At 36.1% G+C, this 144,179-nt stretch overlaps 1 long non-coding RNA gene across 1 annotated transcript; it reads right to left on the minus strand.

Annotated features, from left to right (window-relative positions):
* Positions 1 to 31,491: 31,491 nt before the first annotated feature.
* Positions 31,492 to 112,382, minus strand: LOC132692625 (uncharacterized). The gene is made up of 4 exons (XR_009616467.2): positions 112,299 to 112,382; positions 77,407 to 77,494; positions 63,477 to 63,533; positions 31,492 to 31,867 (listed from the first exon to the last, which is right to left on the minus strand). It is a non-coding gene; the product is annotated as an uncharacterized LOC132692625 (long non-coding RNA).
* Between the last annotated feature and the right edge of the window lie 31,797 nt (positions 112,383 to 144,179).

The raw sequence follows: 144,179 nt of genomic DNA on the forward strand, positions 1-144,179 counted from the left end.
TATTTTAGCGCATTTTCTGTTTTTTTTTTTTTTTTTTTCAGATAAATTTGCATTTGGATAAAATGTACATTTCCAAACTGACACCAGAGTCTTGAAGTTTGCTTCCAATTAGGATCATAAAAGTGAATAAATGTGGCATAAAATATTTTTAAAAGCAATGTTATAGAGACTTATGAAAAGGAAGTCTAAGACAAGGATGCATCTGAACTATTAAATTCTAAGTGAATACTGTAGGATATTCTGAGGGCAGTAAGTACCTAATTGATTTTCCCAAGTCAGCCTTAAAAAGAGCCTTGGGGCTAGTTTGTACTTGTAGTCTTGCTTTATGGACCTAAAAGAATAAGTGTGTAAAGTATCACATATTCCAAAGAATTCAAGTCATAAAATGAGACTCTCAGATAAAGAAGTAAGCATAGTATTTCATGCCTTAAAGACATGATGTTAGAAAGAAAAGTACTCAGTGTAAAAAATATTTTTGAACAACTTATTTTAACATACACAATTTTGAAACTAGAAAAGTGAAAGGCATAATATGCGTTGGAGGTTGACTTCCTGGGGAAGCAGGAACTAAGCAGGTGCTAGGACAGAGATTATTGTCCAGGAAGTTATTTGGGGAATGCTCTCAGGATCAAGACCTATCAGGAAAACGAAGAACTGATATTGGGTGGAAAATGAAATTGGGGTGCAGTGTAGTCTCAAAAAAGGCTTTAGCTTGACCCTACCTGGGACAGCCCATTGCAGTGTTCCCTTGTGGGGCCAAGGAACCATCCTTTATATCCCTGAGTCTAGTAGTCATAGAATATGGCCGCCTTCAGAAAGGGGCATGACTTGGGTGAAGCATCTCTTTTCAGCTGCAGACATTCATGAGGAAGGCTGACCATTGAGTTATGTGAGCCAGCAATTGGGGTGAATGTCACTCCCTTTTGAAGGAAGTTTGTGGAGTCGTCACGGCATACTCCACATTACCTGACACTTATTATGTACTATGGCCCCTCCCTGTGCTGAATGCCTAATATATATATTTCATTTTATCCTCAAAATATATTTGATCTCATTTCCGAGTCTTGGAAAATGAATAAACTTGCCCAAGTTCTCAACAAATCAATAGTTCAGCTAGAATATTAGAGATTCTGTTAAAGGCCAACATTTTACTTTGTAAGAGTGCTTCTTTCAGTAAATTCAGAAGATAATTTTTTCATCAGATTCTAATTTTTATTACTCCCATCTGTAGGAATATAGATACAGGGAGAACTACTCCATGGCTTGCAAGCTCTTGGAAGACAGGAATTTTTGAAAAGCAGAAAGACATTCATAATATATATACAAGGAGGCAACACACATTAAAATGTGCATTCTGGTAACTATAATATTAGTGAGGTTCATCAGGAAAAAAGAAATGAAAAAACCTCTCTCCTTTCCCCATTTCATTCTTTCTTTTCAAAACACAAGCTTATAATTTCTCATTGCAGCACACTAAGTGGGTCCATCTGCTAGGACTGATGACTGGCATTATAAATATACGCTATACCATTCGAACCTGAACTTTAATATGCCATCTAGGATTTTTACTTTTATTATCTATATCACATATAAAATAAATCATTATATAATATGTCATAGAAATTTTTCCCTGCCTATAGTACTTGAAAAATCATCCCATAGCTACATATATTTTTTGGTTTCTCCCTGTATCTCTTTCTCTTCATGAGTATCAGTTTTTCTACACAATATTCTAGGTCTTTTTATGGGAAATAGGTCTGTAATTGACATTTTATGTTCAGTGTAAGCCAATCTTTAAACAATGATGACAGTTTGTATGTATGTGTGTTTTCTTTTATTCCATATATTGATTCAGCAGACACTTGTAAAATCCTGAGTCCAAACCAGGGAATGTTGTGTGATTTAACAGCCTGTGTATGAATAGGGGAGTCTGGCAGCTTTGCTTTGAATCCCAGGCCTGACTTTGATCAAGTCTCTTAAGTTCCTTTACTTTCCTTTACTTTAAGCCACGAGTAATTTTATTTTCTTTATGACCTCAAACTTTTACTCCAAAGTGGTAGTAAATATAGGTAAAAGTGAAAAGAATTATAAATTATTTAAGGATATTTAAATAAAAATATTAATTATTGCAATTATTAATTTGGTCAAAATATTTTGTAATTTATTTTTTATCTAAGCTTTCTCTAAAGACTAAGTTGCATGAGCACAAATTATCTGGAATCACGTTGTTACCATACTCTTTATGTGAACTTAGTTTCTCCTCGTCTACTCAGTCTTGGCCACTCACACAGTGCTGGATTATACACCTAACCATTTTACATGTTATTTGCTGCCTAATTTCTATGCGCATTTGTGTTTAGAGCTTCTGCTTTAAATTTGTTAACTCCACCCACTTATATGTTGGATTCCAGAGAATAATTTTCTTCCCCAGTATTATGAATGATCTCTATAAAATTATATTTATGAAACATTAACTTAAAATTTTGTTCCTGGTTTTCATAATGAGTTCATATGCCATTTAAAAAACTGTCTTCAGCATTAATTAAATTGAAAATGTTGGCAGTGGATATTTTTCAATATTTGGTTATAACTTTCAAAATTTACATAGAGATCTTTGTGAGACCTTTCTGATTTGGTTATAGAAAAACAATAATTAGCATATGATTATTCAGAATGCTTCATTTTAATAATGGGAGCTATGTCATTTTCAAAACTCTCACTCTTGCTTTTGGTTTAAAAATATTCCACAGTTGTCTTTGTTAAGGGTTTTGCTATAAAATGACTATACTGAAGAAAGACTTTTGACAGAATTATCCATGTGATTTTCCCTGTTTCATTACTCTTTTTTTCATAACTTTTCTTTTAAATTATCCAATTCAGAAGGAAGGAAAGAAGCAGGGAGAGAGAGAAAGAAAGGAGAGATGGAAAAGTGAGGAAAGAATGGAAAGAAAAAAGGGAAGAAGAAAGGAAGGAAGAAAGAAATGCATTCTTTATTTATTTGTTTGTTTGCTTGTTTATTTATATTTGGAGAAAAGTCAGTTTTTTTTTTAACTTTTTTTAGAGTTTCAAGAATTTATTAAAATTTTACTTACTTAACATATAGTGCAATATTAGTTTCAGGAGTAGAATTTAGTGATATATCACTTATATATAATATCTAGTGTTCATCACAAGTACCCTCCTTAGTACCCATCACCCATTTAACCCATCCTCCTGCCCACCTCCCTCCATCAACGTTAAGTTTGTTCTCTATAGTTAGGAGTCTCTTATAGTTTGTCTCTCTCTTTTTGCACCCTATGTTTATGTGTTTTATTTCTTAAATTCCACATATGAGTGAAACCATATGATATTTGTCTTTGAGTAACTTATTTCATTTAGCATAATATACTCTACCTCCATCATGTCTTTGCAGTTGGCAAGATTTCATTCTTTTTCATGGCTGAGTAATATGTGTATATATGTGTGTATATATGTGTATATACACACATATATACACACATATACATGTATATCTATATATATATATCTATATATATATATATCTATATATATATATCTACTCCTGAAACTAATATATATGTATATATATATGTGTGTGTATATATGTGTGTGTGTATATATATATATATATATATGTGTGTGTGTGTGTGTGTGTATGTGTATATATATGTGTGTGTATATGTGTGTGTATATCCAGTCCTGCTACATAGAATATTCTGGCTGTATATTTTTTTTCCATTCAACACATTGAATATATCATGCAACTCCTTTCTTGCCTGTCATGTTTATGTGGAAATATCTGGGGCTAATCTTATTTTTCTTCCCTTGAAAATTACCAACATTTTTTTATCTTGCTACTTTTAGGATTTTTTTCTTTATCTCTATATTTTGCAAATTTAACTACAGCATATCTTGATGTTATTTGCTTTTGTTGATTTTATTTGGAGTTCTCTGTATCTCCTGGATTTGTATGTCTATTTCTTTCTCCAGATTAGGGAAGTTTTCAACTATAATTTCCTCAAATAAAACTTCTGACCTCTTTTATCTCTTTTCTTCTTCATGGGCTCCTATGATAAGAATATTGTTATGCTTTATGAAGTCACTTAGTTACCTAAGACTACATTTGTGGTCTAATATTTTTCTTTCCCTCTTCTTTTCAGCTTCATTATATTCCATAATTTCTGTATTGTATATCACTTATTCATTCCTTTGTTTCTTGTATCTTCGTGGTCATCGCATTCAGTCAGTTTTGAATCTGTCATTGGATTTTTCATTTTGGCCTGATTAGTTTTAAGTCTTTTATCTCTGTGGTAAGGGACTCCCCTGTGTCTTCTATGCTTTTCTCAAGCCCAGTTAGTATCTTTATGATTTTTGCTTTAAATGTTGGATCAGGCATATTAGTTATATCTGTTGTAGTTAGATACCTGGCTATGACCTTCTCCTTTCTTTTGGGATGAATTCCTTCATATTGGCATTTTTGTCTAGGTCTCTGCCTTCTTCTGTGTGTTAGGAAAGCCTGTTGTGTTTTCTGCTCCTGAGACTCATGGCTTTATAAAGAGTAGATCATATACTGTCCAGGGCCTGGAGCTTTAGGAAGTGTTTCTGGTGTATGCTGTGTGCACTCTGTTGCTGTGTTTTGACTGCTCTTTCCCTCGGGTCAGTGCTCTGCAGAGTTTCCCCTTGCCCGGAGTGGAGAGTGTTTGGACCTTGGCCATAGTGTGGTGAGTTTTAACAAGGTATGCTTTGGCTTCCTGATTAAAAGAGATTTGATGTTGTTTCCAGATGAGCTGAAGATTTGCAGAACTCTGTGTTTAGTAGACGTGGTGTGCACAGAGGTTTGTGATGGTCTTCTGAGGGAGAAACCCACTGTGCTGGTTCTCAGGTACACTTGCCGGAGAAAAGCATCACCCGCAGAGCACAAGATGGCAGGGCTTGGCGTAAGTGTTTTAGTTCACCACTGTTGGCACTGTGCTGCTTACTGAAGTTAGTTTATGCTGAGGAATGGGTGAGGAAAATGGCACCAGGCAGCTCCCTAGTCCCCAGAGAGGGGAGTTTGTGTTCATCACTGTCCACGAAGTCCTCCCAAAGAGGTTACAGTCTTCCCCACGTGTCCCAGGTTTCCCTCAGATCCCTGCTTCCACTCTTTTTGTGTCTGACTGCCTGCTTACCTGGCAGTGCAACGTACCTGTGTTTTATCCCAGACAGGTTACCTGAATTTACAAGTTCAGACTTTAGGGATCTTGCATGGCAGGACCGGTGCTTGTCCTCTGGGGGACGGTCTTGCCATGCTGGAACTGATCCAGGTTTGCCAGTGTCCAGTTTAGCTGCCCTCAGCAGGTATCTCTGCACCTACACTGAGGGGCAGGGGAGGGAAATGGCACCTGCTGGCTCTTTTGTCCCCAGAGAGGCAATGCCACCTCTGCCAGATGCCCTCCAATGAGGGGAACTGTTGCTCCCAATGTGTCCAAGGAGATCCTCAGATTGTACTGTCTGCTACTGGGGCTATCCGCCCTCCTTCTTTACAGGTGCACTGCTGGGTCTACCAAACTCCACACCAGCCATGGAGCGGACATCTGAAACTCCATCTTTTTTTTTTGACATTTTTTAAAGATTTTTTTTTCAGTTTATTTGTTTATTTTTGAGAGAAACAGACAGAGAGAGAGGGAAGAGAGAGCAAGGGAGGGGCAGAGAGAGAGAGGGATACAAGAATCCCAAGTAGGCTCTGCACTGTCAGCACAAAGCTCGATGTGGGGCTTGAATTCACTGAACTGTGAGATCATGACCTGAGCTGAAAACAAGAGCCCGACGCTTAACTAACTGAGCCACCCAGGTGCCCTTAAAACTCATCTTTGAGCCCCACTCAAAGTTTTCACAACTCATGAAAATCAGCCCTTCTTGTTTTCCTGGTCATTGGCTTTAGGGAAGCATTTTACTTGTGTGATCCCCTGTGTCTCCTCTCTCTCTCTCTCACTCCTACTCTCTCTGTCCCGTCAACCAAGGTTCCTTTCCCTCCACCACACCAGCAATCCATTTTTCCACCAAATCACATCTCCGCACCTCCTACCTTCCACACGTGGCCTCTTCTCTCCCTCTAGTTGTGTAGTTTGTTGTCACTCTTTAGATCAATTTCTTGGGTATTCAAAATGATTTGATATTTATCCAGCAGTGTTTGAGGGGTGAGGCAATCCTAAGATTCTGCTACTATTCCACAATCTTAGCTCCTCATGTCATTTACTTTAATCTGCAGTGCATGCTTTTTTGGGGGGTATAATTAGCCATCCTTTCAGAAAAGAAAACATTCACCTCTTTACTGTGGATGATTAATTCTAACTGATTTTACAGACTTAAAAAGAATAATATAGTTAATAATGCCAGAAGGAAATTTGTAGATGATTTGCTCCAACCTCCATATTTTACCCAGAAAATTTTAATAAGTTGTCCAAGACCACTAGCAGATCTGACTAATGTTCAACTGAGAAATAAAGCAATGAACTCTACATTCTTAGATTCCCAGGGTAGATGTCTTTCTGCTACTCAGTCTAATAGTCTTTAAATTTACACAGTTTAAAACATCTCTGGCCTCATCTATACCCAGAATGATCACAATGTTTTAAGTTTTTATTATTACTCTGGTTATCATAATTACTTCCTGTAGTGAAAAGGCAAATTCAAATCAGCAAATTTTTACTTTCAACAGAGAAGTGAAAAGAGCTTTGCTGTCATATTTGGAATAATTTTACTTAGGAGTCATGCTTCTCTGTGCCAAGGCACTAAATTTATCCTGAAGTTATATCTTTTCTAATGAGCGAATGTATGCTAATTATCTGTGACATATAAATTAGTGATTAGTGATTATTAGCAATAACCCCGAAATATGTTATATATAGTGATGCTGTTGAAGTCATATTGATGACTGTTGGTAAAACAGAATTCATTTGTAACATTTAACTGACTATAAAGCACATACTATATATAAAGTACCTATTCATCTATTTTTTTTTACATAGAGACAAAAGAGATTATATGACTCTTTAACTTTTTGTATTTATTCTTGAGTTTTATATATATATATATATATATATATATATAGACAGATATCATATTCATGTCAAGGAAAAAGACATACCTGCTAATATGGAAATTGACATAGTTTTTTTTTCTAATTTTTTTTGTTTCTCATCAATGTTGGTCTACAATTAAAACTACTTGAGCTCATAAATTCTTCTAAATATATGCTAAAGAAAAATGCTATGTTTTGTTCCTTAGGTAAAATATAATCTTTCCATATATCATATATTAAATACATTTTGCCTTGTTATTCAGTCCTATGTGAATTCTTAGCCTATTCTTGTAGCTAGTTATTTAATAATATTTATTAAACAAGCAAAAATATAGGAGATACAGATAACTGTAGGAAACATGTCTCTAACTTAAGGAATCACACTTTCCAGATAGAAGACAGACAAATAAACAGGTAATAGCAATGTGAATCTGATAATGTGAAAAAGTATGAGTAAACTACTATAGGCTTACAAAAGAGAGTAGTTTTTTCTGCTCAAAGTAATGGAGTGAACTTTACCAAAAAAAAATATTTGAACTTGATCTGAGTTGGTGAGTAAAATTTGTTGATGTTATACTGGAAAGGCACATGAGAGCCTGAAAATAAAAAATAAAAAAAAAAAAAAAGAATAGAAGAGAAAGGAAAAGAAAGAAAAGAAAAGAAAAAAGAAAAGAAAAGAAAAAAAAAGAAAAGAAAAGAAAAAACGTGAGGAATGTAAAGACAGAAAGTATATGAGATGTCAATGTTTACAGATGAGTCTGGACAGGAAATTTTGACAAGATTTTGAAATAATACCTTGTTTGTAATGTTAATGAATATGAGCTTTTCATTTCAACCAGTACACCCAGAGATGGGATTAAAAATTTTAAAACATAGCATGATAATCTATTTGATTAGAGGAAAGTAGCTACTAACACAATGGAGGAAGGACTGACTTGAGAACAAGATGAAAGCAGACAAAAACAGAGAGTAGGCAGAATAGGCTGTCTTTATTTATTTATTTTTTTTCCTGAAACAATGCAAGAAAATGAGGATCTGTATCAAGGAAACATAATTGACCATGAAGAGGAAATAATATCTAAATTTTAAAAAATGTAGATACTTTGTTCAGAAACTTGTTTTTTATTGATGCCTTGTTGTTGTTCTATACAGTAATAGACTGAAATTAAACAGCCTGTTTTTTTTTAAGAAAAATGTGCTGAAATGGAGTTTGGGATTTACAAAAATAAAATGAATATGAGGGGCACCTGGGAAGCTCAGTCGGTTGAGCTGCTGACTTCGGCTCAGGTCATGGTCTCACAGTTTGTGAGTTCAAGCCCCATGTCGGGCTCTGCAGAGTGTGGAGACTGCTTTGGATTTTGTCTCCCTTTCTCTCTGATCCTCCCCTGCACTCGCTCTGTCTCTCTCTCAATCAAAAATAAATACACATTAAAAAAAATTAAAGTTAATATGATATGCAATCAAAACTCAACTAAGATTTCTATTATCCAAAAAACATACTTTAAAAATTAGTTATGGGTTTTTGTAGTACACAGAACAATGGCACCCGAAGATGTCCATGCTCTAACAGAACCGGTGAGTATGCAGATTGGATTAAAGGGACTGAATTTGAGATGGGAAGATTATCCTGGATTATCTGGATAGGTTAGTCTGCTCATATGAGTCTTTAAAAGTGAAGAATCTTCCCCAGTTGGGCAAAGGGTCACAGCCAAGCAATGTAGACTGCAGAAACTGTGAACCACAAGGGGAAAGATTCTCATCTAGAGTATTCAGATAGAAATAAGTCCCTGTCAACAGCTTTATTTTAGCTCAGTAAGACCCAAGTTGGACTTCTAATTTATAAAACCATAAAATGATAAATTTGTATTGCTTTAAGTCTTTAAGTTTGTGGTAACTTACTATAGCGGTAGTAGGAAACTAATTTTATTATTTAAATACATTATTAATTATTATTGATTCTTTGGTTTATGTGACTTGAATTACAAGAACTTCCTCTCTAAGTTTTGGATTAAAAACAGCCAGCAACAATGAATGGGATGTAAGAATAAAACATATAAATAAACCAAAAAAGAAAACGACATAACTTAGTAGTAGTAATGACAGCTATTATTTACTGAGCACTTACTATATTTCAGACAACTTCCTGTTCACATTATATGTTATTGCTAAGCTACTGATTCCCATTTTAACAAATATAGGCCCTGGGAGGGTGTATATATATATATATATATATATATATATATATATATATATTCTAGCCTGGTTTGAAAAATAATATCTTGACTAAGAATAATGTAAATCAGTATACTTCACATAATCTGTCATAAAGTTTATATAAATCAGGATTTGCATAGTATATCTGCTTTCTAGTTCAGTCTCATTCCAAACCTAGCCATGATCTTAATAAACATGTCTCTATAAAAATAGCAAAACCATCCTCAGAAATGAAAAAAAAAATAAGACTAACAATGTGACCTTCTTTAATTTGGCCTTAGAAAGTTAATTTGTGTGTGTATGTGTGTGTGAGAGAGAGACAGAGACAGAGACAGAAACAGAGACAGAGAGAAGGCAGCGTATATTGACTTGCACCACTTACTTATGAATCCTACATGCTTTCTGGTAGATTTCTTATTCAACATTTTGGACATGTTTGAATTTTTTTTATTAGGGTTAGCATTAGTGAGCAAGAGAAATATGAAAATTATATGAATCCTAAATAATAATTAGGGGAAAGATAAATGCAAAGATAAATGAGACTGCATCTCATCCCTTAGCATCCCGTGTCACAGGCAATAAAACTGAGGGTTGCAAAAGTGGTTAAATCTGAATAATCGTATTAGTCTGGTTCAAATCAAGTCACAGAACTTAAGTCATCAGTGACTTAAAAGGAAATGTTTTAATGTAAAGAATTACTAAGTTTTGATAGGAGGGTAATTAGAAATAAAGATAACTCTCTAAGAGAATTGCCCAGGGATGAGGGAGTGTACCCTAAAGGTACAACTTGGAAGGAGGGGGCCTTTCAAAAGACCAGTGTTCACACCTCATCAACTAGGGTGTTTGGTAGCCCAACGATGGTGAGGAACAGGAAATAATCCTTTGGAGCAGGTGAGTTCCTGCCATTGGTGGGGTATGAAGAGAGACTCTGTGTGTCTTTGCAGGTGATGGTTTGAAGTTTGCTGTGTCTACACTGGAAGGACTTTAGGAGACAGAATTCCAGGGACGTAGCCATGTAGAGAGTCAAGTGGACAGGAGATTCACTATGGAGAGGAGATCTAGAGACCCATGTGTTCTTGCGGAGAGAACCATGGAAAGGTGGTGATCAGTGTGAGTCAGGTTGGGTTTTTTTTGTTGTTTGTTTGTTTTTGTTTTTGTTTTTGTTTTTGAGACTGATGAGAGACCATGGCTGGAGCTGATCACCACCATATGTCCTCAGATCCATGCTGCTGATTGATCATGCAGCAGGTGGAACCTGCAGGAGAAGCCTACTTCTTTTTGTGTTGTTTTTCCAGTGCCTTCAACCATCAAAGTTTAACACTGTGCTCAGTTTCAAAGAGAAATTCTTAAAGAAATTCCAGTCTTTATTACAGAGCTGGTATTAAAGTGTGAAGTTGAAGCTGAGATACAATAACTTGATAATGGATAAAGAGAAGTGAAAAAATTAACCAAAGTATATCTGATACAAAGAATACTCTAAATGATAAATCGAGACTTTCAGCTCCAATTCCAAATGAAACACTCAGATGTTTTAAAATATATAACAAACCTGAATAATGAGAATTCATAGGTCTATTTTACTTTTGATAATAAAATGATACTCAGAGATATCAAAGGCTTTCATGCACCCACAGACATCAAGAGGATGAAAGAATTTGGACCCTTGTCTCCCTGGCTTTAGAAAACTTGGTCTTAAGCAAATGACACCATACCTCTTTAGGCCATCATATTCAGGATTTAGAATGCAATGGTGTCTTTAGATTGATGAATTGTCTTTCTTTGATTATAGAGGGGTTAAGAATCCTTTACTTTAAGGTCTCAGGATCACTTTATTAAAAATAAGGAAGGGAGAAGTATATCGTAAGCAACATTGTTGTCTCAATTATTCCTCTAAATTTGAACATGTAAGTATAGCAAACATATAATTGGGCATTAAAATTATATATATATATGTGTATATATATTCACATATATATTATATGTTTATACATATATGTTACATATGTGTTTTACATCTATATCTACACCTATATCTACATCTATATTATATACATCTATAGAACACACACATACATATTAAGTTTTATTTATATAACTTTAATGCCCCTTATGCGATTGGAATATGTTAACTTCTAGGATCGGAAATAAAGAAACGAAACTTTGTTTTGAGGTGGCCTAAGAAATAAAAACCCACAGAGTTAGGAAATACTTCTTGACAAATACACACTGGTCAATGTTCAGTTTTTTATGTATGATCAACAGGCTCTATATTTGAAGTTTTAGAGATTAATCAAGGTATTCAAGTTGCAAAAAAAAGAAATTAGCAGAACAGTCCAATGTATTTACTTATGGATTGATTGATTGATTGATTGATTTTGAGAGAGAGAGTTCACAAGCAGGGGAGGGGCAGAGAGAGAGAGAGAGGGAGACTCCCAAGAAAGATTCTCACTGTCAGCATGCAGCCGGATGCGCGGCTCAAACTCACAAACTTCGAGATCATGACCTGAACTGAAATCAAGAGCCGGAAGCTCAACCAACTGAGCCACCCAGGCATCCTGATAGTCCAATATATTTTAGACAGAAGTGGAGATATTGAGTGTATATTTGAATAATACAACATTTAAACTTTTGAGTTTAAGAAAAATGATAATAGTGACATTTTGACACACAAGACTATGTTGAGTGCAGTTGTGTTATGTGTAAGAGACATAGGAAATTCACTTTACTTTTCTGAAACTGAGCTTTTTCCCTTTCATGCTGATCCTGTACTTGCTCTCACATACTTAGTGAGGAATAAATGAGATTAAGTGTGTGACTATATCTCAAACTGTGGATATATGTAATATTTGTTATTTTAATTCTTAAACTTGGAGAAGTCAATGATTCAAAAACTTAAAATGATGTTTCCAAATGAGTCCTTTGAAATTAGGCCTTACTCATTCTTGAAAAAAAAATGTATATCAAGTACCTAATATGCACTTAGTTTTATTTAATGGATATGAAAAACACAGGGAAAACAAAACAAAACAAAACAAAACAAAAGTCCTTGCTTCGTGATGTTCGTACCCTGGAAATTTTCAGGAAGCACGATGTATTTTTTTTATTTATTATTTGAAGCACCAATTATCTGCCTAACACTTTGATCATTCCTGATGTACTTTATTTTTTTTCATTTTTTAATGTTTATTTTTGAGAGAGAGAGAGACCAGAGTGTGAGTGGGGGAGGAGTGACAGGGAGGGAGACACAGAATGCAAAGCAAGCTCCAGGCTCTGTCAGCACAGAGCCCGATGTGGGACTCGAACCCAAGAACTGTGGATCATGACGTGAGCTGAAATTGTCCGCTTATCTGACTGAGCCATCCAGGCGCCCCCTTATGTACTTCAGAGAGGAAATTGGGTAAGATCACGTGCTAAAAATTTTAGTTTATAATATAATTGTGAGATAAAGTGTATATATCTTAGTTAATTACAAGTTAGATGATTTCTGAACATGGGTAAAACATTCTATCTTCACTAGTTTCTGAGTAACCCCGAAAATGGTGTTTAGCATTCCAGAAACTCAATTTTTAAAGTGTAAATTGTCACTTAAGATGCTTGACTTCTAGAATTTTTGTGAAGATAAAATAAGGTAATATGTGCAATATTTAGAATACTGCCTCACAAATATTATATGCTAAATACGTATCATCTTTTTAAATGTTTTTCTACCTTTTCATAAAATGTCAGAGGTGAGATTTTTTTATATAAATAAATGTGTGATGATTCTTGAATCTTCAACTACAGATCTGACTCATTCACAAGATGTTTTTTTAGTATTCAATGATTTTCATGATTTCTATTGGATAAAGATTGTTGCAAAGATTATTCTTCTTTCCAGCATTCATTTATTTCAATCATTTAAAAAATCATAAATTTTCTTTTTTTTTTTTTTTTTTAAATCATAAATTTTCAAATGCCATGCAGAATAAATTATGTAGCTTTTCATTATCCACCTGATGACAATCATCCCACAAGAATTCTAAAAATATATATTTGTACTTCTTACTGCGTTCAAATACCTGAAAAAATGCAACATAAAAATATGTCTCAAATTCTTAAAATTTAGAAAATGAACTACAATATGAAGATTAAACTGAAAATACATAGCTTTTTGATGTTTTTGTTGGATTTATACTCTCTGGTTTGCGATAGGAGAAGTTTTTTGGTCTTCCCAAAATAATGTAATTGGTAAATTTGAGCCTTTAATATAATAAAAGATGATGTGTATCAAAACCGATGCATCCTTAACATGGGTAATACAGGGAAATCTATAATAAAACACAAGCGTATGGCAAAAAGATATTAGGCAAACCAAACATGAATTAAAATAATATTCTTTGGAAATTATGATATGTAGATTGAAGGGAGTGCTATAAAAGCAACATTAGATCAGCTCGTTGCAGTCAGAATTTCCAAACTAACTGGGAAAATACAGTGGCGGTAGCTCCCTGTTTCCAAACATAATGTGGTCAGGCTAAGTGTGTAGAAATCAAATAACAGTCTTAGAGATTATTAAGAACAACTACTGAAACAGAACGATTGAAACTTTAATTACATCTCACCTGTAGAGAGTAGATGAATTGTAGTTCCAGTTCTGGTCACAACACCTTTTTCATTGCCAACTGGGTAGAGCAGCCCGTATCCTTAGGGCATGTTTTCACTGCCAGTATTTTGGGGCTTTCTAATTTGCACATCGGTAACACTTAAAGCAAGATAGGGGTAGGTACCAGAGGCAGCAAAGGCACCATTCATATCAGTGATTAACCACATGCTCCATGACACTTGCTTCCGCTACAGGTGTGTGCTTTTCCCCTTCCTAAGGCGTCGTGGTTTGAGAAAACATCTATACCAAGCACGTGACCAAAGCACCCGATGAGAGACTAAGATACTGTGGTCGTGAAACCCTACCACAAAGAAGTGTGTGTGAATATGGTACAATTAAGAAGGGTCAGTCTCGATTATTGCACGGTTCATTACATGACTTCAACTTAGGAAGACTGAAAATATCTTGGAGATGTAATATTTAATATTATGTATCTGATATTTTATATATGTTGTTTAATATGCTACATATTCTTTCCAATTAGAAATAAAAATCAGAAACTTTAGTAATTTCTATCTTTGTGTGGATTACTCATAAGGTTTCAGAAAACTTTAATAGCTTCTAGGGAATACTTTAAAGATAACATGGACATTAATGTATAATTGTATACAGTATATATATAAATAATATATATATTGAAATATTTTAAAGTAGATGAGTAGCTACAAATGACTAATAAGAGTATATATATTTGAGTGTTTATAAATAATACTCATCAGCTAAAGTTTTAAAAGTTTACATTATTTATATTACAGAATCAAATATGACATCAACAATAGTTCAAATATTAGTTGTTCATTTATTCTCTCTAGAAATATCTGTATAGAAACAAAATAATAGACAGGAAAACTCAGCAGAGCTTGAAAATCTCAAGTAGCAGTGATCATTGTGGGGAAATTAAACTACTGAAATCTCTCCTTGAGCGGTGTAAAATATGTGTGAGGAGAGATTGGTATGCTTCGTTTAAAAAATTGAATTCATATCCATTTCTGATTGATGTATGATAATTCATAATAATTAATAATATAGTTAGACGTATCCCTCTTTAAAAATTTAGTTAAAATTTGAAAGTCTACAAATGCTACTGAGTGCATTAGCTTTTACTGCCAGACAATATATCACGAGAAAAAAATTCAACCGAATGACTTTTCAGTGCAGACAACAAAAAGCTTTTATAAACACATTAATGACGGAAATAGTATTTTTCACTCAGTATGTACTGAGGCATAATGAAGTTAGGTCTTCAGCCCAAAATATGTTGTTCTTCAGGGAAAAACAATCATTTAAACAGCCATTGATTTGTTATCTAGTGCCTTGACACTTTATGATGAGCCCCTTCAAAGCATGCTGATCTTACTTATCTGATAATAAATAATGCATATAGAAAAAGAAAAACTATTGTCTCACAGGAAAACATTTGCCTTATCAAGTGCTGAAGGTTTTTTGTGTGTTCAACATATGCTCACAGATCAAAACATCATTGCATTACAAATGTTAAAATATTCATAAATTTGTTTTAATCATGTTTACTTAGAAATAAGCAGTGTTCATGTACATTATTCCCCCTAGCTTCAAATTATAGCATTTGCTATTCTTTTAGCACAAAATATTTTGAAAATTTCATAGCAATTTTGACACTTTAGAATAATTAACATCTCTATATTCAAGATAGCTATTGTATTTTTTTCTTAATCCTTGCAATAGAATAATAAAATATGAAATAACATACACAAAATTAAAACAAGGTTTTTATTTTATAGAAATAGAAACTTTCATCTCACTTAATTAACAAAATATCTTTAATATTTATTCATAAACCCGGTGAGAACAAACATATAACATTTTGAAATAATATAACTTGTGAATATGAAATATAAGTGGTAAAAAATTTTTAAAAAATATGGAGTAAGTTAAATGCCTGAATAAGATAAGAAAAAAAACCTAAAGTTGAAAATTTACTTCCTCAGAAATCATAAGATGTTGACATTATGGGTTGTTTTTTTTTTTTTTTCTTAAAATGGGTAATAGTTTGCAAAAGAACAGTAAGAACTCCTAAAGGCTCAGGGGCTTGAGTGACTTAGTTCGTTGAGTGTCTGATTCTTGATTTTGGCTCAAATCATAATCTCACGTTTCCTGAGATCGAGCCCTGTTTTGGGCTCTGTGCTTACAGTGTAGAGGCTGGTTGGGATTCTCCGTCTCCCTCTACCTCTGCCCCTCTAGGTACAAACAAGGTCTGAGAAACAGAATATTTAACTTATATATTGGAAAAATCGCTAGATTTTTGACTAAAACCAACTCAATCAATTAAAAATATAGGTAAAATGTTTTTTCTAGATATACTCTGAACTTATGCCTTCATGACTGCTAGGATAATTTTATGGCATTTGGGTCATCTGTCAAACTCTTTAACTTTCTTGGGCCCGTTATTTTTCCGGTGTCTGGGTATCTTTAAAATATTTCTGAATAAATTCATTGCATTCCACACACTACAGAAATCAGCATTTGAAGCATCCTATTCAGGATACAATCCAAGAATGTTTATATAGTTTTTGAAAAACCTAATCAGGTGTCTTAGTCCCGGATAGATAGGCAACATTTTAAATATCAGAATCTGTATTTGTATCTCAGGATTTGCTAAATGGCATAGGAGATGTTAAAGACTATTTTCCATGCATGAAACTGTATTTCTATAGGATTTATTAGAAAAATGATCCAGGTTCCAGTTTACAAACAGGATATAAGAATTTAGCAACAAAGTAATAGTCTTCTGAGTGGTGTTCTAAGTCCTAAATTTCATTTGGCTTGGTGCCCCAGAACTGCACCCTTATGAAAATCGCTTGTCACAGTACTTATGGGCAGAGAGCAGGGACTTCCCTAAGCTTACATCAAAAAATGAAACAGTTGTTTTGTGCTTAGTTGCTCATTAATATTTGTCACTTTAATAGAGTTTAGTCAAGGTTTTATTTTCAATGCAGCATGTCAACTCCTAGTCAGGTATGCAAAAGGAAAAATATAGCCTTTACCTAGTTCTTATTCTGGGGGCTCTTGACTTACTCAAAAGAGTCTGACAATTACAACCTTTTTTAAAGTAGTTTATTGTAGAGCCCAAAGTAGCACCAATATAGGAATTTTGTCTATAATGAAAAAAAAAATAACAATGAAAAAATTATGGGTGCTAATAAGAATACCTTTGTTTCCATATTTGTTATATAGTATCAGATTATTGAATGGGTGGCTGGGCTAGATCAGGGGGTATGAATTAATGCTCAATAGAAGTTCTGAATTCTTAGGAGTTAAGGTAAAACAAGAGAGTTTAGAGGTTGGAGCTATGAACCCGCCACTCCTGTATCAACAAAAGCAGCTTCTGATACAGAGTAGTCACATCAAAACAGGAGTTTAACTTATTAAAATTAAATTTTACATAAGTCAATGAACACATAATCAGAGGAAAATGGGAGATACTGGTAGGTGTTTCCCTAAAATTTCTGTGTATTGTTTATTCTCTGGGTATCTTACCGCCTTGATGGTGATTCTAGAATTTGAAGAAATACATTTTTGATCTGGCTTCTCTATTCAAACCAACCGCTAGTGCAAAACCAAAGACATATCAACTACCCAGTGATGTAGGAAAATGAAAGTTTAAGAAGTCCATGAGCTAAAAATCTTTCCATTTTGCAGTATGCTTGTTGAGTTGTTAAAGCTGAGGTTGCTCTTGGTGATGTTTTCCACAGCCATAGTTACCTCTCATGTAAGGGCATGAATGACCTAAACATTTTGCCAGAGTTCCTCAGTGGCCCAGCAGCAGTTATGGAGAAGTCCAGCCCATGCATGACTGGCCTCAGTGATGAGTCCTCTGAGGTACATATCAAATGTTTGAGCTTTATATCACAGAACTTCTTCAGATCTTGGAGAAAAGTCAACCTACAGGCAACCTGAAGTTCCCGTAAAGATTCAGGTAGTCAGATTTTAGTTCTCAGTGTCACTAAAAAGAGAAGGAGAAAAAAAAAAAAAAATATATATATATATATGTGTTCGAAGGATGATAGATACTGAAAGAAACTGGAAGAATTGACTTTTTGTCAAAGATTGACGCTGGGTACAAGATCATAGATTTTGATCCAATTTATGTATAGGTAACAAAATGTTTTTCATATCTATCATTTCCTCGCACATGACAAAGAGGGGCAAAATAGCTCCAAGACAGTGAATAGGGCCAGAATCTGGTAATCCACTAGAGTGTGCCATAGTTTTTCACTGAAACAAAATTCTCCATATAGTCACCCCCTTTTAGATCAAAGATAATGCCAAAGAAAGGTTATTCTTGATAATAAAACAAGGCTGATCTCATTAGGATTCAACCTGATTATTTAGATAACTACAGCAAGAATGGTAATTTAATATATAGGCCTCTATAAATTTGTTTTGCTAGATGTTTTCATAAAGGATCTCAGATTCAAGTTTTAAAAGTCTCTTGAAGCTAGGAAGCCAAGCCAAAAACTCATCCTAAGATTTAACCTGTGGTACCAATCAATTTGGGTAAATTATTTTCTTCACAATGACTTCAAAATATTTTAAGGTTCCTGAATTTGCTAAGAAGTTACTTTCCTTTTCATCTGTAAGGTTGTGAACACTCCAAGCTAGGACTGAGCCAGTTTTCCCAAGAGGGCTTTATAAGCATTGGCTCCATGAAGTCAACCATAGTTTTTTAGAAGTGTCTAGTCATATCTGAGTCAACTATCCTTCTTAAGTATGACATTGAACTCAAAGCCTTGGTTATATAACCAATGTTTCCAATATGTTTGTTAACCAGGAGGCCAGATTCTTCTCGAACCCATGTAGATAAGAATATAAGAGATTCCAAATTCTGGAGGGGATCGAGCAGGGAGATAAAACATAAATGTTTCATTTTCATTTACAAAAGCACAGTATCTTAAATTGTTATGAGTTATAGGTGGCTTCAGAGAAAAGAGAAAGAGTTTCCTTATTTCAAAAAAATTGGCCATTAAAGTGTCAGCAGTATTCCAAATGAAACCCATTATCATCCTTCATCAGTTCTTTCAGTCCTGTGCAATTAATTCTTGTTTCAACCATCTTGGGTTAGCAGTGTAATGAATCCATCAGGTTCTCAATTAGAATTCTCGGAACCCTGACTTCATTCAGTGGTAGGGTCTTATAATTATTTAAGCAGTGACATCAGAAACTGTGCTCACAAATACCTGGCACAGTCTTTACCATGGATCTCTGACAAAGTCCTTTTTTACTGAATTCTGGATTGTGGCTGATTGTAACCACAATCTTGGGCATATTAGAGTAAAACAAAATAAAACTATCTGTAGATTACTAATGATTTTAAATGGCTGATAAAAGTTCAGTACAAAAATAAGCCAATTGACAAGGAAATTTGTTTCTGTGGCATGGTACATTTTGAAAAATAAATGTACTTATGACTGATAATGCTATACTGTTATTTAATATTAGGCAAATCATCATTAGGACTCTGATAATTAAAAATATTATGGATAGCAAGGATTGTGTTAGAGCTCTAGGAACTTTATTCAATTTCTGAAATACTTATGTTAATAATATTTTACCTAAATCTATAGGTAAATATTTAACCAATGGAAGGTGAAGTATTTCTTCTGATATGACAACACTTCCTATGCATCTCATGACATATCAAATAAAGTTATTTTAATACCTCTCTTTTTCACAAACTGAAAGAACAAACCTTTTGTGATTTTCCAAGGATCCTCTAGAAATCTCAAAGACAGGAGTGTGTGAAAATCTCTTTTTTCTATTAGGTGCAGAATCTTTGCCTTCAAGGCAGATAACTAAAAATGTAAAGAAGTGTCTTTTACAAACTCTTACTAAGTGGAGACCAGTAGTCAAAAACATTTTTGTCATTGTAATGAAGAGAAAACCAAACTCTACTTTTTTTTATGAGTACAATATTTTATGCTAAGTCTCATTTAGAAATATTACAAGTAAACCCCTCAAACCTTAGCCAATGCTGACCATGGCAAGTAAAATCCTCTTTCTGAAAAATTTCCACAAATTTCCATATCTATTTAAGTATTTTTCTAAAGTTTCTCTTTCTCATTCTGGAATAAAAGAGTTACGTTACTTCATGAAAAATTACCCTTTTTTTCTTAACAAAAACATATTGCGTACTGTGTATACTTAATTTAGCACAAGTCTCAGGTTTTAAATTACTAAAAAAAATTCTTGAAAACTTTATGCAAGCTGACATACTATAAAATGTAATTACTATTAAAATAATTTTTTTTGGGCATCTGGGTGGCTCAGTCAGTTAAGCCCCCAACTGTGGATTTAAGCTCAGGTCATGATCTCACACTTTGTGGAATTGAGCCCCTCATTGGGCTTCACATTGACAACACAGAGCCTGTTTGGGATTTTCTCTCTCCCTCTCTCTCTCTCTGCCCCTCCCCTGCTCTCTCTCTCTCTCTCTCTCTCTCTCTCTCTCAGATAAATAAATAAATAAATAAATAAATAAATAAATAAATAAATTCCTTTTCTTTCCCTGTCTTAAAAAAACAAACAAACAAAAAAAAAAATTTATTTATTTTTGAGAGACAGAGTGAGAGTGAGGGAAGGGCATAGAGGGAGACACAGAATCTGAAGCAGGCATACATACACATACAGACAGACAAAAATAACAACTTATAGCTTCAACTCTAAAATTTTAACTATGTTTTAGGAATAAATACAAAAATAAAAAGTTTACTGGTCTATATAAAAGATCTGACCCCTATATTTTCCCCACTTCCGCATTTTTATGAGGAATGTTTCTGGAAATGGGACACGTTGATTTTGCTCCCCACCAATAATTGTGGAGGAAACCTCTAAGAGTTAATTCATCACGATGTATAATCTTATGGAGAATGTAGACTAAATTTCAGGTCAAAGACTGAGGAGAAACTAGGGGGCCATCCTGGGGTCTCCAAAGTCCTTTTGAGTGGGTAAAACATCTAGCCTATTTGTTCTAATGGTTGCTCTTGGGATCCTTAAGCCTGTTAAGAGCCACTAATAGAGGAAGGGGAGTTAAACTGAAATGACTATAGGGAATTGAGGGGCTAGAGTGGGAAAAGAACCATCCAGCAAAGGTGGATAAAGGGATGGAGTAGGTAGAGGCATTGAAAAGAGTCAGATATTAAGATTCAAGGGAACTGCAGAAAAGATGGACAATAGTACCATTATCAGAGGTATTAGAATGAATTAATCTTATAATAGCAAAGCACACAGTCACCAGAAGAGGGAAAATGAGAGTGAGAGTTACCTATGGGATTAACAGCTAGTTTAACCAAAGAGAAAAAAAAAAAAAACCTTTTGCTAGGGAATCTCTGGGGTCAAAGGAAAAGAGGGAATAACCTGTATGATCTCCAGATGTGGGGAACCTAGGATATACAGCAGCGTCCACAGAGAAGGAGCAAAAAAAAGAAAAGTCTCTTTGTCTGAAAAAAATAAAAGTAATTTCTTGCCATATTTCAAACAAAAAGATGTCTGAAAAACTGGTTTGAGAATTGAACTCGCTGAAGGATCCTTGAATTGCCTAGGAGCAAGGGAGTTCAGAGGACCCACAAGGCACCATAACCAATGTAGGGATGGTGGGGATCCATAGGTGTGGTTCAATCTTGATCCAAGTCATAGCACCAGGAACTATTAAATAAAAAAAAAACAAAAACAAAAAACCAAAAAACTCTGTATATAGATAAAGAAAGACTTTATTGTCTTCAAAAGGCCTATTGCAAAATAGGTGACAGGAACTTTTACACTACGGGAGAGAGTCTGTTGCAATAGGGAGAATATTCTGATGAAGAGATCTGCTGGCATTGCAAAGATTAGACAGAAAGATCTTCTGTTTTATAAAAAAGGTCACTGAAGATTACGAAACCAAATTTAGGGAAATGGTATGAGCAAGGATGGCATGATTGAATGGTAAGGTCATTGAAAGCTAATCTGGAAACCTGCCTGTTTTTGAGAGGGTCCATTATGGAAGGGTTGTTACAGTGGGTCGGGCAGAGGATGGGTCAAATTCAGGAGTAGGAGATGGTAGAGGATATTGACTAAAGTCAGGTGATAAGCATTTAGTTCTGATTAATTAGTGGGAGCAAAGCAGTTCAGCTATTCATTTACGAGATGATAGTTACGAATTTGTAGGTCTATGTCCGGTTTTGTCATAGATAAGCAAAGGGGACACTTGTGAATTTTAGCTGAGTCATATGGAAAAGAGTGGATTTTTTTGTTTGTTTGTTTGTTTGTTTGTTTGTTTTTTAATGGCAAGCCATGTCCAAGAACAAAATGAGGGAGAGTTTCCTTGACTGGCAGGTTTTCCATGATTACAAAGCTCAGTAAATTCAACATTACCACCTGTAATCCTGTTTTCACAGATGCCATTGCTTCTGAATCATCTGCATTAGTTTTCTTCTCTCTGTCAAGATGGAAACCTTAAATGTCCATTGGAACAAGAAGGATAAATGGACACGAAGCTATTAAAGAATACCTTGCTTTTACTAAATGTCAGGCACATCTTAAGGAAATTCTCTGTCTCGAAATCTTACTGTCTCAAATCTGATTTGCCAAAGTTAAATTCAAGCAAGATTATTTTCTCATTTCTATGCCCTGATATGTGCCATATGGATCGTGGCTTTAAAGTCATACTGGGGAAGCTGGGGATTGGGAGTGTGTATTTTAAAGATGGAATTAATAGTGTGGACACAGAATAGCGAACATAAACAAGTGATTGGTACACTCAAATTTGCTTTTGAGGTACCACAAACCCTGAAGATGAAGTCAGACCACATTCCAGAATATCAGTTAAAAATCAAGAGAAAAAGTAAGATGAGATGGTAAGGGCGAGCAAGGTCCAATTTTGTCACAGAGCATGGACAGAAATAAAATGAATACAATTGAATACAGTAGGGCATCATTAAGTGCATAATTTCAAGTGAACTTATAAGCCCTGTAAGGCCAAGAATAAAGTCTAGATGTTTAAACTGGGGAATGGAACCATATGCAAAAATAGGGTTTAAGGATATAGGCAACCCAGGGGGTTGAATTTGGATACAAAGAAGTAGATGGGAATCAAGTAAGTGACATGAGGACTGTGGAGTTGAAGATTTGGAACTGATGGCACACTTACACAATGAAGTCAGAACATGACCATAGCCAAGCCAATTTTTTGGTTTCTCTTTTGCTTTCGATGGTGATTATTCTGGGGGTCCCTGGGTGGTTCAGTTGGTTAAGTGCCTCACTTTTGATCTTGGCTCAGGTCATGATCTCACAGTTTCATGAGTTGCGGCCATGGAGCCTGCTTGGGATTCTCTCTCTCTAAAATGAATAAATACACACACACACATACATACATACATACATACATATATAAAATAATAATGATTATTCTTCTGTCAAGAAGGAACCATACTTTTTAGTTAACATTGATTATAGAGAAAGACAGCACAATGTAGGGGGACACTTACAGAGTTATCAAACTTCCATTTTTGCATAGTATTTAAAGCTTTGACTTCTACTTTTTAGACAATTCCTTATATTCTCAAGTAATTGAAAGTTACATGATGATTTAACAAACAATATCAAGCAAGAGTTTTTCAACGTAGTATGTTAACCAAAAAGGTAATTATTTGATTTGGCTCTTCTCTTTTTTTTTAAGTTTATTTATTTGTTTTGGGAGAGAAAGAGAGAGAGAGAGAGAGAGAGAGAGAGAGAATGGGAGGGGGAGGGGCAGAGAGAGAAGGGGAGGGGCAGAGAGTGAGGGAGAGGAAGAATCTCATGCAGGCTCTGTGCTATCAGCACAGAACCCCATGCAGGGCTCAATCTCATGGACTGTGAGATCATGACCTGAGCCAAGATCAAAAGTGAGGCACTTAGCCAACTGAACCACCCAGGCACCCCTGTTTGATTCTTCTTAGTAAGAAAAATGTTACCATATTACATTCCCATGAGAAAAAGATCTGTCACCTGGACAATTTGGAAGTTCCATACTCCGTTGTAATACCCCAAAGTTTACACTTTAAGGACAGTCCATGATCACATTCCCAAATATGCCATGTCCTACCGTTCTCCTTCTCTTTTCCTTCTCTTTTTTCTGTCTCCAGCCCTCCACCCTCACTCTCAAACCCTAGCGAGAAAATGTAGAAGATAAATTTAAAGTAAATTTAGTAAGAATTTTCTGTCTGTCACGTGTTGTTAACTACACTGAATAAAGATACTATATGAAGAAGGACCTGGTCTGCAGTCTGGTATATAGCATCGTTTATCTTTTGCTTGATTTTCTCAAAATACCAAATTTTTCACAACCAAAAAGTCCACCTACAAGAAAACTATTTATATTGTCCTTTCATTATTTTTATTTTATTTAGTTTAGTTTAGAATAATACTACTGCACCAGCATTTGTAATGCTTTACAAGCATGTGACTTGATACATTTCTTTTTAAAGAGGATCTGATGACCAGAACAAGGAATAAAGCAGCAAACAACCTAATGCATTCTGATCTATTCCCGGCCTGGGGAAAAATACCCTGGTTCCTATTCCCACATTTTCTGGCAGCCTAAATAAGTAGTCACAGTACTGCTTGTCTACCACCTACTGGAGAATAGGAGGAATCAAAGGAAGGGACTGGATAATATGATTCCAAATCACACCCAGGGGACTATGGAGCTGCTGTTCTCTTATACACAAGGCTGTACTCTACTGGGGACATGGGGCCTTAAGAAGAAGGTTACTTAAGGCCCAAAGCATAAATGAAACTGTTGGAAATGGAAAAATCCAATAAGCCAAAAGGCTGAGTTAACCTGCCTGGTGGAGTGTGAAGTGTGGCTGCTCTTGGCAGAAGCAGTGAATTCTGGGCTTTCTGTCAGTATTATCAATTTTACTTCCCTTTTAATATCTCTATCAAAACCTTGCCCCAGATAAATTGTAAATCAATTGACCAAGGTAATTTACTTATCCTGAGTCGGATGTTTGTGTATGGTAATTTTGCCTCCAGAAAAGGAAGCAGCCTGCTTGTGGTTTGCTAACCATTTGGCAGGCGGGAGAAAACTATCAGGTCACCGGCCAATAATGCAGTCGCAACAGTAAATGTGGGGCGGCAATTAGAGAAAGCAGGAAAAAAGGATGAAGAGCATTACCCTCCCAGTGGGAAAGAAATGTGGCAGAATTGCCAGGACTTTCTCTGAGGATTAATAGAATTTGTTCTGATGACAAGTTGGTCACGGTAATTATTCCCACCTCTTTGTAGCTTTTCAATTGCCATGACCCTCCTGTGGCAGCTTATGGAGAAAAGTTGGCATAAAAATTAAGGGTACTGATTATTATAACTAGATAAATATAGGGATAACAATTCTATTCAATTAAAGGCCTTGGCAAGGTGGCCTAAAATACATCACAAAGAGAATAAACGTTCAAAACCACCTTATACAAATATCTGTATTTGCATTCAGAAAAATGAAACATGATCATTGTAGCCAAATCAGAACTCTCCAGAGGTGAAGTAAGAGCCAGTGTCCATGAAAGTAATTACGAGAAGTGATGACAATTCTAAATGGCAAGCAAAATGATTTGAAATTTTGTGTTTTAATATGCAGTTTCATATTAAGTCTGATATCATTTTAGTTAGAAAAGGCAGTTTCATTAGAAGGCAAGAACTTGGACCATTCTTTTCACTGTCCTATCCCTAACATCTGACATTCTTCCTAGATTCAAAGAGGCTCATAAAACCTCTTTGAATAAATAGATGAATTATGTGATAGTCGAGTGAATGAATGGGTGGATGAATATAAGCAATAAATAATAGAGCTGTTAAAAATTCCCTTAAAAATCTTAGAACATGAATAGGGATACCATTAAATTAACCCATAGAAATTACATTACTAGGTGCCATTTTCTTCATGGTTCAGTTTTAATTTTTGAAAAAAAAAAAACATTAAAACATAGGTACAACCCAAAACATATGACTATATAGTTCTTTTATCTTAGTTGCAGAAAATACTACGTGAAAGTGATGAATGATGTTTTTCACATCTGTACATCTGGCAGTTCCCCTTCCCTTTTAGTTCTCTTCATTTTGTTTTGCCACCTTCTAGTTCAGCATACTCACATGTCCTTTTTTTTCTTTCATTTCATCCTTTTTTTTTTCTCTCCTCTTCCCCATTCATATTCCACCTCTCTCCATTTCGTTCTGAACTGCATCAAAAGATCTCCCTGGGCAAGAAGATATACCATTTTACTCACTCTTCCTCCAAATGACCATGACCTTTAAATATTCATCATGTTGCCTCCCCGGCCTGGCAACTCCTCCTGCCATTCTCCTTTTCTCTTCCTAGTCATTCCTACCCACGCTAGAGGACACAGTAAAACTATTTTCTCTCAACAACACTGCCAGTCTCAAAAGAGAATTGACTATTCCCTTCCTTTGAGGCTTTGGCATATAGTGAAAAGCCTGTATCCCAGCACCTACCATGTATCATTAATATTTATTCCTGTGTCTCCTTTCAGTTTGTGATTTCCTAAAAGTAAGGGTTATAACATGTTCATCTTCTATAATATGTTTAGTCTAGTTCCTGGCACATAGTAGGTGCTCAATATTTGAAAAGATGCATGAAAACGTTAGAGTATTCAGAGGGTTGAGATTTGGTCGACATAGACACTTTATATTAACAGTTACTAACTCGAAATCTAAAAGTCACTCTGTTTTTATAACATTAAACAAAATTAAAATTCGAATGGATTATTTAAGTGCTAAAGAAATACAAGGATAATTTGCTAAAATTCAAATAAGACAAATCCAAAGCTGACATCTCTTCATACATTTTTCTAACTTGTACAACTTATTCATGAATGTATATAACATATGTATATTTAACTAAAATCTGCATAGGAAAGACTTTATAGAAACTGAAATAATGCTTTCACATTATTAACTGTGAATATTTGTGTGTAATGTGTCCGATTAACTCGAATCCTGACTAGAATTTATTTCACTACATAGCATTATCCTCTTCCTATTCATTTCACCCTCTCTTGTATTTTCTGGACCCATTTCATTCAGTGCCAGTGCATCTGATTGGACTGTAAAACATGAAATGTGTAGCTTGAAAACACAGCTGGAGCCAATGCCATTCTTTAGCCAGCTGGCATGAGCCATTGCTGTAGAAAGCAGCTGACTTCTGTTTTGATAGAGTAAGCATTCCAACGTGTGCTGCTTGTAATTCACTCACCATCCAACAAACAAATTAGTCTAGAAAAGAAATATATCAACCATTGAGGGGAATGGGATTGATTGATAAATAGGCTATCACTCCCCTTTGCTCAGGGTACATAGCGTATTTCTAACGCTTTTAGCAAAGAAGTTTACACTGCTTACAGTATTTTCATCCCCAAGGCAAGATATCAGTAGGAAAGAAAACACTTGAAATTTTTTAGGAGTCAAGGAAGAAGAGGGTTGAGAAAAACGTAGACAATATACTTCATGTATGCGTCATGAATCTATCTATCTGCATCTAGTTAGCTAGCTAGCTATCTGTCCATCTATGTATCTATCATCTATCATCTCTAATTTCTGTCAATTTATAATTTCTAATTATAGCTATATCTGTTCATTTATCCACACCGCTCTCCTCCATCTCTCCATGTATCACTCTGTTTATATTATATCTCCATCTATCCAACTATCCGCCTGTCTCGCCATCCATTTATACACCCATCATCTTTCTATCTATCTATCTATCTATCTATCTCTCATCATTCAATCTTTGCGTAAATTTCTCCAGGAACAAAAAAAACTCACCATTCTACCTCATAGCTTATTCTCTAATTGTCTACATTTATTTACCTTAGAAAGTTCATTGTGTTTTTATGATCTCAATTCATTAGTCATGGCTTTGCTCTCCAGAGCAGTACAAAATGAATCCACTACCCTCTTCCATCTGAAAAAAATCTCTAGATTTATGAAGAGAGCTAATATTTTTCTCCGCCTGTTTTGTTCACTACCCTAAATAAATGTCCTCTTTTCACAGGATGCAGTTTTCCACTGTTGTACTATAATACTCCTTTGCTGAGCATGCTCAAAATTCATCACTGTCCCTTTTATTTAAATTCCTGTGCCAGATGCAGAAACAAAGAAATCTTAGAACTGTGGCTTATGTTGGATTCATTTCCTCAATATTGAGGTTAATTTGTGATTAATGGGGTATGAAAATGTCCCTTTTCATATTATATTATTTGTTTATTGCTGCTTAATACATCATTATAATCTTAGCAACTTAAAATAGCACACATTCATTATCTCATTGTTTCTGTGAGTTAGGAATCTCAGCTCAGCTTAGCTGGACCCTCTGCTCTAGATATCATAAGGCTGCAATGTGTGTCCTCATCAAACAGTGTTCTCATCTGGAGCCTCAACTGGGAAGATTCCATTTCCAAGCTTACTTGGGTTGTTGGCAGAATTCACTTCCACGTGTCTACAGAACTCCCTTGGCCTCTTGCTGGCTGATAGGTAGAGACCTCTCTCAGGGCCTGGAGGCTTCCATTAGCAACTTGCTGTGTGAGTTTCCTAAAATGGATGCGCACGTCTTCAAAGCCAGCAAGGGAGAAATCTCTAGAGCAAGTCTACTGGCAAGATGAAATCTTCTAGGTAACAGAGTCGTGGGAGTCCCATGCCCTGTGCCATATTCTGTTGGTTAGAAACAAGTCACAGATCCCACCTACATTTGAAGAAAGAAGATTAAAATAAACATTTGATCACTAGGAGGCAGAGATCATAGGGGGCCCCTTTGAGTCTTATACTAGACGTGTAATGAATCGAAGTAGCATCAAGTGATATAGCATCTGGGTACATGGCAGTGATTTCTTTTTAATGTCTCATAGAACTTAGAAAACAAAAGTGTCATAAAGCTTCTTCATTTTCCTGAGAGTAGAGTCTGAGTGCTGGCGGATGTGGTGCATTTACCTTAGTTTTTCAAACCTGTCTGTATTCAGCCCTTTTCCATTCAATGTTACAGTGCCTGTTGACAGTGAACAGTGCTTACTTTGCTAACTACTTCAATCTAAGTTCAACCGCATTACCTGTTACGCAAATTTGATAGGGCTGTCAGAACGACTGCCACAAATTTGGTGGATTAACACAACAGACATTCATTCTGTCAAGTTCTGGATGGCAGAAGTCCAAAATCAAGGTTGTCAACAGGGTTACAACTGCTCCCAGAGCCTCTCGGAAGAACATTTCCTTGCCTCTTCCAGTTGGTAATGGCTTCAAGCATTCCAGTCTCTGCCTCTATCTTCACAGGGCTTACTCCTCTGCGTCTGTGTCTGTCCCTCTTCTCTCTGAGTACACTCGTCTCTAGACTTAGGGCCCATCAGCCACAACAAGCCGGAATGATCTCATCTTGCGTTCTTTGAACAGTTACATCTGCAAAACCTTTTTACCAAATACCTTCACACTCACCCGTTCTGAAATGTGGACATCTGTTTTTAGGGACCACTACTCAAAGTGCCACATCTGCTTTGGCCAATGACAGGCTTCGCAGATGTGAGGCGACCTAGCGCTTGGGGAATCGGGCTTCCTCTCTCACACATCACCGTGAAAAGTGTGTGCTGCAGCTAGGTATCTGGCCATAGGAGCAGGCAACCATGTTGGTGTTCCAGATACGGTATCCCAGTCAAATCCAGACAATAACTGGACCGCAGCTTATTTGCAGGTACAAGATAGAGTCCAACTAACTAAGTAGAAAAACCCAAGAAGGCCCTATCAAGACCGTCTAAACTCCACAAATGTGCAAGAAATAAATACGTACGACTGCATGCCACTGACGTTGTGTGGTTGCTTGTTGGGCGACGGCTGATTAACCATGCGTGGATGTATGCATGGAGGTAGGTATGCAGTTTTGAATCCCTTTTATTCTTCAGGACTCATTCTGTGCTGTACGTTCCTATCCTCTCTCCTTACTTCAGAAATAAAAGTTTCCACTTCTGACTCTCGTATTTTCTCTGAGCAAACCTTGCTCCCAGAAAAGTATCTGCCACGATGAATCCATGCTACTATGAAAATTTAAGCCCTTTAAACTTGTCTCAGGGTCATTTAGTTTGTCATTAATAAGATAAAAGCTATGAGACCGAAACCGTCACTATGCCTGTTTCAACCCACAAGGACACTGACACACAGATGGTTGAAGTAAGTTGCCCAGTCACTCAGTTTGTAAGCGGCGCAGCTTTGTATAATCCAGACACCCTGAGTTCCAAAGTCTCTCTTCCAAACCTATGCTTTCTCGCACCCAGGATGATTGTGTAAGACGCTGCTCTTTTACTTGTGCCAAGCATTAGTGACAGGAGGCAGATGGAGAAAAGGCTATTTTGAGAAGGGATTCCTGAAATACAGAATTTAAAAGTAGTTTTATAAGACCTTTAGGAAAGCTGGGGGTCTATGTTTCCACTACGGTTCTTATCTCTATCCAGTCCAACCCTATTAACACTAACGCAAGAATGCGCCTTGTATTATTAGCCACACGCCCCGTGATAGCCCACTGAATGTTCGTGGAAGTCAAAATCCTTTTTAAAAATCTACAAGCTGTTTCATGTTCCCTAAGCACTCAGTCGTATATATTAGCTTAGATTTTCCCCTCACAGTGTGGTTGGCATGGTGTAAATATTGCCTGATCTAGCCTTATAGAGTGTGTGTGTAGTTGTCACTAGCATTTATTGATTTTTCCATTCGCTTGGGTTTACAGTGCACGTTAACACAAATTTAACACTAATGCACCATCCACATTCTTTGCAATACGTGTAGAATAGAATTGAAATAAAGAGATTAAAATTTGAATATTCCAATGCACATTGTATATGCCAGGGGTGAACAAAGCAATTTTAATGTGTTAGGACAAAATTATTGTGGGATGTAAAGATAAAAGGAGAGACCTTGGACGTGGATCTAATTGTTTTTCACTCCTGGCTCCATTATTCACTTGGTGTTGGACCTTGAGCTTGCAACTTACTTCTTTTAACTACGGTCTTCTCTGCTGTATAATATGTGTAGTAACTCCTATTAATGGTGATGAATATAAATTATTTTCATCACCTGAAAAAAGGTTTCTGTTATCACAAAATGTCTTTCGTATCTTTTACCTCTTTCTCCTCCTAAAACTCTGACATATTTACTGTTGATCTCTTGGTGGCTGTGACACAATGTTTTTTCTACTGCCATCCTTATTATAAAATGGAAATAAAGTTAATAGATACTAATATTAGTGGTATCCTTATGATCCCAACTTTGGAGAAAAAGGCACTATCATTCACTTTGCAAACTGATTCTCAACTGTTACTCTGAGGATTTTTTCTGAACGAAGTTAGTCTTTTAGTCTCACATCTATTGTAACACTGCTAAGATTACATTTTATTTTTGTGTATGTGTGATCACCCTATAAAACGTAAGGGATTTTTAAAAAATATATTTCAAAAATTCCAGGGGTAGGAAATACTTACATAATGAGGATTTTGTCAGGAAACAAAATTATATTCATTTTTTTTTTTAATTAGCAGTTCTCAAAGTGTTTTCTCTAAGGACCTCCTTCACATATTTTAAAAATAAATACTTTAAGCATTAAAAAAAAACACAAAACAACAACAACAACAAAAACACCTACCCCACACACTTTACAAGGTTGAGGAATATGAGCAGTTTTTGCTTATGTGGATTAAATGTATCACTATTTATTGTATTAAAATTAAAATTGATTAATTCTTGGGGCGCCTGGGTGGCTCAGTCGGTTAGGCGTCCAACTTCGGCTCAGGTCATGATCTTACGGTTTGTGACTTCGGGCCCCATGTTGGTCTCTGTGCTTACAGCTCAGAGCCTGCATCCTGCTTCAGATTCTATGTCTTCCTCTCTCTCTGACCCTCCCCACTTGTGCTCCATCTCTCTGTCTCTCAAAAATAAATAAATGAAAAAAAAATTAAAAAGATAAATAAAATTGATTAATTCTTAAAATATGTATTGATCAATTTGAAATAAAAATAAGCTCACTTCATGTTACATATTTTGATTTAAAAAAAAAACTTATTCTCAAAAATAAAAACCAAATTGAAAGGAATCCTGCCAGTTTACATTTGTGCAAATAGCCTAATGTCTTACTTAACTGAAGACAACTCGATTCTCCTATATGTTTCTGCATTCATTTCATTGCAGTATTTTGTTTTGGGTGACATACTTCTTTAAAAATCCAGACTTGTATGCCTTAAACTTATGAGTCAAAAAAACCCAGACTTGCATAAAACAAGGCATTTCCATCATTTCATATTCACCTTATCGTCTGGCAGCATTTTGGCTTGACTGGTCCTTTACTTCAATGGGTAACAAATCTTTGTTTCCATAAGATCCTCTTAATTGAGTCACTTTGCACCCCTTGTATAGCAGCAATCTAATTTTCTCTTGGTAACCAAGACTGTTGTGGACTGAATATTTGGGGCCCATATACATGGATGAAGGAACTAGAGCTCTCTCTTAGCCATGTGAGCACACCGCAAAAAGGGGGTTCTCTGTAAGCAAGGAAGACAACAATCCACAAAAGTTCAGTCTTACTGGAAATCTGAGCTCAGAATTCACAGCCTCCAGAACGGTGAGAAATAAATATTTGTTATTTAAGCCACTCCATCTCTGGTATTTTGTTATACAGCAGCCCAAGCTGACTAAGACAAAAATCAATCACTCTAGCCAGAAAAGTAACTCCCATGTTTACATTTTTGATCCATGAGAAGCCCAGTGTATCCAGTGGAAAGTTTCAGCAATCAGTTTAATAAAATTAAAGATATGTTACCTGGTGGAAGCTTTTCTCCTTTGGAAAGTGGAAGCTTCCAAACTCACTAAGTCATGGCTGAGGCAGCCAAAACAAACAAACAAACAAACAAAAACAAAAACAAAAATATAAACATAAATAGGTAAGTATTTATAATTGGGGCCGTTCCTACCTTCATTTCCTAATACCCATTGCCCTCAACTCTGACTATGGAACAAATGTCATGTGTTGGCTGCTAGTTTAAGATAATACCATATTCTATTGGTTAACACTCCAACCTCTCAAAATGTCTCCCATCTGGTTTCATAACCGAACTTTCAAGAGGCCATTTCACTGTTCTATCAGGTTGGCTGCTACTGGGTATAGGGTACATAGTAGGACCAGTTGCCTGGGTATGGACCCATTTCCTAATAATATCATGGTGAAATGAGTTCCCTTATCAGAGGCAGTGTTGTATAGGGTTAACGTGGTAATGAATGAAACAATTGATAAGTAAATAAATGATGACGCTAGTAGAATTGTTTGAGTCGTGGAAAGAAAAAACATACTTTGATTAGTTATGCTCAAGAGGATAAACACCTGCCTCTTCAGTGAATAAAGGGGTATCTTGTAATCATTTCTTACCAAGCTGGTTAACAGTTCTATCTGGGAGTCGTGCAAAATCAAGAACTCAGTATCGTTTTCTGCTATTTACAAGTTTGGTACTCAGCAAGGGTGGCTAGTCAGGTCAATTTGAGTTAGGTTGAAGCACATTGTGATGGGGGCACCTGGGTGGCTCAGTCGGTTAAGCATCCGACTTCGGCTCAGGTCATGATCTCTCGGTCCGTGAGTTCGAGCCCCGCATCTGGCCCTGTGCTGACAGCTCAGAGCCTGGAGCCTGTTTCAGATTCTGTGTCTCCTTCTCTCTGACTCTCCCCCATTCATGCTCTGTCTCTCTTTGTCTCAAAAATAAATAAACATTAAAAAATTTAAAAAAAAAGAAACACATTGTGAAGAAATCTTATTCTCTAACCCTATTGTTATGGCTTCTTTGTACATAGGTTCACTGAGCAAACACCAGAGTAGACGAGTAAAAATGATTAGCATACAGAGAATTGTTCCTCTTGTCTAACTGATTATTTATATTGGAAGACCTCTTCTGTTGCCTATTCCAAGAAGTTCATCTACATACTTATTTTTCAGACCTCATTGTTGCCAATCTGTTAAGTTTATTCTATTTATTCTACTTGTTCTAAATAAGTCACTGAATGGCTACACAACTCTGTCAACCATTGCCTAGGAGGTAGTACTAATCCATTCCTCAAGCATCTAACTTACAAAGTGAAAAACAAGATGTCCTGTGTTTACGTTTTATCTTCTGAGAAAATGTGCTTCACTACTGTCATTCAGTATACCATGTAGAAGCATCTGTAATGCCACGCTTTATCCTTTTTCTGTTTCAAGAAAGCTATTGGGATTCCTGGGTGGTTCGGTCAGTTGAGCGTCCAACTCTTGATTTCGATTCAGGTCATGATCCCAGGATTGTGGGATCATTCCCTACATCAGGCTCTTCACTGAGAGTAGAGACTGCTTAAGATTCTCCTACCCTACCCACTCCCCTGCTCTCTCTCTCTCTCTCTCTCTCTCTCTCTCTCTGTCTCTCAAATAAGAAAGAAAGAAAGAAAGAAAGAAAGAAAGAAAGAAAGAAAGAAGAAAGAAAGAAAGAAAGGAAGGAAGGAAGAGAGAGAGAGAAAGAAAACTGTTAAGTATTGATTTAAAAGGAGACCGCAAAATATCAGAACTAATTACTATAGTAGTCTGAGGTGCCTACTTATGAGTCTTCATCACGATTTTTTTAGCTGCTTGAGCCTGGTGTCAAATACCCTGTTTCATTTGACTAATAAAATCCTGTGGCATAAGCACAATTTAATGATTTTATGTATCATATACCACCTAGTGTGTGATGGGCAGTGCAAATATTAATGTACTTGGTGTCCTAGATTAAGCATTGAATTTCTACCACAGGAGTTATAGGTCCTGATATGTTTCTAGATAAAGATAGTTATTGGCAGAAAAGGACATGGCTTTGCTCCAACAGTCTACAAGTAGGTACTGTGATTTTCCCAGTGGGGCTTCAGGGAACATCCTTATCTGCCATAGATTCTTCAAGTAGCATTCTGTCTGCTAGAAGTGCAAGGGCAAAACAGCTTGAATCATAGACTGGACCTGATGCAGAGCCTTTCCTTCCTCATCTTTATTCAAAACTAGCATCCTCATGGCTTACCTGATAAGTAGGTCAGAGAGTGAATCTAAACATGTTGTATGTTACATAGAAAATCCAAAGATACCCATCAAGCCTCTTTATTTGTGATGCCTGGAGCAAAGGGGAACAATCTGTTTTCCTTTGGAAAGAACAACTTGTGAGACCACTGGGCTCCTAGAAAAGTTAATACTAACGCTTTCATCTGAAGTTGTATGGATTAATTTCCCATTCTTCAGAGTCCGTGTGTGTCTCATTAAGATATCTAGGGTACTTGCTTCTCCTGTACAAGGTAACAAAGGTCCCTGCAGATTACATTATGACAAAGAGCAGATTTGACATAGCTTTGAATAAAGTATAAAACCATCCCTGCTTGCTGAAGGAGAGCTGTTTTCAATGTTTCTTACAAAATGGACTGGAAAACAGAAGCAAACAAGCAAAGAACATTTCCCAGATAAGTTGCTTCATGTGAGGTATCAGGAAATGTGCTAATTTTTTCCATAAAGATATAACACCTTGACCTTCAGTGATGGGTAGTACTATCTTACCAAGTTTATGATAATACACAGTTACTTTCTAAGATCTATTGACCATTCCTCAGCCAAAAGGAAAAGATTACCAACCAACCCTGACCTTTCACATTTTTAAAATGTGAAATAGCAATACAACTGCATTTTCCTATTAAATGTGCTATTGATTTTATTTTCACTTACTGTTTTGATGGTGATAGGGTATAAAGTGAAGTATTTTCTGATGACTTCTATTTGGTCTTTTCCATGTTAACAAGGGTTATAGGGATCTTGCTAGTGATTCAGTGTGTGTCTTTTAACTACACACTCAGGAAGCCAGGCTTTAACCACAGGAGGGGCAACTGGACCATCTACCATATGACCTCTGTCAGTTCCACTCTAAATGATGGGTCACTGCCTCTATTCAAATCGAGTATTTAATAATCTTAGGGATCTTTGTATTTCCAGTTTCCCAGTAGCTAATCAGTTTATAAATGGCCCCAAATTCTTCTGGATATAGTTTGGAGGAAATGTCAATGTATATATATGTGGATATCTGTCCTAAAAGGGAATCCTCTCCCTTCCTCAATATTTATGTTCCATGTCTACGAACTGGTTTAGATCTTAATATTGCATGAGAAGATTTGAATCCTTTCTATGAAGCCTGAAGTTGGGTTTCTGCCCACCAGACATAGCTTCCTACTTGTAAATATAAAATAGCACATTAATAAGTTATCCATTTCTTTCATTGCTAGGGATCTTATGATCAGTTAGGTTCCATTGTGGAGCCTAGTTGGTTGAAATAATCTGATTAAAACTAGGTCAATGAGGCTTATTGGGTAATTACAACCACCTGATTTCTGTTCATGACGCCCTGCCAAATGACCTCTACCATTCAGAGATGCAATTATTACTATTTCAATCAGAGTCCAAGCCCATGATATCGTTGACCATTTTCATCTCCATCTTACAGAGAACACTCACAGATCTTTTCACGAATGCTGACTTTCCAGACAAAAACAGATTTCTTAATTTGGGGGACACTCAGATTTGTTCCGATGTGCCCATCTCACTAAGCCTTCAGATTCTTTCCTGTATAGCATGCCAAGAAGTCTATAATCTTAGCTTTTTTGGCTGAATGATATTGTTTACCCCAGACTTCAACATGCTAAGGAGTCAAACTCTTAAGTACACTCACAAGTGCTTCAGCCAACATACTAAGAGTTAACACTGGATTAAAACCATTGTTTTGATAAATTGGTCCTGTTAGATTTAATACACTTAGAGGTGGTAAAATCTTGCTGTTTTATTTGGTACATAGACTATCTCCTTATGTAGACACCGAATTTCTTAGTCCAGCGTTTGGGTCCAGAGGCACTGATAGATATTGGGGGAGTATCTTTAGAACAATAAGGACCCCTTGCAAGCAACTGCCCCGGGTCAAATCATTAATAGATTTTATAATGGATTTTTATAAAAGGAAATAAACTTTTATAAAAGAGAATGGAAGAAGAACTTTTTCTTTTAGAAACAGATTTCAAAAATATTTTGGGGAAAGATTCCCAATTTTGTTTGTATCTACAAAAATGCCCCCAAATGAAGTCTTCAAATCCCATTATTCCCAACCAGCATTCTAGCCCAAGCCTAAGAGACTTGGAAGTCTCTTACTGGCCTTGAAACTCTTAACCTAACACAGTTCAATTTAGAGCCAAATCTTCGGCATGCTTTTCTTGCAGTTGTGACATATGAGATTGTGTTAAGACTATCACGGAAGCTTTCTGCTTTCCCACCTTTATCTGCAATTGAGAATTAAAGGCCCTTAAATTACTGGATTATTACTATTATTATTATTACTATGGAAATTCCTCCAGCACAGAGACAGACCTTCTACACTATAGTTTTGCAATCAGTAAAATTTTCAAGTTGATCATACTTGATTGAATCAGCATTTGATCACAAGAGTATTTGCTCTCCATTTGTATTCCACTCCAGTGTACCTACCTGGGGTCAGTTTCAAAGGCTTGCAGCCTGTGTAGTTCCATAGAGCTTTGTACTTACTAGGGCTCAACACCTGTTTTAATGCTCTGTTATTTTGTTTTTAATTTTTAAACCTTTATTATTGAGAGACAGAGCGTGAACAGGGGAGGGGCAGAGAGAGAGAGGCAGACACAGAATCCGAAGTAGGCTCCAGGCTCTGAGCTGTCAGCACAGAGCCCGACGCGGGGCTCGAACCCACGAACCGTGAGATCATGACCCGAGTCGAAGCCGGACGCTTAACCGACTGAGCCACCCAGGCGCCCCAGTGCTCTGTTATTATTATCTTGAAATTGTTAATGAATTTTAAACAAGGGGGTTGGCATTTTCATTAAGGGCTGCAAATTATGTAGCCAGGTAGCCACAAACAATGGTAATTATTATCACTGTTTCACTTTCCCCAGCAAGGATATCATCCATGGGTTCGACTAACATATGATCAATCTGTATCCAGAATTCCATCTGCTCTTGTCCACTCACATGGTTCTATTGAAAGGATTTCAATGAAGAGATCTTAAATGTGGGAGCAGACTTTAGGAAAGTGACAAGGGGGGCTGAGTTTTCTTAAAACTGGCGATAGTGGAAGGAATGTTCCATCAATGAAGGATAATCATAGAAGCACACAGCCACTGTTAGAACCACAGCTGAAACAAGCCTGGATTGGAGGAGGAAAACCTGACCTCTCTCTCATAATGAAACCCAACTAGAAGCCTGCCCTTAAAGGAATCCAGGGGATGCCATTAATAGTTGTCAAACAATCAAGGGCAGAGCTTTGAGAATGGATTGTGTGGGGGAAGGGCACAGAAAAAACACACAAAATAAAACTTTAAATTAATCCTCTCTGAAATCCCTGTCTTCTCTAAATATTTGGAACCTTATAGCATAAAAGAGCTACTTAGCATGGAAGCACTATAAGTATAATGAAGAGAAATAAAACATGAGTAATTACTATTTTTTAACGTTTATTTATTATTGAGAGACAGAGAGACACAGAGCATGAGCAGGGGAAGGGCTGAGAGATGGAGAGACACAGAATCCGAAGCAGGCTCCAGGCTCTGAGCTGTCAGCGCAGAGCCCGACGCGGGGTTCGAACTCAGTAACGCGAGATCATGACCTGAGCAGAAGTCAGAAGCTCAACTGACTGAGCCACCCAGGCACCCCAAATATGAGTAATTACTATTAAAATAGTAGTTCTAATCCAGGATTTGATATTTAATATGTTGGTCCAAGCACTGGAGAGTTTATTTGAGGGTTTGATTCTTTAGCATATTGAAGCCTGGAATAAACATTAACCTACAATGAGTGACACTAAGATTCCGTTAGTAAAAGGAACACTATAAAATCTATGTGTGACACAGTTTAATTTATTGGACGTCTATGTGTTTTTTTGGTGTGCATCGAAGGATCATTGGCTTATATATGTTATTTTACCTCATGTCAAAAATATGATTATCCTTTTGTTGTATTTTAGTGATTAAAGTATTTGTTTAATTCTTTCTGTGTGTGTGTGTGTGTGTGTTGTGTGTGTGTGTATTTATTATTGTCAGGTTGGTTGACATACAGTGTATATAATGTCTCTTGGTTTTGGGGGTAATTATAGTATCTCTAAGAGATTATCCAGGAGCATATCAGTAACTTAATTGGTGAACAAGTTTAGAATTTAGGTTCCCTGAAGACCTTCATTGTTAATTTTCTGCTAAAAGTTTTAGCACTAAAACAAAGTAGTATAACAAATTTGTTTGGTTTGTAATAAAAAGGAACTGCAACCGTCCATTCAAACTGTGACACAAATATTATAGGAACAAGTGATTGAGATATTCTTTCTGTCTTTGGGTTTCCAGAATTACTCTGCTGTTATTTCTGGGAAATGTGTTCATAAAAAGAAGTAAAAAGAAGGGTGACTAAGTTTTTGTTTATTTTTATTATTTTCCAATGTGGTTAGTACCATGAAAGGATTATATTCACAGAACTGATTTTTCAGTGGTGTAATCAAATGTAGACAATTTAAGTCTAAAAAAAAAAAGAAAAAAGAAAAAAAAGAAGGCTGTTCAAGTCTTAGGCAGAGAGAGAAGGGAGGGAAACAAAGTGTCCAGTTTTCTGAAGAGTCAAACATGTATCTAAAATCATAATACCGCTAAAATTTATGCCTTAACAAAATAACCCAACCCCAAATGCAACCCCAACCCCAACCTCAAACACAGACTACAATTTTCTCCACTGTAAAGTGGCACTTATTGCTAATAAATTGAGTAATAGAATTTATACTGGGAAATATTACAAGTAAATATAGGCAGTTCCCTACTATTTAGATTCATTAAAACTGGAAGCATATACAATGAAAAAAAAGAATTGGAAAGTAATTAGTGTGAAATAAAACCAACCTCATTTTGAAATCACTTTAAAAATGAATTCTATGAGAGGAATCCAGGCAACACGTGCATTTATAGATCTTTATTATGGCCTGATTTAAAAAGACTCCCCTAGGATTTACGGAGTTCTTTTCTCCCTAGTGCTCAAGTAGGTAGCAAATAAGGAACTTATGAACGATCATTAAATCTGTCAGGCAATGAGAGCATCGCACAGCCTAAGAAATACTTCCAGTAGAAGCATGGTACCTAATGCCGGCCTGTCTATTCCGTCCACTCACAGAAGAAATACGGCAGCAAGCTTTGAAGACAAAAATAAAAAGTACCACCCTCAATTCTTTTAGAAATGAAAAGAAAGTTATAAATGAGTGACTATTGTAGAAACATGGAGGGCAGAAGTAAACAAGAACTGACACACCAGAAATAAAAGAGATCACGGTTCCAAGAATAAGATTTGTTGAGGCTTTTGGGTGGCTCAGTCAGTTAAGTGTTGAACTTTGGCTCAGGTCATGATCTCCTGGTTTGGTTAGTACCAGCCCTGGGGAGTTCCAGCCCTGCACGGGGCTCTGTGCTGACAGCTGGGAACCTGGCACCTGCTTTGGATTCTATGTCTCCCTCTTTCTCACTGCCCCTCCCCACGCGCCTCGCCCCCCAGAATTAAAAAACAAAACAAAACAAAACAAAACAAAACAAAACAAAAAGATACTAAGTTTTGTCTTGTGCCATAGTGCTCTGGATTTGATATTGTTGGAACAGTAATAGCGGTCCTTGTTGTTGTAAGCTAGTCTGTTATTTCTTCAATAATTCATTTAATAACTAACAGCATAGGATCTGCTCTTTGCTAAACATAATCATAGGTATAGGATAGAACAATGAAAAATTAATCAGGGTCTCTGCCCTCAGAGAACTTACATTAGGTAAAAGGAAGGCTATAGTTTTATTTAGCATATATAATAAATTAAATGATATAATAAATGATTATAAATTATATTAGCTATAGTAAGGAAGAGTTTAAATTCAGTGATAACCTGAAGAAGATGATTTAGGTATTTTTTCTGCCATAAAAATCAAGGCAGTGGCCCTGGTTTCTTTCTTTTTTAAAATTGATTCAGTTCCCTCTTGAGCTGATTTATACCACTTTGCTTTTATTGTTGATTTTGGCAGTTTGTTACTTATTTCAACTACTCTTTTTGTGTAATGAAATTCTTTTGAATCCCATATAGACGAGGCTTGTACTTAATTTCAATGCATAGACTGTGTTTTTAAATGAGTTTCTCCTTCAAGCAGCATATCTTTTTTCCTCTTCTTCAGATTTTTTGTATTTTTGCAAGATTTCACATATTGACCTCCTTTTTTTCTAAGACTTTGCAGCCTTTCAAAGAGTGAAGCTTAAGCACGCAATTAAGAGCAATGAAGCACAAAATTGCTCATGCAAGGAATATCATCATTTCCTTGTGCATTTGAAAATAAGAGATTTGTGCTGTCCAATCATGAGCTAACCAGTAAGGATGAGGGCACGTAATCAAGTGCAACCTATCATTACATTTTAACAAATTCAGCAGAGAGTTTGCTATTCTCAATTATAAACTAATAACAGCCACTCGCTGATATGCCTTTCTCCTTCCTATACATGCTTGTATTTGTTCTGTGGGAAGTTTTTGACTCTTTTCCCATCTGTATTCTTTGTGTCGCAAGACTTTTTCAAGGGAGATTAATAACTTTAGAGAGCAGATTTTCAGTTTTTCCAAGATCCAGTTAAAGACCAAGGGCTATGGAAGAAAGAAGTAGGCAAGTAGCCAGAAAAGCCTTTTCAATTCCTAGTCTTCTGCAATCTGTTTAAGGTCTGCCAGATTCAATACTGAATTGGGAGTAGAGCCCAGTCTAGACTCTGGTCCACTAGATCACGATATTTTCCACATTAAACAGCAGCATTCTCAATTGTTCTTCATTTAAATTGACAATTGAATATATTCTTACCCTCTATACCCAACATCTTTTGTGTATGCGTATGCATATATATATACATATATATATATGTATATATATATATATATATGTATATATATATATATATACACACACACACACACATACACACAAAAAAAACTGTTGCATATATATGTATATACTTATGCATATATATGTATATATATTTGTTATTAGAAGCTTAATGTCACAATTATGGAACATTAGGGCCTACCTTTTGCCTCCTGTACTTTTAAAAGCTGCTCTCTGGCTCACACCCAGCTCTATTCCTGACTCCTCCATGGTTTCTTTCCATGGTTTTTACATTTTTCTTTTTCAGTCTTATAGCACCTGTGGAATTATTTCCAATTTTTTTTCCTCAGCCATGCAGAGATAATTATTGCACTATCTTCCAATTATTAGAGAAGAGATGCTACAAAGTATAAGGAACACTAGATTTACCATCATAAAACATCTTTTTTTCTTTTTTGCCTACATTACTAAATTTCTGTCACTTTAGATACATATCTTATCGTCCTCCCCCATTTCTTTAAATATGATTATGAGAATGATTATAACTTCCCCATCTACCCAAAAGAATTGATAGAATTAAATCCATTTGAATAAATATCAAATGGCAGGCATAAAGGCTTGTGCACATTGTAAATCGCTAAATGGTTACCACTTTATGGAGGTGATGCATATTAATAGTCAGTTTGAATTGATTGGTATAATACTGAAAATATTCCTTTTCCCTCCCTTCACATTGTTTCCACACCATCATTGACCCTTCTCCCACCCTTCCAGCCCAACGAATCCTACAAGTTCTATTTCAAATTCCATTTCTGCCACAAAGCTTTCCTAGGAACTCCAATCAACCTTGACCTTTTCAAATGCCAACTGCCAATAAAATTTATTACATATATATTAGTTCATTTTCTAAAACTATTTAGCATTTAAAATATATTTTGCTGAATACTTCAGAATACAGTTATGAAAATATATGTGTTTTTACTGAAAAAGAGTGACATCAAAGGACAGCACTATCTAAGGCCTTGTGATAGATGCTTCTTTCCCAGATAGTAAAGAAGGACCTTGGACAGTCCTAGGCAATGTCACTTATTCCAGTTAAATTACGAACAGTTTCTATGTCACTCATAGAAGGATCCTGATTTATATGGCAAAATATATGCTTATTTTATCAATGTATCAATTGTGCACACTGGTGGCAATATCAATGGACAACATCCACCATTAGTCACTTCAGGTTTGCTGGGAACTGGAGTTAGACCCCACAGGTATAATACAAAGACTAGTTGGTCAAGGAGTAACAACATCTGGGTTGGTAAACGTAGCCCAATGCATATACTGTCAGGCTGTAAGAGCAGGTGCAAGGAAGGACGAAGATGTATTATTTTTTCTGCCTTCAAATATTCTTACAAAAAGAAATATGAAATAGTCCCTCGCTAGGGTAAAAGAAAGGGTGGTTAAATCATTGGAGTAATTTTTGCAAGCATACTCGGTACGACTATATCTAAATCTCTTTCATTGCACACAATCTTTTGGCATCTTCTAGTCTCACCTCATGGCTAGGAGAGTTTCAGGAAATAACGTTATACAATCCATTGCAGGTGCATTTTAGGCAGTACCTAAAAGTTTAGTTATATCTGTATCTAATCTATACCTATGTCTATGTCTATGTCTATATCTATTTCTATTTCTATATCTATACCATCTATATCTATATCTATCACCTACATTTAATCTATATCTATTAGGTATTTGTTATATCTATCTAATCTATGTTATTAGATGCTTCATGTTGCAGTTATGGAATATTAGGGCTACTAATATTACCACTTTGCAGTAGCCGTAAAGTCTCTTATAATTATGTTTATAACCTTTGCGAGTTAGCAATTTTTATTGTCTATCTTGAGAAATTCAATATCTTTGAATATTTACTCTTATTTTTTTAATTTTAATTCTTGTAAATGTTTATTTATTTGTGAGAGAGAGACAGACAGACAGAGTGTGAGCAGGGGAGGGGCAGAGAGAGAGAGGAAGACACAGAATCCGAAGCAGGCTCCAGGCTCTGAGCTGTCAGCACAGAGCCTGACGTGGGGCGCGAACTCACGAACTGTGAGATCATGACCTGAGCCGAAGTCAGACGCTTAACCGACTGAGCCAACCAGGTGCCCCTACTCTTATTATTATTTTTTTAATAATGACTTTTAAGTGAGTGATTATACATATGGAGTGGTTATTTAGTATTTCTCTTGGTTCTTCTGGGTTCCAAGACTTTAATACTGTAGAGTCTGATTTTGAAAAAAGAATCCCTAGGTTATAACACTGCACTCTACCCCTAATATGTGTGCTTTATTAAGGTCCGATTACTGAATCTCTGCCACAGATAGTGGTCAGGGAACAAGAAACTTAAACAGGATCTGCAAATGGTTTCATTGTGTAAGCAGATGGTATTTACTTTGAGAAGCCTTACTTGATCTCTGTGGGCTTTGCTTAGGTGTCTTTATCAGTTAAGATGTTTTCCTCAGTAAGAAAGAGAAAATACTGTTGCAATTAGTTTTAAAAGAAAAGTTGATAAAAGAAATCCTGTGTAAGGCAGAGCCAGCTCATCGTGAGCCAGGATCCCTGTGGCTCACCTCCCTCTGCATTTTGACTTTCTTTTTTTTTTTTTTTTTTTTTTTTTTTAATATATGAAATTTACTGTCAAATTGGTTTCCATACAACACCCAGTGCTCATCCCAAAAGGTGCCCTCCTCAGTTTGACTTTCAAATTCAGGCTGATGCCCTAATGTTTGCAAATGCTGTTGTGGTTCCTTATCACACTCTAGCATAACCGCTTGGCAGAAGGGAAAGAGACCTTCTCCCTTCCCCACCCCCCCATTTTTTTTAATCAGGAAAAAGTTTTATCCAGGTTCCCAAAAACAAATTTTATATTTATCTCAGTAGCCACAGTTATGTCACCTGATTATACCTGAGCCAGTCACTTGAAAAAGGGTAAAGGGTGTTTATTCTGGGCTTTGCTTCATCAACATTCCTTCCAGGAACTGGGGAGCGGACCACTTTCTCCCAGCACATGGTCCCTCAATTCCTGAACAGAAGCCAGACTCTCATAGCAAGGAATAAGGAGTCTGTGGCTACTGGGCGGGATATCTATAAAACCTTCCAAACCTTTCGGTGTCTTTCTGTTGCATTCACCATAGTGTATACTTGTCGCCTGCTTACTTGTCTATTTCCCTTATGTGACTGTACTTTTCACAAAAGTAGGGATATATCTGCTGAATTTCATACATAGTAAGTGATCTTGTTAAAAACAAATTAATATTGGATGTTACCTTGTAGTATAAATGACCACTATGTCATTCAGATGCATAAAGCTTGAACGTCTGCTGCTTTGTGGGCTGCAGGAAATCTGCAAGTTCTTTCATAAATAGGATTCATAAATCACAGAAGGATAAGGCAAAACCTAATCTTTCTCTCACTTTTGTTTTTCTTAACTTATTAAATTTCATCATAGCTTTTCTGCATTGCATGTGTCACCGCCAGTAATACATGTAGAAAGCTTAAAAAAAAGGGAAATATATGCAGGTGTAGATAATGAGGAAGAGTGTTCTATTTTGTCATTCTATTGTTTCTAAACTGGGAATAGACTGTGTCTCATTTGTTTTACATGGCTAGTAGAAGAAATGGTATCTACTTAGAGCTTACAAAAGAAAGGCTGGTGTAGGAACAAAGTACTAATTAATTTTCATTCACGTGATGTTATAAAAAATCTCTGAAAGACACCTTAAGTATTTCTTTTTCTGTTTTGAAACAAATGAAGTCATCTTGGATGCTAATTTCCAAATTAACTTTTAAAACTAAATTTTAGCCTTTATAAAAGGAATAGGTCACACACATCTAGAAAATTAAAGATGCAATATTCTAGAGAAAATTCTGTTTCAGTGTCCTTTGAAAAAGAAAATGGAACTTTTATTTATACAACTATATAAAAATAGCATATACTGAAAAAATAAAATGCATTTAATCATTCAAAGAAATTGATTTAGATATTCTATTTAGACATATAGATATGGATACTGCCTTTAGGGAGGCATATCCTTCACTCTAGAAAAGGGTGTCTCAACAGTAGCCCTATTGACTGACATTTTGGGCTGGATAATATTTTTTTGTAGAGATTTCTCTTATCCACTATACAATGTTTAAAAAAAAATTAATGTTTTTTTTTTTTTTTTTTTTTTTGACAGAGAGAGACAGAGCATGAGCAGGGGAGGGGCAGAGAGAGAGGGAGACACAGAATCCGAAGCAGGCTCCGGGCTCTGAGCTGTCAGCACAGAGCCTGACGCGGGGCTCGAACTCACGGACCACGAGATCATGACCTGAGTGGAAATCGGAGGCTCAACCGACTGAGCCACTCAGGTGCCCCCATTATACAATATTTAGCTACATCCCCGGCCTCTACTCATTAGATACTGGTAGTATCCTTCCAGTTGTGACAACCAAAAAGGTATTCAAACTTTGCCAAATATCCAAAGAGGGAAAATTTACCCCCAGTTGAGAAATGCTACTTTAGAACAGCACAATGATAAAACTTTACATATTAAAAATATAACAGAGTAAAAAGAAAGGTTTGGTAAGGTTGGTGATTTTGAATTAGGTGGTTGGTACCATGTTCTATGGGAGTTGAAGAAAGAGTTGATTTGTTTTGAAAGATACCATCCTGGTCCCTGTTCTGTAAGATCATTTATCAGGTATTTTTTCCTCTCACTACAGAAGTGGGAAAGTAAACAAACAACTGGAATATTATAATAGAAAAAGAATGCACCAAGCAGCTGAGGAACTCAGGTGAGAAGTTAAATACATTTTCAGAAAAGTTTCAGGAATTTTTTTTCCATAAAATACGATGTTTGAAATGGATTTCAAAAGAGAAAAAGAGTCCAGAAGATGAGCTAAACTGTAACACATATGGTGCATACTTGTGAACTCCAAGTAAATCACAAGACTAGAGCAAGGAAACATCAAGAAGGAGTGGTTACAGTGGAGGCCAGAGTGGAAAGCAGAGTTGAACTATGAGAGGCTCATGGACCAGAATAATTAGTTTGACATAGTTTCAGAGTGTCACAAAGCAATAGATATCTCACCCACCATTTCCTCTCCTCCTTTTTATCTACCTGAATTTATATATTACTGATAATGAACATTGTTCGCCTCACCCCAAACCCTGGAGAATGGTTGGAGTGGGGAGGGTAGGATGTATACAAGGGTCACGTTGATTTTATTTCATTTCTTTGAGATTTATTAAGACATGCTTTATGTCGTAAGATAAGATCAACATGGGAGGTGTGATAAAATCTCTCTAGTAACAGATTTGTCAATTTCTTCTCTGTTTGTTTATTTATTTATTTATTTATTTTTACATATTTTGAAGTTACACTATTAGGTACATACATGTTTAAAATGGTAACTTCCTGGTAAATTGAACTTTTTAATCAATAGGTAGTGATATCATTAATTTCTGATAATGTTTTTCTTTTTAATTATGATATCAGAGGTGCCTGGGTGGCTCAGTCGGTTAAGCGTCCGACTTCGGCTCAGGTCATGATCTTGCGGTCTATGAGTTCGAGCCCTGCATCCGGCTCTGTGCTGACAGCCCAGAGACTGGAGCCTGTTTCAGATTCTGTGTCTCCCTCTCTCTCTGCCCCTCCCCCCCGTTCATGTCCTGTCTCTCTCTCTCTGTCAAAAAAAAGTAAACATAAAAAAAAATTAACTGGGGCGCCTGGGTGGCTCAGTCGGTTAAGCGACCGACTTCGGCTCAGGTCATGATCTCACAGTCTGTGGGTTCGAGCCCCGCGTCGGGCTCTGTGCTGACAGCTCAGAGCCTGGAGCCTGCTTCCGATTCTGTGTCTCCCCCTCTCTCTGACCCTCCCCCGTTCATGCTCTGTCTCTCTCTGTCTCAAAAATAAATAAATGTTAAAAAGAAAAAATTAAAAAAAAAAAAAAAGACTTACCCTGTATATATTCTTTCACTGTTCAGTATATTAATTCTAGTTTATTTATACCAAATCACTCTAAATTAGCCATTTTATAATTTTGTATTTCCAATGGCTTAGATTTGTCCAATTATTATTATTTTTATCCATTTATGTTTTTTGTAATTCAGTTTACACTGGGGAGTCATTTTCCTTTTTCTTGAAATACCTCCTTTAGAACTGTTGTTAGTCACCATTAGTTGAGGTTAACTTTTTTTGGCTAATGTTTGTCCAAAAATGTGTTTATTTCACTTTCATTTTAAAATTTTTTTAATGTTTATTTACTTAATTTTGAGAAAGAGAGAGAGTGCATGTGCACATGAGCAGGGCGGGGGAGGGAGAGAGAGAGAGAGAGAGAGAGAGAGAGGAAGAGAATCCCAAGCAGACTCTGTGCTGAAAGCCCAGAGCCTGACACAGTGCTCTATCTCTCAAACTGACATCATGACCTGAGCATAAATCAAGAGATGGACCCTTAACCGACTGAGCCACCCAGGTGCCCCCATATTTCACCTTCACTTTTAAAGGATAATTTTGCTTGGTGTAAAGTTAGTTTGCCAGAAATTACTTTTGACTCTTAAAGATTTTATTCCACTGTTTTCTGACTTCCATTGTTTATATAGAGAAGTTACTTTGAAATCTATTTGTGGTAGTTAATTTATATTTTGTTGGCTGAATTTCAAACCATCTCATATTCTTTTTTTTTTTTTTTATTTTTTAATATATGAAATTTACTGTCAAATTGGTTTCCATACAACACCCAGTGCTCATCCCAAAAGGTTCCCTCCTCAATACCCATCACCCACCCTGTCCTCCCTCCCACCCTGCCCTCCCTCCCACCCCCCATCAATATTCTTTTGAGTTCCTAAGTTTTACCATATGGAATATTATGTGAAAAAATATGTTTTTCCTTTTGTCTCACTTGGAATTTACTGGACCTGAGCATTGGTGCATTCAACAGCCTTGGAGAATTTTCAACCATTACCTCTTTTTTTTTTTTTTTTTTTCTTTTTTAGAGAGGGAGAGAAAGCACAAGTGCGGGAGAGGAGCAAAGGGAGAGAGAGAGAGAGAGAGAGAGAGACAGAGAGAGAGAGACAGAGAGAGAGAGAATGAGAATCCTAAGCAGGGTCCATGGAGCCTAATGTGAGACTCAATTCCATGACCCTGGGATCATGACCTGAGCCAAAATCAAGAGTCAGATGCTCAACTGACTGAGCCACCCAGGTGCCCCACAGCCATTACCTCTTAATAGAATGTCTTTGTATTTTCTCTTTCTGGAGCTCTGGTGCATGTTATAACTCTTCACTCTGACTTCCACATTCTGGGTAGGCCTGACCTAACTAGATGAACCCTCTTAAAAGCAGACCTCAAGTACTAGGATGGAGGAAATTAGAGGGAGTAGAAGCAGCAAAGACCTTTCCCTGTTGGCCTTGAAGGAGCAAACTGCCATGTTGTGGAGAGGGCCACATGACAGGGAGCAGCACGAGGTCTGTAGGATTTGGGGTGTCTCAGTCCTATAATCACAAGAAACTGAGCTCTGCAAGTGACCCAGGGAACTTGCAACAAGACCCTGGGCCTTAGATAAGATCACAACCTGAGCCATATCGTGATTACCTGAGGAACCAGTTAAGCCATGCCCAGACTGTTGACGCACAGAAACTGTGCAATAATTCATTCGTGTTTTTGTGCTATGTTTGTGGTAATGCTATGCAACAACAGAAGAGACATGAACATATTAATTAATGAAGAAACCAATAAGACACTACAACTGATTCAAAGGAGAATTCGAATCACACATGTGTTAGGCAATCAGGAATGGTAAAATGAATTTGCAAATTAGATGCAAAACTGGTCAACATCCACAGGGCAAGGATCAACTACATTCACTGGATAAAACTCATTTGTGTGGCACAATTGACATTGCTGTCAGTTGTTTTTTTTTGTTTGTTTTGTGTGTGTGTGTGTGTGTGTGTTTCCCCGAAAGCTTAGAGTTGTAGAATTCAAAGACAATAACAGAAACATAGAACCAGATAACCCAGAAGAATGCACTAGGCCGGATACTCAGTCTTTTTTATTTATTTAAGGTTTTTGTTCATTTGCTTTTTGTCCTAGTATTTCCAAACCAAGCAAAATGAGTATGCGGTATTTAATCTACTTCAAATATTGTTAACAGCATACAGAAAGATCATGTATTTAGAAGCGATATTACTCACACGGATCTTATTAAAAACATCCCAAACAAATGAGTAGTCGTTGCTTGAAGCTCTACTAGGAATACTTAGAAACAAAACCAAAAATGAACAAACAAAAAACAGTCTGAACAAACATTCATACAGAGGTACCAGCCATACTTCTGCCAAAGCAAGCCCTGTGTTTTGCTCGGCCGCAATGTTCTATCATACAGGAAAAGTATCCCCCAAAATATATTCAGTTGATTATCTGTTGCCAAGAACTTCTGTTTTAAAAGCTCAACTAATATCTTTCAGTGAAAAGGAAATAGAATAGTACGTTGTGCGTGGAAACAGAAATTCTGCATGTACGAATTCAGCATAGAGACTATTTGCCAATAAACGTCAAAAGCTAATAACTGACCCAGTAATTTGTGTAAAAATAGATGATCCTTCTCAGACATTCCTCAGAATATCATTTAGAAGGCATGTCACAGTGTTTCAATTGAAAAGAATTTTAAGTTCTCACAATTGGTTGCTTTCTCAAGAAATCTATTTGTTTTCTTTTTTTTTTTTTTTTTTTAATTTTTTTTTTCAACGTTTTTTTTTTTTATTTATTTTTGGGACAGAGAGAGACAGAGCATGGACAGGGGAGGGGCAGAGAGAGAGGGAGACACAGAATCGGAAACAGGCTCCAGGCTCCGAGCCATCAGCCCAGAGCCTGACGCGGGGCTCGAACTCACAGACCGCGAGATCGTGACCTGGCTGAAGTCGGACGCTTAACCGACTGCGCCACCCAGGCGCCCCTATTTGTTTTCTTAAGGATCCTTTGTTCAAAGAGTTGATTTCTCTGCTACAGCATAGCTGTTCAGTATTTTGTTTTGTTTTGTTCTTAATGATGAAATTCACTCATAAAAAGGTCCATTGCTTTCTGGAAGTGTGTGGGAAGATTTTTATTTTTGCATGATCTGCAGCTGGCAAGAAATCACTGCAATGGGATATATGCCATCACATGCTTTCTCTTATGTTTTCCTTCAATTTGAGCCCAAAAGAAGTTTAGAACTAGCAGTAGGCTATTTTCTGTTTAGTTCAAGAAGTATACAGGGCTCTTTCCAGAATTTGGATGTAGGAAGATTTTTTTTTTAATTTTTTTTAAATGTTTTATTTATTTTTGAGACAGAGAGAGACAGAGCATGAACGGGGGAGGGGCAGAGAGAGAGGGAGACACAGAATCAGAAGCAGGCTCCAGGCTCTGAGCCATCAGCCCAGAGCCTGACGCGGGGCTCGAACTCACGGACCGTGAGATCGTGACCTGAGCTGAAGTCGGACACTTAACCGACTGAGCCACCCAGGCGCCCCAGATTTTTTAAAGATATAGGTAAAAGCTGTGCATCTAGACTTTAATAAATCCAGGAGGCTAATTGAGAGTTATTTGTATCCTGTATCAGGAACAGTGGAAGAAAATGTGAAACTCCTTACTCTTTGGCTCTGGTATTCCAGACTCAAATAATACTCACTTTAGTGGTCAAGGATTCTCCTGGACTTGTGAAGATTTCTGAGGTTCAGTGATGGCGCTATATGGGATAAAGTGAGGGCCCTTGATGACATGCAGAATATGCCTCCTTTTTAATCTGAGAAATTCTATTTATAGAAGGATTATATACTGTCTTTCTACAAAGATTTCATTTGGAAAGTAGGGTCTGCTCCAAAAATCTTGAAAATGATTGAATTAGACTGCATTCGTTTTGTATTGTTAGGCAACAGATTACCAGAAACTAGCAGCTTAAACCAACATATGTTTGTTATCTCACAGTTATATAGGTCAAAAGCTTACATGGGCTCAACCAGTTTCTCTCCCTAAGGGCATCACAAGGTTGAGATCAAGGTTTCAATCAGGCTAGGTTCTTAACTAGATATACTGGAATAATTTGTTTCCATGTTCATTTAGTCCGCTGGTCAAATTCAGCAGCCTTGTCTTAAAAAAAGAACAGAGGTTTTGTTTGTTTGTTTGTTTATTGCTGTCTCTTAGCCTCTACTGGCTGCTAACATTCCTTGTCGCATGGCACCTTTCAAATCCCATGAGGGGCATTGGGCCCTGTGCTGACAGTGTGGAACCTGCTTGGGATTCTCTCTCTCTCTCTCTCTCTCTCTCTCTCTCTCTCTCAATAAATAAGTAAATAAATAAATAAATAAGAAAAGAAAAGAAATAGTACTTACTATGATGAATAAAATCCAGTTGTGAGAGTACATTAAAGGAGAAGGGAAAGTACAATAGAGTAGGGTAAACAGTCCATGAGAGTTTGATGTATAAATTATCCACTTAAAAAAATCTAGCTGGCTAATTAAAATGGAACCAGAAAAAGGAGACTATATATGAAGTGGGAAAAAGTGCTTAGACTATCTTCCCAAATGAGTTTGAAAAATACCAGGAAGAAAGTCAAAGTATGCTACCAATTGGGAATTAATCCAATATGCTTATGTCTTACACCAACAAATCATACATCTCTGTCAATATCTATGTTTCCTAATTAGCTGTTTTGACACACAGAATTTTTAAGGAAACTTAAGAAATATTAACTGATAATTCATCAATGTAAATATTCTGAGTGCCTTAATGTTTATCTTCCGTAGTGGAGAAGCTAGTCTTGGCAAATAAGGGGGGAAAATGGAAAGGACTTATCTTGTTAAGTGTGAAGAAATCCAAAACTTAAAAATGAAAAAAATAATATTAGTGTGCGTCAATGTAGGTTCATCACTGGTAACACATGTACCACTCTGTGCATGTTAAATTAAAATAAAAATCTCTTTAATGAATTTTGAAGATGAATATTTTGAAAAGACTTTATCTCTTATTTCCTGGTATTCCATAGTAGACTTTTGTTTGTATAGGTTCAAACAAAAATAATTGGTATAGTACAAAATCTGAACAGTACAAAAATGAATTATGATTAGTACAGTACAAAAATGGATATTGTTTGTATTTGTACAAACAATACAAATAAAGTAATACTGTAACCTTATATACATTCTCTCTTTTACACTACTCTTTACAAGAAGTGTACTTATTTAGATTTATTCAGCATCATTCACATGCCAAACACTGTGCCCTACTTTAAGCGAATGCATTTCACGCAATCCTTACATGATTTTATTTTATGTCATTGTCACACACTTGAGTCAGTAGGTATTAGTATAGTCATTGCACAAATGAAAAAAAAAATAGAAGTTCAGGGATATGATTTGTCCAAAGTCGCATATGCAGTTAGTGGCAGTTCCAGTATTCACCGCAGGTATGCATTTAGAAACCATCTAACAAAACTATTTTACGTGTGGTGCTAAGTCACCGACATCTGGTAAATAGTTCACTCGAGGCTACTGAGAAATGGTAAAGCAACCATTAGAACACTAATCTGACGGACTCCAGATTTTTTTTTCCACTAGTTATCTTAATACTTTTAAAAAGAAATAAAATAAATTAAATTAAATTTTAAAATAAATAAAATTGAAAAATTTCCAGTAGCCAGATGTCTTAACTGAGCTAAATAGTTGCTTTAAGGGCAGATATAGAGGGTCTATAGGTACATCCACATATATGTTCCTCACATAAGTAGACTCATGCTACAAACTACACTATAGCCATATAATTTTGAAATGCTCACATAAAGTCATCTTCTGAACCTCTCCCAATCCCTTGACAAGCCCGTGCATATACAAGAAACACGTTTACACACAGTGTATACAAAGATACTTTAATTCTATTATGTAGATGTATATACAGCCCTGTATGTCACCAAAGAAATACCAAAATAATATAGGAATGCAGAAATAAGAAACACAGAGAAATACAAATATGCCCACTTATAAAGATGCCTTTATACAGTAAAAGCATCGGTAGCAATAATAAATATAAATTGATGCACAAAACAAAGCCCATCAATGCTCTACAATAAAAATACCTATATAGAGTTGTTCTTAAGTTTGTAATCTCTTTTTTAGATTTTAAATAAACCTAAGTCTTTTGGACTCTACTGATTTCAAATATCAGAGGTGTAAAGATAAAAAGATTTACTGTTACTCGCATGTATTTGTTTACACTTTGTACAAAACCAAATGGCCAAAATGATCTGATAGATAACATCAAGACGATAGAAAACCTCTAGAAATCAGAAGTTGCAAGTTGGACCTTTGATATTTTCTGAATTGACCCAATTCTTTCCTCTTATGCCTATGAGTTTATGTATAATTTCTGAGTTATCAGGCAGTGACAGCCAAGGTTGAAAAATGACATGATACTCACTTATTAGAGATTCATTTGGATACTGTCATGTTGAACTTTTGCCTCTTTGTGAATCCATAAAGCTCAACTTTAGATTAGTCTCGCAAAAAATAGCCTAGTTCAGATTATATAAAGAATACCTTCTTCCATCATCAGGCTATGAACTTTGTCATTCATTTATTCAATCATTTCTTCATTTGGAATTCAAAAAAATGTTTATAGAACATGCCCATATGAAAGTAATGATTAGGATCGTATATGCAGACATATATGAAATACTGACCCTGCTCTTGCACTCATTCCAGAAGGAAAACTCAGATAACAAAAAATCGACCATGGGCAATGAAAAATAAATATAAGCGCAGGATTATCAGGGATGAGAGAGATATTTAATATACTTAGATTGTGGGAAGTGCATAGGTTTTCTTAGATGAAGAGCACTGCAACAGGACTTGAAATGTGTCATTTGATCCTAGACTCCAAGCCTGAATGGGAATTTTGAGTCTCGGGAGATAAAATAATTTGCACGTGGAAATAATGTGAATGGTTATTGCCAGAGGAAAGATAGGAGAGATTGCAAAATTATCACAATTTTTCTTTCATTAAGAAATGGAGTCTCACAAATCATATGACTTCACTCATATGAAGACTTTAAGAGACAAATCAGATGAACATACGGGAAGGGAAACAAAAATAATATAAAAACAGGGAGGGGGATGAAACAGAAGAGACTCATAAATATGGAGAACAAACTGAGGGTTACTCGAAGGATTGTGGGAGGGGAGATGGGCTAAATGGGTGAGGGGAATTAAGTAATCCACTCCTGAAATCATTGTTTAACTATATGCTAATTTGGATGTAAATTTTAAAAAAATAAAAAATTAAATTAAAAAAAAAAAAAGAAAGAAATGGAGTCTCCTCCACCCCATGAATCTGCACTGGTCATGTGACTGGCCTCAGCCATAAGGAAACTGGCAAGTAGGAAGCCTGGGTCAACTTGGAAAGCATTTGTACCTGATGCTTTTGGAACATTTTGTCATGTAGATGAGACCATATTAGATTGTTGTATGAGAGAGGGCATGTGGCCCAGTGGCCCCTGTTACTCAGCCATCATTCAGTCAACCTCCGGAAACAGATCTATTTAGCTGACCAAAAGCTGACCACAGATGAATAAATGAGGCCAGCTTAGGCCAGGAGAGAATTAAGTAGCTGAAACCAATTCATTAATGTTTTTTACAGTTTATTTATTTATTTTGGGGTGGGGGGCAGAGAGAGAGGGACAGAGATGGAGAGAGAGAATCTCAAGCAGGGTCCATACTATCAGTGCAGAGCCTGATGTGGTGCTTAATCACAGGAACTATGAAATCATGACCTGAGCTGATATCGAGTCAGACACTTAACCGGCTGTGCCACTCAAGCTCCACTAGCTGAAACCAATCCAAATTAACTCTCGGGATCAAGAGCTCAATACACGATTGTGAATTTCAAGGAACTAGACTTTTAAGTGGTTTGCATCAGCCTCTAACGGGCGATGATAAAGTACAGGATGTTATAGCCAAGTTGCAGACTACATGTTTAACGACAATCTCTTATAGAGAGGAATCCTGAAAGGTTGGATTTTAAGTAAATCATTCTTCTTTGCAGACTGAAGTAATGATCGTGTCTCAGTATATCCTTTCATTTGCAGTTCTCCATTGTATAATGAACTGGACCTTGTCTTCCTCTTATGTTGTGACTGGCGATTTGTTTTTAAATAGTATTCTGCTTGTTTTTGCCTCTTTATAAGGGAAATTCATAGTGCTCCTAACTTTTGAGAGCAGTCATTCACCTCGCTGAGACTGAGAGTACATATCTTCACACCCAGTGAACAATGGACAATGTCTTTACACCAAAGTTCGATGTAGATACTTTAAATAGCAGAATTGTCTCATATACATATATACACACACATATATATATTATATACACATATATATGTATATGTATATATATAAAAGAATATCTATATCTATATCATACACATCTATATCTATGTATTTTTGCCATCCTGGGTAGGGTTCAGTCTGTTTATCAATAGCACAAGCCCCAGCATTAATCTGAGCTTTAAGCCTCAGCACACCATGGTAATTTCTACACGTCTTGATTACTGTATTTCACACTAACCGACACTAGCCTATTCTGTGGAATGGCTTCTTTTTTATTTTTTTTTTCCTTCATTGTGCAATTCAAGGTGTTGACTTCGATCAACAAAATCAAATCTTTGTGTGGTTCTATGTCTCAGTTGCCTTGGAGATGGTCTCTTTGCATATGCTGTTAGACAATTAAGTGGGATGGCTAGCATCTGCTACCAGTCCCCAGGTTTGATTCATCTTGATTTAATTTTAGTTTGGGGTTTGATGTACTCACAGTAAGCACAGCTTAATAAATTTAATAAATGCTTTAAAGCACACAGTCAAAAAGTGATCAGATGGGCTATGTCAACTCTTTATAATACATAGGTAGTTTGCAGAGAGTCAAAAGTGAAAGAACATGTCAGGGAAATAACTATTTACTGGCAGGAAAGAGTGATTCAAAATCTCATTTAAAAATCTCACTTTTTATTTGACTAAGTTCTTTTTACAATGTAGGCATCTATGCATGTATCTTTGCTATTCTAGGTAAAGGTGTGTGTGTATATATCTTCTATATGTATATATATTATACACATATATATCTGGAATAAATTTCTAATTTCATGGAGTTTCTGGAGTACTAATTTAGTAAAGTAGTAAAGTTCTTAAGAAACTGTGTTACTTGATCATTCTCACTCTTTTCTAGACATTAGAATGCTCAGGATGCTTTTTAAAAGCCTGATCCTTGGACCACACCCTCGGAGATTCTACCGTCTAAGATGGGGACAGTTACAAGCATTTTAAAAAGTCCTCATTTGATTCTAATATTCAGTCAGGCTGAAAACCACTAGGCTATAAAAATAAATGGCCTCTATTATCTCCTTTTGAACATAGTATAATAGAAGCAGTACTCTCTCTCTGTCAAGTCAGAGAAAAGGAGAATGGGAGTTGGGGAGAAAAGACTTTCATACCTCTCCTGATTATTAATAGTCCCCATTGAAGTTACAGAAGCAATCCCTTGACAACTGCTGAAACTCCTAGAACTGGCAAAGTCAGCAAGAGGATATTCCATGAGATGATTTTTCTTCGCTATAGTAAAGAAGTTTAGTCTACATTAAATAAGTACTGCATACTTACTATGATTCATGCTTTTTCCTTTATATACATATGTCTCTTGATCTTCAAAGCAATGTAAATGATATCATTGCTTTTATTGAGGTGAAAAGCAAGGCTAAAATAAGTAATGAGTGATCTTGTTGTTTATAATTTATTGTACGTGGATATATACATATTAGTGTGTGTGCTCACACATGCGCGTGTGCCTGCTAAGTTTAATCTGTAAAGTAGGGATGGTTAGTTTTTCTAAGAGAGAATATTATCCAAGCGGTGGTCAGATATCAATTGAAAGCTCCTAATTTGAATATCATACTTTAGAGATGGCTCAAAAATTCTACAAATGCTTCAGCTCTCTTGATCTCAAGACAGCCCTAGAGCGTCCGCTAATTTACGTGAATAACATTGGACATACTTCACGTTTTTTTAAAAAAAAATTAGTAATACAAGATTATTATCCAGGCCATATTAAAATTTTTCCACTTATCCTAAAAATGTTTTTTACAGCATTTGTTTTTCTCCCAATCCATATTCTACTTTGGGATCATGCACTGCAATTTGTTGTTATCTCTCTCTCTCTCTCTCTCTCTCTATATATATATATATATATATGGGGTTTTTTTTTGAGTATAGATGCTACACAATGTCAAATTAGTTTCAGGTGTACAACATAATGATTCCACAAGTTTTACATTCTGTTGTGCTCACCCCAAGTATACCTACCATCTGTCACTATACAGTGACATTACAATGCCATCGGCTATATTCCTTATGCTGTGCCTTTTATTCCTATGATTTAATTATTCCATAACTGGAAGCTATCATCTCTCACTCCCCTTCACTCATTTTGCCCATCTCCCTACTTCCCTTTCCTCTGGCAACTATCAGTTTGTTCACTGTATTCATTGGTCCGTGTCTGTTTTTTGTTTGATTATTCATTTGTTTGGATTCCACATATGAGTGAAATCGTATGGTATTTGTCTTTTTCAGTCTGACTTATTTCACTTAGCATAATACCTTTTAGATCCATCCATGTTGTTGCAAATGACAGGAGCTCATCCTTTTTATGGCGGTGTAATATTCCTGTGTGTGTGTGTGTGTGTGTGTGTGTGTGTGTATGTGTGTGTGTGTGTTCCACATCTTCCTTATCTATTCTTCTACTGATGAGCACTTAGGTTACTTCTCCATCTTGGCTATTGTAAATAATGCTGCAAGAATTATAAGGGTGCATATAATTTTTTCTTTTTTCAAATTTTTTAATGTTTATTTATTTTTAAGAGAGAGAGAGAGAGAGACAGAGAGAGACAGCATGGTCGGGGCAGGGCAGAGAGAGTGAGGGAGACACAGAATCTGAAGCAGGCTTCAAACTCTGAGCTGTCAGCACAGACCCCGATGCAGGGCTCAAACTCACAAATCACGAGATCATGACCTGAGCCAAAGTCAGATGCTCAACCGACTGAGCCACCCAGGCACCCCAAGGGAGCATATATATTTTCTAGTTAGGGTTTTGGTGAGTTTTTTTGGGGGGGTTATAAATACCCAGTAATGGAATTATTGGATCAAATGATATTTCTAGTTTTTTAATGTTTATTTATTTATTGAGAGAGAGCGCGAGAGAGGGATCACATGAGCATGAGAGGGGCAGAGAGGGAAACAGAATTCCAAGCAGTCTCCATGCTGTCAGTGCAAAGTCTGATGCAGGGCTTGAAATCGTGAACTATGAGATCATGACCTGGGCCGAAATCAAGAGTCAGATGCTTCACCGACTGAGACACCTAGGAACCCCACTATTTCTATTTTTAATTTTTTGAGGAACCTCCATACTGTTTTCCATAGTAGCTGTACCAACTGACATTCTCACCAACAATGTTTAAGTTCCTTTCATTCTTGAATGAGCAGTATAAGAGAATCTAGATAGCCCAGGAGTCAATATACTTCAGAGTGTGATATACTTGATTCTGACAAGGATTTATGTCCACAGACATAATTTTTCCCCTTTGGTACAGCTTTAGATATAATTGGCTACAACAAATTGTATATATTGAAAGCGTACAATGTAAAGTGTACAATGATGATAATGAACTTGTACATCACTGGCATAAATGCACCTCATTAGCATCACTGATGCCACTTTGTAATCACTTCCTCCAGCCCCTCTCAGTATTTTCCCACTGCTTTCACACATCCTCGTCCCCAGATAATCACTCATCTTCTTCTGTCACTGTAGGTCATTTTGAATATTCTAGAATTTCATAAAAATAGAATCATATAGCATTTCTTTGTATGTCTTCTTTCACTGTATAGTTATTTGAAGTTAATCTATGTCCATTGCATATATCAATAGTTCATTCTGTTTATTGTTAAATAATATTCTACAGTATGAATATAACAAAATTTAGTTATTCCTTTATCTGTTGATAGATGCTGTGTCTTTGTTTATCCCCCCCCCCCCCATTTTAAGACTATTGCAAATATGCTAAGAGCATTATGCGAAACACTTTGTATGGACATATGCTTTTATTTCTCTTGGATAAAACCTGCTAGACATTCTAGATATTAAGGCAGGAGTGTGTTTAACTTTTTAAGAAATTGCCAAAGGTTTACAAATGTACCATTTTATATTCCTGCTAGCAGCATATGAGGTTTTCAGTTATTCCAAATGCTTTCTAACACTATATGTTCAATTTTTAAAATTTTAGTCAAGATATTAAATGTGTAGTAGAAATTCAATGTGGCTTTAATTTGCATTCCTTAATAACTAATAATATAGCGTACATTTTCTTGTCATTGTTTGCTGACTATATAGATTTTTTTAAGTTTTTAATTTTTTTTTTAAATATTGAGATACAGTTGACATAACATCGTATTCGTTTTAGGTATACAACATTGTGATTATATATATTATTGTATTATGTTTATATATTATATATGTAATCACGATGGATAATATTTATATAAAAATATTTATATAATTTATAATATGTATATATAATATATATTTATATTTTATATGAATGTATATTATATATGTAATATATTACATATTATATAAATGCATATATAAATATTTTATAAATAAAAATTATATATTTATATAAATATAAAATAAATGTAAAATATTTATATATGCATTTATATATATAAATATAACTGATTTTCTGTTTTCTTGCAATATTAATTACTGAAAAGAGTGTGTAAGTCTTCAATTATAATTGGAGATTTATTTATGTCTACTTTCAGTTTTATCAATTTTTACTTAATGTTCAGTAACGTTTATTGTAAGTTCAGTTAACATTTACCACAACACACAGTTACAAGTGTTTTTTTCTTTGTTGTTGTTGTTGTTGTTTGTGATGAGAACTTTAAAAAGATTTCCTCTTATGGACTTTCAAATCTGTAATGCAGTATTGCTAACTAGAGTCATCATGTTGTATATTACATCCGCAGGACCTACTTACCTTAGAACCGGATGTTTGTACCTTTGACTACCTTCACCTATTTTGTCAACCTCAGTTTTGGTGAGGTTACCATTCAAATCTTTGGCTATTTTAAATTGGGTCTTTGGTCTTACTATCACTTGTGAGTTTGCTACAATAGTCTAGATTAAAAAAAAAAAAAATCTGCCAGATGTGTATTTTGCAATTACTTTTTTCCCAATCTGTAGCTGAGATTTTCTTTTACTTAATAGTGTTTTCCTTTTAAAAGAAAAAGTTTTAACTTTTAGGAAATCTAATGAATCATTATTATTATTAATTTTTTATTGTTTTAGAGTTTGTGCTTTTGGTATCTACTTAGGAAGTCTTTGCCAAACTTAAGGTCACGAAGATTTTACACTAAAAAATCTTTTTAGAATTTAGAAATACACTTTAGCTTTTATATTTAGATCTATTAATCATTTAAATTAATATTTTATACTGTGTGAAGGAAGGGCTAAAATTCATTTTGTCTGTGTGACTATTCAAAGATTCTGGCACCACTTTTTGAAAAGATTATGTATTTCCTATTGAATTACTCGATACCTCTGTCAAAAATCAATTTATCATATGAGTGTGGGTCTATTTCTGGGCTCTCTTTTCTATTCCATTGATATTTTTGATTATCTTTACCCCAACAGCACGCTTCTTTCATTGCTGTAGTTATATAAGTCTTGAAGTTAAAGGGTACAAGTCTTCCAACTATCTTTTCCCTTTTTGCCCTTTTTTGATGATTCCAGCTCCTTTGTATTTCCATAAAAATTTCAGAACCAATTTAGCTGTTATTTTCCACAAAGACTGCTGGGATTTTGATTGAGACTGCATTGCATCTATAAATCAGTTCACAGAGAATTGACGTACTGTGATCTGATAACATACTTTCTATTAGTTGAATACTTTTAGATGTTATGGAGACCTATTGTATGGGCCAGAATATAGTCTACCTCGGAAAATGTTTTATGTTCATGTGAAGAGCATGTATATTCTGCTGCTATTGAGTGGAGAGTCCTAAAAATGTCATAATTGGGTCTTTGCTGATAACGCTGTTTTGGGATGCCATATCCTAACTGATTTTCTGTTTATGTGTGATACTAATTAATGAGAAGAGTGTGTAAGTCTTCAGTAATAATTAGAGATTTGTTTATGTCTACTTTCAGTTTTACAATTTTTACTTAATGCATTTTGAAGTTCTGTTGTTAGCCACCTAAGCATCTAGGATCGCTAAGTCCTCTGGATGAGGTTTCTTGACTTTCTATCCCTTTATCACTATGAAGCAACTTTCTTTATTCCTAGTATTATTCTTTGCTTTGAAATCTACCTTGACTTTTATATAAGTAATTGAGCTTTCTTTTGATTTGTGTTATTCTGATGCACTTTTACTTTTAACTTATTTCTGCTTTTATATTTAAAGTGGTTTCTTTTTGGCAATACATAGTTGGGAGCTGGCATTTTATTCATATCATAATCTTGGCCTTATTGTGGTGTTTAAATAATGTATTGATAGGCTTGGATTTAGATATGCCATTTTGCTATTTTTCTTATTGGTATCATCTGTTCTTTCAGTTTCCTCCTTCTGTTTCACCTTCTACTCTGAGCATCGTTGCTATCTGAACTTGATCATGTTATAGGATGAATCGTGCCACTAAAATATCTTTGCAATTTTTTGGAAATACTTTCATGCAAGGGGTGCTATTAGAACAAAAAAAAAAAGCAGAGTTCAGGGAAGTTATAAAATACATAATATACTTTTTGTGACTCTGTGTGCCATCTTATGAATAAATATGTGATATGATTAAGTCTGAATCTTGCTCTTATCATAAACTGTATGACATATTAAATTAGAAATCTTTAGTGTTAGCATTAATATTACTATTAACATACTGACCTACTTCCCTAGGTCACATAGGTACTAAATGATACTGCAACTACTCCATCAAAAATAAAATTCAATAAATACAACTCCATTTTTTTTTTTCATCTCTTCCCCCATTTGTCAGCCATTCCATTTCTGGGACCATGGTCTTTAATGCTTGATGTAATTTATAAAGTATTAGGCTAAGGGTGCCTAGGTGGCTCAGTCGGTTAAGCATCTAACTTTGGCTCAGGTCATATCTTGCGGTTCACAAGTCTGAGCCCTGCATCAGGCTATGTGCAGATAGCTCAGAACATGGAGCCTGCTTCAGACTCTGTGTCTCCCTCTCTCTCTGCCCCTTCCCCACTGCTACTCTGCCTGTCTCTCTCAAAAATAAATACAATATTTAAAAAACTTTTTTAAAAAAGAAAGTATTAGGCTAAGTTCCCTGTGCCATAATATGAAAAAACCTGAAATCTGATCATTTTAAGCGAGTTGTTTTAATTGTCATCATAAATATTGCAGTTGAGGTTAGGCCTTCTGGTCGGTCAGCCAAGAGCTGAATGTTTGGAAGTTTAACTGCTTACCAGCTATTAAGTAGGCCTGCCACACCTTCATAGATGCTGGCGGAAGTCTGGAGACTCCTGGGTCAGAGAAAAAAAAAGGATTACTTAGAGCACTAGCAGTAGCCAGAGTATCAGCAGTTTTGCAGAGTTCCAATTTCCACAGTGACATGAAGAGGGTCAGATGACACGTATTCTTTCAATGTACTGTGTTATAGGAGAGAAGCCTCAATCTTAGGGGAGCCAAATATTTTATAATGGTCAGTAAGCCTGATTTTCCCACAAGGAGACATCTCTATTATACTGGACATTAAACAAACCTGTTATTTTCTCAAAAGGAGATACTCTATCTTCTAGGGTTGTTTGCTATATATACATCCTTAGAAAGATTCTCTTGTATAAATGGAGTCATCGTTTCTGCTCAAAAAGGGGCAAAAATACAACAGACCTATAGAGGATGGGCTCCAAATTCTCTATAGGTCTTCTCACTATAATTCTAAGGTTTTTGCCTTCTACTACTGTCTAGCTTTTTTCTAGCTGTATTATGCTTCCCATTTATAACTTTTTATTATGTATTTTCTTTTCATAATGTCATAATTGAAACAAGATAGGCATTCACCGTGCCTACTTTATGAATGAGATCAATGAGGCAAGTTGATATAAGTAACTTTCCCAAGTCTGACAAATATCCGGCAGTGAAAATATATCCAGGTTTTTCTGGCTACTAATTTGCTCTTCATATTCTTGGCTGCCTCTTTACAGAGACCTGGCAACTATCTGATTTGGGGGTTCTTGGTTGTAGTGATCTGAACTGGAACAGCTAAAGACAGGAAGAAAGAAAAAGACTTCTTAAGAGACTCACTACTGAGTAAAAATTAGACATCTGTAGGTTAGGAAACAGGATGCAAGTATATCTATTTATGGAAGGATAATCCAAACAAGAAGACTTTTTAACGAAAGAACTGGCTAGAGCCCAAAATGAAGAGGCAGTCACACAAACAGAGCCAGATTCTAGAAATAGTGATTACTGCTGCAAGCACAGGTTGCTTTCGATTTGTGGGCAATGTTGAAAACACTGAACAGTGAATGAAAGACTTTTATTTCAGACACACACACACACACACACACACACACACACACACCAATCGTTGCCACTGTACTGTCACTACACAAGAAATAAAATGATAAGTCTATTAAAAACAATCACTTTGAACTATGAGAAAAGTGAGATTGGAATTCATAAAGAAACATTCTGGCTGATACAGTAGCAGGTCACTTTGTGGGATGTAGCTACGTAATTGAGGAGAAATGCAGGCTAGCAGATTTATTTCACCCAGACATAGAGGTGTTGCCCAGAACGGGATGCTTAAGGAAAACATGGATTTGGCCATAGTCCTAGGAAGAAAAAGCAATTGCTAATCTACCAACTCCATTGCCCAGATGCATTTTTTTTTAGTAGTAAGAAAGGGAACTTCACAATATTAAAGGAATCTGGAGAATGTAGGTCAAGTCAGAATACTGCTGTAACAACACTTGTAGGGAAAGCAGCAGCAATGGATTTTAAAAATTCAAAGGGGTCTTTATATATCCACTAATAAAGGACACCCAAAAGCTGCTAGCAGCAGGTTCAGAGAGACTTATTGTTTGTGGTGATTAAACCCAGCAGGCTTACTTGTTTTGTAAACAGTATCTTGCCATCCTGTGTGTAATTTGCATAGACAGAGCAATATCACACACACATAAAATATGTATACATATATGTATAGATCACACATTAAAAACACATATATGCATGTACCTGTATGTATAAATGTCAGTGCCTTAAACACAAAACATCATTTAAAATATTTAGATTGCCTTGTATACAATTAGACCAATCTTTTTGGTATTTCATTTTCTTTTTTTTTTTCTTTTTTGACCAATATCATGGGGGTTATATTTCCTCCTATCTACGAACATGTATTTTATTATAAATGCAGAATGTGATATCTGTTTCCACTAGTTAAACCCTTTAGAAGACAATAAGAAAAAAGTAAATCCTTCCCATTTGTGCTGATTAACATTCTGCATCCTATTGTTTTGTTCCCAGCTTTCCTGAGATATAACTGACATATAATATTGTATAGGTTTAAAGTGTACAACATACTGATCTATGTGTCAATTGCAAAATGACTATCATAATCAGTTTGGTTAACAGATTTGTCAACCCACATAGGCACTTTTTTGTGTGTATGGTATGCACTTTTAAGATGTACCCTCTTAACAACTTTCAAATATAGTAATTATCATCACCATGCTGTACATAAGTTCTGGGGATATCTTCTTTCTTTTCCTCTCTTCTATAGATTCTAAACTCCGATTGGTCCTATCAACATAATGTCATGGAGAATACAAACTAAAACCTCACAACTGAAGTCAGGTTAGGGAGGTCTCTGGTAGTTTCAGACTTCTGGAGAAACCCGTGGTGAATCGGGTTACCTAAATAAGGATGTAATAACAAGCCAGAATTCCTCTGTGGCCCCTCCTGGTAACTGGCTCTCAACCAATATCCTAGAGGGCACAGTCCATATATTCATGTTTCTAAGCATTACAGTGTGAAAATCTAATTCAAAGGGAAATACTTTGCTCACTTTCTGAATGAAAACATTACTGACAGCCCCACCGTGTTGAAGAACGTATCAGAGACATTGACTCAAAACCTGAATCCTTCGAGCTACATACTGTTTTTTTGACATTTTTTTTAAATCTACATTTGTAAATGTAAAATTTGAATTTTTAAGTCAATTTACCCAGACGGGAGAGTTAAAAGAAAACCTGAGTAGTTTATTAACAATCTCTACTCCTCTATGGGTAGAAACAAACAAGCAAAAACACATCACCGTTTTGCCAAAGAAATCTCTCTGCATACACGCCCCAACTCTCCTTTTGAGAAAAATATCAGATTGCTGTAATTCTGGGACACAGAATTCTGCCTAAAATTGAACAGAAAGAGATAAGACTGGAAAGACTGGTCTTAAGAAGAGAAAGATCTAGCAAGATCTAGACTTCTCAACAAAAGCTGTGAGATCCCTGAGGGAGAAAAGAAAGAGGCACTTGGGTAAGAATCACATAGTTGGAGTAGAGTCCTGGCTTTGGAGAACCAGATGTGACAGTGTGGCTGGCTGGGGGGAGGGTGTCCTTAGAAAAAAGGACTCTGTTTTTTGGAAGGAGCTTGGATTAGACCTTTTAAAATATTTGATGAGAAATAAGTGAAAGATTGAAATTTTTTTCCTACATCTTCTCCTTCCTCTTGTTTAGTACTCTCAGTTCCTTAAGTTCTGCTTCCTAAATTAAGATTCTGTAAAGAGAAAATGTAGGCCTGGATTTGTCACTAGTGCAGCAAAAAAACAGTAGCAATAAAAAGAACATAGAACAGGGGCGCCTACGTGGCTCAATTGGTTGGGTGTCCGACTTCAGCTCGGGTCATGATCTCTTAGTTTGTGAGTTTGAGCCCCGCATCGGGCTCTATGCTGACAGCTCAGAGCCTGGAGCCTGCTTTGGATTCTGTGTCTCCTGCTCTCTCTCTACCCTCCTCAGCTCATGCTCTGTCTCTCTCTGTCTCAAAAATAAATAAACATTAATTTTTTTTTAATTTAAAAAAAAGAACATAGAACAACAAATAGAAGGATTAATAATGTATTGTGAGAGACCAATACTTAAGTGAGTGACTCTCAAAACGTTAGAGATGAAACTACACAGCAAGTTTAAACAGGGCTATACAATCACAAGCAACATGAAAGGAGCACAACAAAAATACAAAAATACAAATAGACGCCTTGCTGCCATGAAGACCTTCTGGCAGTGATAATAAGTCTCAGCTGCCATGTTATGGGAGCTACATAGCCTCCTGGGAAGAGCTTGACCTATTCTCGAGGGAGAAAGCTCTTTAAGACCATCAAAATGTGGGGCAAATTAGGACATTTGTGGCCTTTAGAGAAAGTGGTCAACACTTAGCTTGTCAACTGAGATCTTAAGGAACAATTGGTCTGCAAAACAAACAAAATCAGCTTGGGGACACTGACAAGGGGATCATCAAGGGAGAGATGAGCTAAGAAGGTCTAGTTTCTGGCGGTTTGAAGGAGCTGCTTTAGGAATAGGGGCCAAACTGTGGCTTCACCTTTTGACTTTAGGGCAGGAAACAGGTTTTGTTGTTTACACAGCTATATAACCAATGACCACAATCTCAGCAAATTAAAGCAATCTTTATTATTTCACCATTTTTATTGGGCAGAAGCCTGGACAGACTCTCTGCTCTGGGTCTCACAAAGCTGCAGTCAGGTCTTCAGTTGGGCCGTATTTCTTTTTAGAGGTCCAGGTACTCTTTTAAGCTCACTTAGCTGTTGGCAAATTTTAGCTTCTTTAATTATAGGCCTGGAGCCTGGGTTGACTTTCTAACTATTGGCCCGGGGCCACCTTCAGCATCTGGAAGCTGTTCGCAGTTCTTTGTGCTATAACCCCTTTGATGGCCCCTCTCAAACTTTGGAAATGTCTGACTTCAGAAAGGACCCAGTCCTTTTTCAAAAGGGCTTACCTGATTAAGTCTGGCCCACCCAGATCATCTCTCTTTTAAATGACTTAAAGTCAACAGACTAGTAAATAACTAAATCACAGGAATGATATTTCATCATAGGCACAGATTCTGCATATACCCAAAGGAAAGGAAGTATACAAGGGGCCGCTAATCCTGGGGGCTATCTTAAAAATCTGTTTACTACAGTGAAAATAATGACTGAAAATGGAACTTTGGAAAGGGTTAGAGACACATTATATAGTTTCCTCTAACTGGATAGCAGAGATGGGAAGTATAGTGCAACATGTTACAATATCATTTGAAAAGGCTCAAATAAAACGAGAAGATAATTGATATTTTTGATGCATGTGAAGTTATAGCCTGGTAACATTAATCAGCCTTATCTTAAAAATATACCTTAATTATGTGCTAGTAAGAATGATTCTGATTTCTTCCCTGATGTAGGACATAGTACTAACAAAAGTGAGTGAAGTCTCCCGAGCGTAGCCATTTTCTCATTTAGATTTCATGGTTATTTGTTTATGCATGTTACCTTCCTATTAACAACTTTTTTGAAGGTAGACTTCATGACATTTATTTTTGTATACCTCTAGAGCCGAGCATAATAGTAGAACTCTATAACAATCTAATGAATGAATAATTATAATTCTTTGTTAGTACTTTTATAGACCAATTTTATGTATCTGACTTATTGACATGCCAAGTGTCAGAAGATTGGTTTTTGCAACATTATATTCTGCAATACTATAAAAATGTTAGCATGTAAGCCATAGGATGTAGTTCAGGAAATTATTTATTTGTTTTGGGAGAGAGGGAGAGTGAGCAGGGGAGGTGCAGAGAGATGGAGAGTAGATCCCAAGCAGGATCCCTGCTGTCAGCACAGAGCCTGACACAAAGCTTGAACTCAGGACCCATGAGATGACAACCTGAGCCAAAGCCAAGCGTCAGATACTTAACTGAGCCACCCAGGTGCCCCATAGAGAGAGAGAATCTTGAGCAGGCTCCATGCTCAGCGTTGAGCCTACCATGGTGCTCGATCCTATTACCCTGGGATTATGACCTGAGCACAATCTAGCGTTGGATGCTTAACTGACTGAGCCACCCAGATGCCCCTAGTTCAGGATATTGTACCTACATGTTGTAAAGTTTGTCATTTTGCAGAAAATTTCCTGAGATCATAGGCAGCATGGATATGGATGCAAGGTCTCCAACATGAGTAAACTCTGGAAAGTTCTGTTTTGTTTTGTTTTGTTTTAATTATCAGCTTCATTTTGTTACAGTATGGCTAGCGGGCTGCTTTTCTCCCTCACTGTTATTATTTAACATTTTGCATTGAACAGTTTTCTTGTTGTATATTTTTCTAACAGTATTGACACCACCAAATTCTTTGGGAAGATTTTAGCCACTACGCATTCTCAATATTTTAACATTTCATCATGGGTTTCTAGTTATCTCTTTATCTTTTTGTAATCATCACAACAGTCTTGGTTAAGGTAGCAGAAGTCTATAGAAAATAGCTGGCTAGTATTCATGAGATATGTACTATAGCTGAGGGAAGAGATCAAGTATGAATAATGTTTTTAAAATTACGTTTCTGTGAATTTAGATTATGATAACCTAATCTCTCTGCTCTTAAAGTGACTTATGGTATATGAAAAAGCCCAAATTTCACCTCAGTGAGATTACATATGATCTTCATTCTCTCTATTAAGATTACAGTACATCTATTTGCTTATTAAAAGCATATATTCGTCTTCTACACCCCCTTACTCTAGAGTAATGAGGGTATGGAAGGATTTAGTTTCTGTGGGCCTAAATTTACATAATAAAATTTCCTCGGCCTCTAGAGACTTTGAAACAAGTTCAAAACAGCCTACTCCAGGCAGCAAATGTTTCAAAGCCCTAGTTCAATGCTGAACTTGCTCGGACAGGCTGTTTGCAATTTATATAGCCCTTTAATTTCTCAATTTGAGGTTAGAAAGAACAACGTAGTTGATAAAACTCATTTTCCTCATGTGTGTATTTCACCGAAATAGAGCCTTTGTCCTTATTTCTGCAAAAATTTACTAACTCCACATAGAAAACTTTGTAACATCCATTTTTAAATTTTTTTGGGGGGGGGTTATTTTTGAGATAGAGAGAGACAGAGCATGACCGGGGGTGGGGGTGGGGGTGTGGGAGAAGAAAGAGAGGGAGATACAGAATCCAAAGCAAGCTCCAGGCTCTGAGCTGAAGCACAGAGCCCAACACGGAGCTTGAACTTGTCAACTGAGAGATCATGATCTGAGCCAAAGTCAGACGTTCAACGGACTGAGCCACCCAGGCTCCCCACATCCATTTTTTTCTTTTAATGACAAAATTCATATGTAATCCCAGGAAATAATCAACACTTTGTAGTTCCTTTCTTCTCTCTGATTTTCTTGGGTTTAAACTTGTCTGTAAATTGCTCTTACATTACCCATAGAGAACACAATTACTTCAACTTGGTTGAATCTACCAAGGAGGGTTTGTTCTGCACTCAGGTTTCTGTACAGAATGAAGAATAGTGATTGAGTGAATAAATCTGAGTTGCAGTCTTGATTGTTTGACATGGTAGGAGAAATATGCCTTATTTTGCTTATACCACTACATTGCCCATAGAAGCAATACCAAAATACTAGCATGACCAAAAAGTTTTCACCTGATGTGAGCTAATCCATTCTCCTGCCTCATACTCTACCTCTTTTTTCCAGGTTTCTATATGCAAGCCATATCTATTTGCTTTTATTTCTCGAGACTGCCATGTTCTTTTCCATTTTAGAAACTTTTGATCTCTATGCTAAGAATGTTCCCTGTTCCCAAAGCCAGCTGCCTAGCTCCACTCACGTTTCAGATCTAAAATTAAATAAGTGGTTTCCATAGGCCACCATAGCCTAGGTCATTACCTTTGAAAATATATACTCAATGGGGCGCCTGGGTGGCGCAGTCGGTTAAGCGTCCGACTTCAGCCAGGTCACGATCTCACGGTCAGTGAGTTCGAGCCCCGCGTCAGGCTCTGGGCTGATGGCTCAGAGCCTGGAGCCTGTTTCCGATTCTGTCTCCCTCTCTCTCTGTCCCTCCCCCGTTCATGCTCTGTCTCTCTCTGTCCCAAAAATAAATAAACGTTGAAAAAAAAAAAAATTTAAAAAAAAAAAAAAAATATATACTCAAAACTGTTTATGTAGTTATTTGTCTAAACCCTGAGTATGCAATTTCTTTGAATGAACTTTAATTTTTTTTTTTACATTTATTTATTTTTGATAGAGAGAGACAGAGCACAAATGGGGGATGGGGCAGAGAGAGAAGGAGATACAGAATCTGAAGCAGGCTCCAGGCTCCGAGCTGTCAACACAGAGCCCGCCTCGGGGCTCGAACTCACAAACCGGGAGATCGTGACCTGAGCTGCAGTCAGACGCTTAACCGACTGAGCCACCCAGGTGTCCCTCTTTGAATGAACTTTTGATATTTTATCTTCAACACCTTTTAGAATGCTTTGTACTACAGAGAAAATCAGAGAATGCTGAATTGGATAATAACAAATGGTGATAGGTCACTGTATGCTTTATATACATGAAATATAAAAATGACTGTATATACACACATACATGAATGTGTGAATATATACATCGAAAACCTACTAGGTGAGCATTGAGAGGTAGTGTTCTATGGGTCCATTATTTTTGTGCTTATCTTAAAGGGATGCACTGTCCTTCGTTCTGAATTATCTTTCAAGGATATTTGAGGAGTGTAGCTTTGGAAGATATAGTGCCTTCCTCCAGAGCATGAGATGGGTACGCTTACTGTCCAGGATAATAAAGGTAACATCTCCTTCCAGGGCAAAAGAAGCAAATGTTTATAAAAGATTCAAATTACCTAAAAGCACGGTCCTCTTTCATAATACAATACACTGGACAAGTGTCATCAAGCCATCTTTGCATAGTTCTGTGGGAATTAGGGCTCAGAGAACCAGCACAAAAGTGTTAATAATCCAGCTATTGCTATGAGTAATGAAGCAGTCGTTGACTTTAACACAGGACACTCGTGTTTTCTACCAAGATCCATGAAAAAAATGACCAAACAAAACCAGGTAGCTTGCATGTAGGGCAAAATCTCTATGTATTTTTTTTTCTTTTTCTTTTTTTTTTTTTTTTGTGCTGGTGGGGGGTGAGGTGTTGACAGCAAGTATCATTACTGTTATGCCTATTTAACCGAAAGTGATTGAAGCACAGTGAGGTAAAGTTCTATTATTTCAACTTCATGTGCCCAGTCAAAGTGGCTAGAACTTTTGGATCTTTGTTTTGGTTAACCACATTACAGAGACATGTTGTGTATACTACACTAAACCAACAATTTGTTTGGATATTAATTTATAACAATATTCTAATACCTATAGTGTTAGTTAACACAATTATTACCTGATTGGATTAAAGCATATAAAATACATTATTTCTAAATATCTTTTTTTTTTTTGGCTTTCATTGGAGATTTAGGTTCAAAAACTTAACTGAGGAATTCATATTTTTTTTTTATTTTGAGTACATGTCTTATATTAACATATTCATAATTAAAACAGTGGGTTTAATCATTAAATAATTTACTCATCTCTGAGATAGTTTATATATGAAACCGCATTATGATTTGGATATTAAGTAAATTATATTTTTCTCATGTAATAGGGTATATTGCCATCAAAATTATTTTTATAAGCTAGTAGCTTACATGATTGGAGGGAAATTATCTGAACATAAAAATATAGATATATGTGGTTATCTTAAACTGCATAAAAATGAACAGATAAAGGACTGCAGTGAAATTATCACTGGCAAAGTTCATGTTTTCTTCTCAGTAGAACTTTATCAAAGTTCTCTTGTTAAATTTTTTTAGTATTTTTTTCTAAAATAATTGTGCCACTTTTAAATGGGGAAAACAAAATAAAGTAGAAATATGAGATGTGGTATAGATATAGCTAGCTAGTTAACTTATTCCTTCAGATAAACAAATTGAATCATGTTCCAAAGTACATTTTGAAGATGAAATTAGAATTAGCTACCTAAAAAAAAAAAAACCCAAACAGATTAATTTCCAAATTTCTCACTTCTCATTTCCACATGTATATATAAACAAGCGTTAGAAATAATTCACATATCATCACAATATTTCCCTTATAATAAAAAAGTTCAGAGAATTGTTTTGGTGCTTTCTTTTTTAGTAGGTTATAATGTATCATCTTTTTCAGAGTCCCCAATAAAATGTTTTCTTATGCTTCTTTCAAGTTGGCATTCACATAACACAGGTGAGAGAGGTTACCGGCCAAAATGATTACAAATTTTTATCAATTGAAAAATAGAGTTAATAAATGCCTAGTGATGGAATTCTGGGTATTTTATGGGAACAATATTGAATAAAATTATCTTCCCTGAATCCATATGTGTTTATAAATTTTGTAGGTACAAGCCCACATTGTCAGAGATATTGATCTAGTTATTTAGTTCCTTAGTGGTTATTAAGAAGTTTGTTGTTGTTTAGGCTTATTGTGGTCATAGATGAATCCAAAAACTAAAGGTAGGAAAAAACAGAAAACAAAAACCCACAAACATACTGTCATAACGTTGCGCCATGGAGGCAGTAATTTCATCCAAATATACTTCATATCATTTTTAGAAGTCTGCTGGATCTGTTCTGATTATGAGTCTGGAGTAGGCATTTTATGTCCCACAAGAATGCAATTTTAGCATTTTGTGTCTTAAATGAATTAGTCAAAGGGCTACAAGAATCAGGCAGAGGGGCTACAAATATAACTACCTAGATACATAATATATAAAAATATATTGGCCCAACAGGAAACCTCAATATTATATTTCCACAGAAGGCACGTAGACCAGCAGGTGACTTTTAGTGTTGACAATATACTATGAAAGTTATAGTTCAGGTGGTCAGAATATAACATCTTAGTATCTTGGTGCAAAACTGAGACAAGGAGATGAAAAGACAGCTCTCTATTTATATACTCTAACTGGGATTTCATGACTGCATTCTTGAAGTTCCCATTATGTAGAGTAGAGGAATTTGGTTTTGGTGCCCCTAAATACAATGCAAATTTTGGCACACAATAGGCATTAAATTAGTACATTTGAATTAATCCTTAAATGAATAAATGAACAATGTAGGTGTATGTGACTCAACTGTATTTTGAAATACCCAAATACAGGAGAAGTTATAAGTTTATTACTTGATTGTTGTATCAGTGTAACATCAATAAGCACTAAAGGATTAAGACACTAGGGCAAGCAAAATTTGATGAGTAAAACTGAATTTGAGGAATCCAAAGGGTAACTCATGGTAACTGGATGCCAAAATAGGGAGAAATATTACAAATTTAACAATAGATGATTGATCACATTAAAACAAAATTCTGTAGGGCCAGTCATTTGAGTCCAGTCATAAAAAATTGAGCATGGGGGCGCCTGGGTGGCGCAGTCGGTTAAGTGTCCGACTTCAGCCAGGTCACGATCTCGCGGTCCGTGAGTTCAAGCCCCGCGTCAGGCTCTGGGCTGATGGACGGCTCGGAGCCTGGAGCCTGTTTCCGATTCTGTGTCTCCCTCTCTCTCTGCCCCTCCCCCGTTCATGCTCTGTCTCTCTCTGTCCCAAAAATAAATAAAAAAACGTTGAAAAAAAAATTAAAAAAAAAAAAAAATTGAGCATGTATGCAAAGCAGCATTAGTGTATTTTAATTTCTTGATGTTGCTTAGTTCCCTCCTTAGTTATATTTCTACTTTTTAAAAATTAGCCTAAAATAAAAAAAAAATACAGCTTTGGGGGCATCTGGGTGGCTCAGTTAAGCATTCGAATTTGACTCAGGTCATGATCTCACAGTCTGTGAGTTTGAGCCCTGCATCAGGCTCTGTGCTAACAGCTCAGAGCCTGGAGCCTGCTTCAGATTCTGTGCCTCCCTCTCTCTCTCTCTGGCCCTTCCCAGGTCGTGCTCTGTCTCTCTCTCTCAAAAATAAAGAAACATTTAAGAAACAAAAAATATAAAAAAAAAAACAACTTTGCCCTATGAGGTGGGGGGGGGGAGGCGGGGAGGATGGGGAGAAGGCTGAATAGATGCTAGAGTCACAGTAATGTCAGACAAGTGAGACAAATCCAAATGAGTCTCCAGAGTTTAGAAAATGGCACAGGGTGGGCGCCTGGCTGGCTCAGTCAGTTGAGCATCCAATTCTTGATTTCAGCTCAGATCATGATCCCAGGGTCGTGGGATGGAGCCCTGTGTCAGGCACCACACCGAGCGTGGAGCCTGCTTAAGATTCTCTTTCTCTCTCCCTTCTCTCTTTCATCCCCTGCGACTTTCTCCCACTCTCTCTCTCTAAAAATAAATATTAAAATAAAATAAAATAAAATAAAATAAACAAAATAAAACAACACAAAGAAAATAACACAAGAAGGCTGTATCCCATACAGAAATTCTAGAAAGAAAAACTATTTATTTATTTATTTATTTATTTATTTATTTATTTATTTTTAAATATGAAATTTATTGTCAAATTGGTTTCCATACAACACCCAGTGCTCATCCTGACAGGTGCCCTCCTCAATACCCATCACCCAACTTTCCCCTCCCTCCCACCCCCATCAACCCTCAGTTTGTTCTCAGTTTTTAAGAACCTCTCTCTTAAGTTTGGCTCCCTCCTATCTTTTTTTTTTCCCCTTCCCCTCCCCCATGGTCTTCTGTTAAATTTCTAAGGATCCACATAAGAGTGAAAACATATGGTATCTGTCTTTCTCTGTATGACTTATTTCACTTAGCATAACACTCTCCAGTTCCATCCACGTTGCTACAAAAGGCCATATTCCATTCTTTCTCATTGCCACGTAGTATTCCATTGTGTATATAAACCACAATTTCTTTATCCATTCATCAGTTGATGGACATTTAGGGTCTTTCCATAATTTGGCTATTGTTGAGAGTGCTGCTATAAACATTGGGGTACAAGTGCCCCTGTGCATCAGTACTCCTGTATCCCTTGGGTAAATTCCTAGCAGTGCTATTGCTGGGTCATAGGGTAGATCTATTTTTACTTTTTTGAGAAAAAAACTTTTAAAATTTTATATACACCCATATATATATTCATGGGTGTAGGTTGAAATATAGATAGAAAAAAGTGCATAACTTTCCAAGTGTTTCTAGTGTTTTTAATAACATCAGTATCAGCAAAATTACAAATAGTCACTGCATGCCATTTTTGAACGGTAAATTATTTGGGTAAAAACCCAAGTAATTTAGCTTAACCATTCACGTACATACATGCAGACACAAAGGTTGATAGAATCATAGCTACATAAGTAGATGATTTTAACAATGTAATCCTATCACCTAATGACTAACAGTATCTTCTTCTGGGATATTTTCCCCCATTAGAACAAGTTATCTGAGAAGCTTATTTAAGTTGCTAAAACTTCACAATTACATCCTAACACATTTTTCAGGATTAATTAGTCATTGTATTACACAGTAAGTATACTTTAGTAGCTTGCCACAGAAGCACATTATCCCAATTAAGAAATGTTTAAAATAGAAGTGTGTTTTTTAATGTATATTTTAATCTGTTTTGGTCACTACACTGAAATTCTAAAACTCTTCTGATGGTACCCTTGTAGGGATTCTGCCACAGGAGGGGAATCAGTGTGAGAAGAGAGATGTCATGTCATAGAAGACAGCCTCTAGGAAGTCACCCACTGGGGGAAAATAAAAATAGAGGATGAGTAAAGTGTCAGATGAACCTCCACATTAGAACTGTGCTTGGCTTACTACATGTAGTGCTTGGATTTCTTCATTTTGATATTTACAGTGTTTGAATTTCTGTAAATTGTCTATGTGGTAATTTCAGGTAGCATTTAAATAATGCGATTCCACATCCCAAAGTTTCTGCATACCGTTTCCCTTAATATCTAAATTAAATAAAGTCCCAGTCTGTGACATCAGGATCTTTCCTGCAGAATAAGTCTGAGAACCCCTAGGGAGTGCTTATATGTCTTAGTGGTTACTTGTCACATCTTCCTCTGAATTTTTGTCTCAAATGGTTCTTCATTATTTCTAGTCATTTCCTTTATATCCAGCCATTCTTTTGTGGTTATTTTGTCCATCCTTTACCTGTGAAAATGGACACAACCTTTTCCTCTATTCCCTAAGACATTGGTAACTCAAAACTACTTGAGGAAATATATACATATACTATGTAGGCAATTTACAACATTGAAAAGAAAGTACAAAATTGGAGGCCAGACATCACTGCTTCTTAAAGTTAAGTGTCCATTCCTGCCCCTAGAACTTTCAGTCTGATACCTGCTCCCTCCCATCCCTCTCCTTACCTACTGCCAGCAGCTTCTTCTTAGATCTGAGAGTCAGGGCTTTGCCACCTCCTAAAATGTTCAGCATATTTCCTCTTTTCTGCTCAACCTACAAAAACAATCATTTATTACAAAAATCTCACTCAGAAACATCCATTCCTTCTTCATGAAGCAACCTTTATTTAAGCAAAAGCCTCATAATAATATCTCAACTTGAGGTATTTTACTAATATTGAGTAAGTTATCCAAGAACCATTAATGGATAGGGACACCTGGGTGGCTCAGCTGGTTAAGCGTCCAGTTCCGGCTCAGGTCATGATCTCAAGGTCCATGTATTTGAGCCCTGCCTCGGTCTCTATGCTGACAGCTCAGAGCCTGGATCCTGCTTTGGATTCTGTGTCTCCCTCTCTCTCTGCCCCTCTTCTGTTCACGCTTTGTCTCTCTCTCTCTCGAAAATAAACATTAAAAATAATTTTAAGAACCCTGAGTGGATGTTCTTTTTAATTTTTTTTTTTAACGTTTATTTTATTTTTGAGACAGAGAGAGACAGAGCATGAACAGGGGAGGGGCAGAGAGAGAGGGAGGCACAGAATCTGAAACAGGCTCCAGGCTCTGAGCTGTCAGCACAGAGCCCGACGCGGGGCTCGAACTCACGGACCGCGAGATCATGACCTGAGCTGAAGTCGGACGCTTAACCGACTGAGCCACCCAGGCGCCCCTGGATGTTCTTTTTAAAGGTGTGAACTAACAGACTCTTCTAGATATTTTACCGATACAAAAAACGTTCATCGTCCATTGCTTTGCTTTCCTCATTACAAGAAATCAGTAGTGACTTTGAATAGGAATTCTCTTACTAAAATAAAATTTAGGATTTTGCTTTTAAGTGCACCAAGATAAGTGACCTAACTCCTCCAATAATCACAATTCACAACCAACGTCTGGTTGAAGTCACTATGGATGGCTGCAGTTCCCCTAATGTTTGTTGATAGTCTGCAATTTTCTAAGAGTTGAAATAAGAATAAGAAATATTCAACCCCTGCCCCTGAGAAATTTAATTTGCAGTGAGATTTGATGAACTATATACAGGTGATGGAAAACCTCAGCTATCACACCCATACAGGGCTACTCCAAATGTAAGGATGAGGCCATATTTTAGGACACTGCATGACCCTTCAGAAACTTTTCCCTTTCCTTGCTTTTAAGAAGCATTGGGAGGGGCACCTGGGTGGCTCAGTCGGTTAAGCATCTGACTTCAGCTCAGGTCATGATCTCACAGTTTGTGGGTTCGAGTCCCACATTGGGATCTGTGCTGACAGCTCAGAGCCTGGAGTCTGCTTCGGATTCTGTATCTCCCTCTCCCTCTGCCCCTGCCCCACTCACACTCTGTCTCTTTCTCTCAAAAATAAATAAACATTAAAAAAGTAAAAAAAAATTAAGATTATTTATTTTTGAGAGAGAAAACGCGAGTGGGGGAGGGGCAGAGAGAGGTGGAGGGAGAGAATCCCAGACAGTCTCTGCACTGTCAGCATAGAGCCCAACGTGGGGCTTGAACCCACAAACCGAGAGATCATGACCTAACAGGAGTCAGAGGGTCAACTGATTGAGCCACCCAGGAGTCCCTCTATGTTCTTTTAAGATCCAAAGAAACTGAAATTTTAAGTCAAAGAAAATATTTTAATATATAATATTGTCTTTATACCAATATCATTGTAAAATATAATTTTAAATATTTGTTAATGGAGGAATCAGATCATAAAGGTAAAAGTGCCTAGATAGTATAGCCAAAATGGTTAAGAGGAATCACTGAAGTTTTTAACGCATCAGACTTATTTCCCATCTTTTAATTTCTCTTTCTTATGCATAAATAAATATATTCTTTTAAAACAATTTTTAAGTTTACTTATTTATTTTGAGAAGGACAGAGAGCAGGCAGGGGAGGGGCAGAGAGAGAAGGAAAAAGAGAATCCCAAGCAGGCTCTGCACTGTCAGCACAGATGTGCTGATCTCACCAACTGTGAGACCATGACCTGAGCCAAAACCAAGAGTTGTGTGCTTAACTGACTGAGCCACCCACGAGTCCCTAAAGACATCTTTCGAGCATTTTATATATCATTATATGTAGTTAAGCAATATCCTAAAATTGTAGATGTTAAAATTTAGGTAAGGTCTCTATTTATTAGGATGTTAAGAGGTATTGTCAATTAGTCCTCCTAGAATGATTTTCCAATTTGCAAGAACCTACATGTTAAGTTAATTAATTGGACCACTCCAAAGAACTACACGGCATTGGTTTTATGTGTTTTAAGAGAATTCAGAGCACACTGTGTCCAGAATCACATGAGTGAGACTTCAGAAATCAGTGGCCAGTGTCCCCATTACCTGGGTCTTCTATTCTTTTAATTTTGTTCACTTAAATATTCACGACATCTTCACCTTTCTGAGGGAAAGGATTATAAATCACTACTTCCATTCTACAGCATTTGGTGCCTTCTGAGCGCATACTAGGCACCTATTAGGGGCATTTTTGACTTGATGAGATATGCATTTATAATTGCTCAAATTGAAGGGGCGCCTTGATGGTTCAGTCGGTTGAACATCTGACTTCGGCTCAGGTCACGATCTCACGGTTCATGATTCGAGCCCTGTGTTGGACTCTGTTCTGACACCTTGGAGCCTGGAGCCTGCTTCAGATTCTGTGTCTCCCTCTCTGTCTGTGCCTCCCCTGCTCACTCTCTGTCTCTCTTTCTCAAAATAAAAAAATAATAATAAAACAATAAAGAAACAAAAAAAATTTTAAAAATAAAAAGAAAAGCATTGGGAATCTTTCTACAAACTAACTTTTTGTCTATTATTTTATTATTTGCACTTTTTTCAACATTTCTTTCCTCATCATTTATTCTATGCATATATGTATATATGTGTGTATATATATATATATATATTTAAGATAATGATCTCAATATTTAGACTACTAAATATTGGAAGAGACTATCAAAATATAAGTGGTCAAGTTGTCCCTGAAACCTGATAACTTTTAATCTGCAAGGGTATGGCCCGATGTTTAAATATTTCCTAGAATGATTATAAAGCACACCAAACTTTATGAATCAGCTATTTAAGGACACACTCTAACATTTTTTTTAAAAGGATTTTGTCACCCGACTCACAGGTTCCTTTTTTTACCACTTCCATTTCATCGTCCTCAGCCACTCTGACAACCCTTATTGACAACAGGCTGTATCTTGATTTCTCAACCATCTCAGCGGTGCGATTTTCCTCATTTTATAGCATTCCTCAATTCGTCTATTTTGTACCTTTGCGTCATTCAGAACAGCTCTGCTGTAGAAATCCCTGCTTAGTAACACCTGTCTTTTTCCTTCAAGTCGATGTGCTGTCCCTCAGATCCATCGCAGCAGGCACCTGGTGCCTCTGTGTTCATCACGTGACCTTCTATTCTCCGGGAAAGTTGCAAAATTAGCCAATATATAAAATTAGAAGTTCTTAGGAAAATATTAGCTGCCTCATCACTACTTTACAGCAGTGTTTTTAATCTCTCTCTCACTAACCTGAAAAACTTTTCCCACTACAGGAAAACCAAGCTTTTCCTTGGACTTTAAATGTTGTTGTTGTTGTTGTTGTTGTTTTCTTATATAATCTATCTTTATGTATCCCACCGTAGTGGTTCCTTACTCAACAAAGACTAATTTTTTCACGCGTCTTCTCGACTCAAAAAAACATAGTCTCTTCAATCCATACTTTTACTACCACTCAAGTTATTAGTCTAAAGCTTCTGCCTTATACCAATCCTTCACTTCATGGCCACATTTTTCAAAGGTGAAACCTTTATTTATTGACTCTACAGGCTCACCGTGGACTTATTCTGAACCTCTTGCGGTAAGGTTTCTTTCTTCTTCCACTTCACTAAAGCTGTTTTCTCGATTTCCGTTGATCAATGAACGCCAAAGGCTTTCTTCATCCTTAACTTGCCAGATTTCTCTTCATTTCACTCTAGTAATTACAATCCGTATCACCTTTCCCTTCAAACTTTCTCTTTAAAACGTCAGTTCAACTGACAATAAATATTGCCATTTTACTTTTCCTTTATTTCTCTTTTGCAAATTCTTTTTTCTTATTCCTACCCTCTTAACATGTATGATCTTGAGCCTCTCCTTGGTTTTCTCTCTCTTCCTCTCTCTCTCGTTCGTTAATTGGATATCACTATTCCGAGATCCTCAGCTGCCAGCTTTACATGTATAAATCTGACCTCTTTTTATTTCAGTCTAAATACCATGTTCTTGCTGATGCCATTCTTAATCACCCACTTTGCCAATGCTTTCTCTTTCTACACTCAGAGAGCATATGATTTCTCTCATCTGCGCTTAAGCACATACATTTATATTTTAATTAATTTACTTATTAATAAATTAAGTACTTATCCCTGTCACAGTTCACAAGTCCCGAGTGAATGAATGAATGAAGTGGTATTGAAAGTGAACTTCAGTAGAAACAAAACTGCATGTACTTCAAAAAAGAGGCAAATGAACTAAGTTATGGAAAATAAGTTGAGTATTTTTCAAATGATTGTCATCAAAGGTATTTGAGTCCAGAACAGTATAGCATGAGGCTATTCCTCTCATATTAACATTGAACTTTGGAATATGAGTCTAGCTAGTCTTACCAGATTAATATGTTTTGCATGATATTTGCCTATACGACAATCCTAAGATCCCAACATGCCCCTCTTTTCTGTTAGAACAATTGCTCGTTGTATAGGAATAGCCCGTGCTTAAAAACCCAAAAGCCCAATTTTAATGGGATATCACTAAGGCTGCTATTATTTGGAAGGCCTGGGAAAACTGAAAAACAAAAACAAAAACATTTGTAGCTTTCCCACATACTCCATTTCTGGAGATAGAAGAATAGAATGTCTCACTTTGCTTTTATAAGTGAAAAGATCCTTCTGATAAGCAGTCTCTTCCTTGCTTCTGTCCACAGCACATTTACATGCCAGGGCCTTGGCATGCCTGGCTTCATAGGACTTCAAAGTCTTGCTCAATATCTTATTTTAATCCAAGCATTACCTTCTACTAAGACTGCTATAAACAGGTAAATGCTTTTAAGAGCTGATGCACGTTTCTGTTACTGCTGTTACATATTCTCCAAAAATCTGTCTAAAGTATTTCCAATTGATTTAAATACTCTGAGATAACTATTACTTACTCATTTGTTTCTTGTCATACTTATAAACCATATTTTTTTTGTTAAAAGGAAGCTAAAATATTTTCACTATCATCTCGAGGGGTTAGGAAATTTATTTTCTCTGCAACATCAAACAGACACAATTTTGCTATCTATGATCACCTTGTAGTAAGCTGTGTTGCTATGGCACAGATGATTTGGAGCAAGGGCTAAAAGCAAGTTACCAACTCATTTCTCCTAAGGCCATCAAAATACTCATCAAGAGGAAATGCGGAGACTTGATTAGACTAGTGTTATTGTATTCCCATAGCACTACTTCTTTGAGCCTCGTTTTCTTCATCTGCAAAAAATCAAGCTAAAAATACCTACCCCTGAGGATTTTTTTGAAGATTAAATGATGTAGAATATGCAAAAGCACCCAGTCTATAACAGGGACTTAAAAATGTTTTCCTCTTCTCCCGTTCTTAATAGTTGTCCATGTATACGTGACTAAAGCCCAATTTAGAAAAAAAAAAATTGCTTTTAAAAGACACATATTAACATTTTTTGGAAGAATTTTGTGCCAATTTGCTTACAAACATAGGCAAATAAAAAATAGTTGAAAAATTGAGATGAAATTCTTAAACATCCAGATCAGCAGAAAATTACCATGTGATTGTTACTTCTGAAGTATAAAGGGGGTGTTTTGTTCAGGGTAAATTATACTCAAGACTGAGATGTGTCTTTGCCAGATTCACTGTGGGAATTATAATTTATAATGTTTTACAAGCCAATAGCATACAGGATAAAGTCTCTTAATAAGCCAATAAATAGGGGCACCTGGGTAGCTCAGTCAATTAAGCATCAGACTCTTGATTTCTACTTGGGTCATGATCTCACAGTCATGTTCTCTCTCTCTCTCTCTCTCTCTCTCTCTGTCTCCTCAAAATAAATAAATAGATATTAAAAAAAAGAAAAGCTGAGTATCAGCTGCTGGTGCTTAGGTCCCTCGCTGCTAGGGTGTGTCGCTAGTGAACAATGGCACGGGTGATGGCAGGCAAGGTGGCTCGCTCTACAGGTTCTTGTTCCGGAGGCCATGATACAGATTGCACCCTTCTCTACAACGTGTAGCCTCACCGAGGCAGGAACAGATATCCCTTCTCTTCCTGAGACTGCTGCACGGTTTAACACCACTGTCCACCAAAAGTAAACTGGCCACAGCAAGTGCAAGTGTCTCAAGCGCTTCTGAGAGCTATTTAAATCAGCAAAATGTAGCCTCACTCCGACTGAATACTGTCAGCAAGTCCTCAGAAATTCTTAATGTTTAACCTTTAAATGGCTACTACATCATAGTAACTACATGTTCCTACTGATAAGCACCCGGTGCCGTAACAGTTCTGCTGATATCCTGACACGGCCTCTAAAATTCACCCTTAGACCAAAACAACTTGCCTAATGTCATAAACCATTAGATTTGAAATCATTACAAAGCAATATACAACAGGAAGCGCACACACACACACACACACACACACCTGCATTATGGATTTCTTTCCCTTGGACAGTATCAGAATATTTTTTTACTTGGATATCTAATAGTTCAAACAAAAGTGGTCCACTCCCATTACTAACCACAAGCCCAGTAACTCGTCTATCCATGATTTCTTCTCAGGAGACCCGCATTAATCTAGACAGCAAAACTTTTGCTTTCAATATGAATTTCAACACAAGAGAGAAGATTTAGGAGGAACTCTTTGCTTTTCCTATTAATTCACATTACAAAGAACTTGCTGAAATGAGAAATCAGGAATTTAATTTAATACAGCTAAGCCACCTAGAAATCACAAGAAAAGTTGTGTGCCTGTCTCTGTTCAAAGGTGTAAAATACAAATTTGAGGACATTCTGGTTTACGATATAAACTCTTTTACAACTTATCTAAAGAAATTGATTTTCATTTTTATACAAGCTAAATAGTAAATCATTTTTGAGCCAGACTACATCCTATTTCCAGGCAGCAAATAAAAATATTCATATTTTTTCCTTGTTTTTGCTATGTTGAAGTGATATTTGAAAATTTCTTTGGGATACTTTGTATTCATCTTTTTCTTCTTTAGTTTCTTCTTGCTTTATTGTGTGTGTGTGTGTGTGCGTGTGTATGTTTGGTTCTTAAATTTACAGCTAATTAAATATGTATAATTCAGAGGCAGTTAGGTTTTCTTGAAGCCATAAGACCTGACAAATGATAGATTATAACTTGGTTGGCCCAGGGTAGTTTTTAAGCATAATTATATAAGCAGGGGCTATATTCATGAATAAGTCCAGCTGTCTATGACAAAGAAATGTTAGAAATGAATTCTTAATTCTTGTCAATGTTAGATAGTCATTATTTTCTTTGTTTAAAAATAATCAGCATCTTTGCAAAATATATCCTTTACTTTTTGCTTCGTAAACGAAGTTTTTCCTAGGGGTAAGTAGTTAATATTAGCGAAGATGGGTTTTTTTCAGTTAATCAGATCTGTGTTTAAATCCCAGCCCTGTTTCATATTATCAGTTGTGTACAACTAGCTTACTTGGTTTACTTTTCTCTCAAATGGGAATAATACATCTCAAACAAATGTTATAAAGGCAACATGAAAGACAGCATATGAAAATTGCTTAGCACAGTGACTGACGTATGGTAAGAACTTAGTAATTCATGACTGTCAATGTCATCCTGATTGTCCAGTTAATGGGGGAAAAAATAGAGAGTAGATTTTTAACGCCCGTCTATATATAATGGCTTAACACATTGTATTTGTCATTTAAAGTACAATAAAATGACAACAAGGTTAGCTGATGTCTTTATCCTAGAATCTGCTCCTGATACTCATTTTCACCCTCTAGATGGAGGAAAAGATTCTCTATCAATGAGGCAGAACGTGAAACCACTAATAGATTCCTAGCCAACTGGCAATGGAATGAAGTGTTGATGGACCACAGGATGATGGAAACACATGACTATTCATGTATTCACTCATAATTTATTCCCCAGATGTGTATTTATTAAACAAATATGGATGTCAGATACTGCTGGGTTTAGGAATTAAAGCAATGGCCAAGAGAAAAAAGGCCCTGTTTCAAGTGGCTAAAACATTGTATTGTAGATTGTATTATTGTTTGTACTTTTTCATTCTTCTCTTCCTTTTAAGAGGATTATACATTCCCAGTTGTTGTCATGAGACTTGTCCCTGACCCTCATGAGAAGAACAAAAAAATATATAATACACGTATACTCTAATCTCATTGATTTTGGTCTTGCTCATGACTTGTTCTGGACAATGGAATGTGAGGAGACATGGCATGTAGCATGTCCAAGCAGAAGTTTTAAATATAACAAGTCTCTCCTTCTGTTACAGGAATACATATATTTGCACAAGAAGAATGATTTTAATTTAAGGCCTGGAATGTAATAACTTGTGAAACAAATCTACACCCTAAACGTAGACTGGCACAGAGACTAAATGTGGAACGTAACTGTAGTCTCCAGCAGCATACATGTAATACGATGTGGAAAAATAACCTTTATTGCAAGCAATTATTATTTGAGATTGTTTGTTACCACAGCAAAGTGGACAAGTACAGATAATAAACACACAAATAACCCTTCTGAAAGTGCTAACCTCTGCGCAGATAATTAAGATAGTACAATCGCATAAAGATGTCTAATTGATACTTCAGATTTGGTGGTCAGGAAATGCCTCTATGAAAGATGACATTTATGCTGAGATGTGCCTGATAAGTCATCAGTTAAAGACAGAAAGAAGAAAGGAGACTTTTTTTTCTTTTTAATGGGAAATCCATTGCAAATGTCCTTGAGCCAAGAGTGTAATCCAAATGAGTTTGATGAATTCAAGGACACTAAGTCCAGTGTGGCCTTCTGAGCATAGTGGGTAAGGAAGAGTGACGAGACATGAGCACATGGAAATAGGCAGACACCAGTTCATGTAGGGTTTTACAAATCAGGTTCAACAGTTTGCATTTTATGAGAAGTCACTGGAAAGGTTAGAGCAGAAGAGGCATGTGACCTGATTTCCATTTTTAATAGATCACTCTGACAGCTATTTTGACAACTGGTTTTAAGAGAGCTAGAGTAGAAACTGGGATGGACATATTTGAAACTTAAATTAATCCAGAGAAGATGTGGTGAGTCGGTTGGAATTGGTGAATAATTTAAATTTCTCCCCTGCATATTCAAATAGGTATGTCCTCTAGATTTCTGCTTGCATTAATTTTTTTTTTTTTTTCTCTGAGCTAAGGTGATCCCAGAGAACCTTTTTACGAGTGGTATGGCTTGCTTTATTTAAAATTGTCTGACTAGTTTGGGTCAAATTTTGTCTACGTTAAACAAGGTTAGATATCCCATTTACGGGCAAAGTCATTTTATTTTATATTATGATACTGAAGCAGCATTTCCATAGGTTCTGCTGCCACCAGAATGTTTTATTATCTGGGCCGTATTAGACCATGCTCTTATCTCACCATGAAGCATGGCGATCTACTTTCACCATTCCCTTTAGGATAAAATAGAAAATAATGTTTTTTGGCTGTCTTATTTTCTTTTTCATATTGAAAAATAAACATTGACAGATTTTAAAATCAGGTTGAAAACAATTGAACTGGCAAGCTTGGTTTTCTCCTGCATATTCTTGCTTTTGATAGCTCGTTTTTCAAGTGAAATGAAATGCTTCCGGTGTTTCTCATGTACCAAAAGACTTAATGGCAAAAATGGAAGAAGAGAGCATGAGACACATGATATCCAGGCACCTGAACCAATGGCACATTTCTATGTTGCGGTGGAATGAATTGTGTCCCTTCAAAATTCATATGTTAAAGAAATACCCCCTAAATGTGTCTATATTTGGAATCATAAAATATCTATGAGGAAGGGTTTAAATGAGGTCATAAGGTGGGACCCTAATCCAATAGGGCGGGTGCCCTTGTAAAAAGAAGAGATGCCAGAGCTCACTCTCTTTGCCACGTGGAGACATAGCAAGAAAGCTGCTGTCTATACACTAGGAAGAGCACTCTCATCAGAAACCAAACTTACCAGCACCTTGATCTTGATTTTCCAGCCTGCAGAACTGTGAGAAATAAATTCTTGAGTTTAAGCCACTCAGTCTGTGGTATTTTGTTATGGCAGCCTAAGCTGGTTGATACATATGCATTCTCAATAATTAATAGTTTTAACCAACTTTCCATTTTTAATTTTTTTTAATGTTTATTTATTTTTGAGAGAGAAAGAGCAAGCCCAGAGGGGGAGGGGAAGAGAGAGGAGAATAGAGGATCCAAAGTTGGCTCTGTGCTGACAGCAGCAAGCCAGATGTAAGGCTCCAACCCGTAAATTGCAAGATCATGACATAAGCTGAAGTCGAACGCTCAACCAACTGAGCCACTCAGGTACCCCCCAATTTCCCATTTTCATGAGAAACAAAATAATCATCGTAGCTATTTCTTTGTAGGCTCAGAAAAAAATTGACAACCAAAAGCTCTGATGACAACTTAATTTACCTACTTTCTTATTGTTTAATAAAATTTATTTACATCTGTACGGTGTTCAGAATAATTTTAGAGATGAGATTGAGTTTTAGTATTAAAAACCATTTTGAGGGGCACCTGGGTGGCTCAGTCGGTTAAGTGTCCAACGTCAGCTCAGGGAACGATCTCACAGTTTGTGGGTTCGTGCCCTGCATCGGGCTCTGTGCTGACAGTTCAGAGCCTGGAGCCTGCTTCAGATTCTGTGTCTCCCACTCTCTGCCCCTCCCCTGATTACAGTCTCTCTCTCTCTCTCTCTCTCTCTCTCTCTCTTTCTCTCTCTCTCTCTTTCTCTCTCTCTCTCTCTCTTTCTCTCTCTCTCTCTCTCTCAAAAAATAAAAAAAAAAATAAACATTAAAAATTGTTTTGAGATTTTCTATTACATAATAATTTAGAATTTCATACATATATCTCCCTTATTTCTAGCTTTCAAAATTGCTGGCTCTATAATATATTTTCTTTACCTTTGCATCCTTACAGTTCTTTATGTTTTTACCCTCTTCTTGTCATATTTATGCCCTCATGTTACATTGGTTTTTGATGGAGAAAATCCTCTGCTTCCTTCTTTGTGCTCTTCATGTGGCAGATTCTTCAATCAGCTATCCCACAAATTTTGTAATGTTAACTCAGCTTTTAATGAATGCTAATTGATTTTTCCATAAGGCTTTTAAATTAAATGCAGGCAGCTTAAGTTATGGAACTCTTAAGGTTGTACTTCTTAAAAAAAAAAAAAAATGGGTCACTTAAGCATTATTCCTGAGCATAATGTTTTTCTCAATGTCTCTATTATAGTCTTTTATTCAGTAGTATTTTTCCTGGATTATTTTCATGTTTCTAAACAGCTTTCCTACTCTTTTTTTTTTTTTTTAAGCTTACTGTTATTTATTTTGAGACAGAGAGACAGAGCGCAAGTGTGGGAGGGGCAAAGAGAGAGAGAGACAGAATCCCGAGCAGGGTCTGCAATGACAGCAGAGAGCCTTACAAGGGGCTTAAACTCATGAGCCATGAGATCATGACCCGAGCTGAAGTCAAGAGTCGGTCACTTAACCGACTGAGCCACCCAGGCACCCCTGTTTTCTTACTCTTTAAACTCGAAATGTCCTAATAGTAACAAACATCAGGCGTTTTTCGTATATTTCCTTTCTTTGTTGTCATAAATCCAACAAACTCTGTACAGTCCTTTCAACAAAAACAAGAATGCTTCCATCTTTTATTTATTTTCATCATTAATATAAATATATTTTCTCTTGATACCATTATTTACTCCCAAACCAAAACCATAACACGAAATTAACATAATAGCTTCAAAAACTATTAGAGATTGAACACTTGAGGTAACCTAGTCAGCATATTCAGGCTATGGCTTTGTTTGTACACAGAACATATTGATTGACTTATTAATACAGTATTTTTCTCTAAATACTACAAAAAAACCATCCACTCTATTTCCAGGGAATTGCTTACACCAGAATCAAATGAACTCAGTAGAATGTCTCAAAATATCTGATGTTTGAAAGGCTATTTCTGGGGCACCTGGATGTCTCAGTTGGTTAAGCATCCGACTCTTGGTTTTGATTTAGCTCACGCTCTCATGGTTCCATTTGTGATATCGAGCCCCGTGTTGGGCTCTGTGCTGACAGCATGGAGCCTACGTGGGATTCTGTCTCTCTCTCTGTCTCTCACTTTGCCCCTGTCCAGCTCGTGGGCACCTGTGCCCAGGCTCTCTCCCTCAAAATAAATAAATAAACTTAAAAAAAAATGAAAAGCTATTTCTTTCATGACTCCTTGCTGCTTCACGTCCATCTGCTGAAAGCATCATAGACTCAGAAGATTGCATGAATTAAATAAGTTAATACATATAATGAGCACAGTGTCTGAAATAGAGTAACTGTATATGGATAGCAACAATCATTGTCTCTACCACATAGGTCTTAACAATGGTTGTCTCTACCATAACGTTGAGTAGAGTGCCATGTTGAGTACCACAAGGTTGAAGTAGAGTGACATGGCAGGATATCAATAAATTCTGTTGAACTGACTCCTTTCTTTTTAGTACAGAAGACAGTTTCATCTTTGGTTTTACTTTATCAGTTAGAAATATGAGAAATACATGAGGAATTGCTTTCCAGTTTTACTTCTTTCTACCTCGTTTAAAGACCACCTGGCAAATTCATTGAGTTTACCATTTGAAAAATTCATATGAAAGCAATTCTATTAGATACCTTCTCATCCAAGACATCACTTAATTTAATAGATGGAATTCAAAACCTGAAATTGAACCAAAAATATTCCTGAGCACACTATTCAGCAGATACTCTCAAAGGACCAGAAATGTGGGCAGAGGAAGTTGTTAGGCAAAAGATTTGAACCTGAAAATCCTAATAAGTCATATCAAGGAGTCTTGCCTTAAACCTCTCACATTTCCATATCACTTTGGCTGCTCTGCTTCATTTAGGTATGAATAGATTCATAAAAACAGTAAATATTGGAGATTTAAGAGACTTAAAATTGTGTAATTCAATTTCACTTTCTAGACAAATAAACTGATATTAAGAGATTTGACTTTTTTGTTTTTTTTTCTTTTTTCCTTACCTAATGTTCAGGCAGAGCAAGGACTAGAATACAGAACTCTTGATTCCTGGGTTAGTGCTCTTTGCTTAAGAGCATATTGGCCGATTGACACTATCACATCAGGAGTTTTGGGGGGGAACTTGATATCATGATGTAGAACTGAATTTAACTGATATAAGACTTAAAGTAAAACATGTAACAAGATACCTAGACATGTTCTAAGTTTCAAAGTTATTTCTATGGTGCAGAAGATTCTCATTCTCTTCCCTCCTGAATTTCTTATTTCCTACCCAGTAAGAGTCTGGTGCATAAATGTTGGTCGGAAATATTTGTTAAATAAATAAATGAGAATCAGTTGGCTTTGGTGCATCATATTTATGGAGGGGTTCTGAGAAAACACAGAAAGCAAAACACACTAATAAAGATCTTTGTCATTTGTGTGATTTCCTTTCTCAGTAGTGATCTCACCACAGTCCATAAGAAGAATACAATCCCGGGCGGGGAGGGGGGGTGGAATACATGTTTCATGGATGTGTTATACGTGTGTGTGTATTTTTCGAGCAGGCCAACAAGCATGCATGTTTCTGTCTGGACTCTGCATTTGCTATGCCCTAAGTCTCCTCTTTTCCCCACATGTCCCCTGACTCATTGGGAAAAATGAAGCAGCTGCACCAGAGAAGTCTTTGGTCCCTTCTAGCTGTTGCATTCCCTGTGATTCTCATATGCTATACTTCTAATTAAACTCCTTGATGCTAATTAAAAATGAGAGTAGAACAAATGCCACTAGCTGAATCCAGACTCTCTCCCGTCAAACTTAGCGAGCTTTTCAGGGCTGGGCTTTTGGATGTTTCTTCTAATTAGGATTCCACTGGCACTTACGCCGTGTCATTTGTATTTTACCATCAGTTTCACAAAAATAATTCCAGATGATAGATCAGAAAATACCTGTCTTCTCTAAAGTCCTCAAAATCAGAAGACTTTTTTTTTTTTTTTTTTTTTTTTTTTTTTTTTTTTTTTTTTTTTTTTGGCAGGGCTGCGGTGTCCTAACTGGTGGTTTGGCATATGGTGTGATGCAGTGTATAATTTGGCATGCTCTGTCTGTCAGCCTGTGGTAACCCTTTGGCATTTTATTTCTGCAGGAACCAAGGATGATGGCAAGGGCAGCATGTGGTGACCAACAGGAAAATAATCACGTTAACTCCTGACTCTGCAAAAACTCAACACGTGGCATTGTTATTAGCATTTTCTAAGGAACCAACATCTATTAAACGGACGTGTGTTTCACTATGTTAGATTGCTTCTGGTTGGTTGGTTCTTTCTTCCATTAAATTTACCAAAGAATGTACTGTGGCGGTGTGAAATTGGAGGTCGGTCAACCGATCAGCATCACCTCTCTGCTTCATGCACTAATAATTTCAACTCATATATTTGCTAGTTTTGCTATTCTCCCCTGCAATTAGAAGGCCATTTTTTCTTAATATTTTATATCAACTGTCTATGACATTTTTTCTTTCATTTGAAAGGAAATATAATATGAAAAAAGCCAGTTTGCCAAGCTTATATTTTGTGACAAGGATGATGCATGTAGTGGGAAAAGGAATGTAGAAATGTGAATATCCTGAATAAAGAAACATTAAGCTATCATTTCTTATCTTGAAAAAAAACATTTTTAAGATGACTCAACTTTGCTTTAGGAGAACACAATGTAACATTATTATTCCCTCCAGTCTTTTTAAGAAGGGAACATATACTCCCCTTTCTCTTAGAGGAAGAAGAGCTGTATAATCGAAGATCAACGAGTAATTTTAAGGCCTTTAAATAAAAGGCAAAAATGTAATACCTAATGAATTTGTGTGTTACCTCTATTTACTGGTGAGATGATTATTTTTCTCTTCCTCCGTAGTAATATATATAGCAACATCTTAGAAACGCTGAGACCTGGAAGTGTTTTTCTGCATGCAGGTCTTCCAGTGAGAAAATTGAAGACCAAATAAATCACTTAAAATGATTTCTATTCTTTGAGCGATCTTTGTCCAATCTATGGAGGGACAGATGAAGTTGGTTAAAACTGGAGTAAGGAGACCAACTAATTTTTTTAAGTTTATTTATTTATTTACTGAGAGAGAGAGAGAGAGAGAGAGAGAGAGAGGACCAGCGGGGGAGAGGCAGAGAGAGAGGGAGACACAGAATCTGAAACAGGCTCCAGGTTCCAAGCTGTGAGCACAGAGCCGGAGGTGGGGCTCGAACCCACAGACCACAAGATCCTGCCCTGAGCCGAAGTCGGATGCTCAACCGACCGAGCCACCCAGGTGCCCCAAAGACCAACTATTTTGAATCCCACTGGCAAAGGAAGGATTTCTTAATCGGAAGCTTTAGCAAGTGGTAACAAAGCCCTACATAGTCCCCAACGTGTGCTTCTGGAAGATCTCAATCTTCAGAACTCATTAAATATTTATATACTCACTATAATTTATGTAGGAATATAATACATTTTCCCAGCAGAAGTCTCCCAATAACTTGAAAATATTTACAAGCAGTTTATCTACAAATAAAGGTCAAGTACTGTGAAACATAATGTCTGCAAAAATCGAAGTCAAATGATCAAACTGCATAAAGTACAAGAAGAATTTGAAGAGGTAAAATTAATTTTGAATTCCTGTTCTTATCCACTTTCACGTTACGGCTCTGTGCCTCATTCATCAATATACAGATGTTTGAGGTGTAGGCAGACACCCTCTAGAGGGAATAATATCCTTTTCACCCCTGCCTCGTAGAAACTAGTTTGAGCACAGTCACACGAATAGTAGCTTTGACAAGAGATCCGGGGTGTGAAAACTTGTAATGGCTCCCAAAATCTAAGAGGGGAGGGCCAGGTCACTTCTAACCTTTATGAATTCCAGTTTGGACTTTTACGTCTATGCCGCAATGGACATTTGCTATAGAAGACTAAGTCTATGTAACAGATATTCTTAAGTCTGATTTAGTGTTTATTCACCATATCTAGTTGCTCCATTAGCAGGAAGTTTAGCCTGAGAGCCACACAGTCACCAAAAATTCTATTTCGTTTGTTCACCCTCTTAGAGCAAGTGATCCCTTATTTTGCTTTTTCCTTGTATCTAATCAGTAGGGGACTTTGGGAAGTATGTGTCACAGCAACAGAAGCTCAGGCTTATCTCGTCATCATTTACGGAAAATTGAGTTGGCTTTTCCATTCAGTCTCTCAAGTTACCTAAGCATAACCAAGCCTATGTTGCCACTCAAGGCATGACATTTTTAGAGACTACTGAAAAGCCGAGGGTCCTTGAGAGATTGTTTGGGATGACTGTTGGGCCTGGTAGTCCTGAGGAATGGCAGAGTCCAGGGATGGCAGTGAAAAGCAGTGTAGATGTTCCAGTAACCTGACAAGAGTCTTGTTCTACCTGGCTCTTCTGTGGCTCTTTTCACCCAGGACAGCTTCATCTTCCTGTAATCTTCCTGACGTTCCTTCGGTGAATTCCATTTTTGCTTAAGATAGAGAATATTTCTTTGATTTCCAACCAGGAATCCTGATGAGTAGAGGTGATGTCAAACAACCTTGAAGAGTCAATAGAGGAGAACCTATGAAAGCTTATTTACGAAATTCCCAAAAGTAGGCTGGTTGCAGCCCAAAATAGGACGATGAGAAGAAGTATTCTATAGTTCAGCAGTGAGTAAGCAAAGTGTCAAAAAATAAGATTCATACACGCTTAGGAAAGGGCTGTTTGTGATGGCTATGAATTCCACAAAAGAGAAAACTGTATTCAGTGCCTCCTATGTGCAATGAGAGTTCTCCATGGATAGAACAATGCCTATAATTTGTCATCAGATTTGAGTCATGTCTCTGTGTAACTTTAGGAACAAATTCTAAGTGATACAGTGGAGATGGTTCTAAAACAGACTCTCACTTTTGCAGGGATTAGTAAGGATACAAAAATCTGAACTGTAAAGCTACTGCACGTGTAAGACTTGTTTTTGTTTTGCTGCTTAAGCAGTGTTCATTTTATTATACAAGAAGGAAGAAGGCAGGATGTCCAATCTCAAGAAGCTTGAGTAACCGAAGCCAAGCACATAGACAGCTAAGATACTAGCGAGAAAATGTGAAATGATAGAGCCCAAAATATCTTAAAGTATAACGAGAACTCATAGGCTGAGGAGACTCACAGTCAGAAGATCTGGACTAGGTCTTCGAGAATGCCAGAGCATAAACCTTTTGAACCTGGAAGTAAAGATTATATGTACTCTGCCTGTGGTTTTTACATTTCTTTTAGTCAGTATGCACGATCATATTGCTTGAGGACAGTCAAGTAAGTCAGACACATTGGATTTCCACAGTTTTAATGGTTTATTTGCCCTCTCTTCCCTTTGGAATTTTTGAAATGATGAATTTTTGAAATCTTGGATGATTGAAATGATAACAGAATTCAAGTCTCACTGTAAATTATATGGTTCATTTAACATGAAATAATTCCAAATAATGAATGAACAAATACTCTTGTTTCATAGTAAGCAAACACAAGTTTTGCCTTGTCCATTGTAAAATAAATGTCCAAACATTAAGTGAAAAACCAAATAAGGCATCAGTAGAAGGAAATTAGTTGTGTTGTTTCTATAATAAGGGTCTTAAAGTCAATCGCTTATTAAAATTCTCAGAAAGCTTGATTTTTTTTTTTTTAACTTATCAAAATTCTTTTAAGATTTATTTGGTCTATTTATGAGTGCTTTGAGGACTTAGCTCTGCAGCGACATCTTATGGAGCTGGTTAGCTTGCACAACCATTTAATAACGTCTGGCAGAAGTGATCATTGTTCGAACAGATTAAATCCAAATAGAATCCCTGCTTGTGCTTTGAATATGGAAGTAATTAAACTGATGCCGCCAGCACTTGTTTTTCTTCTCTGTTGTTGCTTATCGAAAATTTCTTTATCATGGCAACTGTATGATTTTTAAAACACTCTCTGGTATGTGTTGAGATCTGCAATTCTCACCACATATTTCCAAGCTATGATAGAAAGGGAGAAAGAAGCTGTTGAATAGCGAGATGAGACAGCAGTAAAAGATCACAGTACAGCTGGTGTTTGTTGGCAAGAGTTTCCACTTAAAAATTTGCAGCAGTGCAAATGCCTTTACTATTATTGGCACTTTGCACTGATTGTGACCACCAAGGGGAAAAAAAAAGACAAAAAAAGAAAAAAAAAGGGGAAAAAAAGGAAGTTGAAGTATTTGAAACTTAGAGAAACAAACTGTGAAATTCCCTTTAGCATATAAATTTAGTCATTTCTTCTTCCAAGTGTGTTCTTTTGACAGGACAACACACGGTATTAAACCCTCGAAGAGGAAAAGTGGTTCTTATTTCATATTTTTGTGATTGGATTTACATCTCAAAAGAGACCTAGATTTCAAATCCAGTTTATAGCATCTCTTCAGAATGTGCTAGAGGTGAAATAATTCATGATTTCGGTATCATCTGAATCATTTGTTAAATTTTCAGTATGTTTCACATTTACATTCAGATGTGCTAATTGAAAGAAACTTCACTTGGCAGCAGAAGCCTTGTAGGTAGTAAGAATTCACTCGGTGTTTAATATATGTGAAACAAATAAAGTTCATTGTGGGAGTATAAACTCGTAAGTAATTTCCAAGTGGATTCAGAAAGTGACGCCATGATGAAGAGGAAAAATTATGAAATATCTGATACCGACAATTCTATTAATCTTGATCGGTCAGTGAATGTAGTACTGGCTGTATTAAATACAGCACTGTACCTAAGAGAAGGAAATTTCATTATGTATCTAACAGCACATTGCAACTCTTGTATACCATTACAATCACTGGTGAGTAAAGAGCATGGTCAACTTTTGTCTGGTAGCCGGGACTCTATTCACTTATGAATATTGCCAGTGTGCCTGGTTAATTATGACTGTATCTTAAGAACCCCGAACATTTTCATGGGCATCATAAACACTCTTTGAAACTAATGTATTTTTCAAAGACCCTGTGTCCAGTGACAAGATAAATCGGAGGTTCTACATTCCAGAGATCCTCTGGAGAATAAGAATTGCATGCTTTTATTTCCCAGACCCATCAATTAGACAAAAAGCTGAGTCTGTAACTTAAAATTGCATCCTGCATCATGAGACACAGATAATACATTCTTTTCGAGATTGGTTTGTGCCTCAAACATATCTATGCCCAATAAGGTTTATTGACTTTTTAATTATTCAGTTAAATTGGTAGAATTGCCAGAAACAGAAAATTTAAAAAGTTGAATTGGTTGGAGATGGGGTGGGGGAAATATGATGACTTTGAATTATTATGTGATCTTGAGGTAGCAATCACTCATCCAAATGGACAATGTAGAAACCAGTTAGCAATGTGAAACTGAATTTAGGATATATATGGGACAACAGTTACATAGAATTGAGAATACTCTAAAGAGGAGTGTGAGTTTCAGTGTAGCGTAGGATATATCATAGAAAGAGATGATTATAACACCGATAGTTCAAATGGTAGACTATGACAGACATGGAATATTTGTGTCAAGATGCCGTATATATCTCCTTTGTATAAGCAGCACACTACCATTTCATTAGTTTGAAGAATTTGAATTAGGAGAACTGATTCAACCCTGATATGAAGGGGTAACTACTGGTAGGAAGTAATAAATACTTCAGGGCAAAGTGACATCTTTGTATACAGAAAATGAAGCAACTCAACACCAACATGAGCATATGATACCAAATGGGCCCATGTGACCAAGATGATATCAATATAAGCATGTAGACCTTGAAGGTCTGAAAACATTTAAACTGGAAACTTTAAGATATAAAATTTCTTCTCTTAAAGTCTGCGATCATGGATAACTAGCAGAATTGGACTACCCACCATTATAAAAATCATAAAGAAAAATAAATTTGCTTCAAATGGCAGATAGGAAAGATGCAAAGGAAATATATCATCACTAGAACAAAGAAGGTTTTACCACTGGGTTTTTTTTTTTTTTTTTTTTTTTTTTTTTTTTTAGGATGTAGGTAGGAGACAACATTTGGCTTAATCCATTTTTTGAGAGATAATATAACACTGAATCAAGTGGAGGAAAATGACAGCTTTTTCTGTGCCAAAATATTAAAAAAAAAAAAAAACAAATAGGAAGGCAACTGGAAGAAACACATAAACTGATGGATTCCAACATTTTGTTTCTAATTGGCTAATTTCATATTAGCAGTTTCACATCTTTTCTTCTGATGTGAATCATCATGGGGGAAGAAAACAAGGCAAATGATTTCCTGGCTGAGAAAAACATCTTTGCTTCATTACATAATTTTAATTTGCTCTGGTTTCTATTCTGAACACTGAGAACTCAATAGAGAAAATGTTGCTTTTTAACACATAACTATGTGCATTTACATAACTATGTACATTTAAAATGTTAAAGAGCTGACTTCCATCCCATCCCACTTGTCAGATCCTGCTCCCCCAAGCCTTTCAAAGTTGAAATTTGTGATGTCTGTCAAACACAGAGTCAGTCCTATCAGTTATTGAGATAGTCTTTTCCAGAGAACATAATGTATCTGCGAGCACAGTCTTAACTTCAACTGGGCCTGGAGATAGTCTCGCAGCCAAAGTCATAGAATTTATCTAATTAGGGAGGAGTAAGCCACAAGTACTTGTGAAGTGGCTGGTACTAATATTAACACAAGCTCTAATAAGAGCTAACCACTTAATAAGTGTTTACAATATATGGAAATTCACAGAATATTTTCCTTACAGGATTGGGAGAACAAAAATTGAAGTACTAATCCAGTTATGGAGAAAATCCCCCGTAACAACTCAAAATTTAAATTGGTCTCAGAAGGCCTAGACATGGAGAGTGAGGGAAAGCTAGAAACAGATCAGTCCTCACAGGGACTAACCCTCCAATTCAAATACTTAATCCTTTACTTGATTAACGTGATTATTGCCCTTAGGCTACCAGTCTGGCAAAAGCAAATTTAATTAAACTTCTAAGGGAGATAACATCATACAGAACCTCAAATTATCTCAACAATTTTATATTCACAGTGACCATAACCCAGTAGAAAAACTAACCAAGCATAAGAGGAGACAAAAGGCATAACCACAAAGAAAAACCATGGGTAACAAAAAAGTATCCCTTCAAATGACTTCAAAATATTAAAAGGCAAGAATGAAAACTTTGACACAGAAATAAGATCAATAAAAAGAACAGGGAGCAAATGAAAATTCTACAGTAAAAAATAATGTATAAAACTTTTTTTTTTAAGTGTATTTATTTATTTGAGAGAGAGAGAGACAGAGAGAGAATCAGAGGAGCAGAGAGAGAGGGAGAAAGGATACCCCAGGCGGGCTCTGGGTGTGTCAGTTCGAGGCTCTATCCCATGAACCCTGAGATAATGGCCTGAGCCGAAACCAACAGTCCAATGCTTAACTCACTGAGCCATTCAGGCACCTCTAAAGATGTCTATTTTTTATGGGGCACTGGTAGAACCTGCGTGATGTTCTCTTTCCCTCTCTTTCTGTCTCCCCCACTCATTCTCTCTCTCTCTCTCTCTCTCTCTCTCTCTCAACATACACAAATAAACATCTTAAAAAATATATAAAGAAAGCTAGTTTTTACAAACCAATTTATGGGTGCAGTGCAATCCTAATAAAATTTCCAGCCATTTTTTTAAATGGAAATCAACACTGATGCAACTTTTTCTAAAAATGCAAAATATAATATCAGGGCAAACTAAAGGAGTAAAGTATGACGACTTAATCTAGATCACAATACTTCGTAAGTATTCCCCCTTAAGCAGATTTCTCAACCATGTAGTGATTGACAGTTTGAGCAGAATAGTTTTTGTTTGGGGAGGCTATCTTGTGACTGGAGGATGTTTTTCCATACCCTTATCTTCTACCCACTACATGCTGGTAGTAACCACCCTCTCCAGTTGTCACATACATAAGTGTTACCAGACATTGCCAAGTGTCCCCTGGGAGGTGGCTTCACCCTTGGTTAAGAACCACTACCCTAGAAAATTCATGTATTTATGCAGCAGAAACCATGTACAAGAATGTTATAAATATATTCAGTGTTTATATTTACCAAGAAACGTAAACTAAAAAAACCCATAAACATTAGAAGGGTTAAAAATTCTAGTACATTATAACTAGATTCCATCAAACGCTGACACTAAGCTAATTACAATTTTACACAAGTATAAAAATAAGTTGTAAAAGCGATATTTAGCAGACGAAAAGAGTGCCTGCTCCATGATTCAAACACAGACAAGTTTAATTTATAAAAGTCTCAGAAGTCAGTAGAGTGGTTATCTTTGTAGAAGGAGGAAAGAGAGGTAAGAGATTATAAAGAGACACTACTAGGTTCTTCAAGCTGCTAGTAGTTCTCTATTTTTGACAGAGATTTTTATTACCTAGATTTGTTTTGTGTTAATACATCAAGCTCTACAATTATTATATGAAGTTCTCTGTATGTATATATTAATTCAATAAAACTTTTAAAAGTTCTAAGTTCATCAACAATAAATAAAATAAAGAAAAATAAACATAGACCAAGTGGGACAAATGGAAAATTCAATGAAAAATTATAGGGAGATGTAAATGTAATATAGTAGTAATTCCATTAAATGTAACTGTACTAAATTCATCAGTTAGAAACAAGCCTGTTACACTTTATTAAGTAGTAAAACATGTTTATACAAGACACACCCTTAAAATAGCTAAGGAAAAAATATAAGTGAAAGGAAAAGAATGGAAAAATAAGTCAAAAAGTAATAAAAAAAATCTAGGATATGTTAAATCTTAAGGCAGAAAGCATTATTAGAGTGATATATACTACAAAATTATAACATTCTGTTCATGAGAAAGATATAACTATCCTGATAAAATTAGATTGCATTTAAAGCAAATATTGAGAAAACTACAAGGAGAAATAAAAGAATTCACAACAATTCTCTGAGTGTTTGACGAAAGGTAAAGCAGTAAAGTAAAAACAATATAAACAACACACGTGACAATGCTAAAGTACTGGATATGTGTTAAGGGAGCATTACACCCAAGGACTGCAGAGTATATATTCATTCCAAGCACACATAGTACCTTTATGAAAATAATCCTCACGATATTATTCAACACAAAGTTGGGAATGATAATGGATGACCAGATAGGGTAACTGTTTTAAAAATTGCTTTTCAGAAGCTATAGATGAAATGAATATTTGTATGTAAATTTCTAGTTCATAGGACATGGTAGATATTCAATAATTGTTGAATTATTTTTCTTTCTTTTAATGCTGCACTTATAAATGCCTATATTCGTGTTTTCTTCTGTGCTGGCAATGAGATATGAATCTTGATGTGGAATCAGTAAAATTTGTAATCTACTCAACGTGAATTTCTAGTGATTATTTTATAACCTTTATGGATTGAAGTAGGCATTCTCTTCTGGACCTCAAAATCAGATTTTATATATATTTTCTTTTAATTGGCACTTCCTTTTTGTTCTGTGGTCATAATTTTTTTCATGATTTAAATTAGGTTTGGTGAATCTATATATATATATTTAAATTTTTTTAATGTTTATTTATTTTTGAGAGAGACAGAGACACATAGTGTGAGCAGGGGAGGGTCAGAGACACACACACACACACACACACACACACACACACACACAGAATCTGAAACAGGCTCTAGGCTCTGAGCTGTTAGCATAAAAGCAATGTGGCTGGAACTCACGAACTGTGAGATCATGACTGGAGCCAAAGCTGGACGCTCAACCTACTGAGCCACCCAGACGCCCCGGTGAATCTATATATCTTCTTTCTATTTGTCATCACAACTTATTTCTATTTCCTTCTTCATGCTATAGTGAAAATAATACTGGTCACAGATTCAGAATACACAAGTTTACATCCTGGTTCTACCAACAGCTAATTCCGTTTGCTCATCGCTAAAACATACTGCTGTTAAAAGGATCAGAAGAAATCACTTTTGTTAAATTGCGCCTTGCCAACTATAAAGCCGTATAGCAGCGAGGTTACTAACTTTTAGTGTCAGGGCATGTCTCTTCTTATAGGAGTATGGCTGCTAAAAGCAAACTCCACTTTTGTCATAATTGACTGTGACTGGATTGGTTAATGGGGAAATAAAAGAATTACACTGTATCCAATCACTCAGTAGATTAACCCTCCTATGTTTGTACCATTATTACTGTTTTCAGATATTGATATTAACATTTTGAGAGGCCTAATGGATTGCCAAATCTCTGAAGATACCCTTTTATTTCCATTTCATTATGTCTATGACATGAATGTAAGAATTCAATATTTTATGTTGTAACAAAAATTGCAGTAACTGGACTGACGTATCTTTTGAATTTAAATCTACCAATGTCTATTCATAAGTGATGTAGATATAGATGTTTATTATATGTCAAGATGAAAAAGGAAAAACTAAGCTATGTAGTTGTTGGACACTTGGATTGTTTCCATAATTTGGCTATTATAAGATGATGTTACTATAAACATCAAGGTGCAAGAATAAATATTTTTCAGTTGGTATTTTTTGTATTCTCTGGGGAAATATCTAGGAGTACAATTGCTGTATCATAGGGTAGTTCTATTTTTAAGGTTTTTTTTAGTGTTTACTTATTTTTGAGAGAGAGAAATTGCAAGCAGGGGAGGGGCAGAGAGAGAGAGAGAGAATATTCCAAGCAAGCTCCAGACTGTTCGTGCAAAGCTCAAGGTGAGGCCTGAACCCACAAACTGGGAGATCATGACCTGAGCCGAAATCAAGAGCCAGACGCTTAACTGACTGATCCACCAGGTACCCCTCTATTTTTCACTTTTTGAGGAACCTTCATACTGTTTTTTCAGAGTGGCTGCACCAGTTTGCATACCCACCAACAGTGCAAGAGGGTTCTCCCTTCTCCATATCCTTACCAACACCTGTTATTTCTTGCATTGTTGATTTTGGCCATTTTGATGTATGTGAGGTGATATCTCATTGTAGTTTTTATTTATAAAAATAGAATATTACTCAGCCATGAATAAAAAGAGATCTTGCCATTTGCAACAACATGGGTGGAGCTAAGTGGAGAGAGTAATATGCTAAGTGGAATAAGTCAGTCAGGAAAAAAAAATACCACATAATTTTACTCATATGTGGAATTTAAGAAACAAAACATGAACATAGGGGAAGGGGAAAAAGAGAGAGAGAGAGAGAGGCAAACGAAGAAATAGACTCTTTTTAAATTTCTTTTTAATGTTTATTTATTTATTTTGAGAGAGAGAGTGAGAGCAGGGGAGGGGCAGAGAGAGAGGCAGACACAGAATCCAAAGTAGCCTCCAGGCTCCAAGCTGTCAGCACAGAGCCCGATGTGGGGTTTCAACTCATGAACCATGAGATCACGACCTGGGCCAAAGTCTTAAGTCTTAAGCTGATGCTTAATCGACGGAGCCACCCAGGCGCCCCCAGAAATAGACTCTTAACTATAGAACAAACTGATGGTTATAAGAGGGGAGAAGGTGGGGGTGGGGGAAGGGTGAAATAGGTGATGGGGATTAAGGAGGGCACTTGTGATGAGCACCGGGTATTGTATAGAAGTGTTGAATCACTATATTGTACACCTGAAAATATATTACACTATATGTTAGCTAACTGGAATTTAAATAAAAACTTAAAAAAAAAGATATTTATTTGCATCATTGAAGACTGTGCCGTTGACCAGTGATAGCTATATTCTTTCAGTGCTTGCTCCTTGGTCAAACAGACAAATGATGATGACTCTCCTTGTATGTAGAATGCATCTGTAATTTAAAAGAACACAGGCGAGTAGGATGAAGTAGAATTCTCAGTTACAAAATTCCACAATGAATTTCTCTACAAAAACTATCCAATTCTTTTTCATAATGCACATTAAATATTTTTTACATAACCCAGTCTTTCAAAAACGTGTGTTCAAACCTTAAAGAGCATTAAAGAAATAAGCTAAAAAGTCCTACCTTGAAGTCAGATAAATTATATCTTAAACAGATGACCTATTAGCTAGGTTACCAATTTGTTTCAAATGCTCAGATGACTCATTTTGACCAGTGCTGGAGTACTTGGCTAAAAGTTAGCAAAACTTACTTTATATTCTTATCCCTATTCCCAGATTGCTCCTCTCTGCTTTTTTCCTATCAATTTATAGATGGAGAGAGAGAAAAGTGACTCCGTTTTTTTCAATCCAATGAGTTATATACTCTGGGAAACAGGCACAGAAGCTTCTGTGACCCCAGGGATAGCTTAAATAACGACAATAACTATTGAAGGTGGAAAGTTGGGAAATTTCATCACTACACGACCTTCCCAATGTGGTATGAATCATGCAAAATTCCACTCAAAGTTAGAAAATTTCACAAAGATTTTAGAAGCCAAATTGACTCTCTAAGTTATATCCCCTTTCCATTGTGACTGCACTGAGTAAACTGAAGATGAAGGGAATATCATTTGGAAGGACATGAAAAATCACCTTTTTATCTTTTTTTTTTGTCCTTAATTCTGGTGCCTCTCCCTCTTTTTTTTTACATTGGAATTTTATATATTTTAGCATCTGGATTTACAGAGATCGTGGCACATGGACTCCTCTCTCATGCCTAGCTTCTCCGGGGAATATTGAGGATCAACTCAAGTGACAAGTCAAACAGGGAAATGAGAAAAGGCAATGCTAAAGGAGGAGCAAATCTTGTATATTACCCAATGAGAGGGGCTGAATTGTTTCGTTTTGGAATATCTATCATTGGATTCTAGATGCTCATCTGATAAACCAAGAATACACTCTATGATATTCCAAGGCCATGCAGATTATCCTTATGGAAACAATAACTTGCAAACACAGTGCCATTTTAGGCCCTTACACGTGGTAATGATAGAAAAAGCCCCAGGATAAAATGGGAGAAACACGTCCCATTATCAATGGAACCTTACACAGACTATACGACCTGGGAAAGTCACTTAATCTTTATGGGCTATAACTATATCATAAAACGAAGTCAGGGAAGGATTGGACAAATTCTGGGATCTAACGCTCAAAACAATTACCAACTTCTACTCCTCACAAGTTGGCACACCATTTTATAGTTATTCTTTCCCACCCCTTACTAGAGAATTGTCTGACCTTTATCAGGGCATTTTCTGTTTTTTTTTTTTTTTTTTTTTTTTTTTTTTTTTCAATTTCTCCCTCATACCTTGCAGTGTGAATTAGTCCACTTGACTGCAACTATATTTTTCATAGCATTCCGGGAAACTATCCCTAGTATCCTCAAATGATCTTTAATCTGGGCTTCAAAGGTGATTTTTAAATTCAATAATTGCTTTTATTACACCCTATTCTTTTCTTTACATGTTCACTATCATATTGTAAGTGGCTTTGACTACAGCTTTGATTACTTTCTCACTCCCACACTTCCCACAAAAGGTGCTGGCACATGAAAGTGGATTAATAATTATTTGTTCAAGTGGCATCGCTTCTGGACTCTGTGGGTCTTACTCTTTGGACAATTGAGCTTGAGTGGTACATGCAGAGCCCTAATAATAACAAAAATGCTCTTTTGTTTATATAATAAATAGGTTCTTACACAACAAATCTGTTTCATTCCAATTTGCTAACATTCTGATTGTTTGGAACAAATGTAAAATGGCCATTATATTAGAGATCCCCAACTCTGTGATATTCTGGGACTATATAGTTCAGCTTTTACTGAAGAGTATTTTATTTAATATACAAAGGATCAAAGAAATACCTGGCTGCATGCATATCGGCAAATAAAAAGGAAATGATTGGCACAACATAAAAAGGGTAGCATAGATTTGTAAAGTACATGCATGGTCAGAAAGGTGTATCAATTAGCAGAAATGAGTGTATTTCCTTAATTATAAAAATGATAGCTGTTTGGCTAACATAAACTCTCCCAACTTTCACTCATAGTTTCCATATGTACATTTGAGAAGAGGAAAGAACGAGAGATAGGAGAGTTAGGATTAAGACTATTTAAATTCTATTTACATTAAGTAAATGTGATGAGATTTAATTGGAAAACATGTTATATGCACATGTGAACATCTGTGGTAACATGAGCAGTCAAAAAGAACCAGGAAAGACTGACTCACCCTTGTTTTTAGCATTTACCTTGGATATTATTGTCTACACTAGAAGTTAGCTAGGTTTTCTGTTTGGGTCCTCTGAGAAGCAGATGCCAAGAAGAAAGTACTTGGCAAATTACTTCTTGGGGGAAAATGCCGGTGAAAGCAAAAGGGGAAAAGGAGCAGGTTTAGACAGGGAGTTTTCCAAGTCAGGTATCCTCCCTGTGAAAGTATCATGGGAAATAAGGGAGATTGTGGAGGAGAAGCCTGGAGAAGCCTTGGTCTGCAGGGCAGCTCTGAGGAAGTCTCATCCAGGCTGATGGGACTGCAGAGCCAAGATAGCTCATGAGATGGGTCCCACTTTTGGCAGGATTGCTCACACCTTAGTACACCCATGGCTCTCAGTCATCTGCCAGAAGCAGACTGGGCATGATTTTGACATGTGGGCTATGGCAGATCTAACGGTGCAAGAGCTGGAGACCTTTTGAAGGGAGTAGCAGATTCTCACAAAGGGCATCCTCAGTGATGTACCTCCATGAGTGCCAGACCAGAACATCATAAATCTGATATGTTGCAGACTTGTTTCGATCTGTTCAGAATCATCTATTTGTGTACACTTCAGTTTTTCACTCTACATGAATTCGTAAGAAAAAATAAATCTCCCAAGATGCAGTGCAAACAGGTACTAGATGGAAATGGCTGTTGGTACATTGCGGTCTGACCATGACTTCAACAGAGAATTTGCTATATGGGCAGGAATAAAGCAGAAAATTCCTGCATGATCTTCCTGTCATGGGATCTAATATGGAAAGGCCAGTGTCTGTCGGTGATCCTTAACAAAGTCAGAGACTATTTTCATTCCTAGAAGGAGGCAGTCATAACTCAGAGTCAAGAAGAGGCCAGTAGAAGAAAGACCTCAGCTACACACAGCATTTAGAATAAAATCCAAACTTTTCACCTTAAACTGTACTTGCTTTCACTTTCACCTCTTTTTCTGAGCTCATGTTTCATTTTCCACCTAGCTAAGCTGTTGACAATCACTCTGTTTTGTTGTTGTTTTTTTTTTTTTAATTTTCATAAGAAATGGAAGCTCTTTTCTAGACTGGAGACTTTTCCGTAAGTGTCTCCTCTTGTGAAAATACTTTCTAAGACTTTCATAGTTATGTATGTGCATGCTCTTTTTATATAGGACTTTGAAATCCATTAGGGCAGTAATAATATCATTTTTTACATTTATTATATAGTCGTTGTGTAGTAACACCTATTTGTTGAGGGATTATGTAGTAGGCTGATGAATGCTGTGTATATCTCAACGTTTTTGATATGCATCACAAAATTCACAACCCTACCCTCCAGAAAGGTCGTAAAATTTGATATTGCTAGCATCAGCTTATGAGAACACATATCTTCCTCTTCTTCTTAACAATGGATTTTATGGCTTTAAAAAATAGTTGTTCAAATAAGTGAAAATAATATTCATTGTTTTAATTTATATTTTGTTCAATTCTAGGTAGGTTGTATATTATCTCACATGTGCTAACATTTGTATTTCTTCTATGGTAAATTACCTGCTCATTTTTTTCTCCCCCTGCCTTTGTTTTTGTATATATCCAAAAATATACACCAGATAATTTAGATAAAATATATGGTATGTCTATAAAATAAAATTATATGAAACTATAAGAAAGAATGAGTAGATCATTCAGTGACATGGAAAACTATCCTTGACATGTTGAAATAGGACTTAGCTATTATTCAAGAAAAAAAAGATAAACCCATCAACCCACCCTCCCCTAAAAACAGGTTCTTCTGAAATCCTTAAAATATCTAAATGCCTGTGACATATGACTAAATTTCATTAGTATCTAGTGGACGATGCTAAGCCTTCCTTAAATAATTAAAATGAAATGATTTTTTGTGTCCTTGTGGAAAACAAAATTTAAAAAAGCAAAATAGTTCTATATAAAACGACACAAATAAGCAATCACTAGGTTTCTTAAAGCAATAACATGGAAAGTGCTTCGATTTTTCTGGGCCTTGGTTTTTTTTTTTTTTTTGCAACTTTCAAAACCGGTAGGTTCCTTCTGTGATTCTTCTGGTCTCCTGCTCTAATTACTTGTGAAACTTGATCCTGGAATTTTCATTCTCTCACCTTTTCAAAGTAAGTAACTCTTTCTCACGCTTAGTCACCAAATTTGTTGAATCTTTGATAAACTGGGATTAAACACACAGTTCAAACACACACTCTCTCTTTGTCAGAATAAATAAATAAACATTTAAAAAAAGAATCTAACTTCTTTAGATATGTAAAAGTCTGTAGATAAACAAAGGTGATATTTGGAGATTTGTCAGCTTGGCTTCTGCTTATCTCCCATTTGGTTAAGAATTTAGGAGAAGGAATGTTTTGTATAGAAGTCGTTTATGTGACTTGTCATGCATTTCTGCCCAGAGTTGCACATACAAAATCATAGGGAGCTTAGTTGGCTTGTACTGCATATCTAGCCTTGGGATCAGAACTGGCCTCTCTGTTCCTGATGCCAACAGGAATTAACTTGCCTCACCTCCTTGAGCCAGACCTGGCTGGCCCTCTACAATGGATGGGGAAGGAAAGAGGAATATGCAGAGGCCCAGGTTCCCAAGATTGTGTGATTCCATAAGAGAAACAGAAAAACCAACTGGCTTGGGACTGCACTTAGGCAAACTTCATGACTAACACAAGGGTAGTATATATATATATATTTTCCTGGTGAGAATAGCTAGTTGAAAGTGTCACCTGAGGGGAGGACAGTCTGCCTAGGAGCCTCAATGGGGACTCCAGCCGGGCTATTCACTGCTGGGTTTCCCCAGCCAGAAGGTTGGATGTTGTAACTGCCCGATTTGATGTATTAAGGCTTCTTGGCTCTTCTCTATCTCTCTCCCTCTGTATGTTTACTATAATTGTTTAATTCCTTATATTCCCTTTCCCTTATAATGAATAAAGTTTTCCTCCACAAACTGAAAGTGTGGCTATAGTGAATTGTTATTATTCAAAACAGGGAAGGGCATGCTGTTAATTGAATCAAGTTTTGTCCTAACATCTGTTACATTAGTTGTGAATTGTTACAAATAATTGAAGGGATAATATATAGATGGAAGGATTGAAGCTTCTTTCTGTTGTTGCCAGGACAGGTAACTTAGGAATTATTGGCCCCATAGTGAGTATAGTCTTTAAGCATCTTTGATCTGTGTATTCTGCAGGTTTCTGTGTCATAAAATATGATTATTATTTTTAAGTTCTGAGTCTCCGGCATGTGGCACTACAACTAAAATTGCATGGAGTCTGATCTTGCCAACTTGCTACTCATTACAAAACCATTACTTACGGGCTGCTGTCTGTTTGACCATGGACCTGAAGCAAATGCATGGGCTACAAATAACAGACGCGTTTCAATAAAACGTAGGGGCTTAGCAAAAGTGGGACTCTGGATGCCGGCTGTTGCAATTTGACCCCAGCAAGGAAGATGCTGGCCAGGCTGGTAGAGTCCACCTTGGAGACAGACACACATTTCTGAAGGGATTCAGGAAAGGTACCATCCTGATGATGATGGGGCAGGGTGCCGCAGTTTGAATTTGCGCTTTGTAGGCTTATCTTCCCCGGTTTGTGGCAATGATTCTGCTACATCGAAAACCTTGTTTCTTCACGTACAGCCTTTTAGACATGAGAAATGAACAAATATGTGCCCCCTTTTCTGTGTTCTTTGCAAGCAAGCAGTGCTACATCAGCTATGCAAATTCTGTTTCTTTTTTGTCAGGACATTTTGAAGTACCTTGAGGGTCAAGAGAAAGAATTCTAGGGAGATTAGTCCTCCATCTCGAGAGGCATCGTCATACTATATGGTCACACAACATACACACATGAAATGTAATTACTTTTGGCTTCACTATGGCTTGGTATTTTTGTGGCACACGTTAGTTCCATGGTGCAAGAGCAGTATATTTAATGAATCCGCAATTTTAAAAGTGTTGAGTTCTTATTATAAAGGTTGTATGCCCTGTCCTGAGTAAACACACAGAAACAACTCAATAAATTGTATTTAAGGTGCAAAGACTAAAAAGGCAATTTCAAAGGCTTGTAGCGACTTGAGGTTGTTTGTATCTAGGAAACAGGTTTGAAAAAGATATCTATGCCCATGCTTGGGAAAAAAGAGGTCCAGTAGTATGACATTGAAGGATGTCAGTCTCAAAATAGCATAAGGTCACAAAGGAAGTGAACAGGAGCTGTAGGAAGTATAGAACAACCTTCCTGACCAGAATGACTAAATTTGAATTTTTGAAATAAGTTACTGTTTTGTTGGGAATATCAGAAATATCTTAATGCAAAAACCTAGTAGAAGACCAAACAGTCTGCACTAAATTGAGTATTTTACACATGCTGTGTGTTCCTTAAACTCTCAGTCATGCAGCAAAGAAGAAGACAAAGGCCCTATCCTTTAGGATTCTATATTCTCATGTATAAATTCCATAAGTAGAATGGGATTCTGACAAGTTATAAATGAAATGTTTATTGGAACTATAACTGACCAAAGAAAAGAAAAAAAAAAAATAGAAATGAATGGTAAAGGACTGATTAGAATTTGGGATCAATGGCAGTCTCCTTGTAAACATTTATTAGAGCATACTAAGGAGCCATCGCTGGTTGGAAACTGATCATCAGGCTGATATTTCTTAAGATGAACTTTCCCTTAAGCTTGTAATATTCTCAAAACACATTTGCATAAAAAATAAATATAAATAATGGCAGACTACCACTAAGAAATATTGTAATCTTCTTTGAAAATGCTGGCTTTCAGAAAAATATGGAATTGGAATTATCATTATCTCTATAGCCCAGGTTATAGGAGACTTAAATTTTGTGGAGTTTAATTTCCAATTGAAGGAATACCTGTGGTATGACAAGCCCTGTGTAAGTCTCTAAGAACACAACCTTGATGAGACACTTTGGCTGTTCTCAAAGAGCTCAGAGCATTATGGGAGGGTAAAAAGTACACCCAAACTTTCTAACAGTATGTTATATGTTATGATAGAGGTCTAGAGAGGATGCTGTCATGGAGAGTCTTGATTGCATGCATAGTATTTTCTAATTTATTATAAATAAAAGCAGAAGTAGTAGTATGAATATTTGATAACAGGTAAGGTATAGACATGGACAAATCAGACAATTCCTGAGGACACCCTGGGGCAAGCCTGATGCATGTCAACACCGACTGTAAGTCATGGGCTACCGTAATAACTTTTTGTCCGAAAGAGTAAGGTTTTGAGATCAATAGTGGTGAACACGGTAACTATTCTATATAGTGTAACTAAAGGAAATGCTGAGCACAAAGAAGATGAGAGGCAAATATCCATCAGCTGTGAATATTAGGTCTAAATTGACGACACTGACTCCAGCAAGTAGCAGTGTCTTCAAAATTGTGCGGACGTGAGGATCCCATTGTGTTTAAACTCCCGTAATTCAATATGCTAGTGAAAAAGCATAACTCATTGCCAAAATATACTGGCTCACTGCTTTCAGGACATAATATTATTACTTAAAAGAATCCTCAAACTTGAATTATATATTCCCAGTGCATAACTTTTTCAATAAATGTGATTTTGTTATGTCTATAGTCTAAAGTAAATATTACTGAGGATTTTCAAGGGAATAAATGTGAAATAATTTCAACCTTAAGCCAATCACCTGAAACACAAGCATTTTATTTTTATTTCATTTTAGGTTTATTTATTTTTGAGAGAGAGCAAGCAAGGGGAGGGGGTGCAGAGAGAGAGGGAGACACAGAATCCGAAGCAGGTTTTAGGTTCTGAGCTGTCAGCACAGAGCCCAACGTGGGGCTTGAACCCATGAAGCATGAGATCATGACCAGAACCAAAGTCAGATGCTTAACTGACTGAGCCACCCAGGTGCCCTGAAACACAAGCATTTTAAATCTCTACTCATTAATACTTCATCAAGTTTCTCTTGCATCATGTCTTTTTTGAAAACTTTGCTGGTTTGTTTGCTTGTTGACTTTGCTTCATAATGTAGGCGGTGGGTTTTAATGAATGGAGGTTGGATTCATAATCTGACTCACCATGACCAATTTAGTAACTTTAAGTAGTTGCTTGACCAATATATGCTTTAAGTTTCTCCATCTACAAAATAGGGATACTGGCAGCAAACATTAGAAATGTTTTGCTATTAAAAATGATAAGTAAAGACTCAGTGTGTGAAGGTGCATAGTAAGTGTCAAATAGTAGCTAAAAGTTATCCCTAGGACTGTTTTAAAAGACCTTTTTGCAAGGATTTAAAAAATGGAGCTTACCAAAATTATTTGCATTTGTTAACATTTAGTATTTCTTAGGTTTCATTTCTGCAACATAAACAATTGTTATAAGGAAGAAAAAAATCCCTCAAGACTTACCTCTTGAAGGCTTGTTGTGAACGCACCCACACAAAATAATTCTCCTCCCTTAGAAGAGCTTGTGAAGATTAATGAGTTGTTTCTTTGAGTTCAAGTTTTCCACATGCACAGAGTCCACTACGGTGATGTAATTAATTTCACAACACCAGGGTTTTGTCATCCAACATTCCCGTGCCATGCAGCTATGATAAGTATTCTTTAATTAAACCTCAAAATTTGCCAGTGATGTTACTTAGTGCAGCTGGAGTACAAATACACCTCTGTGGACCCAAAGGTTTTAATATGCAGCTGGGAAGCTTGATAATAGAACGTTTACATGAAAGCCTTCTGAGTTGGTGTCCAAAGGTTTTAAAACTTTTCATAAATCCTTATATCGAAGGAAACAAAAATAAGAAGGGGTTTAATGAACTTGCGTTTCTGGTTATAACAGGGGACAACAAGGTACGCTCCCAGGTAAGGAGGGATGAACAACCTTCTTTTGTGATTCTCTTGCCCCCCTACCCCCACCCCCCCCCCCATTGGCTTTAAAATCAGCAAGTTCCTAGAGCATCATGTTGCTGTGAATACAGCTAAGAATCATCTTTCTCTTAAGACTTGTTTGCAAAGGAACAGTCCAAATAAGGTTGGTTTAATAGCATGTTGCTTGTTCTAGCTCTATTAATTTAGGAAGTATGTGGTCTGTGTCTGGCTTGGACTGTTGCACTGGGTGTTTCAGTCATGATTCAGTAACAAAATGAATATGCATATTCATTCGAAAGTTCAATAATGAGTGTGATTTGTCTTGTTCTTTGATTCAGAATTTAGTTCAAAACTCAACAAGTTGATAAAAATTAGGGTAAAGTAATGCAGTCTAGTTCAATGGACAAGGGCACAGGTTCCCATCTCCATCAATTATTAGTTACGTAATCTTAGATAAACTACTAAAAATCCCTTCTTTTTAGTTTATCTTTGAAATGAAAATAATAATCATATTTATTTCATAGAGTTGTTATGAAGATTAAAATACATAATAAAAAGTGCTTAGTCAGGTGGGTACAGAGCAGGCATTCTATTAATGGTAATGATAAGCATTTAAATGATAAGTAATGCTGAAAGTGGTAAGTGATGGGGTTTTGGAGTCATGGGGGTCCAGAGCTGAAGGCTAAGAAAGAATTGTTGAGACATTTTTGGTGCAAAAAAAAAAAAAAAAAAAAAAAGGTGACTTTATTAAAGCACTGGGACAGGATCCTTGGGCAGAAAGGGTTATCCTGGGGTTGTAAAGAGTGACTGGTTATATACTATGGAGTTGGGAGAGACAAAGTCAAGAAGTTTCTTAAAGGGCTTTCCATATGCTAAAGACTCACAGATTACTGGAAGCCTACTTATTATCAACCTAAGGTTGTTTTTTTTCCCTCTAGCAAAGCATTATCATTAAGGTATTAGGGAGTTCTTGGAGATTAGGCTATTGATAAGATTGCCCTTTTCTTTTAAGATTCCTAAAATGTTTGTAAACTGATGGAGACTCTATCAGTTTACCCATTTGTTTTCTGTCCTTTCCTTTGTTCTTGGGCAGCCAAGATATCACACATATCCCACTTGTGGGGTGGTAGGGGGGCAGATGGGTTGGGGGATTGTTAGCTTGCGCTGCCCTCAGCTTGCCTTATGTTCCCTCGTCAGTAAGTAGGGATAGCACTAAGCTGAACTGCAAACAACTTTGTATGAATCCAATATATTGAGAAAATGGTAAAATCTGCTAAAAAGTTGTATTTCCATCCTGGATACGCTAAAGAAAGACAAAATGAAGGGCAGCTTTTTTTGTCCTCATACACCTTAGTCCCTTTGCCTCAGGACACTGTTGTTCCTAGATAGTGAATTGTAGGCTCTTTGAAGGGAATTATGCTGGGAAGGAGAAGTGCTAGATCTGTAGATGCTTGTTTGTAAAGAGGGATGGGTACAATGTGCTTACTGGCAGAAATTTTGGAGGATAAATTTCAGTTGTTCCTGAAGGCCAGGAAGAAGGATTAGATTTCTGCAGGCCCCTGAAACAGTGGAAATCCATGATGCCACCTCTGGAGGCTGAGAACTTGGTGTAGTGTCTCCCATTCAGGACAAAAATACTTATATCCAAACTGGACATGTGTCCAATAGAACTGCTGTCTGCAATGAAATTTGCACATAAAGCATCACAGCGATGACTAGTATGAGATAAAGACCTGTTTTGCCTTTTAAAAATATCTGGATTTTATAATAGCATAGCCTTACAGAGACCCTAAAATAACTGAGAGTGAGCCTTGGAAAATCAAAGCAAGCAAAAAAAATGAAGCCAGCGTTGGTCCCAAAAGAAACGGGGTTCAGATTCTATTTCCTTCTTTTCCTGCAACAATCAGGATCCTAGAAGGGAAGAAAAAAGACAGGCAATGACAATAGAAATGGCGACTGCCTTCTGCTATCTGAGTTCCTCGTTCCTGAGGTCATGATTAGTTGGGTGACCTCAAGGATGAGAAAAACGTATATGAAATTTTGAGACAGAGGATGATCTAGCAAGAATGTGTATTTATTTAGTTGACATTAAGCCAAAGATCTTTGTTCTTCAAATTGTTTAATGCCAACTAAACACTTCTCCGGAGTTAAAAATTGTTTCCTCCTAGGCTAAACATTCTGGGTTTTAAGAAAGTATTTCTGGGGCGCCTGGGTGGCGCAGTCGGTTAAGCGTCCGACTTCAGCCAGGTCACGATCTCGCAGTCCGTGAGTTCGAGCCCCGCGTCGGGCTCTGGGCCGATGGCTCGGAGCCTGGAGCCTGTTTCCGATTCTGTGTCTCCCTCTCTCTCTGCCCCTCCCCCGTTCATGCTCTGTCTCTCTCTGTCCCAAAAATTAAAAAAAAAAAAAAAAAAAAAAGAAAGTATTTCTGAATAAGGAAACTTTCCAAGTGAAACTCTCTTATAAAAAGGAAGTGAAATTATTTTTTTATGTATACTGCCCTTAGATATCCTTCTGAGACTGTCATTCCCACAGCTCTGTCAGCTTTCATGTGAAAATTAATTGTCTTGGAGAAAATCTGGCTCAAAATAAAGACCTGGATAATTAGGCACAGGCCTACTCCATGGTTAGGAGAGAACATAGCGATACAGACATTGGAATGGAGGTCATTTTTTTCCCCATGCCCCATTGTCCATCAATAAAAGAGCATGACACAGTAATCTGTTGACATATTAAATCATGCTGTGGTCTGCATGGCTGTAGAAGCCTGGAAAACAAAAGAGACAAATTTTATAACATTTACTCAGCTTCTGTTCTCCTCTAGCTCAACATACCAATGCCAGGCTGTAATTTTTTAAAACTTCAGTTTATTGAGGAAAATAATAAGATCTGAGAATATCTGTGGAAACTCAAAGTACCCAAAGATACAAAATAGAAAAGCTAGACTCAATCAGTGTGCACATTTAAGGTCTCTGTTGTTAGATTTTTCTGCAACTCAAACTTAACTAAAGCATGAATTTGAGTTTTGGAAAAGGTAGATAAAATGAAGAAAGGAGAGACAAGAGAATGAGGGTGGGAAGTAAGGTTAAGAGACGCAGAAGATGGAATAAAACAGTATAACATGCGTAGAACTCTGGTCCTAGACCAAAGCTTGAAAGTGGTAGACATTTAAAAATTATATGTTGAATGAATGAATGAAGTGGAAAAGATATGCGGTAGATTGCCATTCAACAAATATTTGTTAAATATTATTTTATTAATGAGTGATTCAAAGACATATATAGTTCTTTGATTATTAAAAAACATATTTTAAAACAAAACAAAACAAAATATTATCATACTCAATGTTTCAGAATAATCACGGGTACTATAGGAAGTTAACTGAAGGTCAGAGATAGGTTCATAAAAGGCTCTGCGTGTAGTTTTGCTGTAAAACAGTTTATCTGGTCATTACAGTCTTTCATGTAGTCTCTATTTTTATGCCAATGTCTTGCCTATTAACAGCATCTTTCTGGAATCTAAAAAGAAGATATTGACAACTCCATGCGCTAGGTATAAGAAATATTATCTCATCTCAACTTTATTCAGGAGAGCTTTTAAAGTAAATCACATTGTTATTTAAATGAATTCAATAAAAACTATTGAATTCATTATAGAAATGTTTATTCCTCCCCATAAAGACAACTCCTAAAGAGTTAGCATTATTTGAAACTGAATGCCTGAACAATATTCATTTCTGATAGTTTAAATCCATAATTTATTTTCCCATGAAGCATACGATTTTCCCCCCACTTCTGGATCAATAGGGCAATACGTCAGCTCCAAACGGTACTTAATTTGCAGTTAGGGCAAGTACCATGTTGCAATAAAACCCCCATTACACAACCCCTGCCTTTTTTCATTCCCATTTCTCCTCCAAAGGATTACAAGAAGAAAACTATGCTCAGCTGATTTCCTCAAATCCATCCCTCAGACAGAAAGACAAGTTGGTCTGAATGATTTTTTCTCTTTCTGCCTCACTCTCTTGTGACCTGACTCTAGCTGCCTGAAAATAGATCAGAGAGTGTATTAAATTAACTTGTGGTATTTTATTTCTGGCTGCTTCAGGAAATAAATTATCAAACCTGAAGTTAACTTACTTTTTTTCCTCTTCTTTTCTTAATATCCTTAAGGAAAATCTTCCTGCAATAGTATTTCAGATGGAAGAGCTTTAAACTCTACCATTGACTTTAAACTTTATTTTGAGATGAGCATCTGTCTCCACTTGAATGTATTTGGCCCATTGGTCCAGTTAACATATCCAATTAAATACCATGTGTTGAAGACTCAACATGTACCAGGCACTTATTGCAACTTTTTAAGATATACTTGCTTATAAGCAAGTCTTTTAATTTCCATTGCAATGCCCTGTAAAAGATTTCAGGTGTTCTTAAAATACTTTGCCAGTGGAAGAGATGGAGAATCAGGATATCATAGCTTCTAGGTTGTGGGACAAAGAATTGAAAAATGAAATATGGCATTAAAAAAAGAGCTTAACTTTCAGAGATATTCACTCATTTTTACTGAGGAGAAAAATAATGAAATAAATATCTTTAATAAATAAAAATAAAATTATCAAAAACCTTAAAGCGTAACCAGTTTCTCCTTGGTCAATCTTAGATATAAAATCCTTCATGTTGTTAATTTCTGCCTCCATCGGGTTCTGTTTTTGATACATATTTTTCTTGTTTATTACATTTCCTTATTCTTCCAACCAACATTTAAGAAGCCTTCTTCTGTGCCTGATACTGTTCTAGACTTTGAGGATGCAATGGTAGAAAAAAGAAAGTGAATATTTATCCTCCTCTGGAGTATACTCTGCTAGAGGCGACAGACAATAACAAAATACATTCCTTGTATAGAAGAGACAGATTAATCAGGAACTAATGAGCACAAACATCAGGATCCTTCATATGGATCCACTCCAAGTCATGAGAAAGGCACTAGCAATATTTCATATGGTCATATCACTTTGTAAAGTTTGCAAATTAAGCCATTTTCATGAAAACGGATTATGACTGTCACCTCTTCCTGCTGCAACTTTCCTGTAACACGATTCCTTGTCTTGGCTAGAGTTAGGCTGCAGGCATACTTTGCTTCCAAGTAAGGGAAAGTGGACCGAAGGATCCATTGGGGTTGTGGCACTTTACAAATACAAACTTCTACTCATTAAACAACTTATTGTAGAGAGTCAAATACAAGTAAATACAAGTATTTAAAGATACAATGCAAATACACATACAAGAAAAATAAAATGCAAGAATATTAAACACTATATATATATATATCTATATATATAAACATAGATATATAGATTGGTAGGTAAGTAGGTAGATAGGGATATAAATACATAGAACAGATAAGAAGGCAATTCAATAGAAAGTTCACTAAGAGACTTGATCAAGCATTTTTATAAGAGAATCTAACCAAATGAACAATAAATTATGAAACCATGATCAGTTTCTCTAGTAATCAGTAAAATGTTAATTAAAATGAAAATTAAGTACCCTCACATACATAACAGAATTGCTAATTATTTTTTAAATTTCAAGTGTTGGAAAGGACATGATGACATATTAAGGTATTTCATATGCAGTTCTTGAGAGTGAAAATTGTTAGAATTACTTTAGAAAACATTAAAACTCAATATATGCATGATCTATGACTCATGGATTCATTCACATGAATACGTCCAGCAGAAATCTATGCATTTTTGCACAAAAAGACAAGTATAAGAAAGTTTATAGCAATTATACTTAGAACAAAAAATTGGAAGTAACCCAAATAACTAGCATTATTAAAATAGGTCAATAATTAAAATAAAATTAAAAAATCCAAAAGAATATATAGCACATGCACCAACATGAATACATTTAATTAACAATATTTAGCAAAATAAGTATACAAAAAGGAAGGCTTCATTTATATTAAGATTAAATACAGGCAAAAGACCAAACACTTCTTGTTAAAAATCAGAATAGTGCTTGTTATTGGAAAGAAATGATGAAGTTGGGATGCTTTCAATACCGAATATTTTGAATACATTTTGTGCCAATCTGATGAGTCATTTTTTGATATCATTTTTTGGCTTTTCCAAAAATATTATCAAGTGAGAACACTTTTTCATATGGTTACCGACCATTTGACATTCTAATGACAATTGAATAGTAATATCATTTGCCCAGTTTTTATTTATTTTTATTTTTTTAAGTTTATTTTTGAGAGAGAGAGAGAGAGAGAGAGAGAGAGAGAGAAAACCATTGGGGGAGGGGAAGAGAGAGAGGGGGACACAGGGATCTGAAGCAAGATATGCGTTAACAACAGAGATCCCAGTGTGGGGCTTGAACTCCCTAATCATGAGATAAAGACCTGAGCCGAAGTCAGATGTTTAACCGACAGAACCAACCAGGAAACCCCATTTGCCCAGTTTTAAAAATGGTGTTTGTACTCCTCTGTTGTTGTTGTTATCAGAATTTTTGGAGAATCATTTTTTTTAAAATTTTAAATGTTTATTTACTTTTGAGAGAAAGAGAGAAAGAGACAGAGTGGAAGCCAGGGAGCTGCAGAGAGAGAGGGAGACACAGAATCTGAAGCAGGTTCTAGGCTCCTAGCTGTCAGCACAGAGCCCGACCCAGGGCTAAATCTCATAAGTTATGAAATCGTGACCTGAGCCAAGTCAGACACTTAACCAACTGAGCCACCCAGGTGCCCCTGGAATTCTTGTGTAATTATTAACTTTCCCTTCTGCAACTATTTACAAACTCTTTTTTTCCCAATTACTTTTGTTATATTTATTTAAATATTTCTGAATTCTTATTTATATTTATTTTATTTTATTACTTAAAAGCTTTAAAATATGGTTTAATTCATCAAATCATAAATGATTCCAATATTTCTATGAGTAGAACATATATATATATATATATATATATATATATATATATATATACATATATATATCATTAACATGCAATTGACTACACACATATATGTGCTTTGGTTAAAAACATGTTAAGCATCACATATGGTGTACTAGAATGAGATTTATTATCTCTGATCCTTTTGACCTCGATTTTAATCTCATTGTATTCACTACTTTGTTGTTACACTTTAAGTCACTTTATATCTCTGGTCTGCTACTTCAGTTGTGAAATGAGTTAATTTGACAGGATTGCATCTAAGAAATGTAAGAATTTACTAGATAGGAATTAAACTCTTTTGAAGGTTTTGAATCAGTTTTTGTAGTTTGCTCATGCCTTGTGTGGCCCTGGCCCTGATCACTGCCAAGAACTTTGAAATCTATAATCTTCTGCTATTAGAATTTATTCTCACATCTACAACTAGAAGGAAAGTTAATGTGCACCTTATATGAGGCATATATATTATTAATTTCTTAGATCTTATATTCTTTTGTCTAAGTGGCATATCTGATTTTATATCCAAAACCACTGGTGATTTGACTAAGGATGCCACTAGATCTAAATGCATTCCGTCTGAGGGATGCCTAGCTACTTAAAACTTGTAGCTTGGATGTCAAAGATTAATTTGAAAAATCAATTTCATTCCTCTGGTAATTAAACAAGTCAAAAATATTTTTCATGGATTAAATCTCTTGGGAATCATATGCAAGCTGTCACAGAAAAGAAAAGAAAATGATGTTGAGGAAGAGGGTGATGGAAGAGGTAAAAGAAGAGGAGGTGAAGAGGCCAGAGTGCCTATGAGATAAAGGAGATCTTTCTTTCTCATAGCTTTCAGATATATATATATATATGTATATATATTTTAATTTTTTAATGTTTATTTATTTTGAGAGAGACAGAGTGTGAGTGGGGGAGGGCAGAGAGAGAGGGAGAGAGAAGATCCCAAGCAGGTTCTGCACTGTCAGTGCAGAGCCCAACATGGGGCTCTATCTCATGACCAGGAGATCATGACCTGAGCTGAAATCAAGAGTTGGACGCTTAATCAACTGAGTCAACCAGGTGCATGTAGCTTTCAGATTTAAATGAAGCATGTCTGCTTAATTGACTTTCTTCAGACACTATGAAACTATTTTGTGCCTTTACTTTCTATATAAGTTCTATATATATTTAGTATACATACTATAAAGTTCCTTATATGAGTGCTATGGATGTAATTGTGTCCTTCCCAAATTCTATGTTGAAGCCCTATTTCTCAGTGTGATGGTATTTGGAGATGAGGTCTCTCAGAGGTAATTAACTTTAGATGAGATCATGAGGTTGGAGCCCTTATGATGGGAAGAAACACAGGGGCCCCTGGTGGCTCAGTTGATTAGGCATCTGACTTTGGCTCAGGTCATGATCTCATGATCTCATAAGTTTGAGCCACTCGGACTCTGTGCTGAGAACTCAGAGCCTGCTTCAGATTCTGTGTCTCCCTCTCTCTCTCTGCTCCTCCTCTGCTCACGCTCTGTCTCTCTCTCAAGAAGAAGCATTAAAGAAGAAGAAGAAGAAGAAGAAGAAGAAGTCTCTCTCTCTCTTCCTCCTTCTCTCCTTTATGTGAGCACAAAGTACTCAGAAAGATGGCTTTCTGTAAGTCACTGAAGAGAGTCATCACCTGGAATTGAATCTGTCAATACCTTGATCTTGGACTTCCCAGCTTCCAGAATTGAGAGAAACAAATTTCTGTCATTTAAGCTACTCACTCTATGGGAGTTTTATTTGTTTGCTTGTGTGTGTGTGTGTGTGTGTGTGTGTGTGTGTGTGTGTTTATGGAAGCCTAAGCTGACTAAAACAGATTTCACCCCATTTTTGGAACCAAATTTATATTAGTCTAGGTTCTCCAGAAAAATAGAACCAATAGGTTATATAGAGCAAACTATAGATATAAGGTATCATATAGATATAGATATAGATATAGATATAGATATACAGACACCTTATTAACTTCTACACCTGTCTATATCTGTCTGTCTAAACAAAGGGAGAGAGAGAGAGAGAGAGAGAGAGAGAGATCTACTATTAGAAATTGGTTCATGCAATTATGGAGGCTAGGAAGTCCCAAGATCAGCAGTTGAAAAACTGGAGACCCAAATGAATTAATGATATATTTCCAGTCTGAGTCCAAATATCTGAGAAACAGAAGAACCAATGGTGTTAAGTTTTAGTCTGAATTTGAGTTTGAAGGCAGGAAAAGACTGATGTCAGAACACAAATACAATCAGGCAGAGGTTGAATTCTCCCTTATTTAGCCTTTTTGTTTTATTCTGTCCTTCTGGAGACTGGATGAGGTCTACCCAAGTAGGGGAGTACAGTGTATTGATTCACATGTTAATCTCATTCAGAAACACCCTCACAGACACACCCTGAGTTTAAACAAAATATCTGGGCATCCCACCCCATAGCCCAGTCAAGCTGACACTTAAAATTAACCATCATAATGAGCTAACTGGGTAGACGTTCACTCACCTGCAAAACAAAACAACCCTGAATCAATGTTTCCCCCAATTCTCACTCTATAAAACATTTTGCTTACAGAAATTATTCCAATTCTTTGGTTCTCAGTTATTCAACCAAAGACATATTTGAAAAGCCATCTAGGAAGTGGGTTCTCACCAGACCCAAAATCTGTGGAAGCCATTGTCTTGAACTTCCCAGCCTGCTGAACTATGCAAAATAAATGTTTCTCGTATAGAAGGTACCCAGTTTATGGTATTCTATTTTAGCAATTCAAACAGACTAAAACAAGGACCAAATGAGTTTTCCTGTTTACATGCTAAACAATACAGGACCAAGAAAAAAACAACTGAGCTAAATCCCCATATAATACTGCTTCTAGAAGTTAAAATAGTGAAATAATTAAAATAGCCTTCTTTTCAGTACTAACAGCTTGGTCATGATGGTTCAGTTCAAGACCGTTGCCTCACTGAAATGACTAATCCAAAACTATTATGTCATAAACTGTCTTGTTGCTCAACTAATTCCCCAATTTGTAAGACTACCCTGGCTCAAAAATGCAACAAATATCCTTCCCTAATTTCTCTGTTATGAGACATGACTAAAAATGTCAACATAGTTCTCCCTTCCTTCACTAAGTCTTATAAACTCAGCTTTGCCTTTTCGACAAGTTTGATGGGGTTTGGGGGTGATGGGGATTCAGAGCCAACAACCAAGAAAGAATTCTTGAAGACATCTTTGGTGCAAAAAGATGATTTTATTCAAGCATGGGGACAGGAACCATGGGTAGAAACTGCACAGCTGCACTGTGGGGTTGTGACGGATAACTGATTATATGACCTCAGGTTGGGAGAGGGCTAGGGACAGTATTAGTCTCTAAGGAATTTTGGAAGCAAGGTTTCCAGGACTTTGAGGAGCTAGCTGTTGTTAGGAAAATTTCATTTATTACCGTTTAGTAAAACTTTAGTCAAGAGACCCTTCAGATGTATATCGAGGGGCCATAAGCTTGGAGTATGATGGCCAGCATATATCTTGGGTGAACTGGAAGTTTCCAAAGGAATTTTTATATGTTAAAGTAGACTTATAGGTTCCTGGGGGTCAGGATAATGTTAAGCCAAGACTCCTTAGAAAAGTGTCATCATCAAAGCAGGTGAGCTCCTAGAGGGATGTCACTCTGGCTGTTTCAAGGACTTTTGTCAATGGGCTGTGGGCAGTAAGGGGATTTAATTTTTCATTTGCCTTAGTTTTTCACACCACCATGCCAAGCACTTAAACCTCCTTACATCTTGACAAGGGTGATATTAGGGCTCCAGGAAATGGAGTCTATAGCTTTCTGGAGATTAGGCTATAGATAAGATTGCCTTTTCCTTGCAGTTTACTAAACTATCTGTTATCTGAAGGAGACTCCTGTCCTCCATGACCGTGATCTCTATCAGTCAACCATTTTCTTTCTTTCCTTTCCCCTGTCTTTGGGCAGCCAGGAGTGTCTGAGGAGTATCACACATATCCCACCTGGGGTGAGGGTGGGGTGGGGTGGGTGCTATTAGCCTGCTATTGCCCTCAGCTTGCCTTATGCTCCCTCATCAGGATTTTTTATTATTTTTCGAGATGGTTGGTGTTTGCCAGTAGTCTCCAATAAGTATAGAATAGTATCGGGGGAAAAGACTTGAATTAAAATAGGAAGAAGAATCAGAATTCTGTTCATCTTAAAAGCATTTTCATATAAGCAAAAGAAAAACTGTATTTCAAAAGATGAGCAAGACAATGGAATAAGGTCTGAATATTATTGTACAGTCTATAATGCAGGAGGAACTATTTTGTTTGGTGAGGGAAGAGTACTACAGGTGTAGCTCATTTTATCTCCTTATACATTTTTCTCAATTTCTTCAAAATTAAACCTCAAAAGTATTCTGGTGATGGGTTGCACACTAATGTTTATAATAAAGATGTTTTTAATTTCCATAATTTTTTTTCTTTTGATATTTTGGTGAAACATTGAGAGACCCTATCCAAATATTTCTGAATGCCACTTAAAATGATAAATACAGTCAGGGTCCGACATTTTTTGGCCAGAGAGAGGTTCTCTTTGCAAGACTAAAAATGCAAAACTCCTGTTTAGCCATCTACTTTCTTCCTACCTGCCAATAGTACAATTTTTATATGAACATTGCCACGTATTTGGCATATATTTATGTTAAGCCAACTTTTTTTTTCCTTCCTTCATTTACTTTTGTTAACGTTTATTTATTTTTGAGAGAGAGAGACAGAGTGTGAGTGGGAGAGGGGCAGAGAAAGAGGGAGACACAATATCCAAAGCAGGTTCCAGGCTCGGAGCTGTCAGCACAGAGCCTGACATGGGTCTTGAACTCATGAGCTGTGAGATCATGACTTGAGCCGAAGTCAGAGGCTTAACCAACTGAGCCACCCAGGAGCCCCAACTTTTTTTTTTCTTCTAGGAGATTTGTATTTCTAATCTCACCATCCAACTTAGGGCCATAGGAAAAATCATGGTAATACATACATACTTTCTTAATGCAGAAAAATAGACTGGCTTATCTAAAGCATGAGATTCTAGAAAATCATTCAAGTGATCTTTTCGACCCGTATCACACCATTAGTGACTTAGTACAAATGAGAAAAAGGTGGTTCCCCTTAATAAATTAAGAAGACAAAATTGAACAGATACACTAAAATTAGGGAAAAGAAAAAAAGCAGATGTGTGCTTACAAGAAAGACTTGGGTTAGAAGAAGAATAACAACATAAACAATAAAAAAACAAAACAAAATCAAAAACAAACAAACAAACATACCCAGAAACTTGCAGGGATGGATATAACTCAAAAATATTAGTTTAGATTTTTTAAAGATACTGTTCTAGCTTATTAATAAGCATTGAGATATGCTGCATGTACATATTTACTGTGGGATCAGTAGGGGTTTTTTTGCCTTTTTTTGGTTCTTTTTGTCATGGTGGTTTCATAATTTATCTCTCCTTTCATTTAGCTTGTTTTAGGCAAATTTTAAAAGATTGTCTCTTCAAACACCTCCTTTTCCTAATTACAATTAAGAGAACTGGAGGATTTCAAACTCGAACTTTTTTTTTTTCCCACTAGGATTCAAGAAATTGGGTCTGTATCAAATAGATATTCAATTCAAATGTGTGTATCAAAATGCAAACACTCAATGCAGGGATCACTGCCCGCAAAAAGAGATTCCGATTAGGTGTTCTTAGGAGCAAAGGAGCTGACAAGAAACCGTCTCATTCACAAATGATAAAAACATATCTTATGGCATCTAAGATTTACTGAATAATTTCCAGTCCCATTTGAATTTTAAAATCTCAAAAAAAAAAAAAAAAAAAAAACTCTAGTTCCAAAATGTTTAGCCGCTAAACATCCTGAGTAGTATAAATATTATATTAATTTAAAATACTGCAAATTATTTATTACACTTCTATTTTACAGGTAAGAAAAGTAAAGATATAAATACCAAGGATTTTGTTCATGTTCATGTGCCAAGTAGGTAACAAAATTCAAACCTACGTCTGTTTGATTTCATAGCTATGAACTTTTCACTGGGACAGGGTGCAATAAAACTTAACACTATTAGAACATTTTTTGGTTTTGACTTTTGAAACATCTATATTAAGAACTTGATTTTAGTTGCTGGCAAGATTTTGATATTAAGATGCAAATAAAGTCAAGATGATTTTTGGTGTTTTATTTCCTTTCCCCAAAACCCTGGATGATATTTTTCTATTTTAGGAGAGGTTGCAAATCGAATGTGTTTCCATACTCTCTTCTCGTAGTTCCTTCTAATTATCACTTGAAATTATACCTTTGAAGGCATAGAATCTATTAGTGTTCCTCTCCCTGAATGTTCTTACCAATAGCCCATTCTATATTCACCACCGCACAGCCATATGGAGCTGTTCAGTCTTTTATTGAGACTCTTGATTGAGAAGCCTCATGGGACTGTGACCCGCCAAGGAAAAAGAAAAGGATTAGTAATAATAATACTAAGATTGGGCTAGAAAGGCTGATTCAGCAGATATAGGAGCCATAATTTCACATCCTACAATGCCAGAAGCAGGGAACTAATTACATGGCCGACATTATGAACTCCAGGTACATTTTTCATTTCACCTCAAGTTGAAGTCATCTTCTAAAGAATTTGCTATATAAAGCAATGTGTTTTCTGCCAAGAAGCACTAAAATATATATGACAAAAATGTCACAACAAACTCTCCCTGTGATAAACATTCCTAAGGCTCTGAAATTACTGCTCCCTCTCACATTAATAAGGGGACTGATGCTTAATCAGTGCATTACAATATCCTTGTTCATTGTGATGCTTTACAGTATGCCATGTGTTGTCTTTTGTGCTTCTCAGTGAGACTTATTTTCTGAACTTTGGAATGTGGAAAAATGTCAAGTTCGTGTTGTATCATGTCAGCTACTTTTCATCTTTTAGTATTTAAAAATTGCTTTCTCCAAAATGTGATAAAATTATAGCATTAACGGCAATTAAACTAATACTTGCTCATCCTTTAAGTATTGGTTCTCACAAAATGTGAATTCTACATTTGCATTAAATTTCTTTTCCATTTTAAAGAGATATTTTAAAAACCCTCATTCAATTTAAATTGTTCCCTAGATATACACTATATACGATCAGAAATAGCCATTATGAGGCGGTGATGTTTTTAAAGGATTGTCATATTTTTTTAAGTTTATTTACTTATTTTGAAAGGGAGAGAGAGAGAGGGAAAGAGAGAGAGAGAGAGCACGAGCAGGAGAGAGCCAGAGAGAGAGGAAGAGAGAAAGAGAGAGCATGAGCAGGAGAAAGGCAGAGAGAGAGAGGGAGAGAGAGAGAGAATCCTAAGCAGGCTCTGCACCATCAATGCAAGGAGACTGATGCAGGGCTCAAAATCACAAAAAGTGAGATTATGACCTGAGCTGAAATCAAGAGTCAGATGCTCAACCGAGTGAACCACCCAAGCACCCCCTTTTTTTAATTTATTTATTTTGAGAGAAAGAGAGAGAGAGAGAGTAAAGGACTGTCATAGCTTCTGAAGATGTTAATAATGTATTGGAAGAAAGTATGTAAAACAATGAAAATAAGTAAAATGAATGAATCATAAGTGTGATTAATTTTTAGTATGCACACAGAACTCTATGTGGAAGTAAATACATTGATTGTGGTTTCCTTTAACATTGATTACTGTTCATTCCCCTCCTCCCCTCTTCTTATGAACATCTCTCCTAATATAGATAAATTCTTAATTCCATATCAGTGATCTATCACCGTACTCTTAATGATGGCTTTAGTCTCATGAACTTGTATATTTTCACAAAGCCTTAGTACTCACCCTCTTCCTCTCAGGCAATTACTTCAAATAATAACCACTTTTCTTAAGTTTCCTCACTAAGGGCTATTTTAAAAAAATCTATTTCCAACTACCTACTGGATTATCATTAATTAAATGGTTTTTATCACATTGATAGCCTAAGCCAAATGCGAGGATTATAATTATGTAAAAGTCAGGTATGATTCCTTCCTTTATAGGTATTACATTCTAGGTGATATCAGGGTAAACTTATACTTGTCAAAATAAATGTCTAGGACTTATTAGCTTATTGTGGAAGGGACCAGTCAGTGGTTCACTGAACATGCCTTGTCTTTGCCTTGCACAAATAACGAATCTGCTCTTCTCAGCACCCTCCTTTATTTTTAAATATGGTCCTGGAGCTGAATGGTCCCACCACTGAGTTCTAGCCAATGGAATGTGAGTGGAAGTAACGTGTACCACATCTGGTATGGCCAGTTACTTCCCATGTATAGTTTCTTCTCACCTGCTCTTTCACAGAAAATCACTATACCTATGAAAGTATAGAGCCTTGATAGGAGAGTAACCAAAGATCCTGAATCACTGCTCAGAAGAAAGTAACCTACTGACCAGAAACACTCTTTGGCTCTTCAGGTGAGTAGAAAATGCACTTCTGTTGACTTAAGCCACAAAGATTACAGGGCTTGTGTTTTACTGCTCTGATGTCACTTTAATACAGAAATAGGCAATGTGAGGCTATAAAAATTACTTCTAACATAGGTGACCTTGGCTTTGTAATAGAGTAGAAGACAGCAAGGAAATATATTGGAGACTCAAGAGATGGAAAACCGTTATATGCAGTGATAACAATATTTATTAAAACTGTTACCTGCCATGACTTGGAAGATGCTACACAGAACATATAGCTCTAAGAGATGTAGTTAGATAGTGGCCATTGGCTTTTACTTTTACTTTTCGACATGTATTACAAGAAATCTATGTACGCAGACCAGAATTAGAACATTTGCAAACAGAAAAAAAAAGAAATAGAATTCAGTAATTTTAGGATATAAACATTTAGAAGAGGAAAGGTCCCTCTGGTCCCTCTGGTAACCTTTTGTGGTACCATTGCCACATGGTAATTAAGGACTTTGAGCTGAAGGCCATGATTGCCTTAGACTTTGGATTGACACCAATGTGTTTTTAATATAGATGAATAAAATCAGTATTTAGTAACCAGAAGAAAAAAATTGTTTTCTAGGATCTGGGGGAGCTATTATATGGAAGATACTTGGAATTTCAATCACTACTTAGAAGATAGAAACACCCATTTTGAAATTGAATGATGATAATCCTTCATTATTATTTTAAGGTTTAGGTACAATAACCAACATTAATACATTTATCCCTTCTGCTCATGCAATTGCCCTAACCTCCCCAAATATGTATGTGTAAATGTGTATTATTTGTGTGTACTTATCTGTATCTATTTATCATCTTTCTATTTAGCTATCTAATTAATTGCATAGCTAACATACGTATTATATTAGAAATATACATTTCGCATACAGTAAGTCTTAATCAGATTCTATAACTCTTTACTTACTTTTTATTAAGGGCAAGCGTCCTGTTCTCTGTATTTGGGTGGGTTATGAGACTAAATTATATTTATTTTACTTTATATTATTTTATTATTTATTTATTTATTTATTTATTTGAGGGAGAGAGAGCATGCACACTGTGGAGCCTGATGCGAGGCTCAATCTCGCGCCCGTGAGATCATGACCTCAGTTTAAATCAAGAGTCAGACACTTAACCGACTAGGCCACCCAAGCATTTTCTGCTCCCTACCTCTCTATAGTAGGAAAGAAGTAGAGGGAAGGCAGATGCTCTTCATCACTAACTGCCTACAGTGGGGTTTTGTACCCCCTCGGCTCATCAAAACTCTGCTGCCTCATCTCAGTTACTTTGGGCTCAATATGGAATAGTTGTCCAGTAGCTGAAGAGCTTTCTAACAAACAACCGTCTAAGGCACTGGAGCTCCTGTGAATTGTCTACACCTTCTTTCTGATTTGCAACCAACATTTTGTGGTTCGTTTTTTTGTGTTTTTTGTGTTTTTTTTCCCCACCCTAGGGAGAAAGGGTGTGAATGTGAGAGAGGGACAGAGGATGGGGAAGGGGAAAGACACAGACAGAGAGGGAGGGGGAGAGAATCTTAAACAGGCTCCACACTCAGCACAGAGCACTACACAGGGTTCAATCCCATGTCCCTGGGATCGTGACCTGAGCCAAAATCAAGAGTCAGACTCTCAGCCAACTGAGCCACCCAGTCACCTGTCTGCATTCTTTTATTGTGTGGTCTTTGTCTTACCCTGTAGCAGGTCCTAGTAAGATTATAAAAATATGAAGAATTAATAATAACAGAATAGTAGTCATCAGCTAACCTATACTGAAAACTTGGTAAGTTCCAGAACTTTGGTGTTTCCATATGAAATAATATTTAATCATGGTACCATTCCCATGAAATGATTACTATTTTACCTCATTTTCCAGATGAGAGAACCAAGAGGCTGAAAGAGTTCTCACAAAACTGATCAAAGAAAATAAAGAAAACTTTTAAAACTCAATACCAGGAATACAATAGAAAGCATCATCTAAGATGTTTTAGACGTTAAAAAGAAAATAAAATATATTTTTAAACACTTATGACAATAATTTTGAAATCTTTAAATGAAATAGACAAATTACATTTACCAAGTCTGACATAAATAGTGGCATTCAAATTCAACATATGTAGATCTTATAGAGTAGTTTAATCTTAAATTAAAAGCATTCTAGGGATGTGGGTGGCGCTGTCGGTTAGGCATCTGACCCTATTTCTGCTCAGGTCATGAAATCAAGTTTGGTGAGTTCGAGCCCCACATCGGGCTCTCCACTGATGGTGCTGAGCCTGCTTGGGATTCTGTCTTTCCTTCTCTCTTCCCCTCCCCTGCTTGTGTGCTTTCTCTAAATAAATAAATAAATAAATACATAAACTTAAAAAAATACTTTAAATAAATAAACAAGTAAATAAATAAATAAATACAAATATTCTATGAAAAAAACTCCAATTCAAAATTCTACCAAACATAAAAAGAGAAAAAAAATTCTAATATTACATAAACAATTCCAGAAAAAATAAAAAGAATGTATATGCTGTATCTCTTTTTGGGAAGCTGCCATAATCTTTCCGGGGAAAATACAAAAAAGAAAAAAAGTAATTAACTGTCAGTATCCTTAAGGAAGATAGGTGCAAAAATCTTAAAAATTCACAAATCAAGTTTAGAATTATGTTAAAATAATAAAGGCAGTGTAGAATTAGGAGGGTAGTTAATAAAACAGAATGCATACAGGCAAACAGAGATGATCAAAAAAGCAAAAAGATAATGTATAAGTTTGGTTTAAAATTTGAACACCCAAACAAGTTACGCATTAACAAAATAAGGAATATATGTAGTATAATCAATTCAATATCCTAATGATTATATGATCGTGTTCTATAAACACTTTTGAATGAAAGAATGATTGAATAAATGAACAAAAAGTTGATACGAGACAACAGACCTTTAGTTCTCATGGTTGTGAAAGCTAGGAAGTTCAAGATCAAGGTCCTGGCAGATTTATTGTCTGGTAAGAGCCAACTTCCTGGCTCATAGACCACCATCTTATGTCCTCACGGTTCAGAAAGGGCAAGGAGCACTCTGGAGTCTCTTTCACAGGAGCACCAATTCCATCATTAAGGTATCCACCCTCATCATATAATTACTTCCGAAAGACCCCATTTCCTGATACTATCACCTTAGGGATTAGGTTTTCAACATAAGAATTGAGAGGAAAACAAATATTCAGGCCACATCAGTTGGTAATCAGGAAAGCAAGTAGACCAGACTGAAAAGACCTTGGTTTATAAATCCACTTAAAGAGATGCTAAAACTCATGATTATATTGTTCAAAAAGGTAGAATTATGGTTTTAGGAATCCTTCCATTTGCAATGACCCAAGGGTTTTCAGTGCATTTTGCCCTGTGTGCTCAGTGACAAATGTGGGATTTAATGATTAAGGTACAATAGAATTTACTTTTATCTTCTCAACCATATGTCCTGGCATGCATAGTGCATGCGAATACGACTCAACATCCTCATCCACTATCTTCCTTGGCAAATATAGTTTTACTGCTTACTAAACTTGCTTTATGCTGCTTGTAGAGTTAAGAGCAAACACATTAGATTGCCCTGTCCGAGAAATGAAAATGACAGATAAAAAGATTTAAATATGAACTACAGCACCAATAAAGGCGAACAGAATGCTTGCAAGAGGTGCCTAAGTAATAACATTTCATTTTGATAATGTTCAATGGTTTAGAGCTGAGGACAAGGGCCTCTGTTCATTCCAGGAAATGGAGTTAGTAAGGAGAGTCCAATTAAATGCTACTTCTCAGAAATAGGGGTCAATAATTCTTAGTCTCCAAAGGCTAGTTTTGTAGCCTAACATGGACTGGGGTTTTCCGGCAGCCTTAAGAAAGAGAATTTTCCTTGCTTTGAATTCTATTACACTGTCTTCTTATTCATACTGTACATATTTCTGACATACAGAAATCTTTCTTACATAATCTTTCTTACATAAAAGTAAATCTATTTTTAAAGGGCAAATAGCAATATTTAGGAAGATTATTTACTTGAAGAAGACATTGAGATATTTTTAAAAGATAAAATCTCTGTCTGTAAATGCTCATGCTTTGAAAGCATGTGACATTTATACAACAATAAAATATAAATTAATTTGTTTTGTCCCTGGAGATTTGGGGATGTGGTGTGTATTAAAAGAAGATAAAGGAAAATACTAGTCAAAGTGGCATAAGGATAACAATGGGAATCAGACTTAGGTTCTAGTGCTGGTTTGTTATTAATTAATTATCCTTAACTAGTCCTTTATTATGCAGTTGAAATTATGTGATTTGATCTATTTATCCAGTCAATGCAAATGTATATGTAGTCCAGTCCTGTTATCCCTGCTCAAACTCTCCAACGGTTTCCCATCACTTCTAGAATACAAGCCAAATTTTGTAAATGACATCTCCTGCTCCGTTCCTTGCTAACTATGCTCCAGCCTTAGTACCTCATTGCTAATCTTAGAATACACCTGGTCATATCCACTTCTTGGGTATGGATTGTGCACATTCGCCATACTCAGTACATTTGCTGCACTCTCCCCTGTTACAGCAAATGCTAGGTGCCCAGGAAGAGACAAGCGACACTCACTCAGGGAATCAGAAAAGACTGTTAATTCTGTACCAGTCCCGGCCCAGCGGATTCATCTCCAGAGGCTGAGTCCTGAACCCTAGTTCTGACCTTTTACGGGTGGGATTGTAGGGGCTTAAGGAAGAAACAAGGGGAGGCATTTATCAATTGTGCTACACGGGCAGTTGACAGATGCAGGAGGCCAACAAGATTACCGGAGACAGAAGCATGCAAGAGGGGTATCCGCTCTTGGATATCTAGCTGGACCCCTTGTTTTCATTTTCTCTTGCCACATTTCCTTCTCACCCCAGCCCACCCCAAGTTTGTTTGGGCTTGTTCAAGGTCTTTACTTTTCAGGTCTTTACTTATGCTTCACATTCTCAGGGAAAATAAGACCTTATTTGAAATTGAACCCCTCCTCCGACATTCTTTATGCTCATTCCTGCTATGTTTTTCCCCTTAGCATATCTCATAATCTAATGTGTCATATCTTTATTTTTTTATTTTTGCTTGTTTTCCATCTCCCCTACCAGAACTTAAGGTCCATTATGTGAAACTGCTTTTTCTGGTTTACTGACTATTGTGTCCCCAAAACCTGAGGCAGTTCCTGTCACAAAGTCGACATTCACTAAATATTTGTTGAATAAATGAAATTAACGAGTACCTACAATGTGCCAGATAATGTGTTATACATTGGCAATAAATTAGTGAACCACACAGACAAATATATGTCATTTCAACTTACATTTTAGTTAGGAATATAGGTCAGGGAAACTAATATTCTTGCAGTACTATATAAACGAGTAGATATCAGTGAAAGAAACCTAAGAAAAACAAGTCTCTGCTCCAAAACGAAACAAAAACTAGGAGCAGTTTAATAACAGGTAGGTCTGATTAAACTTGCCAAACATCAGCAAGTTATTATGGGGAAAGTATGTGTGTATGAATGTATGTGTATGTGTATGTATATATATATAATTTCATAATAATAAAATGGCATGATAAGGATGACCTAAAACAGCCCCTTGAGAAGGTAGCATTGTAAAATGTTCAATGGAAGTGCCCGGTAGAAATCTAATTTCATAGTTTGTATAAATAAGTAAAACTGAACTTAAGCACACCTGTATATAATTTTTCCGGCACTTATGGCCACTGAAAATGAATATAAATCAAAAGGCTCATATTACCTCAACTTCTCCCATTGGCTTTTGCACGTGCCTAAATTTGATTATAGGAGATCATCATTTGGGTTACAGAAGTGGATCAGAATTCTAACTGTTATGGAAGCCTGCTGACTGCACTGCCCTCCCTTTACCTTATACTAATAAGGAAAAATGCCACACACTTGGACTTAATCTTGGCTGTCCAAGGTGGATAGAAAAGTGAACAGATGAATGAATAAACATGGTAATTACAGAGACTTACATGTTCTTTGAAGGAAATAAACAAGGGTAATTGGGAGAATAAAGGGAAGAGAACACTTTAGATATTTACTCAGATCCCTTAAACGTCTCATGTTCTTTATATGAAAAGAGAAAAGAGGCCCATTTGGCTTTAACACAAGATGACGGGGATGAGTCACAGGAGAGAGGACGGGTAAGGAGAGTCAGCGTTTATAGTCACACATAGCCTTCCCAGAAGTCGTATAAGGTTTTGTGCCACAGAATGTTTTCTTCTTTTTTATAAAAATCACTCAGGCTACTGAGAATATACTAACGATAGCTCAATAAAGAAATACTGCTCAGGGGTAGAAATCTGTGTAAGAACCAATGGAGTTTTGGACCAGGATGATAGGATGGAAGGCGGTAAGGAGGGACTGGATTATGGATATATTTTGAAGATAATGCCAACATAATTGAGGGATAAATTGGCTATTCAGTGTGGAGGGAAAAAAAAAAAAGAGTCAAAAGCTCTTGACTCTAGCTTTTGGCCTGAAGAGCCAAAAGGATAAAGTAGTTATTAACTAAAATAAAGAGAAGAAAAAGAGGTTTCTTAACAGAAGATCTGGTATTTGGTTTTGGACACATGAAGTTTAAAATGACTATAAGATATATCCAAGTAGGTAGGCTAATTAAGATATAACAGTATGAGGTTTATAAGAAAGCCTAGGGAGTAGAGGCTGTATAGATACTTTTATGTCTCATTACAGGGGACTGGATGAGATTACCAACAGAGTGGTGACAAATGGTATTCTTAACAAGAATGATACAGAGCCACACAGGAATACATTTTCAGTAGTCTTTGTGTATGAACCCTAGTTGTTGGAAGATGCAGTTTGAGACAGCCCAAATATCATGGGGAGAGGGGGGCTGGGCAAAGTCATCGATACAGTTTTAGCTCTATATACTACCATGCAACCTTAGGAAAAGTTAAACTCGGAACCTCAGTTTCTCTAATGACAACAATCAGGCTAATCATCTTCCATCTGGTTGTGAGGAGTATATGTTCATGGCTGTGCAAGTGAGAACACGGTAAAATACAGATCTGGATAAACAATACTAAAGTTAATGGAGGCCATAGATTTTGTAGGTTGGTGTTGGATTGGCTGAAAGGAAGAAGGTTATATCTCTCAGAAGGTTGCCAGGAGTTAAAAGGTTTTATGTAATATGGATAGTATTACTTAAAAGATTAATGTTATTTGTAAATAAATGTCATCTTTCGGGAGAGCTATTTTCTTCTATGAATGAGGAGGCTGAAAAGTGCATAGATTTTTAGCTTCAGAAGTGGACTGTAAAATATTAGAAAATCAAAATAAACAAAATTTTAAGGGTACAGTTGTTTGAGAACAACTGAAATGTCCAATAGTAAGAAATTGTAGTAAATATATGATACTTTATCCATGGAATACACTAGCATGAAACCATCAATATATTTTTAAAACAACATTTAATAAAGTAGGAGACGCTGGTATTAAAACTCACAATCAAAAATATAAGACAGATTATTATTTATTTTATACTAACCATTTTGTTTAAATGGCAAGGACGAAAACTAGAGGCAACCAACCATGTGTTCATAACTATTTGTATTTCAGGACTGACATTTTGAATAATGTATTCTACCTTTCTAACATTTCTAAATTCTTTGCAATAGGTATTGTTTTTATCATAAGAAACCAGTAATTCGTTGAAAAAAATATTCTTGGGACTTTTAATATTTGTATAACCCAAATGGCACGTCAGTCTCTTACGTTTTTATCGCCTTGGTCTTGCTTTATGCTCCAGAAAGCAATCTAGTTATAGGTGAACTAAACCATTAATTGCATAGGAAGACCTCTTCTCTACAATATGCTGATAAAATGTTATAAACACAAGAAATACTAACTTCCATAAAATATTTGTTTCTTTGAAGTCATTTAAACTTAATGTTTTTCCTTGAAAAGCTTTATGAATAATTGAGCCCAGTCTAACTTGCCTGGAAAGCTCTCCCTGAACTCTTAACACCATTAAGATTGTAACACTGCCACAGTAGGCCCATTAAAGCCATTTAAATCTGATAAGGAACGAGTCCTAGATTGTACAGAAGTCAAAAGAACTAAGAATGATGATCTCAAGTATAAACATCCTGATTTCAGGAAAAATCTAATGTGCTCCTTAGCTATCCTAAAAGAAAATGCCTCTAACAAATATACTGTGGGGTTTTAGGATATCTTGATTATCGTTTTATTTTTTTTCTTTTCATTTTTATTAATTTACAGAGAAGCATGTAACAATTTTATCATATAGTGATAGGAGGAAAGGAATTCTAATTGCATTTCTGCTTTCATTAGCTATGAGATTTGAACAGTTTGTGACCTCCTAGTTTCAGAGTCTTCATTCATTGAATGGATAAATAATGGTACTTAGCTGTATCTCACACATTTTTAATATGTATAGTAGTTCTTAACATTGCACCTGTAGTAAACATCATATTATTTTTTTAAGTTTATTTATTTTGAGAGAGACAGAGACAGCATGAGTGGGGGAGGGGCAGAGAGACAGAGAGAGAGAGAGAGAAAGAGGGAGATAGAGAATCCCAAACAGGTTCTGTGCTACCCTCGCAGAGCCCGATGTGGGGCTTGAACTCACAAAACCAAGAAATCATGGCCTCAGCTGGAACCAAGAGTTGGATGCTTAACCTACTGAGCCACCCAGGTGCCCCAAACATCATATTGTTATTATTATTATTATTATTGCCATTATTACTTCCTATTTCCCACAGTTTTTATGTATTGGAAAATCAAATAAATGAACTATCTGAGACTCCTGAAAATAGACCAGGAATTAATAGTGAGATCATTTTCAAACTCTGAGAAACTAGAAAAACAGACCAATAGTTTTCTCTTTATGAAAAAAGAAGAGTTCACTTCATGTTGAAATACATGTTTAACATGTACCCATACACAAAGTTTCAGTTAAGGTGAACTCAAGTAATATAGGGATAAGATCTTTATAAACTATAAAGTTTTATGTAAATATGAGAGATGATTACTAATAATACCAGGCTCTTGTATAAGCATTGCAATTCATATTCAAGTTAGCAAACATCCTTTGCAGCCTAATAAAAAACTTTAACAGTTAATGTCTTTTCAAAAAAGCATATATTTTATTTCCTAGAAGTAATTTATAAACCTAAAAAAATTACTTGAATTTATGTAATCTATCATTTTAAGAGATAGTCCTTTTCTAAAAAATCCAATAAGTTCCCAATGTATTGTTGACTTGAAATGGCATAACTTCAAATATAGAAACAATATTTTAATTTTATTAAATTTGTATTGCCTGCTACCATTTTTTTTTCTAAATGTACCTTTTCAGGAACAAATATCTGCACATACTTAGAAACAGTTTTGACTTTGAATTCACGGAGGGAGAATATATTGGAGGAAAAAAATGTAAGTCTACTCTTGCCAACTCAAAGCAATAGGAACATTGGTGCAGTGAATATAAATTAACTCTCCAGGGAAGGTTTTCTGACAGTAGTGGTTATATGACTCATACTATCTCTTGATCCATGAAATGCATTGCACACCATCAATTTGCTACTTGAGTTGTCCTAAGGGGAAAAGGTTGTCATTCACTCACTGAAATAAATTAAGGACACGATAAATTATTCTATTGGCTACGTTAGTGAAATTTCATTATGTATGCAAATAAGAGCATAGTTTTTATACCACATTTACAAAAAAATACTATTTAATATTAACATAATTCCATTAAGGTACATAAAAATACAGAAGAACACTATGTCTTTGTCATATTTTGCCCTTAAAATTATGATGGGTAACTGAGATTTAAGAATCTAAATAACTGGGACTGGTTAGATCTTGTAAGAGAGGCAAATCTGTTTTATTCTACTCTGCCTTCTACCATATCATGACTTGTTCATAATTCTGGGCTCTCAGACCAGAACTAATAAAAATACAAAGTGACTTTAGAATAACACTCAACCATTTGCAAAGTACTTTTTCATCTATTTGGAGTAGACTCGTGTTCGTGGCTGGCCTTCACCTTGAATTGACTCAGAATGCAAGTTGCCAGGGCAGGGAACAAAGCAGTTTGCCCAGTGTGCCTGAGACTATGTTAAAAGTTACCATGGAAAAATGAATTGAGTATATAAAACATTTTGAATTACCCAAACCTTAGAATCTATTCATCAAAGGATTCTAGCAGGCTATATGTAGTGAAAAACTGAACATGATTTCCTTCAGTAAATTAAATTTAGATTTGGACATATTTACAGCTGAGCTCTTTAATAAAAATTACTAGCAAACAAAACATTTATCATTTTGAACTCCTAAGGAAAAGTGGTGCATACCTGACTCCTTGAAATTATTGGGAAGACTAAAAAAATGAGATAATGTGTGAAATCATTTAGCCATTGGAACAGGTTTCCCTTAGAACCCTGCTCATATTGCTATCATTGTCCTTCTAGAATTTTATTGTAAATGCAATTTTATTTTCTGTCTCCCCCCTCATAGATTATGAGGAATTTAATTTTTTTTAATTTTTATTAATTTATTTATTTTGAGAAAGAGAAAGCATGCATGAGCAGGAGAGGGGCAAAAAGAAGAGAGAGAGAATCCCAAGCAGTCCCCTTGCTGTCAGTGTGAACCATGTCCATAAACGGTGATATCATGACCTGAGCTGAAATCAGGAGTTGCACTTAACCAACTCAGCCATCCAGGCGTCCCAAAGTATTTAATTGTAATTAGGAATACAGGTAGTACATTCTTCTTTTCTGTGTTTCTAGTGCAATAGTCTTTAAATGATTTAATCACTCATTCTTTTGTTAATTCCTTCATTCCTTCATTCAGCTAACACTTGAACATCTTCTATATGTATGACAGAGCAAATCTCACAATGTTAGCATTACCAAGATTTAGATTCAAGTCCCAGCTCTATAAAATTGTAATTTGGTGACCTTTGGAATATCACATTGTTCACCTAGACTTAATGTTGAATATATAAAACAAATCACATTGTTGTGACAAATAGTACATAAAACTCAACAATCACAAGCAAAGTACAGCTAAAATTATGGGTTAAATGGTGTGGGTTACTTTGTAGCAATAAAAATCCAGTGATAATTAATAAATTGAGACAACGGATGTCATTCAGCTTTAGTTAAATTACATTGCTGTAACAAACAGTCATAGAATCTCAGAGGGTTATAGCCCTAACAGTTTAATTCACTCATATCATATGTCATTGTGGGGAAGCTATGGTTTTGCTCCCACGTATCCTTTGTTCCAGGACCTAGGCTAAAGCAGCAAATCCTATCTGAAATGTTGCCAGCAACAATGCATAAGGGGGAAAAACCAGAGATAAAAATCAGAAGTAGCTCTTAAATCTGATACGTGTCATTTCCATTCCTATTTCAGTGACCAAAGCAAGTTAAAATGAGTCTGATTTCAATAAGGTACTTTAACGGGGGCAAAGAATACAATCTGTACCAATAAGTAAGTGACACATGGAAAAAGAATCTAATTCTAGGGAGCCAATGTAGTTAAGGTAGCCTCTGTGTGGGGTAATATTTATGCTAAGTCGCTGGAACCAAAGAATAGATGGGGGATGAGGAGAGCATCTGGAAATGAAAGGAAAGCTAGAGCCCTGCAGATGACAGAGACATCTGTCGAATGATACTAATTCACTAAAGCAACAATAATCATCAATAGGAGCTGTCCAACTTACCTAACCTTGTCAATTTGCTGAATAACTAAAATTCAGCAAAGGGTTTATAGGAGCCTTCAGATTTAGGAAAATCACATCTGGTTTTAGCCTCACACACAGTGGCCATTCTACTTTAAATATATTTCTAGAATTTATCTGTATTACTGAATCTGTATCCCATTCCTCTGCACAGACAATGTGTGTGTAGGTTCAAAATGTTTTCAAATTTCATCTTTCCTTAGCTCTTTTCTTATATCATGAATCTCTAAATATTTTTCTAATAGTTGATTTATCTCCAATTGATTTGTCTTAGCAGAAAGAGACATTCTTTCTGGCATAGGGATGTAAATGTATCCGGAGAGGGTTGGTCTTTAGACCCATACCCAAGTAAAGTGCTAGGATGTCTCTGGCCCTACAAGAACACCTTGTAAAACAGTGTCATAGACATGAAAATCTACTGAATTAAGACATTTGAACACGGGAAGAGCTCAAGGAAAACAGACACTTAAGAAGATGGAATTAACAATAATATTTTCAGGTATTTACAGCAATCAAAATTATGAAATATTTTTAAGAGACTGTGTTTGCCAAGGCCAATTGCTATCCAGATAAATTGTTATCTGCCTTTTTTTTTCTTTTACCATCAAAATATTAGTAAACTAGTGGAGACCTTAGAATATCAGGGCCATATTATTGTATTATTAAACCTATTAGTGTTCTTCATAAATTATATTATCATGTAAATTTCTTTTAAATATATAAATCATCAATATATATTAAATTAACTAATGAACCATTCATTGGTCTTGAGAACTTAAAGAAGTTATGTAACTCACAATAAAAGATTTATGAAATGTGATGAACGAGAATATTAAACCACCTGCTCTCAAGGATTTAAGTAGTATTTATGTTTTAAAAGATAATTCATGAGTTTTATTTTGCATAAACTATAAAAATGAGAAGGCATTTTATAAAGGCAAATAATTATATAATTGGTGGTATTATGCATAGTCAGAAAAAAACAAAGCTTCTAATAATTTGAAATTTCAGGTACATGGGCTCTTTGTCATTTTAGTCAAAAATATTTATCTCAATTCTCCATTCTCCTCCTAGAACTATTCCATAGATAAAAGCAAGTCAGGTGCTTTTAGGAAATAAATCTGCATCACACTTTGAGCACAAAAATGAAGACAATTATTTTCACTTTTTCATAAAATACTAAAGGAAGAATAATCATTTCCATTGCCAAAAATGTCAGCAATGAAGCCAAGCACATAATAGTATAAATTTGGAAAAAAACTCAATGACATAAATTTGTTACCCAGCCAAAAATTATATAGAATTGTAGTTGAACATACTTATTTTGAAAAGAGTTCCGGAATGATGAATCTTAATAATATCAATCAGCATGCATTTTCAAAATACAAATCCAACTGCAAGTAAAAATCATAACTTTTTTTAAAGACTGGAACTATTTCAATAGATACAAATTTGTTCATGAAAATTTAAACAGGATATTGTTTCAATGGAAAACTGATTTCCTAAGAATCACTAATAAGTATTCTCATAAAATTATGAACAGCTAACATCATTCCTGGTATAACTTTTCAGAATATGAATATGTTGATTTATTTCATGAGACATGGAACTTGAATTAGCCTTTTTACCATCAGGAGCTATGCTTATAGGCCAATCCAGCAGTATAGTCTAGCAAACTAAGTTTTGAATTTCAGACTTCTATGGACATTTCTCTTTCACTTCTGTGAATATTTTATTGTCTACTTTATTATGTTAGAGATTAGAAAATATTTTGTAATTTTCATTGGCTTGATTATTATTTTATCATTTTGATATAAAGATGTAGAATAGATGTCCCTTGAAAAATGTTTTCAAATATTCTCTTATAGTTGATTAATATGTGTCTTAATTTGTAATACTGATAAAAGGGTCTAATTGAGCTGAAATTAACTACTATTTTTATGAAGGTCACAAGATAAGGTTATTTCAATGGAGATAATACTTTTGTCATGGGCTTTACTATTAGTTCTAAATTATCTTAAGGGAAAGAAAGATGTAAAATGTTTAAATCACATCCATCTATGCATTTATCCATGTATCTAGCTGTCCACGCAATCGTGGCAAGCCAATTTTTGTTTGTGCTTCTGTTAAACCAGTGAAGTTGTATATATGCTAACGGCATTTCTATTAAAGATGAAACTAGAGTCTGGGTGTCAGAGTTTAAATCCCTCCTTAGGTCTTTGAGAGCAATTGGCTTTTGGACAATCGTATCAACCACTCAGTTTTCCGTTTGTTTGTTTCACGTGTAAAATGGGAGAGATACTACAGCTTTTATTGCATTATGTATATAAAATACATGAGGTAATTCATGTCAAGCCTTTACACAGCGCACGCCAGATGCCTACCATTCATTAAGGGACGACGGTTGTAAAGTAGCGTGGTAGCTACCCTGAGAACGTAAGTGTACCAATCAGGACTTACAACCAAGCCCGCCTAATTCTAGATCCCATTATCTCCCCACTGTACAATCCTGCCTCCTGATTAAGTATCTCATCAGCGAAAGAGTCCCCTGAAAGAGGTTTGCTGAAGGCGGTGATATTACATTTGAAACTAAAACTTAACAAGGCCTCAGAAAGGAACAGTTGTCTGTCTAGTAATAGAGTTTGTTACCAAAGGCCCATCTAGTCTGTTTCCGTGGCTGGCGAGCCAGGTGGGTTTGCTGGAGAACAGAGGCGCTGATGGGACAATATGCTGACCCACTTTGTCTCCCTGCAGACAGTCCCAGCTGGCACAGTGTGTACTTATTGTTCAAATAAGACCATATTTTTTTTTGACTTTTCATTATATCTCTCCTAGGAAATAAAAATATAAATGTTGTGCGTTATCCGGAGAGGAAAAAAAAAAAAAAAGTTGGACCTAATATTTGAAAGAGACAAATCCCATATAAAATTATCCTCACATTAAAATAGAAGCAATGGTTTATAACTATGACTAAAACAAGGCGTCTGTCATTGTTTTTTATTCTAATCTTGTTACATACACATGAAATTTTGAAGCTTATCTTCAACATATAAAACAAAAAAACCCAAAATTCTCCTAAATTTATTTGTATAATCGTTCCAAGGAATGTCTTACAAAGACAGTGACAAAGTTGAAGAACAGAGATACGGAAAAAAATGTTCCTTATCTTGTTGATATTGATAACATGCTAAAAATTCATAGATTTCATAAGTTGAGGAGAATATTGGCTTGAAAGGAGAATAAATAAGGTTAGTACATACCCTGCAGGGCTGTGTTGAAGACCAACAACTGAGTAAAAATTAATAGGATTTAGAATTAAACAAAATAACGTTTTCTGTGAATAATGAGAACCATGAAATGGTCAATTTTTATTGTCTGTTCATAAACTCTTAACATACTATAATGTGAAGAAAAAAAAATGTAGCCTTGAGGATCTTTGGGAACACAGTCTATATCTCAGTAATCCATCTGAGTTAATTTAGGCAAAGTATTTGAACTTTCTTATCTGTCTAGACATTGAGAGGAGGGGAAGGAGAGAGACACATATATATAATTTGTAATTACAAAAGATTTGTAATTTCAGCACACATTTGACTCTAAAATGGACAGAAAGAGACAAGAAAGGTGTGCCATGACATATCCAGGAAAAGGCACTCTGTTGCCACATTTTGTGTACTAAACCTACATATTAAGTCCTACATACAGCTAGGTCTTTGGAGGAAGTGCAAGTTAACTCTAGTAGCTTGAAAATATTAAATCAGCAAATTTATTGGTTCTACATGTGTTCAATTCATTTATATTGAGGTTGTATAAAAAGGAGGAATATATTACCAACATCAACACAAATGGAGGGGCAATATAGAGAAATGAAGTACACAGATTCACATAAGGGATAAGAGAAATAATGAAGGAAATAGTGGTGATAATATATCATCATTGAGTGCAAGTCTCATTGGTTAAAGCACACATTTTTTTTTAAGTTTTATTTATTTGAAGACAGAGAGAGACAAAGGTGGGGGGAGAGACAGAGGGAACAGAGGAGGGTCAGAGAGAGAGGAGAGAGAGAATCCCAAGCAAGCTCTGCGTTGTCAGTGCGGAGCCTGATGCAGGGTTCGAACTCATGAACTGTGAGATCATGACCTGAGCCAAAATCCAGAGTTGGATGTCTAACTGACTGA

The sequence above is a fragment of the Panthera onca genome, chromosome B1 (assembly GCF_046562875.1).
Source record: "Panthera onca isolate mPanOnc1 chromosome B1, mPanOnc1 haplotype 2, whole genome shotgun sequence".
NCBI lineage: Eukaryota > Metazoa > Chordata > Mammalia > Carnivora > Felidae > Panthera > Panthera onca.